General features: G+C 44.6%; 1 protein-coding gene across 1 annotated transcript; it reads left to right on the top strand.

Annotated features, from left to right (window-relative positions):
• The first annotated feature begins 28101 nt into the window (after positions 1–28101).
• Positions 28102–113284, top strand: TSPAN7 (tetraspanin 7). Its single transcript, XM_069028737.1, has 8 exons — positions 28102–28210; positions 95031–95219; positions 97378–97452; positions 98943–99038; positions 100818–100973; positions 105139–105222; positions 111755–111827; positions 112148–113284. Exons 1-7 carry the CDS (start codon positions 28130–28132, stop codon positions 111821–111823), a joined length of 750 nt encoding a protein of 249 aa, XP_068884838.1. The 5' UTR covers positions 28102–28129; the 3' UTR covers positions 111824–111827; positions 112148–113284.
• Positions 113285–144179: the final 30895 nt, after the last annotated feature.

Raw genomic sequence — 144179 nt, 5'->3', positions numbered from 1 at the left:
CCTGAGATGATTAATAGCAGCATGGTGAGAGTTGCCATTTATATTTAGTTATTCTTCTGCTCTGTATTATGAATCATCTGTCGCACCAGAAATTGAGAACAGATTGTGCAGAGTTTGAAGGGCTCATGACTGGGTGCTACTCAGGTAGCACAGGCCATGCTGGCCCGGTGGTGAGCCCTGTAGGCCTGCTCTCCTTTCAGAGAGAAATACAGGGAATGTGTGTCACTGCTCCTCTCTGGAGAGCTCATGCAGGCTTTTGGAATGTGGAGACAGGAGGCTGACAAATATCCAAGTCGTGATTTAGCCCCAGGTCTGGAAGTGGGAAGAGGGCACACACACAGATCCAGAAGCTGGGAAATACCCCTGGATCCCACAGAAAAGGTACAAATCTGGAACCTGAACAAGCAGATGGATTGGTGAACCAGTAATCCAGACAGTTTTTGAAAAGCCAGGGTTCTTCAGGAGCCTACTTTTCTACCAGTACTTTCATCAGAAACCTATAGCACAGAGCAGCTTGGGATGCCCTACAGAGCCTGCTGGAGAAGCATGCATTTGGGGCAAAAGAGTGGCCTTCATCCCATCTAGCAAAAGGGACATGGAATCCCATTACTCTCTCTTTTTACATTCCTATTGCTGAGATATTTTCACATGAGCATAAAAACAGAAGCATCACATAGAGACCAGGAATTGTATCAGAGGTAATGATCAGGTGGAACAACTGGCAAGAAGATAAAACTGAGAACCTAATTCTATTTTATCTCCTCTTTTTTCTGTCCTTGATGTCTAAAGTATTCCATGTGGGGATACTGGGCAGTGTCAGTGTCATTCTCTGTCACTAGAGCCAGCAGGAGGTATTTAGACACAAAGACCCAAAGAATGGGATCACAGCTCTGCATACAACGCTCAGGATTGTTGCACACAGCCATGCTCGGATAACCAGCCCTGAAAATGATACTGAACATGAAGAAGAAGATTAAACCAAGTATGTGCCAGCTCCCAGTGATGCGAGGCCACTCAGGGCAGGATCTGCACTGCAAGGCCCTGGCTTTTCAGGACAATGGGCTCAGGGTGGGCTACCCTTACCCTGGAGCCCAGAGTCATGTTCTGTAACATGAAATTTGCTTTTTTTTTACTTGCAGCACTCTTGCTAGAGGGACTCGCACTTAATACTGCAAATTCGAAACACCAGGAATGTGTCTGTTAACAAGTATTGGAGGAAGGCATCTCTGAGCCCCCAGGGGCAAACTGCTTCTGATGATGCCATTTTAGAAGATCCAGGGATATGTGCAATATGCAGAATATTATTCCAGGAATGTCAACAGCATCAGGGCCAAGAGGTCTCCTGAAACCATGTAGAAGAAACCAAAGGCAATCACTCATCTTCTCTCAGTGCTCATACCTAGGTTATGTAACATGTCCTGGTCACTATTATTTTTGTCTTCCCATCCTATCCCTGTGGCAGATGGTTCACCTTGTGTTAATTTGATTCATAAGATTTCTGGGATAGAGAATGTATCTCGCTGTGCTTGCGGTGTGTACATCTGGCATTTCCTGGCTTTCAAGTGCTGGACTGTGCAGCCTAAATAAATACAGGTTTTGTACAGAGACATTTGTAATACATTTGTATTGCTATATTTATATTAATAATGTATCATTAAACATTGGAGGAAAGTAATTTGAAATGCAAAATGAAGAGAGAAGTGAATACAAAAACTTATAATGTTGTAAAATGTGGAAAATTGCAATATATTCAAAAGGTAACTGAATTAGGTTTTGCAGAATTACTTCTACATACAGAACTTTTAATTTTCAAGTGTCTGACTTTGCAACTTGTTTCTTAACATAAATTTTTTTGCATGTTTCAGGGTGTTTTTAATGTAATTCCCCATTTTTTCCCCTGGAGTGGAAAATGATGAAGAACAAATTATATGTAACTGTAGCAATCTGCTGCCCATTGTGGGAAGGACCTGAACCCCAGGCACAGACACAGAGGATGGGACTTGGCTCCAGACCCAGACCCCAAAATCTGGGTGGTGCTGAAATAGCTGTCTACATGTGAAACACTTACCTATACTGTCACCATAGTCATTGCGGTCTACAGGCCTTCCCTAAAATGGGATGTCTGGTGAATTCACAGCTCTCCAGGTCCTACTAAATGGCTCTCCAGTGACAGTAACAGGAGCTGAGACATTCACTCCACCTGTAGTGGGGATAGGTATGTTTAAGGGTCTGAAAGTGGGGATAAAGAGGAGCATCTGAATCTATTCCCTAATCGTGGACTTCTGGTGCTGTATTACACACTCTAGGGAACCCCACTTACTCTCCAGCCACCTCTCCAGAAGATTGTGGGTCTCCTGCTTTTCCTTCAGCCCCAGAGAAATCTGCAGGAGAGAAGAAGATGTCTGAAACAGCACAAGCTGTCTTTGGACAATGGAACTGAGTCCCAAGTGTCCCCTCCAGGCTGGAGGATGGATACACCTGGAACCACCGTGGTCAGCTCGCTCCTTGCTTACCCTCCGGAGACAGGAGGGCCCTGCAGTGTGGGGAGTGAGCAGCTGGAGGGGGAGGAGGGGGAATGCTGGTGTTTAACATGGTGCCCCAGAAAAGAAGGTGTTCTGCTGCTGTATACAGGGCTCAGAATAATGTTTGGTTGTACAGGAAGAGGGAAGGCCCCTGGCCTGTTTCTCTTCTCATCACTGATTGCTTCAGCAGAGGCATCTCAAGAGGAGTGAGTGGTTCTGCTACAGCCACAGCCCACCCTCAGAAAACTGATGGCTGGCAAGGAAGCAAGTCTTTCCCAAAGATTAAAATTAAGGGTGATATTTTGGGGACAATATACTTCTTCACAAAAACTTAACAAGAATTTCACTCTTTTAGCCAAAAGGCTTTGCTGCTACTGATAATCCAGCTCCCCCCACCTCCTGACAAAACATATGAAAGCTTCTGGTGAAACACCATCATGATCTTTTGTAATGGAAAGCATTAAGCAATGTAAAATGACAGGGCCCTTATCCGCTCCTCTTGAATTAATCAGAAAGTGGTATAGGCTTTTAAGAGAGGATAATGAGGGTAGAGTTGCTTATCACAGACACGATGCCATTTACATGGGTGCCTGACAGGCAAATCATCTTGGAAGTGGTGAGTATTGCTGTGCCAAGCCCCTGTGCTGGTTTGTGTGATGCTCACTGAGACTAGAATGCAAAATCAGCCACTCTGATGGAAACCGCAGCTCTGTGAACTATTTTCAGAAGACACTAATGAGATTTTGCTTTGAGTTTATCAGTACAAAATGGAAAGCCCAAAGAGGATAGACAGGACAGTTGCTGCCTTGCAAAAATATAGCTACATCCACATAAACCAGAAGTTCAGGGTTACCAAGAACTAAAAACTTTGTTAAAAATTAATTTAAATGGGGCATCACATGATTTGAAACAAGTCTGACCCTGTGGTGAATCAGAATGTGCTAAGTTTGTGTATGGACATCCCTTCTTAGTCATGCTTCAGGCATGTCTACAGCACCACAGCTTGATGTTCTGTCACGTGTCCTCTTGGCTGACGAAGACCTGCTGCCACATTCCCAAAATGTGCACAGCTGACAGGTGGTCACTTCCATGACTGTGCCATCCAGGAACATATCCTGACACTGAGTCTTGCTTTTATCCTGTTTAACTGCAGATGACACGTTCACCTAGTTATGTTCAGCCTGGAGACGAGACTTCAGTGAGATGTCACACCCTCTCTATTAATGGCATCCTCGGCCACATATCACCACAGCAGCTGAAAGCCTGACTTGTTCTGAAAGGGGATATTAGAACACGGGTTTTGCTTTCTCCCGGGGTGCTAGGACTTTATCCCAGCTTCCTGCAATCAGAGGTTTTGTGTTTCCCTATGTTGCTTCCAAACTTCTGTGTTTAAGTGCTGCTAATGATAGCTTTTGGTACCCTTGTTGCTGGGCATTTGCATCAGCAGCTGTGCGGGAGCTGGAACAGGCTTGTGGCTCTGCCATGGCAGTGGCAGAGCAGCCCGAGTCAGAGGGTTTGTCTTCCAAGCTTCCTCAGCATGCCAGATATGAATGGCTGTATTTTTCTTCATGTGTGACCTCTACATGCTCAGGGCTAGAAAGCAGTTCAGAGGTGTCTGGGAAGTGGGCTGGACAGTGTGCTCCAGCTGGAATGACCCATGAATCCATCTCTGTGTGATGCTGAACTCAGCTGGGACTGAGGGCAAACAGTGAATGAGTCCACTGAGGCAGCAGTATGAAGCTGAAGAAATAACCACTGCACATTTCTGCCTGTGTTATAAATAATTGACATCTGACCCCTCAAAAAGTCTCTGGGAAAGTCCCTAGTGTTGTCTACCTTTCTACTTCTCAGCTGCCATATTCCAGACTTTGGAAGATGGGGCCATATTATAATGGACCAACTTGTTATACTGCCTATTTTTGAAAGGCCACTGTGACCTCCGCAGAAAACTATTGAAGTGTTACAGGAAATTCAATAATCTTAGCCATAAAGTATGAATGGGTTAAAAATTCAAAGTTCTTTGTTTAAATACTGTGTTCTCAGCAGAGCACAGAGCTGCCCAGAGTGTGCTATTAAAATATAGTCCATCAACTAGGGTTCAATCCACTACAGCAGAATATTATATACTGATGGAAAACCATAACAGCAACAGCAGAAGAGATGTGGTATGAAACCAAATCAAACCATGTATTTTGTAACAGCTCAAATGCACCCTGACTCTGACTGATTACTACATTACTGCTGTAGCTGCTGCATGGACATGCTGGGAATGTATAAAGATTCTCTCTGACTGTTACTCAAACCCTTTTCTCTGTGGAATGACAATTTCCCATTTTTCAGTCTCCAGCACTCCTTCCTTTCTGTTCAGATGTGCTTAATTATTCAGACCCATTTAACTATTTGTCCTTCTGCAGTATGATTCATACCTCAACACTCAACACAGGAACTGTCATACCAAGAAAAGAATACAATGCCATCCAAGACACCCTCTTCTCAACAGGTTATCCCTTCATTTTCTAGTGGAAAGCCCTTTTGCTTGGTTTTATCTTATCAGCAAGACAGATTGTTTTAAAGTATTGGGGTTTTTTTCTGTAGCTGCTGGGTACAGTATCCAGCTATTTCTGTCTCCTATTTTATTCTTGTCTTTTCCATGCATTTCTCCTTACAAGCATAGAGCCACGCTGGCTGCCATCAGTTCTGCATGTTTTTCCTCCTATATTGTTAAAGGCTTTTCCTCACCCCTGTCTTGCCATTCTCAGCCTGCTCAGAACCACCCCTCTAGTGGAGAGAAGAAAGCCCTTTCCAGGTATTTTGGCTTTTCTGGGACAAAAAATATTGTACTTTTTTTTTTTTTAACAGAAAAATAACTGACTTTTGACTTTGTGCATAAATCAGGACAAGGGTGGAGCAATGGTCATTTATCTGGGTCTGCCTCTCTGGCCTCTTCCTCAGGGACTAGTCCAGAGGAACTGGTTGATATCTCTGTTTTGCTTCCTAACTTTCTATATTTATATTTTCTACCTATAGCTCCACTGGAAAAAAAATACTGCCTGAGGCCATGAAGGCTCTATGGCATCCTGAATCGTGCTTCTCCTGAGGCAGGGGGATCTCAGGGGCAACAGCTGGGTTAGGAGAGAGTCTGAGGAGACTCCTGGTCCTCCCTCCACTCCAGTATAAACACAATGGTCTCCGTTTCCTCAGATTCATTTGCAGCAGCTGTGCTATTTGTCTGGCAGAGGGTGGTCACTGAGCCTTTCAGATGTTACCCAATACTCCCAGAATAGAGTTATTGCAACACACAAATATGAGAACTTGAGAAATTATGGGCATTTCTTGAGTTAGCCTCTGTAGACTCACCAAAGCTGTTGGTGGAAGAGAAATATCCAGTTGAGAAATTTATTACAATCTTTTGCTGTCTGAACATTGATCCTACCAGGTTTTAAAGATGAGCACTTGAGCATGCAGCTCTCATCCATTCCCCTAAATCCTTCCTATGGCTTTTGGAGTATAAGGGGTTTTTTTTCCTTTTAGCTGGCTACAAGTACTAGGACCCTCTTCTCCCTGTCTGCTGGAGACATGGGGAATGAGATCCTTCTGAATTCCTCACAGAGTAAGTGCTGTTCTTCTCTACACCATGGAAACAACCCAGCACACATCAGGCAGAGGAGGTGTGATAAAGACAATGGGGAATGCAGCAAATACGTGGGGAATCCAGCAATACAGTTCCCTCAGTGGTGGTCCCCATAGCCCTTGCAGCACAGGTGCTGCTTTTTCTCAATGTTCCTGAGGGAGCAGGACAAAACTGGGAGAAGTGCAGCTCTCTGCCTCTTTCCATGAGCACACACACACAGAATCCACGTCATCAGTCAGTGAAGACAGAGACCAAGTAACATCCATTCAGCCCAACCATGACTGACATATCTGACAATATACAAACCCTATTTGAGCCCTCCACATAGAGTTCAGCCAAATCCCCAAAGATTTTCAGTCATAAATCACTAAAAAAACAGAATTTTTCCTTTGCTTGAAAAGAAATTAAGAAATTGCCATGAGTTTAGAAGACAGAAATTGAATGAGTTTTGAAAGTTAGATTGGGGGCAGGTTAATCTTAAGACCAAGCTGTTTCCAGATAGATAGAACCTCCAAGTAAGTTTAATGTAGCAACTGGTGGGAAAACCACACCATTCAGTGCAAAGAAAGGAAGGGAGGAGATAGGAAGAAAGAAGGTGTACCAGTGGGTATAGAAGATGGTGCAAATATTACTCTGGTTTCTAGGCATGAAGAAAGTCTCATATTTCTGCAATATCCAGCTTCAAGTCATATATACCTTTTGACATTAACACAGACTTTTGCAGACTGAAAGAAATAGGTATGTTTTCTATACAGACTAAGAAACAAGAGTTAAAAATAGCCCATAGAGTCAAATAATTCTGAAATTCAATAATTAAATTGCACTTAGTTCTTGAACAATACATTAATTTCAGAGCAGTGCCTGAAGAGTAATTAATAGCCATCATAACAGCTGAAAGAGTGTATAAATATTATCCCTGGTTTGAAAATTTGAGAAAAAGGGGAGGGACAATAAGTGAAATGCCTGGGACTAGTGAGGAATTATAGGAGAAGCAAATGAGAAAGAAATATCTTAGAACATCATCTCCACTGGTCAGCAAAATGGGCTGTCCTTCATTCCACTGGAAGATGAGGACAGACTACCACCAGTGGGGAATGGGGGAACATTCCACTACTGCAGGCTGCTTTAAACAGCTGTAGGAGTGGTGGGCAATGACACAGTGGATTCTTTGCCTCCCAGTCCCAGGGTCAGATAATAACATCTCCATGCATCACCCCTCTGCAAGGAACTATGGTTCACTTACCAGCAACTCAGGGCAGAGCTAGAATCAATTAGCTCTACATTAAAAACCACTTTTCTTAGAAAAAAATCTATGTTAAACATTAATACTGGGAAATAAGTTAACTATTACACAAGAGCAGAGCACAGTACAAAAGGACTTTATACACACAGGCAAGTTTGTGAACATAAAGTAAAATCCAGGCCCCACTGAAGTCAGTAGGATCAAGATTTTATCTACTTGGCTTTAATGAATTTAGCAATTTGTCCACAGATTCTTAGCCTGTAGAGAACACCATATGGTACACCACTCTCACTATTAAAGCACAGGGACAAGGAAAATGATGGAGGACTTCCATTTCCTCGGATAGGTTAGTAATAATACAATATTTCCATCACCTTGCAAGGAGGTGACATAAGTGCTTCACTAGCCATCCCTGCTAAACCACATATTTCTCCTTCAGCACTGTTCTCAGAACTGTTACGGCATTATTTATATTCTGTCAGAACCACTTCTCTGTGAGTAAAAAAATGGTTGTACAAGCAGACAGCACAGCAGCTACATGTAACTGTGTGCTCCTCTGCATGTGGACTTCAAATATTTTGTTTTCAAGGGCTGGCTGTGGGGCATCTCTGGCAGGTTTCTGCCCTCACATGAACAGGCTGGTGGCTCCAACCACTAAAGCAGAAGCTGTGCAGACAGAGCCTGGCTGTAATTGGGCTTTCTAATTTTAAAGCCAGACTACATTACCACTGATCAAATTCTTCAAGGCGCTGAAATTGATCTCTGCAGTAAAGCTGCACCCACGAATGCTGCCCATGTGATCCTGTTTAAATTGGAGCACCATAGAAAAGACAAACCGTTGTGATTGCTTCTATTCCACTCTCCACAACAGATATTTACCAGCCTGGTGAGTTGATAGGAGAGAAAAGCAGAATAATCCTTGACTGTCTTAACTGTGTCAGCAGAAGCCTCTGGTGCAGATCCAGCTATACTGGTGAGAGTTTGTGTTTTCTGGGATAGTTTAGCTTGCTCATAAAATAAAACTTTGCTTTCTCTAGGAGCACAAAGAGCAGAAATGGTGATATAGCTAACACACCCAAGAACAAACTGTGTTGTTCAAATCACTGTACCTGTACTACTGTGCAAGAAAAGTCCTTCTAGGGCCAGTTCTGACTGCCACACATGAGCTTTGAGAATCTTGAGCAACTGCTTTAATGTGTGACCAGATCCAGCTGTCACTCACTTCTAGTTGCAAAGGTTATCGCCCCTGTAGAAATACAAGGTGAAGGAAATGTCACCTCTTCTTTGGTGGCTCCAAGTTTTGATCCATGACATTAGCTGAAAGCCTCAAAGTGTAGGATTGGGAATGAGAGCAGATGTAGGTGGGTGCACGGCTCCTTCTGCTGACTCTTAAAAGGTTGTGACTGAACAGAGGGACAGAGCAGGCAGCTGGAGGCTATAACACCTTAAAATGCTACAGCAAGGGTTACTATCTGACAAAACCCTTTGTAATGGAATTGCATACATTGACTTGAGAAATACAGATGTTAATATCATCTGCTAAAGCACCACGAAATAGCGTATATGTGCTAAATTTCCTCTGTGTGCCAGCATTCCACAGGACTTCTGTGGCTGAAACCAGGACTCAAACCTGGTGCTTTCTCTTTTGTACTTTCCCTTTTGAGTCAGTCTCTAGCAGGGGAGGGGTGATGTTTTTTAAGCTTTCCAGTGCTTGCTGTTAAGGAGATCTGCAGACTGGGGCTTTTCTGGTGCTCACCTGTGCGAGAAGGAACAGTGCAATCCTGGGACCTGTTCTGATAGACACCTGAACATGCAGAGAATCTCTCTGGTTACCCTGACCCATCTCTGGTTGGAAGGTGAGAGTGATGGAGCCAGAAACAGAAGGGGCAAGAGCAAAATTGCTCCAGTGAAGGGCAGTCAGTGCCTTCTCTCAAAACACCCTGGGCCCTGCTCAGTGACTACTTTCGTTATTATTGACATATTGCAGGGAACAGAGCCTCCTGCTGCTTCCCAGATGAGACTCAGACTCCCTCTTGCTAGCTTTCCTGCTGAGCCCCAGGAGGTGTGGGAGCTACCCCCTTTAAGGATTGCAGAGGGATCCCCTGCCAACAGGAGGGACAGAGGATTCCTCACGCTCCCTTCCTGGCTCCCCTCCACCCTGAGGCTGGCATGCTCTCATATCAGACAAAACCAGATCTCCTCTGAGGAAAGCACAGAGGCAAAGCTGTTTTCATTCAAGGCACATTTTCCACCCCCTAGTCTTATTATATGGTGAGATGGAAGATGAAGAAAAAGATGAGCTAATGCCACTGCCTTTTCTTTAAAAAGCTGCTGATCCTCCTCAGAAAAGCAGTACCTCTGGTGGAATGAGTCATCCAGCATTTCCTACTCATTTCTTAAATTATCAATGGACAGAAAGAAAGATGCTTAATCAAAGATGCTGATTTAATATCTGGAAGCTTCTAGGGATGCCTTCTGCCCTCTCTAAATGGCAGAGAAAATTTGCTTTAGGAAGGCTGGAATAAAAGTTTCTATACCATGGACTAGAGATCCAAAAAGCAGGCTGGTGCTGACCTAAATTAGATCATGGAATCATAGAATATTCTGAGCTGGAAGGGACCCACAAGGATCATCAAAATCCAACTCCTGGCTCCACACAGCACAGCTCCAATAATCCCACCATGTGCCTGACAATGCTGTCCAAACACTCCTTGAGCTCTGTCAGGCTTGGAGCTGTGACCATTGCCCTGGGGAGCCTGTTCCAGTGCCCAACCATGCTCCGGATGAAGAACCTAATATCTGGATGCTTCTTTATGCTTGGACAATGCCCACTCTGGAAGACACAGTGTAGGAGTATATCTGTGGTGCTCCAGCCACTGATTGGACCTCAGCTCATAGGACAAGTCCAAGGTCAGACTCAAGTAAAACCCCTGCATGTCCTGTAGTAAGGGTGAGGGATTCTGGCTGTCAGACCACCCCCCTGTTTCCAGGGTCTGCCTCTGCTACTCCTCCTCTTGGGCTTGTGTGAACAAAGCCTAAATGAGGTGGCATTTACCAGGCAGTTTGCTCCCTTCCCTTGTGGTTCATCCTGCTCCTTTTCTCCCTTCTCTCTTACCACTGTTTTCCTTCTTGCTCTTCCTCCCACTCAGCAAGCTGCTTGCTTTCCAAGGATAGCAGGTCAGAGCTGCTGCTAGCAGCTGTTTTATTTCTTATTAGTGTTTGAGGAGTTCCCTCCCTGCCTCCTAGGTCTGCCTGCAATCACTGCAATGACATATCTATAAAATATCTGCACCTCCAGTCTAATAACACAAACTAGATTTCAAGGCTATTGAACTAACATGGTATCTTAGCAACAAATATTTATTTTAATAACAGTACTCCCAGTCATGTTAAACAAGCACCTACTTCAATAGTCAGAATGCCCTAGAACATTTTATTTTGTACCACAACCCACCTTCTGTTGGCTCATCTTCACTTTAAAGAGTTACTAAAGTCAATGCCATTGTCCCAGAGAGGTTTTCTGCAGTGTCTTCCCAACATTCTAGAACAACACCCAAAAGAAGCAGGTCACTGCGCTCCCACTAACCACCCTAACACAGATTTGATGTGGGGGCTTCCCTCTCACTGTCTGCTAGAAATTTCTGATGTTGCTTATGGTGATCTGCTCAGAGGAGTTGTTGAACTGATTTCTTGCATTGTCTGTTTACTGCATATCCAAAGACTGCAACATTCCAACTACTCCCCCAGCAAGGACCACCAGGCTGATGCCTGCTCTCATCACAGTCAATTCCTGACTGACATCCTCTCCTAGAAGCTGTCATGAAGCAAGAAGTGGCATCCCAGTAAACCTCCCTGCTACCACTCCTTCATGCTGCTCACCCAACTTGACATGAGGCTTTACCATCCATTTCCTCTGGCCCTTATTAGGATTCCAGGAGGGATTTTTCTTTAAAAGAAATTTCCAATTTCCTCTTGAAAATTAGCTGTAGTGGAAACATTCACACATCAGAAATAATGGCTAACATAACCACCTAGCTTTACTGTTTTATTGTCATTGTACATTTTGCAATTACCTTTTCCTCTCCCCTGCTAGCTAAGCCAAGAGACTGACTGTGACATCAAACCATAATTTGTATGGTCACTGTTATATATTTATGAAAGCAAGTAATAGTTTGTCTTACGGAATAAAATAACACAGCATGAAATTAGAGTAGCTTATCTTCATATTCCTTGGACAGCACATTGTTGCTCCCTGATGGGTTGAAAGATCTTTCTTTTGATAAACTCACTAGTATCTGCCTTTGTACTCTCCTAGTGAGATATTTTAGTGACAGAAACATCCAGAAATGTTTCTCTCAGCATCTCTCTGTAGAGGACAAACCCAGCCCTTCTTGTCCCCAACACTCACTGGGGTTCAGTTTTGTTTCAGGAAGGGAATACACTGGTCATCAGAAAGCTCAGCCTCTCTGAATGCACATTTACCTGGGGATTGTTCAGGAATACGTTCTCCAGGTCTCTCCATTTTTCCCCATATTGCCTCCTGTTAATTTGTGTGTCAGCAGCAGTGAATCCAGTGGCATCTGAGCACTTCTGCTCCAGGGATTCAGAAGGATCCTGCCTGGGCCAGTGGGCACTTTCCTGGCTCCTGGGGATGGTCCAGCACAGGCCAGAGTGCACTTGCCCAGCTCCCAGACACAGCTGCAGGCTCCTCACTGAATTGCTCCTCTTCCATCTTGACTTTAGTCCAAGTATTTTCTCTCCTTCTCCTGCCACCCTCCTCCCCTAGTTACAAATGAATGTTTGTGTACAGCTCAAGGAGAAACACCTTTCACAGCTTCATAAAAATAAATGATGTCAGCCTGCCACTGAGGTAGTCAGGAAGTTCTGCTGAGGACAAAAATTGTTCTAAAGCTGCCATCATGCAATATTTAGCAAACCCACCTGTGCTAGAGGGTGGATCTACTATCCCCCAAACTGTGTGCATGGACAAGGGAACTGGTAATGATACCCATCTCCCTGAAACAGCCACAGGGCTTTAAAAAATGTTATGGCAAGAATCACTGTTTACACACGGATAGCTGAGCACTACTTATGTTGAAAGAGGAATATTGCTCACCTCTCTCATTCTTGCTTGGTAAGGGTCTAAGTCCAAACTAAACAGGTGGTGCAACCTGCTCTGCTCCCCAGATGAGTGAAAGAAATGTTTCGGGTAGGATGCCAGACACTTTTGGTCTGAAAACAACTCTTCCTCTGATTCTCTTAGCATAACTTCATTAGTGACAAGGACTGAGAGTGAAACTGACAGCCTCATCATTTGATTTGATTGCTTATTGTGTTAATTTGGTGCAGAAGCACTTTGAAGCTATTAATCTATTGATTCATTTTTACTTGAGAACATAATTTGATTACTGTATTTTTTGCATTTTTATTAGCTTTGTAAATAAACTAAGTAGCATGCTTGCTTTCAATTTATGTTTGGTTTATTATTCAGTTTCATAAATTCTATAAAAAAGGCCACTGAGCTGGCTACATTAGACCATTCCAAAGGCAAGCCTGCCTACCATGGCAAAGTCCATGCATGTGGCTCTTCTTCCACATTACCCATATACAGCATACACAGCTGTACTCTGTCCAGCAGCACTACCCACTCCCCTATTCATAAAGCACAGCTGGCTACTCCAAATGCATCACAGTCCTATTTTCTGGTGTGTGAGCCACATTTTTTGCAGCTGCATTAACCAACCTTTGCCAATGTCCCTCTAAGCCAGTACCAGCCCAAAAACACACTCCAGTTTTTCTAGGTGGAGCTCTTCTCCCCATTCACCCAGAGTAGCTGCTCATATGTATGCACATACAGGCCTATAAATTAGGGCAACCTGAACTCATAAAAGCAGGCAAGCTGTCGGTGTTTTGGGCTGTTTTTAGCACTGCTACACAGCTGAAGCAGGAAAAATGGATGCAGGCTAGGCATTTAACTTGCTGCTCTCCAAACACAAAGCACTTTTCACCATTGCCAAGATGTTCATTTCCAATCTCAGATTCTAAGAGACTCTGATGCCTGTTGTAAGGCAGCACCTCTTGGGATAATTTTGCTTTTTATGGGTCTCAAAAGAGGAGATGCCATGAAAACTGTAGTGTTGAGTGCTGCTTCATAAACTGGCCTAAATTTAGGTTTTGTAATTTACAGTTAGAGCAGCAATGCATTTCAAAGCACTGGTTGGGTAGTAGCTAGGAAATTGAAGATGAGAGATCTGACCTTTAAAAATGTGACCTCTTTGTCTAATGAAAGTATAGCCATCTCTTCTTCCCCCTCCTATGAAGGCCGACCTTCACCCTCCAGGCTTTGCAACATCACCCTCAGTGTGGCCTAGGAGAATGAAATATACTTCCCTCTAGAGACTATCAGTGTTTTTTGATCATAGACACTGACAGTGAGTCACCAATTAAATAATCAGTTAAGTATAAAGCTGGAAATTAGCTGGGAAAATGATGGAGAAAGATCCCATCAAATATTTGTGCCTAAGCACACAGAGATCCTGCTCAGCCAGGCTTAAATCCCTTTGTGTTTCAGCAAACATTTGAGCTGCCATTGTTTGTTCACAGGGAAATGTGGACAGGGACTGTTCATCAGTGCTTGTACACAGACAAATCCACACTGCAGGAATTGGTACCAATGTGGTTTAACCCTCACTGTGGGGGCAAGGGGTGTTTGGGAGAGTGTGAGGAAGCACAGGGAGATCAGGGAACAAAGCAGCCAACACTTTTAGTCCAGACTCACATGACAGATGCCTGGCAGTGGTGAGGAAGAGGAGGAATTCTTGAGAAGTGGTGAAGTCCTTGACCAGAGACAAGCTGTTTGTGGTCCTGAGCAGGAGCCCAGAAAGAGGTACCTGAGCAGGAGCTGGGCAGAAGGATGCAGCTAAGTACAAACTCTTTATGTGCACTGCCCCACGCTAGCTTTGACCCTAACCATCACTGAGATGGACTTGTTTGGTTGGGAGAGGGAGACACTGATAACTATTTACATGGTTCTAAATCTGACTCCTCTCTGGATGAAAAGGACAGCTACCAGCCTGCTGTCCAGAGATAAGTGTGGAAAGAGAATTGGGTATCTTAGCAAGATTTCTGCTGGAGCTGAATTCAAACTGCAAACTAATACATCAATTGCAACTCTTCAATCCTTTTTACCCTCTTTGCTATCTTGAATCAAAGTTCTCTGTCTTCCAGAGTTCAGTTCTTATTTTAACTGAGACATTTTTCCTGAAGAGCAACTCTCCAATTTAGGGGCAGGCAATAAATTAATGAAAAGATAGGTATAAATCATCACTCGTGACTTGGAATAGCTCTGCAATTATTCGGGTCTGTAAGGCTCAGCTAATGTTTCTAATGTAATATTCTGCCATGAGATTTAATTTGCCTCATACGAGTCATTTAGCAACATAAGCATAGATGTAGAACTGACAAATATCTATTAAACCAGTATGTCCAGATACAATGGGGTGGATTTGTCCATCACTAGGTATTATGGCAACACTGAGCAGATGATTTTGGATAGATAGCCTCAGCTGTAAACTCTATTTAATTACATGTTTGTTATTCTCTTATTGTATCTGTCTTCCATTGAGCCATGTACATCAGGAGCTCTCTCACATGAGATTTCTGGGTACAAACAACTAATTTACATTAAATGGTTTTCTTAGTTACCTGCCTGTTGTTTCCATCTGGATATAATTCCATGCCATGGACTGGGCCTTTTTCTATGGATTTGAAGTGGCTTGTCATGACTCCAGGAGTTTATGACTGAGGCATAAGATACCACTGAAGTCACAAAAACCACAGAAGGTTATAGCAAAAATTACCACACCTCCAGTTATTTTAATTGAATTTTCCATGACATTCCCAACACACCTCCATGCGCTGTTGTTTGTGTGTGCTAGAAATGATATTGCACTTTTCATAAGGTAATAGCAATTAGCAGAACTATGGTTGGTGTTTACTTTAGGCAGCATTGCCTCTTATGTTAACCCTCAGTTTTCTTCTCAGCAGTTGTCATGGTGCACCTGAATGTGATATTCTTCTTGGTCACAAGGTCCTTGACTATAAAACTGGTTAAAACTTGCTTCAGTCCACAGTAACTTGTCATAAAACAAGCTCTTTTAACCAAAATCAGTGGGAAAGCACCTACTGGTTAAAGAGAAAAATGTAAATGGAATCCAAAAGCTAAGAGGGGAGCGTATTCAGTCAAGACCTGACACTCTCTGTGCCCAATCTGTGCTTTTCTTTGCCACCTTTCTCTACATAGGAAAAAGTGATGCACTTCTTGCTGTACCACCTGCATGTTACCCAGGGAGATAAAATTCCTCAATAAAAAAAAATTGAAATGCAAGGCTGTATGCTTTCAGAATTAAGCCTCATTTTTTAAATTCAAACTCCTCACATCTTCAGGCAAAATAGCACGCAGCATTTAGTCTACAGACTTCTTATCCCCCTTCTTATCCCCGTGTTTTGAATTAATATTAACCATGAACAATTCTACTGGAAGAAAAGACTGAACACCAGTGTTGCAGAACACACTCCTGGATGTGTACCGGTTTCTGAAGAGACTATCAGCATTTCCTTTTTTTTGTTTTACTGTGCCTAACCAGAGGAAACTCCCAAAAACTCAGATAAGCCTGGCACCATATGGCCCTAAACTTCCCTTGTCATCTACCTTCCAGACTTAATTTCTCTCTGCCCTCTTTCTACTGCACTTTGGAATAAAACAGGGCTTTAATAAGTGTTGATTACAAAATGCCCTGATCCCATCCTGCTTAGATTGCATGAATGGCCTATTGCTAGACTGTTCCAAACTTGACCCTCATTCTGCATCCAAATTCAATGATACAGCCCATTCATCAGCTTGATTTTGGCAGTGTTATACATGCCCTCTGAAACATTATTTTTGGCAGGCTCTCAAAGCACGAGTGACTTTCAGCATACAAATCTCATTTGCTGCATCGTCTCCTTCATGATCCTTGATCAGCAGGAGCTCAGGACCTCGGCTGACTAGCACAAAACCAAAAATAGTGTGTTTGTCAGTGCAAGTCTGAATAACCATTAATATGTAACCTCAGGGACAACAGGTGGTATGTGCATCTGTGCTGCTGGTTGTTGGTATGTGCTCTGTGACTGCTTTCCTCCACCTGTGTTCATGTGAGCTGGTCAGCAGGAGGAAGGTGCCCTAAAAGCACTTGTATCTGGTCCCTCAATCAAGCAAATGTTGCAGTAAGTTGCTTTGTTCCACCAAGGACTGTCTGGAGATGGTAACTGCAAAGGGCAGGCCCCTGAATCAGGGCCTTTTTTTGGCTAGAGAAGCAGTAGTAATGACTCTGTGTATTTTTTTAAGCTTTGGAAAATTTTAGAAGCATTTCTATTCTTTTTGACGGCCTGGAGTTGAGTGTTAGTTACTCCTGTGCTACCAATGGAAAAATGGCAGCAGAAAACAGGCCTGGAGCTCTCCCTGCCACTCAGATTTTCTCCCTGGAGGACCAGTTCTCAGGCTTTTTCTAAGATTGCTGGATCTCACCTCTTCAAGTTCTCAAAGCCTCCAGCAATAAGTACAAGGTGCGCTGAGATCCTCGTGTGCAAGGTGTGAGTGTCCCTGCAGCAGTTCTTTGGCAAAGCAGTAGGAAGTATTTGATTGCTGCAGTGCCTTATATAACTCAGCAATACCCGCATGCAAAGGCACCTGACCCCCCTGTAATTGAAGAAATGTTGTGGGGATCTGCTCAAGTCCACTGAGGCACAAGTGACACCACTGCACCCCAAACAACCCTCTTCAGACACTCCTGCAGGGAAAAAACTGGAGGAGCTGCCTGGACATTGGCAGTGTCCTTTACTCCCTCAGAGGGAAACCTCAGGACAAGAAGTGATTCAGCAAAAGATGATGCAGTGCAGGAGTGATTTTCTTGGCAGAGACCCCATTGCAGGTCTAAAGTTGCTGCTCTACAGCACCTCTTTCACTGAAAATGAGTAAAACCAAAACCTTTGCCTCTCACAGAAGGCAGATACTAAACATGAAGCCACCTGGCATTGTTTGCTCTTAGGTAATACCCTAACTTAGCAAGTAGGAGCCAGCATTCATAGCAATAGCCCACAGCTTTGTTCTTTCAGCCAGGCTAACTGGAGTCCTTGTGGTCCTCAGTACTTCGAGAGCTGAACCCAGCCCTTGCCAGAGCAGGTCTTTGTGCCCTCTTAATGAAAGAAAAAACAAGCACTCAGACTGCAAGGGTGATTCTTCACTGAGTTGTGCATATTTCATGCCAGTAAATAACTGTAGTAAAATCTGTGTTTGAAGCCAGTAAAATCTATTCTGTGATGATGAGGGATTGGGCTCAGTAAAACGTATCCAGAAATTAAACAAGTAAAACAGAGCAAACAGCTCCGTCCTATCAAGGTAATTTATATCCTGTTAACCACAAGAAAAAAAAACAACCCAACATGCACAAGAGACATCTGGAAGTGAAAATTAACTAAAACTAGACTAACGACATAAACGAAATACAGCCTCCAGATCTGTGTAGCTGAGCCTGATGTATATCACAAACTAAATTGCTTGGGGTTTTTGTTTTTAAAAGAACACAACAAATCAGGGAGGAAATTTTCCATTTAAAGCCACAACTTCTCAATTCAGACATTTGTGAGGGCATAAAAGACACAAGCACAGAGAAAAAAAATCAGCTGCCAAGAGCTCTACATGCATGTTGGTCCCAGAACTGATTGAATAACAATAACCATTACTTGAGAATCATTTTGGCTGTCAAAATTCACAAATAATATTATTTACAATCTGGTGTATGACCGCCTGCAGATTTAACAGAATTTAAAAAATAAATACTGACATATACACACATAAATTTGGAAAAAATAGTTTTAATTCTAATTTTAATCTTAAAAATGCCAGTTAAGCAAGCACATTCTGCCCCTGTTGCAATATTGTCTTACACTGATGGCATTTGATCCTGGTTGTAAAAGAATTTCTGGGTTTGGTGCATTTCCTCTAAATTTGTGAGGAAGGCTGTACATGCTCCTAGTTGAAGAAAATCTGGGCACAGTTTTTACCTAATCACTGACCTTGACTATTCTCTTGTCTATCTAGCTATGAAATCTTCATCCAAACTGCAGTGGGATCTGCCATCTGTTTGATTCCCCTGCAGATCTGGGCAGAGCAGTTTTATGATCTGCTTCCATGCCTATAGTAGAGTTTTTATAAAGGTAGCAAATGCTACTGCTGAAAAAACTGGGGGGATGTTGGCTTATTTTTTATTTTCAGTATTGGGGAAAAATATCATTATGGAGCTTTTATTTGCTCATATAACCCCCAAAACCCCACCAAAACAAACATTTGCTAAAATAATGGTAAGCTAAGCAAAGCAGAAAGGCTCAGGTTTTGAATTATATACCATCAGATCTTAAACAATATTGCTTGCCAAATCCAGAGTCCACAACGTTTTCAAGCATACAAGTAATTTTCAAGTACCTGGCTAGTTTTGCAGTGCTGACAGACTAAAATGATCTCCTGCTTTACTTAGAAGTTGACCCAGTTTGACAGAAAAATCTTCAGAAGGAAGCAAATGTAGAACTTTGTATTTTATTTGATATTACTTTACTGAGTACAGCAAAGCGCTGAAGGTCAGTAATGTTATCCAGGCACTAAATACCAAATACTGCATCAAAACACATCCCAGAAAGGTGTGCCTTGTTCTTTTATTCCTGCATGGAAATGGTGAAGTCTTTCCCTATGGTACCGCTTCCATGGTGCACCCACCCTGTGTCTTCATTGTCCTGCTCCTGCACAGAAATAATACCATGTCAGGAAGGCATAAGTATTACAGAGGCCCTTGCTGTGCTTCTGAAGTCACCAGAAACCCGTGAAAGGCAGCCTATAATTTAGTTTGGTTTTGTGTGACATGTGCAGTCCTTGTAGCTCCCTTACTTATGTACATCATGGAACTGCCACATGACAACCTCCCTAAACCTGTTCTTCGGGGCAAAAGATCCTGTGCAGGTCTGCAGGCTGGGATGGGCTTTGGAGAGGACTGTAAAATGCAAGGTGGAAGGAAAACACTGAAATGGAAAAAAAGGAGAGTCAGACAAACTTCATTTTCTAAGGCCTGTAGGTTCTCAGGCACCAAAGTGATGATTAAGAGATTTGCTGAGTTCTTCTTCCCCACAGGGGATGTTCCACACAAGTGTCCCTGGGACACCTGCAGCGACTCCCAGGGGCTGAAGGCACGCTTTGTATCCCTCATCCATGAGGCCAGCATGACAGCAAGAAGACATGGGATGTTCTGGTTCTGACCTGTGATTCTTGGGTCAGAAGCTCCAGGAAGAGCTGGACAACGCAGGGGGTTCTTCAGAGATTGTTTCCACAGCGTGTTGTAGTGGTGATGTTTATGCAGCCCCATTTTTGTTTTCTTTCCCTATATGAAACTGAGTATTGAATACAAGTGACATGGTTAAAAATATTTCAAATGAGTCAATAAACTATTTTTCTCAGTTCCTAATGCAGGTATATTTCTGGAGGTTGTCCAGGAAAAGAAGAAATGTTAACAAATACATACAATTTAGGACCAACATGGAAATCACACATTTCAAAGCCAATAAACCAATACAAAATTTTATCAACCCCCACTGTGCATCCTTAAAAAGGAAAGCTCTAGTTGATTCCCTGTTAATTAAAGCTCTGTGTCTTTCCAGTCTGAACCTGGATGCAGCAGCCCCAGGGGGACAGGCCAGCAGTGCCTTAGGTGTCAGTGACAGTGGCACCAGGGCTTGCCTGCCGTGCTCTGCTGGGACCATGGCACATGGACAGGACCTCATCTCCTTGTCCAGGTTAGTGATCCTGCCATTGGTTTCACCTGCAGCTAAGACAGCAAAGGCAAAGAGGCAGGGGGGTGATGGTGTCCAAAAGCAGTAAAAAGGGGAAGATGCCCATAGAGCAGCCACCTACTGCCTCTAGAGGCAGGATGTCAGAAAATGAAGTGGGGAACGCACTGCGGGGAGGGGAGGGGAGGGGAGGGGAGGGGAGGGGAGGGGAGGGGAGGGGAGGGGAGGGGAGGGGAGGGGAGGGGAGGGGAGGGGAGGGGAGGGGAGGGGAGGGGAGGGGAGGGGAGGGGAGGGGAGGGGAGGGGAGGGGAGGGGAGGGGAGGGGAGGGGAGGGGAGGGGAGGGGAGGGGAGGGGAGGGGAGGGGAGGGGAGGGGAGGGGAGGGGAGGGGAGGGGAGAGGAGAGGAGAGGAGAGGAGAGGAGAGGAGAGGAGAGGAGAGGAGAGGAGAGGAGAGGAGAGGAGAGGAGAGGAGAGGAGAGGAGAGGAGAGGAGAGGAGAGGAGAGGAGAGGAGAGGAGAGGAGAGGAGAGGAGAGGAGAGGAGAGGAGAGGAGAGGAGAGGAGAGGAGAGGAGAGGAGAGGAGAGGAGAGGAGAGGAGAGGAGAGGAGAGGAGAGGAGAGGAGAGGAGAGGAGAGGAGAGGAGAGGAGAGGAGAGGAGAGGAGAGGAGAGGAGAGGAGAGGAGAGGAGAGGAGAGGAGAGGAGAGGAGAGGAGAGGAGAGGAGAGGAGAGGAGAGGAGAGGAGAGGAGAGGAGAGGAGAGGAGAGGAGAGGAGAGGAGAGGAGAGGAGAGGAGAGGAGAGGAGAGGAGAGGAGGCACCTCTGAATCACCCCCCAATGCCCATAAGGAGGAGTGGGGGAGCATGAAGCAAGGTGTCCTGGCGCTTTCCCTCTGCACCTCCGTCGCCCTTCTGCTCTCGGCTCCCTTTGCCTTGGGCTCGTCCTTTTGCTCCGGCTGCTCGAGCATATGGTGCTTTGTTTCCAGTGCCAGGCAGGCTTTGTGAACAAGCTGCGTGTGCTTCTTTCATTCCTTGACCCGGGCCCATCTCGGGTGTGTGGCCAGTCTGGAGCACAGGCACGGCCACAGGTTCGGCTGCGGAGTGGCTGCAGGGCATGAGGGGAGTGCCAGCCTAAGGGCACCTCCGGAGAGAAGGGCAGCCTTTCCATCCTCACCAAGGCTTCTCCCAGTGTCTTCCCAAATGTTTGATTCAAGGTGTGACACCTGCACCCCCCAGCCAAGCCGGCTCCGCGCCCAAGCAGTGAAGACCCCAGGAAGGGTAGGAGGGTGTGCTGGGGGTCAGACAGGCAGTGCTTGGCAGACTGGCACCAACTGAGACACAGCTGTTTGCTGCTCCTCCTCTTAGAGGAACAGAGCTCCTCGCCCAGTGGCTCAGGAAATCGCTGTGTGGTTGTGGAGGAAACGAGGCTGCTCACTGAGGGAGCCTGAGAAGGACAAGCAGTGAGTGTCTCCAGGGAACAGATTGCTCCTCCAGAAGGAAGGGATGTGGGCACAAAGCAAGAAAATCCTCCGCAAGGGAAGAAGAGCTGCTCTTGTCCACCTCTCAGCTCATCCAAGAAACAAGCAGGGTCTGAGCAGTTCATGTCTGCCCCATTCCCCAGCATCACAGGGAAGGAGTCTGCTCCACAATGAGCAGCTGGGCCTGAAAGCTGGAGCCAGAGCTTTTGTGTGCTCGTGTAACAGATACCTGTATGCAACATGCAACAGGCTGTCCTTGAAAGTCAAGAACTCTGCCTATACTGGCACAAGATGTGCTCTAACTCTCAGTCTTGTTTCTTTGGTTGTATTAAGATTTGTTGTCATACACTTTACCTGTAATGAATTGGTTTTTTAAATATTATTGATTTATACAGCATAATTCTATTTGCTAAAACATGTTGCCTATAAATTTGTTGTAATTTTCTCTCTTTTCATCACTAGCATGTTGCTGTAAAATACACGTCAGCTTTAAAAATCAATCATCTTTTCTTTTGAGGACATGAAGAGAAGCCATTGTTTAGAGGAGCAGAAGGAAACCCAGACACCATATCAAGACAGAACACATTGGCTCAAAATTCATACAGTGTACCTCAAATTCCTTTCATTGTGTGCATTGTCTCACTTTACCTTGAGCGTGGCTATTTATTAAAGAGCTCTTGGTGTTCCCATGGCCTCTGTGGTGCTTTTCACATTGTCCCTTGGAATACCACATTTCATACCATGACCTCCCTCAGTAGCATCCATGTTGTCCATGGTCCAATCAGCTGTCTCACACCTGAGCTTTCCCCATCCCGCTGTCCATAACCTGAGGACATCCAGAATTCCCTTTCTGCTTAAATAGCTGCACAAGACTTAGGTTATGGTTTCCTTTTCTCTGGAACTAGACCTGAGATGCATACAAGGAAAAGCAAGCCTCAGGGAAAATGAAGCTTTCTCAAACCTGTTTACAAACTGTAACTGTTTGTGTAACTGTTTGGAGTGGTCTCTGCTGAAAGGCTGTGAACACTTTTGCTGCAGGGCTCTTAGGGCTGGCACAAATAATCCAGAGTCTGCAGCTGGGGCAACAAGAGTAGGAGCACCCCAGGCAAGAGGATAGAGTCCTCCCCCATGTACCTACCTGTGATTGCTGTCAGAGACGAGGTCCAGGGCCTTGCAGGTCCTTGCAGGTGGCCAGGCTTACCCTGCCCAGAAAATACCACACTATAGGCAGACACTTCCATGTCAGCCAGGACCCTGCATCTGTCGAGGGGATTGCTGCAGAACAGAAAAGCTGGAATTTGCTCTCCTGCCCCTACTTCTGCAAACACTCACAGACCAGCGATGACAATGGATAACTTCTGCCAGCGCTGGAGAAGAGGCTGAGATCCTCAGTTCTGCCTGCATTTGCTTCAGGGCAGTCAAAGGAGAAGTCTAGTGGAAACGAATGGCACAGTCAAGAAAGGAAAAGGAGGAAAATGCAAACAGTACTGAATGCTTTGGTGTTCACAGTTTAAGGTGCAGCCCAACCACACTTCCTGACAGAAGCTAAATAACAGAAAACCATGGAGAAGGGGGACCTCATAGATGTTTCTTAGCCCCTCACATTGATCTTTCCAGAAGAAGAAATTACTTAATTCCTCCCAAGGCTATTATAAATTATCTACTGACCTTAAGAAAATGTCCAGGTAACGCAGGGACACCAGGACAGAATCTGGTGTTGTTATTCATAACTACAAAGAAAAGAAAAAACCAGAGAAAATATAGTTTGACAAATAAATTTGAGTCACTTGACAAATGTGCAGGGTTAATTGTCACTTTATTGCTAGAGATGAAGGTAATAAAATGGTATGGCTCCATTTTTCTTTCTATGTGTCAAAACTCCCATCATTTGGAGATGTAATAATGCTTCTCCCGAAATAATATAGACATGCTCTTTGTGTATTTATATGCTCTTTGTGTATCTGTTTTCTGACCTCTTATCTTTTCCAAGTCCTCCACCCTCCCTTTGTAAATGTTGGTGATCTTAATTTATCCTGTTGTGGTAGTTATGCTTAGTCACAAATGTATTTCTGTTTCATTCCCTTCAAGAAGACACTTCACAAAGCTTTGGAGTAATCAGGAAAGTCATCACAGGCCATGAGAAGTACCTACCTACAAAACAGCTATAAACTTCCCTTTCAAATCAAGGCATTTTCTGAGAAATAGGAAAAGTTATGAAAAGCTTATTTGTATCAAAGTTACTGATAAAAGCCAGATATTACACTGAAGGGAAATGAGATAAAGGACATCTCTTTTTGGCCTAACACAAGAGCATAAACTGAGCATAATTCATAACACATGATGTGCTGCCTAGAAAGCATCCTAAAGACCTTCTTAAAAGTTTTAAGAAAGTTTCCTAGCATTACTGTTTCTTCCTGTGCCCATCAGGTTGAGGTGGCACTATGATCTCAATACTGCAGAGCCATCCCATGAGCCCTTTATGCTGAATTGGTGCTAAATATGCATTACATGCTAACTCACACCTGTTACCAAACTACTGAAGCTGATGTCTGTATTTGCTCCTTTATGCCTGTGCTGCAGGAGACTGGGCCTTTATTTCCATGTGGTGGTAAATGGAAATACCTTGGCTGATTTTGTCAACACTACATTCATCTCCTGACAGAATCTTTTCTGGGAAATCATTCTCTGGCACTGGCTTTGTAACCCCACATCTCCTCCTTGGGGACCTATAAAGCCTGAGGCATCTTTAGAAGACACATTTTGGGTCCTGGGCCTGGCAGCTTGGTCCCACTGATGTGTCTGCCAAAAGCATGCAGCCACCAGCCACGGGACAATCTGGCTGCTGTGCGAGAGCTCTGCTTTCTTAGAGCTGAATTATGGTGTAGAGGTGTCAGTGGGACCTGTACCGAGTTACCTGAACTCACCTGAGACACGTGAGTGCAACAAAATTATCAGACACTCATTTTCCCTCCTGCTTCCTGCATTTTGCCCCAAAGCTTGTCGTTGCTCTGCAATGGACTGATGCAGGCTGTGGGCTCCACCAGCTGAGGACAGACACTGGCAGGCCACATGGAGACAGGGGCAATGAGAAAAGGACAAAAAACCCCTCAAACCTCTGCTCTCCAGGGAGGATGAAGTGAGTGTGGATTATAAGCCTGAATGCCCAATAAAGGACAGCAGAGGTTGCAGCCTTTAAGTTCAACAGCACCACAGCAAATCAGGAAAGGCCAGAATGGACATCAAGAGAACAAAGCACCACATTTCTCACCTGCTTTAATTGCAGAAGGGTGTGAGACCTTTATGTTTTTCCACCACTTTCCCCAGAAGGTTTCTATTTAACCATCAAATAGCCAAGGTCAGTTTCAGGTAAGGATGGAAGTCCTCATTTTCACTATCTATGGTACAATGCTCTGCCATGGGATGAAGGAGCTCCTTCTAGACTGATGCTTTGCAAACAGACTTATTAAGAAAGAAGATATTCCCTGTGCATTATGAAGAAATAGGAGCCTACAGATTGAAGAAGAATCCCCTAAAAATTGCTAGTGTTTTAAAGAAATATTTTTCAAATGACACAGGCAAAAATGTCCTGTTTTGAATAACTACAAGAATGTTCTCTCTGTGAGGAGAGCAATTTTGTTCCCAACTTTGCAAACACGGATTACAGAACTGAAAATGTATTTTGCTTTAGAAAGATGTGCTTTGATTTCGTTCAAGTAATACTTGAGAATCTGCCCTCCCAAATCTGCAAAACTATGATAAAAATAGTTTTAAGAGGTAGATGTGCTTCCAAGCCACACATAAAGGCTAGCAATTGTTTGGTAATTCCATTTAAGCCTAAAATGTTTGATGGCTCAGAACTCTTGTCATATTTTAATGGTATTTGCTGTAATCAGGCAGATTTTTGTTCAGCTCTGTTCAGACATTCTCATTTTTTAATCCAGAATTTGCATCTACATCCAATAAAATATATGCTGCTTGTCTGTCTGCCAAAAGCAACTCAGAGTTCCTCCAAAGACAGCCTCGTGAGAAGACTGTAGGTTCAGGTGAAGATATCACGGAGCCTCTGTTTCTCAGTTCTCAGGACATTGTCCCTTGCAGGGCCTGACATTTGTGAAGAAAGGAGCTGTATTTCCTGATGTGGTCTTTTCTTCTTGCACATCTGTTTTGGCTCTGGTTCCCTGGTGCAAAATTCTCTAAGTTTTAACAGCACTGTCAGGGGAGGCTTTGTAAGCACTCATGCAGTTTAGATCCCCAACACATCCTTCTGAGAGGACTCAGGGGATGTATCTCAAATTAGGCACTACAGGAGAGAGTGACCTAAAATCACATGCTATTGGCAGAAAATATGAGCCTTTGTCAAAATCAGTATCTACCAAAATATCCATTGTGATTGATATTATAGTTTGTTTCATGCTTTCTTAAAAACACCTGAAGGGGAGGGGAAGTATAACCATAGCTACTGAAATAAATGGCTGCTGTCCCCTGTACTGTGACAGCAGCATTTATCTTTTCTACAGCCCATGTGTGAGGGGAAGGAAGAGAATTCTCCTGCTCGTAGCTATTTTCTGTCAAAAATCTTAGTGTAATTTTTGTACAGTGAATATTTATAACTGTTGTTAGTGTCAATACAATTTTTTGCAGTTAGTGCCCTTATTTACATTTTAATGGCTGAGCCAATAAAGATTTATTCACCTGTCATCTGAATTTTCCACAAAAGTGGTGATTGCTTAAAAAAAAACCAGTATCTCCTGCAGAATACTCCCTCTCCAAGCATCCTTTAGATGCCTTCATTGTTTTGGGAAACAGTAGCTCTAAAAGTCATAAGTTAAACCCAGCAAAATCTTGCAGCAGTCTTCATGGCAAAACTTGTGCATATTACAAAAGCACTTGCTCAGGAACCATTTTTTTCTCTCTCTGTTTTTCAAAACTGTCTCTTGTATGGCAAAGGCTGTTTTATCACTTTGATATGTCTCAGCTGCACAAGCTACATTACTCTTGCAGCTTGAGGAGATTCGCTGCTTAGTGTTGATTTGCTTTTAATGCAGTGAAAGGTATAATTCAGAGCTCTGTTTGTGGGGTGTGCAGGGACACCACTCAGGAGGGACATGCAGTGCTCCAGCATCCACTCCCCTGCACACATAACCTCCTCCAAAATGTGAACTACAGAAAAAACCCTGAAGGCATCCCCTCTGTGCCTGCCCACGGTCTTGGCGCAGCAGCTTGGGCTGCCAAGGCACATGTGTGCCCTCATTCTGGCCATGCTTTTCCTGGAGGCAGCCAGCTCACAAACCTTTTTTTTATTCCCACCCAGAGGAGGCTGGTGAGACCCACACCACTGCTTTGCTGCCAGGGCTCTGCAGGATCAGCTCATTTTCCATCCCCAGGCTAATAGGGTTATTTCCCTGCAGTCCATCCCCAGCTGGATTTCCCAGTGGGTGGGATGGTGGCTGCCGTGACAATGAGGAGAAGCAGGCTCTCTCTGGAGCTGTGTGCTCTCTCCAGCGTGTGTTGTCACTTCAGGCAGAGCTGAGCCAGGTCTGTTCCAGCTGAAGCCCAGGGTCTCAAAGACATAGAAAAATGAGGTTTCTGATCAGTTTAGGCTGGGGTTCAATGTCCAGAGCAGTTTTAGGATGGAGTTCAGATTCAAAGCTGACACGAAGCCAAGGTTAGAGGCCAGGCTCCAGCAGCACCCCAGCTTCACGCCCTGCTCATAGGTCACAGATCTTACAGTCTCCACGCAGTCACCTGCACTAGAGCTGCAAAAAAGGCACGTCACAGGCGCAGAGCTGGAGGAGACCCGGTCCCTCAAATGGCTTCGGTGCAGAGCTCTTGCTCTCAGGTACAGCCTGGCTCACGCAGACTGTGTGGCTGTAACCAGAGCACTGTCAAACCTGCGCTACTTGCCCTTGCCGTGGTCTCCAGACCTGTGCAGCTTGCGCAGGAAAACACATTTTAATCATGATACTGAAAAATACTTTCTCCCGTGCGGGCAATTTCCTCTGTAGCTCCGACCGTGCAGCGCCTCCATCCCCAAGCCCCTGAGCAGACCAAGCAACGCCTCCGAGCACCTTCCCGAGGAAAGGGGGCGGCCGGGGGGTGTCTTTCACCTCATCTTGCAAAACCTCAAGGCCCCCCTCCCCGAGAAATTCCAGTGAATGACACCCCTGCGGCCGACCCCGGCAGATGATGTTGGAGCCCCCTGTGCCCTGCCCTCGGCGGCCCGGGGCGGGGGTCTCCGGGCAGCGGCAGCAGCAGGAGGCGCGGTGAGCCCGGCCGCGGCAGCCGGGCGCTGAGCTCAACTCCCTCCGCCCCCCCGCTCCCTCCTCCCTCCCCCTTCCCTCCCTCCTCCTCCGCCTCCTCCCGCGCCCAGCCTGCAGCCGGGATCTCAGTATTATGGCATCGAGGAGAATGGAGACCAAACCCGTGATAACGTGTCTGAAAACCCTCCTCATCATCTACTCCTTCGTGTTCTGGGTGAGTGCGGCGCGGCGCGGAGCGGGCAAACACGGACCACCGGACACGGCCGGCACCCCCCGGCCCCCACCTGCCCGGGGCGGGGGGCACCGGGGGCTCCGCAGCGCGGCTCCGCCGGGGTGGCACCGCTGGGCATGCGGGGACGGGGCATATCCGCCGGAATATTGATCTGCATGCACACACACGTATATATGCGCTCATACATATACATACACACATATATATGTATAAAAAATGATGGGGTTTTGCCTCCTCTCGCGGCGAGCACATCCCCCCGAGCCCTCGCGGGGGAAAGTTGTAGGGGTCTTCCCGAGAGCCTCCATAGCTTGACCCCTCCCCGCCGCTCCCCTGGCCGGCCGGACCGTGTCCGCACAGCCAGACCGTGTCCCCACTGCCCGCCGCATCCGCGGGGCGCGGGGGATGCGCCCCGAGCCCCCGGCGCGTACCTGAGCGCAGCGGGGCTGCCCGAGCCCCGGCCGCGGTACCCGCCGCACTGCCTGCGTTTCGTAACCGGGCTCAGGCTCCCGCAAACCATTTTCCTGACCCAGATGCATTAATTGAGTTGCCGCGATTGCCTGACTGGCAGCCCGGCCGTGTTTTTCAGGCGACCCCGGGGGCTGGAGGTTTTCGCAGCGTCCCGGCCTGTTACTCAGCAGATCCCCGGCAGGAGCCGCGTATCGCGGCGGCGATCGGCAGGTTAAAGACCTTTTAATGGCACACGGTGACAACACACGATAATGGCCCTGCTGTGTGCAGTTAGAGACCGGCTCCTCACATCATCGGTAACAGCGCACTGAGGCGCATTTGTCACTTCCTAGCCAGAGGAGCTGGTTGTGCTCTGTCGGTTTAGTAGCTTTGTGCTGTGGAAAGCGCCTGTGAAACACAGTGACTCAAATCCTCATCTTTCTGCTTAAAAAAGGCATTCTAAACAAAAAATTGATTATTCATGGCAATAACGTTTGACATTTTTACAGTGAACATAGGACTTCAACTGTTTCAACTGTAACTTCATAGGCTTTTTTTTTTTTTAAAGCATAACCAAAACACATTTTGCTAATCCATACTTATGGCAGTACCTCGGTGTTACTGGCCCCCTCATGCCCCCCCCATGTTCAACATATCCCTCCCCAGCTTCTTTTTTAATAATTTTGGAGGCAGCAGATGTGTCTGAAATGGATAGGAAGCTGGAATCATCTGTTGGGGGTTTTTGTTGGCAAGTAGATCCTTCACATTAGTCTCGAGGTAGGTGGCTAAGTTTATATACTTACCACAGTTTCAAGATTCATCCTTTCCAGTCCTCAGTTCTCAGTGGATCTGTAATAAACCCTTCTTCATCCTGTGCTGAATGAGCAGCTGCAGGAGCTCAGGCGAATTCATGGCATCTTTTAAAATTGCAGATTTTTTTAAAAGTGATCTCTGTATCTGCTGTAGCCCGAGTAAACAGAGGACTTGGATCAGCATGCCCGTTGAGCTAGCACATTTCACCAACGCTAATCTCATTTAAAAAGAGAGAATTGTACATCGAGCCAAGCAGCTGGCTAAGGGCATTTGTGCCGTAGGCTGTCAGGATGCCAGGCCAGGTTGACAGCTGGGACCTGGTAGGGTAAATAACACAGCTGAGCTCTGCTTGGGCTCCTGCAACGCGGCTGTGCTGGTGGGATGCTCTGCTGCGAAGACTTTTCGTCTGAACTGTGGGTCAGGCTTCTGCGTGTCCTGATCTTCTCCAAAGGCATGGCCCACTCTTCCAGTTACCTAACATTTGACGGCTGCCAGAGTCTCTGTTTGTCCTCTTCCTTGAGCCTGGAAAAGGAGGAGGAAATCAGTGGTTGGAGACAGAATCCTATGGCCATGATCAAAGGAGAAGGAAGATTCATTCTTGCTGTTGCATCTGGTTTCTCAAGGCACCAGACTAGGGAAACCTAGGCAGATCTCAGTGGAAGAAGACAGAAAGGATTTGGTCCAGAGCATTTGACAGTAGATTCTAAGTCTTTATCAGTTCTTCTGTGCTAAGAGGAAGAACAAAAACTAGTTGACATTTTTGTTCCCTTTCTGAGCTCTGAATCCATTTAGAATAATTTGGAGCAGGATGCAGCTATTGCCATAAGGAGAGCAGAAATATGATGTGCTCTGGCTGCATGCTCATTTTCTTTTCTTCAGACAAGTTTGAGAGCTGAGGGATGCATGGACTTCCCTCAACACTGCCCCCCCCCCCTCCATTATTTTCTGGGGTGATTTTTGTACTGTCAGAAGCTGCTGGCTCCAGAGTCAGTGTAACTCAACTTCAGTCCCTGTGAATTCTCAGAGCTGAAAATATGGGAAGGATTCTATTGGAGGAACTATTTTTAAAATTTATTTCTTGGACTGATCTAAATGCCAGAAGGAAACCATGCCAGCACCACAAATGGCTGGTTTGTAAATTTTTATTCTGACGGCTTTCCCACATTTTTTGGAGAGGTTGTAAGCTGATTTCTGAAGGAGAAAGCTCTGCGTTGCTTAGCTGCTCTTTGTATGGTTTCCTTTCTAGCTGTAGGAATGGAGCTGCGATACAACACAGGGCAGAAATTCATCCTGTGACAGGGTGATGTGTAGTGGCAACCCTTTCTTTGCCTGTTGGGTCAGGTGGCTATGGATGGTGAGGTGAGGCAATGGGGAGAAGATGCTTCTTTGCAACCAGTGAGCTGTTCTGAACCATCATGAAGAACTTCTCTGTGTTTTACATTGTTTATAAAATAAGAAAATCTGTGTGCACAGCATGTTACCCCAACGAGTGATGTTTTGTCAGGGTTAAATATGAATTGCATTTGTATCTGTGGGACAGATGTATATTGGTGAAGACTTTTAGCATAAGCATTAAATGAGGCTGCACTGACTTCCATGGGAGCTGTAGGACCATAATGAGGAGACACGGTTCATTCAAATTTCACACTGCATAGCTTGTTCCCTTCCAAATAGGTTTTGTTTAATGGTATTTGTTATTTTGATAGCTTCCTCTCCTCCCCCTCACCATACTTCCCAACTTCTTTCTGTAAATGTATCAACATGGTAAAAAAATTCCATAAACAGAGATAACAAGATTTTTATGTGCTCATATGTATTGTTATTCATAGAACACATTAGATGCCTAAGGTTACCGCTTTTGGTCCTTAAGGGATGTAGTAATAAAAATTCAACAGCCATTTTTTTCTTAATCAGAATTCTGTACTGAATGCATCTGGTTTGGAACTAGTATATTAAAAAAAGGCGATAAAACCTCTGCTTGGCTGTTAGCTATTTTTATTTTTTCCTTTTGGGTATCATAAATTGCTTGCATAGAAATCCAAGATACAGCCTGTCTTGTTTTTAAGAGAAGATGAATTTTGGATTAGAATTCTAAGTGAATTTTTTATAGGAGAGAGAAACCTTGAAGCACCCCTCAGTATCTTGTATTTGTCTAGTACTTAAGTAACCTTTGGTCTTAAAACATGTGTACAATTAATATTTCATTGTAGCCTTCTAAATATATTTTGTTGCCAGATTAACTGCCTGCCTCAATGTGTTTTGGGGGGGGAGCTTTAAGGGTGCATACACTTGTCCTTAAAGTTACATGGCTGAGGAAAATGGGTTTTGTCTTCCATGCAAAGCTTGTTGTTGCCCCAAAGAGGCACCGTAGCAAAGTGATTACTTTCTGATCCTAGGCCCTGTGAGACACTCGGCACTCACATGAGTGCTTTGTGTGTGCTGTCCTGCTGGAATTGGGTTTTCTTGCTGTCAATTAATGTAATAAAAGTGTGTAAGTAGAGTTTCCATTCAGATATTGTTCCAAGGTGGGTCACTGATCTGAAGAATATCTTCCAAAGTTTTTTGGGGACTCCGTTAGGTTCTTAGAACTTGGTGTGTCTTTGGCTATGTGACAAAATTAGAACTAAGGTAGCTACTTGAAGTGGTGGTAGTTTGGTTTTCCAAGTTTTTATTGCTTTGAAAATAGACCTGTGCATCCTGGTGTGACCCCTTGGAAGTTAGCAGGTGGCAGGAGAGTGGTGGGGCAGGTAAGTGCTGCTTGGCTGTGAGGCCGTGATTTTAAACAAGGTTGAAATGATGTGTTTTCACATGGTTCCTCATCTTTTAGCCAATTACTCTGGGAATGTGGTGTCACTGGTGTGGAGGTCAGGGGGTCTGGAGATGGCCACAGGAAGGGTGATGGGCTCAGTGCCCCTCTGGGATGGGAGATGTGGGAAGCGTTGGTGCCTGCTTTGAAGTGCCTCCCCATTTCCATCTTCTCAGAATTCCCCCAAAAGGAGGTCACTGGTGGGTGCTGGGAGCACCTCTGGTGTTGGGACAGGCAGCTCCTGCTGTGGCAGGAGGGTGGAGGGGGCATTGCCCCTCCATTCCAGGGACTCACAAAGCTGTTTTCCAGGAAATGACTGAGACAAAGAGTGAGTGTGGCAGCCTGCTCTGGAGCAGAGATTTATGGCTCAACTGCTGACCCATCCTCAAATGCAGCCGTCTGAGCTGTGCATTATAATGTGGGATTCAATTTGCATGTCCCTTTGAGTTACTAGTGGCATTAGTCATCTCCCCTATAAGTGTCCATCTGGGTTGCTGAAATTACTGGTTTTCTCCCCAAAACTTCTTTCCAGTGCTTCTGCATTAGTTCCTGCGTGTTTCTGGTCTTTTAAATACCTCTTACCATGCCTGTATTTTTTTCTTTTAATTCTTTTAAAATATATGTTAGCAGATGGTTTTAAAGGAAATATTTGGGGAAATTTTTAGCTTTCCCATGTGGCTTAGATTGCTCAATCTTTTGGTGGTTCCATTTGATTGCAAAGTCAACATTGCTATACTTTTAGAAAGAAGTGTTATTACTCACATGTAGTTACCTGAAATCCCAGAAAAACCATGCTCTCAAAAGTGCACAGTATTCCCCCATCATGACAGATTTGAAATGCTCCACTGTTCAGGCACAAACCACTTGCAGTTGCCTCCCTAAGTCAGTTGTTTCCTGGTCTGTTCTCATAATGATATACATGAAAGATTAAAGATAATAGTGTTTTCTAGTGAGCATAGCCCAAGGTGAACTCTGTTGGCTAAATAAATAACTGGATTTAAAAAACAACCAAAAAATGGCTAGATGGTGTTTGAAACCATAACTCCAGAGTCAGCTTTCTAAGTTCCTTTGGGCAGTGTATCCAGCTTGGCTTAGTTTAGTGGGGTTTTGGGTGGGATTTTTCACCTTCTGAAAATTGTGTGTTTATGGTACAAATTAGCATTGTACAACTCATTTAATGGAATCATTGACTTTGCCTGTTGGCTAAATGATCCTTTTCTGTTTGTGGAGCTGTGCCTGCCTCTCGGCAAGTGCGACCCCTTGACCTGGGAGTTTGTATCAGGACGGTTCTGTAGTTTGAGGATGGTGACATTTTCACATTAAGGGGTCAGTTTGGACTGGTGAAGGGGGATAATGGGTGACTTGAAGTTGCCTCCATTCTATTTGGGAAGGCATAGGATGCATTCATAACCAAGCAGTGGCAGGAGCCCTTGTTTTTCACAGGGAAGGGGATGAGGCTGTGGAGGAGTACCACTGTATGTGTAGTAAACATTTGGCTGTTTAGCATTCCCTTGTGCTCTGAGCAACCTGTTGTGTGGCCTAAACAGGGTAAATATAAATTCTAGGGAAAGGTGCTAGGGAGGCCTTGTTAGCACTTTTCCTTGAAAACAGCGGTAGAGTCCTTGGATGCTGGTTCATTCCAGCCTTGCTTGTCAAGGAAATGGAGGCAATTATCGTAGGTAAACCAAGGGAATTTAAAATGGATCCAATAATCTGATTTTATCTCTGATTCTGTGACTATTTATCAATTCCCTGTGCTGTCAGGGAGGGAAATTAGGTTACCTGGTACCGTTAGTTGTCTCCATCTCTGGATTTTTATCATCATTTCTTCTGTTGTTGCAACTGTCCTACAAATTTACGTGCCAGTGAGTTAATAGATGAATATCTAGAAAGGCTCTTTGTGCATGTAAGCTTGCCGAAACATCTCCTTCAATCTTTCACATGCTACTTAAGCCCAGTGACGCTTGTTACAGAGGCTTTGCTGTAGTGCTGAGTCTGTTCTGCAGCCACCAAATTTGCACTTTCCAGCCCTGTTGGTCTCAGTGCCTTGCAAACCTCGGCGTCTGAATCTTTAAGAATAGAATGCAGGACTCCAGAAGTGACTGTGGGGAGCAGATGACAGATACTGTATGGACATTTTTATTTGCATAATGTTACTTCTTTAGGCTTATTTCTATTAATTAGTGTTTAATCATCTTGCAGAGAAGAGATCCTTCACATGGGCAGAGCAGGCTTCTTTCCATCTTAGCTCTCTCTCATGGTGGTGGGCAGATGGCTGATATTTTCTGTCTCTGTAACAGTTCTGGGTTAGGAGAGGGAAGCATTTGAATTTCCCTTGCACTGAAGGGACTCCGAAGCATGGCACACTTGTGTCTTACTGGATTATCTTTACTTCATAGCTGAGCTGGTTCTTTGAGCCCTGGGAGGAGGACACAAGATTTTTAGGAGCTGCAATAAAAGAGTGGAAATTAATGTTGTTAATACTAATTTTGCTGTAATTTCCACGTGGTGTTTCCCAAGATGTTTTCCAGATGTGCTTTTTTCATCTCTGTGTTTATGGGGACAGTGCTAGAATCTTTAAAGGAAGCAAGCAGCCCCCCTTCCCTCCCTGTTTCTTGCTTTTCCCATCTCCCTGAATATCTGTGCTGAGTTCAGTTGGTGGCTGACAGTATCACTGTGTGATACTGTCAGTGACCTTCTCCCAAAAGCCAGGCAGGATTCACCACATCCACCAGCAGCCTGGGCTGAGCAGAAGGTGAAATTGTGTCTTGCCATCATTTATTATTGGGAGATATTTGCTGAGAGCTTTGAGGAAAGGTTGGGTTTGGTTTGAGCTGAATGTGGATTTGGACTGATCAAATTGAAATGTTCTTTTTCTATTATTATATTCAAATTGGCCCCTTTTAAGAGTTTAATTGCTAGGAGAATGTGATGGGGTGAATAATGACGTGATGGACTTAATCTGCAGAAGTCTCTGGATCTTGGGAGCAGACCTAAGGAAAAGGTTGGCATGCTTATAAGGTACTGCAGAGAAGGAAGAGAGGGAAAAAGAAACTCTGTAAATATCGTACGAAGAGGAGCACTTATATTTCCCTAAAACTGGGAAGAGAAGGAAGCCCCTGCTATCTGACCCACATAACCACTCAGTGCCTTAATGCCTTTGAACAGGAATGATCAGCTCAGACCTGCTGCTGCCACAGGATTGAAGCTGTCAGTGAAGCTGACAAGCTCCTCAGGACCTTGTTCCTGACCAGATTACAGGCACTGCTTCAGAGGATGCACTGCACAGGAACAGCAAATGGCACCAAATGCCACCAGCAAACCACGTTTGCAACTCAGCACATGAGAAATTCTTACTGCAAGGCCATGAGTACATCTCCTGCAACTGAAGATTCAGCTAGGCCATGCTGATTTAGTCATTTGATAAGTTTTCAAAAGAGTTATCATTTGGACAGAGTTTCTCATGGGATGGCCTCCATCTGGAAGCAACTTTGAAGTGTTTGGAAAATTTCTTTCAGTATTTTTTGGCAAAAGTGCTCATTTTGTATGTTTCTGAAAGTAAATGGGAGCTATATCAAAACCTGACATTTTTGATGTAGGTAGTCTTCTCAGTGATAAAAACTTAGTGATTTGGGAAATTCTAAAAAAATGAAGTTTTCAAAGAAATGAGAATTTCCTGAGTATGCCAGGTAGCACTGAAATTCTTTTTTTGTTTCTGGACTTGAAGCTGAGGCCAGTTTATGGCACCACAGGCTGTGTCATGGCATGTGTTGCATCAGTGCAGCTGGGCAGTACCAAGGCTTCAAAGTTGTGTCTGAGGCTTGGAGCCCAAGCAGAGGTGAAATTCTGTGGAGGAGATGGGGAACTGTGGTCTGCAGGCCCATGCAGTCTGCAAGGATATACACCTGGACACGAATTTTTGTCCATGCTGGGAGACAATTCAAAGGTGAATGGCAGTGTGCAGCTTGCTGGCGCTGTCCAGATGCTCTGCCCTGACCTCAACCAAAGAAAAGGTGGAGGACATAACAGATTATGGAAACATGTCCAAGTCAATTCCAAAAGCTATTTGAGATGGACGATTGCCGCAAATTTCCTGCAATGGAGAACACATGATTTTTGCTGTGTTCCCTAATAGTCTCCTGCCCAAAGCATTTTCATTACAATTTGTTGTGGCCACCACTGCATCAAAAGACAGCCAACACATCAGAAATATGTCATGAAAGTTGTGCCTTTCATTCCTGGAAGAATAGGTTAAGATAAAAGAGAAGACACTTTCCAGGTATGCATTAACAGAATAGATAGAAGAATAGGTAGAAACTCAATCCTCCTGTTTCACTTCAGTAGTACTTAACATCTAACTGGCTCTAATTAGGCTTGGAATGGGAACATAATTAAGTGCATGTCACTTCTGTTTCCCTTTGAAAACAAAAAAAGGAAACAAATACAGATAGGTTACCCTCAGTACCTTGATGCTCTCCCTGATGGCTGCATCTTATGGCTGGGTTCATTTTCACTGGTGCAGCTGCCCTGTGCTGGATGTAGCATTTATTGCTCTGTGGTGTGCACTGATTGCAGACAGAGCATGATTCAATTTACCTGCAAAATAATGTCTTAGAGGAAACCAGAAGCTGATATTACTGCATGGTTTTGAGAATTTTTTTCCAAATTTCCTGTGTTTTCAGGTCATTGATGCCATGCTAGAGATGCTTTTTTGTATAGCTGAGTCTTTGAGTCAGTTGAAGCTGCAGTTTCTTGTAAATGTTGAGATCAGCTTGAGTGTTACCTGGAACTGAGTTCCTCTTTCCAGTACACTTCAGGAAAACTGCTGAGTTAAATCGTGTGGGTCAAATAATCTAGAGGCTTAAATTGATTTCTCTTATCCCAGAACAACTTACAGGCCATCTGTGCATCACCTGCACTCTTCAGGGTTTTGCTTTTACTGTGCAAGTGCGATCTAAAAACTCCTGAAGAAAGAACCAGGACCTCAAGATGTTGGGGATCTGACTGTCAGGAATGTTTCCCCATTATTTCCTGGAACATACAAGCCAAGCCTCGGTGTATCCTTGCTACCTGTTCTCACAAAACAGGAGCTGATGCAGAGGGATTGAATCAGGATTTTCCAACAGAAGGTTGCACCATTTAAAAAGAAAAAAATGTAGTTCATGGAGACGACCTTACAGGTTTATTTTTGTCATGGCAGGTAGGACTGGGGACATATAACAGCCTTTCCAGGAGGCAGCATGACCTTGCTGCATTTACTGAGTGTGTGCAGGATGCCTGCACAGCTTTCAGAGCACTCGTGCAAAACTCTCACCAGCAGGATGGGGCAACTGTTGTTTTTGCCCGTGGCCTTGTAGACAAATACTTCCTCATGAAAAAAAAGACTCCTTTTTCAACCTTTCCCCATTGGTCTCCAACTTCAAAGCAATGCTTTCACTAAGCCTCCTCCCAGCATGGAAAGGGCAGCTCACTGCTCTTTGTCCCCTGCTCAGCGCTGACTTCACCCACCCTCAGCTGTGTTTACTGGCATTCTCACCAGAGAGACGTGCAAGACAGGACCATTGCTCCTTGACCCATCCAAGGTGGTCCTTGCCACAGCCAGGGGACAGCCAGCAGCCTCCTGGCCAGAGGGAGAGCACCACCAGGCAGGTGTGGGGTGGGCTGTCCCTCTGTGCTCACCAGCCAGTGAAATTACAAACTGCAGGAGATGTGCTGGACCAGCCAGTGTGGTAATAAACAGTATTTCATCCAGCACTTGTGTAATTTTCAGCTGAAACCAGCAACAAAAATAAAACCTCCCACTCCCAGGACTTTTGTATTTTGCAAGCAACAGCTAGTTGTTTTGTGAAGAGATGGTTGTACTCAAAATAGGTATGTCCGTGGCAGAGAGAATTTTCAGCTCATGGAATTGATCAGAATGATATGGAAAAGTTGCCTCAGTTTCTGTGAGCTGGCATGACATGCATGTAATACTCTTTAACACAAAACAAACCTGGTCCCTGTTGTACAGAAACCTGAGCATTCTGCACCATAGCTATTTTTTAACAGAAGTATCAGATTTAATGTGTTCCTTCCCCCACTGCTCACTGACCTCAGATTGCTGGGGGACCAGACAGGATTAATCCGTGTGCCATGAAGAATATCCAGTATTAAAGCAAGAAGCTGGGCTGTTTCCTAGAGCAATGAAATCCCCTAGTGCAACCCCCAAATGCAATGCAATCCTCAAATGGTCAAGAATATAACTGAACCACAACCACTTCTTTTTTTTAGTTGATTTCTTCTCTTAATTTCATTAAGTGCTTGGCTTTCCATTGTCATGCCAGGTGTTAGACCAAAGTGAATCCCTATTTTTCCAGCACTATTGATGATGAAAAATATATAAGATTGCAAACCTTTCAATCTGAAGGATGAGAAGAATTTCATGCTAAGCTCTTAGGCAATCAATCAAGTTATTAATGATATAAGAGTAAGAGCCACCTCATCACTGAAGAACAGCCAATTACCCAGTTTTTCTTCTAGTACCATTAACCAGCTGATCAGTTGTGCCCCAAGCCCAAGTCTGTGTGGCAGTAAAATTTCCCTTTTGAAAACATATCTGCTCTACATCATATGTTAGTGCAATACTGGTAAGCAAAAGAATATCAAATAAAAGGACATTTCAAGAAGAATTGCATCAGCTCTGGTTGGTGGGCACATGTACGTGGACTTGGCTTGGTCCATATGAAAGTGTAAAATGTCTTGCAACATCATCTTGCTCTCCTTAAATGCAGTGGGAAACAAACATGACCAAACTGTCTTATGCAGTCAGGCAATGGTTTTTGGAACTCACCTGTGCTTAATATTCAGGTTTGGTGAAACAGAAAGTTATTCTGGCTTGGATTCCACAGAATTTCTGTAGACCTGGGGCTGGGAGGGTTTATCATTCTTGTGCTGGATATCTCAACAGGATAAAGTTTTTCCCTTTCCACTGTCAAGTCAAATTCTGCCTCTGGTCTCTAGACTTGCTTTGGTTACCCCATGGCTTTGCAGCACAAAATCATTTTATAAGAAGATGTGTGATCCTCTGGTGTGGTAGTTCCACTGAAGCTTAGATGGACCCTAAAAGAGGTAGAATTGTGTTTAAAATTTTGCAGCTTCTATGAAAACAAAGCCTAAACTGAAAGAATACAAGAGCAAAAGGCTTATCCAAGTGCTGATGAGATGGTGTAGTGCAAGACCACACATGAGCCAGCTGGTGGATGAATAAATGCTGGGTATTATGGCTGGCATCAGAGGGCATGGCAGAGTGCATGCTGTCTGGATTAAATTCAGAAGAAACTGGACCCCTGCTGCACCCTGTATGTTGAAAAGGTGGTATTTTTTTACAACAGTGATAGCTGTATGTTATATTTTTTCTGTTCTTAAGAAGCATGTGTAATTACTTAGGGCAAAACTAAATCTTTGGATTTATTTACCAGTGGTAGTCCTTAAAGAATAATAGCTGGAGTGTCCATTTGATGGACAGAGCCACTGATGCAAGTCAGGAAATATGTTTGAGATGTGGCACAGCTGTGAGGTAGTTATTTTAGGTCCCTAACTGTAATAGTTATTATGTTGTAGCACTCACTCTGACATCTGCATCATTTCAACTGCAGGAATAGCAAACTGAATTAAAAATTAGTGTTACCTGATGTTACTTGTAGAGTGTAGGAATGTTTCTGAGAAGTCAAATGAGTGCTGCTTGTGGAGACAGGCTATGGTGGAGCAGCTGGCTGTATCTGAGCTATGAAATTGATGCACCATGAAGCTTCTTTATTCTGAAGCTGTATTTTTGCTCTGGAAAAAGCATTTCAGGCTGCCCAATATCTTGGGGGAGGGAGGTGAGCTGCTGGTGCATGAGAGCAAGCCCCAGATGAGTAGGCTTCCACAGCTGGGAATGATCCATGCAACTTTCCTGACTTCCTAGATCAGGCAAGCCATTTTGTGGGGGGGGAAAAAAAATTCCTGTCATGCAGGGCATAGGGAGGATAGCTTTCCTTCAGGGAAAGAGGTGCACATTTCTGTAGATGGTTATCCACCTTTATTTTGGAAGATCTTTTGGCTGGGGCACAAGCATGTTGACACAATTCCTCATGGAGGAGACTCGGTGTGCCTGCTTAAGAATGTCCTCATCCTCTTTGTGCTAAGTGCCAGCGATCTGTTATCTCCATGGTATGTTCCAAGTGTGGCAAGCAGGATCAGGTTTAAGTGGTGACCTCCAGAACAAGGTGGTTTGCTTACTCTTACCCTGCTGTGGACATGAAGACATGGAGGGAGATTTTGCTGACATGGAGCTCTGGTTAAAGATCAGTATGCAGAATTTTGTCATTTTTGGATTCTGCCAGATTTGTGAGTGGGACTGTCAAGTGCTTCTAGGAACTGGATTGACTTCTTAGCTCAAGAAGAGTTTGTCTCTAGTTTACTCATGCAGTGGATATTACGACAGTTATTAGCAGTTTTGTTTGATAAATTGTTATCAGACAGCTACAAAGAACTTCCCATCTGTGTGGGGATGCAGCTTTCAGGACTCTGCTTTAGCACAGGAAAAGGGCACTAGCACCTACTGGGGCAGAGGTTGTGCTGGGAAACACAGTGTGGGCTTCAAACCTGCCATTTAAGGCTAGAAGAGGTAATAAGGGAAAGGATTTCAGGCAACTTACTGCTTGGAGGAAACATTTTATTCGGGGATTTATTCAAGTAGAAGGGAGTTTGTTCATGCTGAGAGCCTATTCTGTAGCCTGTGGTTTCTCCCACATCCCAGTGAGACTCTTCTGGAAGAAGTTAATGCTGACTGCTCTTGGTTTTGTGTCAGAGTTAAATTAAGGCTTTTCACTAGCCTGGATTAAGGTGTATTTTGGTGTTTGCTGGGTGTAGGCAGTGACAGCTCATGGAAAGATGTGATCATTCATCCTAGCGTGCATCTTGAATCTGAGTGGGTGAATGACAGGCTGGTTTTCTTCTGATGGCCCTGTGCAGTTCTGTCTAAAATCCCTTGTAATGGCTATTGCCCAGCTGGTCAGGCTGAGAGCAGAGCAGAATGGCTTAGGGCAGTCACTGTTTTGTTCTCATCCTCTCCTATGGCTTGGTGAACAAGAGGGCAAAGGGCTCAGCAGGGACCCAGCAGAAGGTAATTAATTTCTCTGTCATTCCTGGACCATGCTGCTTTTAGGCAGAGAGAATTTTCAGGTTAGCCACAGCATGATTTCGGTCTCCCACTTCTCCTTCCCCCTGAGTGGGTATCATGTAGGGACAGAGATTGCTCTGCAGCTTAGTTCATGCTTTGTTTTCTTTTATCACCTTATGTGGTGCAGTTTAAATTACACTTTTCAAATGGTAAATGGCTTAGGAAAGACTTCCTAATGCCATTTTTCCTGGCAGTTTATTTCATACTTTTCATGCAAGTTGTACCAATCAAGTGTCTAGTGGGGCTGCCTGCTAAGCAGTAACAGATGGCCCATGCAAGCGAGGACAGGAAGGATCACAGGGGTAGGAGTCAGTGTTATCTACATATGTGTTTTGGATTGCATCATGAATGCTTCCCAGGAGGAAACACAGCTGGCACTGGAATTGCAGAGATCTGATTTTTGGTATTCTCTATTCCAAGTCTTGGCATATGTAAAAATCAAGTTCATGTTGGGCTAGATCAATAATATTGAAATTATACCTCTTCTTGGATAAAATCACTGTGCTTGCTAGTTTTCTCTTTTTTTTTGGCTTATCCTGTAATCAAAAGTACTTGTGAGAAAACACACAGAAGACAGCAGCCAGGTCCATGATGTAATCTTGCTACCATGTGTGCTCTACCACAGGATGGCCTGAAAATGGAGTAACTAATGCAAAACTGAAGGAAGAAAACCAGAATTAATCATAGGTGATTTGACCAATATTTCCCCTGCTAGCTTTGTTCCTGCACTAAAATACTTGGGTACCATGATAAGCAAAAGGCCAAAGAGGGGAGGGGGATGTGTCAGAAAGTGGCTGCCTTGCAGAGATCATGTTCTGGGAAAGTTTCTTCCTAAAGCTGGGCTGGCAGCATCTCCTATGCTTCGACCTGGTTTTCATCTGTAGCAGTGGGCACATCTCCAAGTGAGCAGGGAAAAAAAAGCATGAATGAAGAAAGCTGTGATCTTAAACACAGTCTGTGGAGCCCAAACTTTGATTCTGCTAAGGTGACCAAGGCTTAGCCACAGCCACCTTTGCTTTGTGTACTGTATTATATTGGATGTTTGTCCAGGTGCCAGTGGGAAAAGGCCAAGAGATCCTAGACATGGCCACGTGATTAAGATTTGGCACATCAGGCCTTTCAGAGGACTCTTACAGTATATAATGGTACCTGTCTCCTCTTGACTCTAAGACACAACATGAATAAAAATGTGAGAAACTTCTTACTGAAAAATTCACTATCAGACAGTCATGGGAAATTCATCACTTTGTTGTTTTTTTTTTTTTTTTTGCTTTTTGTTGTTGTTGCTGTCCTAGAAGCTTTCAGTTTAGAAGATAACATTTCATTTGGTTCTGACATTTAAATCCCTTTCCTTCCCCTCCATGGACAGGGGCTAAGCAGTCCTTGCTTTTTATAGGGCAGCTAGAGCTTGTGTCAGTCCTGGAGTGATGCAATCATAGAATCACAGAATGGTTTGAGTTGGAAGGAACCTGAAAGATCCTCTAGTTCCAATCCCCTGCCAAGCACCTGCTAGACCAGGTTGCTCAAAACTCCATCCAGCTTGGCCTTGAACCCTTCCAGGGCTGGGGCAGCCACAGCTTCTCTGGGCAAACTCTTCCAGTGCCTGACCACCCTCTGACTTCTATTCTCACCAGCAAGATAATAACCTGTAGTAGATAAAACACACTGCAGGTGCCCAGAGAATGATGTGGAAGATCTTAGGAAGATGATCTAAGGAAATCTGTCAGGATATGCCCTTGTCCTTGGGCAGCTGAGCAAGGGGAAGACTCTTCTTCTCAGCCTGGCCTGGAAGGATTTGTCTCACAACTTGCCTTATGGATTTTGCACTTTTCTAGTGCTACATCACTGTGGTGACCGTAGTTCCTACTGTCTTGATGTGTGTCTTTTGAGCATAAGCAGAAAATGTTGGCAATGTGTTAGGAAAAGATCCATGAGGAATGCCTCTGAAATGCCCTGGGAAAGAAGAGGAAACCAAGTAAGGCAGTGAAAATTCCTCCTCTCCCCCTGGCTCATGTACACAAACTTGCTTGAATCTAGGGTAAAGCCAGATTCTGTATCCACGTAAAAGCATTTTTGCCAACAACCTTGTGTGTGGGGACAGGACTAGAAACACACTGCTGGTCTTTCAAGGGAAGGAAAGGTAAGTTTATCCCCACTTTCTCCAGGAGATATGGAATACATGGCTGTGCAGAACAGTCAAATGCACTCACCCTTGATGGAGGTGGCAGCTGGGTATTCTCTGGTTCTATTCTCCATGTGCCGTGGCATTCCTTCAGCAAAGGAGGGACACCTGCTTTTGTACCTAAGCTGTTGAAGGGATCAAAGTACTTAATGATAACTCTCCCTTGCACTTCCCTCCTTAAGCTCTGCTCTTGAGAAACAGCTCATTAATTTGTTAGTGGCTTGATGAGAAAGGAGGGGGTGGAAAGCCACTAACAAATGGATTTGGTCCAGGTCAGGTTTCTCTCTAGCAGGAGGAACCTGCTCTTTCCCCCCTTGCTCCAATGGGGAGAGCAGGAGCTGGATGGTGAGGAAGTTGCTTCCCCTGCTATTCCATAGACTAATTTGCCTGCTGCTGATACACTGGCTGCTGTATATAAAATCTCTTCTTGATGGACATGACAAGTTACCTAAGAAATGATGTAAGGGTGGTAGAGCTTACACAGATTCCAAAGTTAACTGCCACCTTCCTCCCAAAACTCCACACCAGAGTTTAAATGTGGTACCTTTCTGTCCTTTTCAAAGATCTGTGTGTATATCACAAGTCAACAGGCAAAAAGATCTTTATAATAGTACTTTGACCTCACAGATCAGTCTTGCAGACAGATAGAAATTGTCAGGTTCCTTTTGTATGGGTTTGGCAAGCACTGCTAGAGGAAAAGGCAGTTCATTACCTCCTTAGGAAGGAAAATATCCTTGTCGTAACACTACCCATTGCTGGCCTTGTCTCTGGCTCACTGTTACAATGAACCATGAATTTTCTACCTGACTTTGGCAAGAAAACCACAGGATGACTGTAAAATGTGTTTGTACTTGGTTCCTGTTGTAGGAAGATGCAGATTTTCACATTATTAGTGCATATTTCAAGTTGGTCAGAGAAGGTGAGGAGGCCTGTAGAGACAGAAGATTTTACTATGCTTTCTATTCCAGCAAACAATACATGGAAAGATGATTCATACAGAAAAATTGGAAGAATTTAGCTAACTTAATCTGATGATGTAGGTATTTGAAGGAAGAAAAACTCTTGTTTCAAAGCATTGTTTGTTTTGAAACTCTCTTTATGAAGGGACATAGTTGCTCACAAATATCACAGTAATGAAGTTTTAGATGTCTTTGCTCCTGACATACTTGCCAGTGTTTCTACAGCACACCTGGGTTGCACTTTAGAGGCTCCCAGCTTTAGAAGTAGAAGGCAAATGGTGAACAGTTTGTCTTGAAACACTTAATGATAAAATGGTACTTGTGTATATATCTAACCTAAATATTAACAACAGCAATGATATTGAACATCCTGGATACAATCCCAAAGTTCAGAGTTCACTCTGCTTCTGATGCTTCTAGCAGAAGCAGTTATCCCATTTTTAATACTTCTCTTTGGCTAACCAGCAGGTTCCCTCTGAATTTATGACCTGTTCTGCAGAGAATGCCTCATCCTAAACACTGCGCACTCTTGCAGTTCCCCTCTGCATTTTTTTTAAACTGATGAAATCCATCTCTCTCTCTTTTTGTTATTTCCCCCCCACCCAGTTTAAAGGCTTACCATATGTTTTTTGTGTTGGTTTAGAAAAACCTGCCTTCCCCTTTGAGAGCTCCCTCTATTTGAAACTCTGCCCAGCTTGTCAGAAGTCCAGATGCTGGGACTTTTAGGCTGTGGTACAGTCTGGGGATCCAAGCCCTCACTGGAGGCTGTTTTCCCTGTGCTTTTGTCCTTGTTCATCATGAGAGAGTTATGTTTTGGCAGGGATCTGCCTCTTGGGAACTGCTAAAACAAGAGGGGGGGCAATTGCACTGCAGAGGCAGGGGATCCAGCTGTGGGGCATGGAGGGTTTATACCAATGCTGAGTAGCACAACCATGCTAAATCCATCCTGTGCCAGCTGTATCTGGGATTTGTAATGCTCTGCCAATGAGGCTGCAGTTATTTCCTGTGCCTGCTCGGTGTGGCTGACTGCCCTGCCCTCATCAGCACCTGTGCCCCGGGCAGCACTGCACACCCTGCACACCCTCCTGCTCTGCCCTTCAGCTGTGCTGGTTTGACTTTTTCCTACATTCAGCAGTGTCCAGGGAAAAGAAAAAAAAAAGAAAAAAGAAAAACAGGCTGAATTGCATTAAAGAAAGGGAGGGGAAGGGGTGAGGAGAGGTGAAAAAAAAGGAAAGTGTAAGGTAAGGTGCAAAAGCATATGCCTTGGTGCATTGCATGCTGACACAGGAGGGAATGGCATCAGATGAGGCACCAGCACACACAGAGATGTCAGGAGTACAAACTGGGCTGCACTCCTGACTTCTCTCTACGTGCTGGTGCCTCTCCTGTCACCTCATTCACTACTAACCCCCCCAGGACAGCACAGTCTCCCTGCGAACAGATCCATTGTCACTTGCTGTGTGATTATTGGCAGCACCACCCAGGTATTCCCGAGGTGGTGGTGTGAGCAGACTGTCTGTGGTGTCGCTCACCCTGTGGTGTGAGGGATGTCCAAGTGTCTCCCCCCGTGCCCAGGCAAGACAAAGATCATTTTGAAAACAAGTAAGTCAAGCCCAGGGCTGCCTCCTGTGCTCCTGTGTTGTCCTCCAGCAGCAGGCAGTGAATGTTGCTGGTCTCAGGGTGCCAGGTGGCTCTGGTGGGGCAGCAGCCCTTTGCTTACCCCCAGTGCAGGGTGGGAGCAAGGCTACATCGGGGATCCCTGCCCCTCACCCCCTAATACCATTTTCAGAGTTTCAGAGTTAGCATGCAATGCCTTTGGGGTGGGAATTCCTCCTGTCTTTTTTGGGCTTTTCTTCCTTCAGGCAGCTTCACCTGCCAGGAGTGAGTGTGGGTGTTGGTGCTGTCGGCTGCCTGTTTCTAGCTGTGTGAAATGTGGACACCAACAAGTGACAAAATTTGGTTGTGCAGGCAAAGATGTCAAAGCAGAAAGGGTGGGCTAACAGAAAGAGAGAAGGGGCATGCATGCAGAAGGAAGGCAGAAGTTAATGGAAAAGAGAAGGGCAAACAGGTAACTGAGGTGACCAACCAGTCAATTTTTAGGCAGTAAAATAAGTGACTAGGTAGAATGAATCAGGAAGGTGAAAGGGGAGATAAGGCTGGCAGGGCATTCTGTTTTATAGCCCTGTGCACTTGCTTTCTGGGACATTTCACTTCTGAGGTATCACTTGGTTTGTTGCTTCACTGTGGGGCCTATTCATGCCCCTCTCTGCTCCCCCATCAGCTCTCTGTGCCTCAGGGTGAGGAGCTGCTGCCCCACTAACCCCACTCTTTGGTGGGGGGAGGCAAAGGGGGAAATGGAAGTTTGTGGGAGCAGGATAGTTTGTGAGATCAGTGTGTCTCAGAGGGGATTGTGCTGGGATAGAAGAACTCCTGGGAATGGGTAGGGGAGGACATCCCTGTGCTGCTTTTCAGCTTGCCATCATGGCATAAAACCCCTTTATCTGCAGGCTGGTCTCTGCAGCAGAACCAAAGGGACTGGTGGGAGGGGAGGTGGTACTGAGGGCAGGGAGGGAAATTTCTGCTTGTGTGGATGCAAAACTCCTATCAGTCCCTTTCCCAAACAGCTTTGTAATGTTGTGACTCTTGGTGGCATCAAGATTCACAGTGGTTTCACCAAAAAATCAATGGTGCCAATGGCATTGGCCATGAACATTGTCACTACAAGGGCACCTGTGCCTTGAGTCCAGCCCCACACCTTTGGATACACCTGGGTGACTGTGTTTTAAAGCTTTCTGGGCAGGGAAAGGGAGTGCATGTCAAGGATACTCAGGAAACATCTCTGGCTGGAAGAACTTGCGTCACCTTCTGGAGGACTTGTCACAAAGCCAGCGACAGCAACATCTTTGTCCATCAGTCACATTGCTGTTAAGAAGTGTGAACACTGAACCCCCAACGAGCCAAGCACTTCCTGGCTGCATCCCATGTGTCTGTTCACTGTGCTAAAGGTGTTTGTGCAGTGGGAGTGGGGCCTTCAGTGCAATCCTAAAGCCAAGGGACTCCACGTGTCCAGTCAGCTGTACAGGAGAGCAAGCTCCAATGGTCTTACTTTCCAGCCCATTCCTATTAAAATTCCATTTTCTCCCACTTCCTTTTCTTCTATTGAATTAAAAAGCCAGTATTACTAATAATTCTATTTTTAAATACACGTTTTGGAAATTAATGCGCTGCCTGGGTGGGACAGAGCATCTCTTTTGTTTACAAGTGCCAATCATTAGATTTTGCCAGACCATGCCTCTTGTGGAGTAGCTTAAAAAGACTTTTCTGGTGACATTAAGGGACAGAATATGTTGAGGCACCCAACAATAGTGAAGTTTGGCTTATGGTGGGCAAGTCTGTGCTGACAGAAGAAGACTGCTTCAGAACATTTGTATTAATGAACTTTCTTTGTGTTCTGCTTGTTTGCCTGCTTTGTTCTCTTAAATGATGGTGCATTTGTGGATAATTTCCTCCACTGGTGAGCTACCCCCATCAAGTTGAAAGTTGTCTATTTTTAAAATGCCAGCTGCCTCTCAGATAAAAAAGCCAGTGCTGATGTACCGTTGCTTGCAATGCATTATTCAAAGTCCTTTTTAGACTCTCTCAAATAAAGAGCTTCATTAATATTTCAGCGGTCGCTGTGATTCTCTCCAAGGGGGCTCCATTCCTTTTTCTCACTTGACACTCCTGTATTTCTCTGTGTAGTGGAGATGATTGGATTTCGAGTTACCTTTGGTAGAGCAAACTCATCGTTTTCTGCAGGCAGTGGATCTTAAAAGAAAATTTGACCCTGAGATTGGTGCTAAGCAGATACCTGGCATACCCAGAATCTTACCACAGCCCTCAGAAATGGGAGTGGTTTGGGAGTGGAGGGGCTATTTTGTGCACCAAACACCAACTGTTGTGCACCATCATTCTGATCATTCTAGCTGGCTTTGCTAGCTTACAGGGGAGGCAAGGAGGGGGATTGGAAAAGGAGAATCACAACAGGTTGGATTTCTAGACATAAAGATTTACTTAATGAGGTTTTCTTACTTAGATATTAATTGCATTTGTGCTGATTTCAAAACCACACTAAGAGTTACTTTCTTTTTTTCTCGTTGTTAGGTACAGAATCTGTGATAAAGCTGGGCTTTTGAGAAAGAACAGAGTGGTTTCCTCACTTGGGGTACTGGTGGAAAATCGGTAGCAGACAGGTCTGGAAAAAGTGTGTTTAGCTCTAAAGAAGAAAGGCTGAGAGGCTGAGACAAAAAGTACCAACCATTCTGAACTTGCTGCAATATGAGCAGTTTTCTTAATTTATAGGGTTCTTGCTTCTTTCCTTGTGATGCCACAATTAAAGATTCCTTTGGCTTGATTGTGCATGACGAGTTTTGATGCTGGGAGATGGAGACCTAGTGATACAGAGCTGCGTAGTAATTTTAAGATGTAGTTTCTCAATACATCAAGCAATTAAGTGTCTGAAGGGAAGACAAGCATTCAAAGCTGCTGCTCACCCGTGAAACAAGAGCGGGAGAGAGAGAATGGTTGCTAAAAACCAGTGCTGCAGCCCCTGAGTGCACCAGAGCTGCAGGCTGGGGTCTCCCCTGCGAGGGGAGGCAGTGGAGGAAAGGATGATGAAGAGGGTGATCTAAATACAGTGGGGACCATCAGTTATCAAAGAAATAAAGCCACCACCAGCATAGAGGGGATTCACACTGTGGATACCTGGACACTGTGTTGGCTGCCTACAGTGTGCCTGGTTTGCATGTCAGGCAGCTCTTGCACTGTCAGAGCTCTTGCACTGTCAGGCCTCTTGTCAGGACGCTGTGCAAGGGGAATCCTGTGGCTTTGCTTGCAAAATGCTAGAAATGCTGTGAGCTGCAGTTGTTGAGCATCCAGAAACTTAAATTCTGCTTTGCTGTTGAAGAAAATGACCATGACTGGGCTGGGTAAGAATAGCTTGATGTTTCTGCCCTGAGTCAGCAGTAGAGTAATATTCTGGACAAGAAAGAAGTCTTTGGTTTGGGGGGTTTTGTGTTTGGGTTTTTTCTGTTGATGATGCTGTGCTTTAAAATATGGTCTGTGTTTAGTTACCTTATTCAGCCTGAAATTAAATTTCCTTTTGTTTCATGAGGTGAACAACAGTATCTAAAAGTCGTAATTCTGCTTTCCCAAAATGTACAGAAGGGTTGCTTATTCCTTTAGGACACAAATAACAGCTGCTGTTCTCAGAAAATAAAGGGGTTTTTTCCCTGCCACACACACTTCACTGGAATCATTCATGACTTTTCCAGTGTAATTTGTTTAACATTTTAAAAAGGAGCTTGGCTTACAAGCTGTTCAGAAGGTACAGGAGAGCATATTGCACAGTTCTGGGGAGATGGAGGGGATGCCAAAGCAATACTGGCATATTTTGACAGAAATGTTGTGTCTTGCAGGGAAAGGGCCGGGTGGGTTGGTATTAGCATCAAAGTCCAGCACCCCGTGGAGGTCATGCAGACCCCGCAGGGCTCTGGGCGGAGATTCGGCATCGGGGTGTTGTTTATGGCATGTGGCTGTGGGGGTACGCCCTGGCAGCAGCACCGAGGGGCGGCCGGGAGCTGCTGCGGAGCGGAGCGGAGCGGGGCAGGATTTGCGCCGTGGCTCTGTCACAGCCCCTCGGCGCCCGCTGCAGATTATCCTGTCACGCGCTCGCAGGCTGACCTTAATCTTTCTAATACGGGATCGCCTTCCCTGAGAGGGACAATAAACAACCCAGATTTTCCTGCTGATGGCAATGCGGTAAGCAAGACCGTAGCTCCGGAGAGGAAGCGTTCGCGGGGCGCTGAGACGCGGAGGATGGAAAGAGTGCCCTGGGGAAAACGGAGGAGAGACGGGATTGCTTCCTGTTTTCCCTACAGTGCGTCCATCAGGGAATTAGCACTGGCTGGTGGGAAGTTACTCCTTCTAAGGTTGCTTTTCCTGGCCAAGACATCTTTTCCCCATTACAACAGGGCTCCCCGAGGTACTTCGACTGGCTGCTGTTTGCTCTTTTAAATCACTGGAGATTTCTGCTTCTTCCCTGTCCCAGGAGGGAGGGAAAGCATCTCTTTCCTTTGTGTCCTGGCCCTGCTACAGCTGCCTTTCCTTCAGCAAGCTGTTAATTGCTGTTCAATGCCTGTTACCAGTCCCTGTGTACGTAACAGGTGACTTGCTTTGCAAGGGTTGCAGAAGGGTCCCGGCCCAAGGGACCTGTCCGAATAGTGCCTGGAGCTGATGCTCCCGTCGGGTTGTTAAACATTTGACACTCATTATTTTACCCAAGTGGTGGCTGCTGGAGAAATTGGGGCCGTTGTGTTTGAGGACTGACCGATATAAGAGCAGATGCTCAAACACAAAGATGGGAGCTTGGGCCTGCTTGACCTTGCAAATGGCTTAGCTTGGGAAACGAGACAAATCTCTTCCAAAAGCCCTTAATATTTGCTAGTGGTAAATCTTTTTTCCAACATGGGAAGCAAGGGCTGTGTGCAGGAGCAGGGAAAAGACAGTGACCAAAAAGCAGGACAGGAGTTCAAATTGTCTGGGCAGATTTTTTTTGATCCAGTGTCTTAGTGGATCAGCTTAGCACATAAAAATGCCTTTTTGTAACTTTAGCCACTTCTTTTAGTTGTGTGTTTTCTGGAAGTGTGCTACAACAGTCAGGGTCAGCAGTGGTTACCTCCACACACCACCCAAATTTGGAAGGTTGAGAATTTCATAAAGGGACAAAGCTGCTAAGACTCTTAGGGTGACATTTTCTCTTTTTCCTGTCCATTTTTCTTTCCTTCTTCCAAGTCAGTTCTGAAGAAGGTCTCCAGGAATTTTTTGCTGAGTCCCCCTCCCAATAGGAAGAAGTCTTTCTGCAAGCCTCCTGACTCCTGTTTGCTCAGAGAGAGACCAGGAGATTTAGACAGAAAAGCTGGTGTGGTTGGAGGACAGCCAAGCAAACAGGCACTCACACAAATCGGTGCTGCTGATAGTGAGACACCGCTAGAAGTGACTCAGAGGAATTGGCTAACACGTCCTGCAGCTACAAAGAAGTGCTCAGAGCAGAATGTTGTTGTCAGCAGAACATCTGATGATGCAGTAGGTAAACTTGTTTTTAATGGAAACTGGGAAGTGAGGCTTGGAAAAATGTCAGGGGCAGCGTTGTACGTAGAAAATGAATGCTGTATTCTTGGATGTTTGCAAGATTGTAATGATTATTTAAGAGAGTAGAAAGTTAATTTGTTAATTAAATGTTCTGTCATCTTGCTCCTCAGTGCCAGCTTGTCTGAGTCACCACTTATCAGTCCAGCCTTCCTTCCTACAAGTGTCACAAGCTTAAATTTTTACCACAGCTTGATCTGCATGTACTGGAAACTGCACTCTGCTTGTTTAAACCTGTGCAAATGTAAATGTTGCCTATAGCATACCCTGTGTGGTTAAAATTACCTCTTTTGTGGGAGACATGTCAAAATTGGCTTGGATTTTCTTCTGGGAACAACCGCTGACGGCAGTGTAGAAACACTGTTGGGTTGTACCAGTGGACAAGCAGAAAAGGAGAATGTTGGCAGGGTTTGGTGGGTCTCTGGGAACACCAGAGAACTGAGCTGCTGCAGTGTGAAGCAGAGAAATGGCACATCACAAGTGCCTGTAGTGCAATGTCTACATTTCCTTCTGGTTTTTGCATCCTTGCCCTGGAGTTGGGGGTTTTGCCAGGCATCAGTGCAGTCCCACGCAGCTGCAGCCTCTTCACAGCCAAGTTTTCAGTGGAGATCCCAGCAGGGAAAGCTTATGGGAGGCTCAAAAATGTAACTCGGAGCAATGAGAAAATCCATGAAGCATCTGTCATGCTGCCTCTTGCCTGGACACATGTCTGGTTTTAAATCTCTTTGGGAGGATGTCTGTTTGGAGCTGAGCTCTCCCAGCTCTGAGGAACTTTCTGGAGGGATATCTGGCTCAAAGTTGCTCCTTGCTCATGCAGCAGACAGGAAAGGAGGCTTTTTGCTTCTGGAGCTGCACGAGCCAAGAGGTTTTTGCAGAAGGATGCTGAGGAGAGTCTGCACTTCCACTGGCCATCACAGTGGGAGCTGGGCACCTCTCTGCCCTCCAGAGATGCCAGCACCACTGTCAGAATGTCCTTGCTTTGCTGCTCTCAGCAGCTCATGGCCTCTTGCAAAAGCCAAGTCCCACTCGTTTGCCTCCCTGGTATTAGGGGAGGTGTTAGTCAAGTGTGTGCACTGCTGATTTACAGCCCCTGCAAGAGCATCAGCAAAAGAGGGCACATAATTTTGCTAAGTTTGTGCATAGCTGCCTCAGTCAAAGGCTCACAGGATGAAAGTTTCTTCAAGATGAGAGAGTGAGCCTCCTGTCCTGCAGGCTTTTCAGTAATGCCTCCAAGGGCACATTTCACTGGTACAAAATGGCTCTTTATGAAAAGTACAGTGACAGTGCCATTACTACACAGTAAGTTATGTCTTGGGTCTGAAATGAAGCTATTTGGGCTTTTTAACACTATTAATAGGAGAGATTCAAAGGCTCTTTCCCTCTTTTCTTTTTCTGCTATTTCCCCCCTTACTTTCCTGTCTTTGCTTTTACATCTGAAATGATTTAAAATTGCCACAGATGGACCTTCTGGGCAGAATTATCCAGATCCAGGCAGCATAAAGAATACCTCCTTGTACTTGTGCCCATCAGTCTAATGGGAGTGAGGAGTGGAAGTCTTTGCCAGACTTTGCAAATGTACCTCTATGCCTGTTTATTTTATGTCCTGTAGAGCCTTACCTTCCATGGGTGTCTTCTGCTTATGCAGGGACTGCTTTCTGGCCCAGCTGAGGTCTTGAGTGCTCAGACCTGGGCTGGGGAACCCACTCTGCCCTATAGAGTCACTAAACCAAGTGTGCAGCAAAGCACTCCTGAAGGAGCTGTGCTGCAATTTCTTCTCTGCCCACGATGCCCAGAGTGGGATACTGGGATACAGCTGGGATACTGTGCAGGGGAAGGCTGGATGAATCAGAGGCTGGGTTTTATGGTCATCACCATCCTCTGGATGTGTGACTGCTGCTGATTCCCAGTGTGCACAGGCCATTCTCTAGAGCTTTATTACCCCTCAGTTTATGGAAATGCTTGTTGAAATGTGGTTCTTGATGAGATTTGCTTAAGAACTAGTACCCAAAGCACTAAAAATTCAATTGGTCTTAAAATAATGTTTGAATCCTTAAAAAAAGCAGAAAATAACTTTTCTAGAAGAACTGTAGGTTAAACAGGTAGGAAATCCAATCTCCAGCTAAGGAGAAGGAAAAAATTAGTGATTTTGTTCTGGTTTTCAGTCTTTTGTAAGAAATTGCTTCATTTTGCAAAAGATAAATTGCTAACTAGCAGTTCCTGTTGACCTAGAGAGGTTCAGACAGTGATTATGCAGCTGCTGACGTCTCTGTGTTTTGCTGGTTCTCAGGAGAGCCCCTGAATGCAGCAGGTGATTGTCTCAAGGCGTTGGGCTCATCTGTGGAGAGGGCACAGCAGTGCCCCTGCCCGGGCTCCTGCCCACAGCATCTTGCATTAAATGTCTTTTTGGAAAACGTGGCTCCTTGATTGTGGTGAGAGGAGGACTGGCTGCCTTAGGAAGCTGCACAAATGTCTAGCTGGGAAGTACAATCTACTGTCAGTGCACTTCTCTGCCAAACTGTAGTCCCTGCCATAGCCTGTCCTCACAGGACCAGTGCCATTAGCTGTAATGGCTTGCATAATCAAGCTCTCACATTATCCTACCCCTCACTGGATTCTACTTTGCTTCTCATTCTCCTGCAAACCTATGAAGAATGGTGTGTGCTGTCTTGAGTGGGAGCAAACCTGTGCTGGATGACACAGATATAAGTGCACAGGCTCCACTTCTCTTGGCCATTTGGACACCTAGGAAGCAAGGATGGCAGGCTTATTAATTTACCTTAGAAAACCTCTGGAAGCATGCACAAGACATTACACTAGAAGTAATGTCAGGGTTCATATTTCTGTTCTCAGGCAATGTCAGCATCAGTAACAGACAAGGGTTGAGACCAGTAAAGGATCTGTGTGATGTGCACCCAGCACTGGGGAATAATGGGAGCGCTGGCCTTAGTCCAGGAGAAATGTGACCCAGTAAACTTCTTAAAAGACTGTTCAATCACTCTCTTTATTATGCTGGAGCATGCAGGCTGTGTACAGGATGAATGGCATTTTCATAACTGCTGCCAAAGGAAACATTTTCTATGCTGTGTATAGTAATTTTCTCCACTCTGGAGTCCTGGCTGGCAGCAGAAGAGGGCTGCTCCTCACCTCCTCACAGGGGTGGGCTGTAATGGTGCAGCTTGAACTGAACGCTTCACCAGTGATTTAATCCCATCAAGCCTAAGCATAACTTCATTGGTTTGTATCTTTGCAGAGGAATCCACTGCCTTTCTGTAGTCATTCAGATCAGGAGCGAAATAATATAGGAAAAAAGTTCTTTTTGAAGAAAAACAGCACAGACAATGGATATCTGGATGGGAACAGCAGCGCAGTTGCTTGGCTGGAGGAGCAGTGAGATGCCCAGGCACCTGAGGACTGTGGGCTGATCTTGTAGGAGGGCTGGAGTGTAGAGCTCCTGCAGGCTCCTTCCCAAAAAAATCCTCAATAACATCAGAAATAGCACAGAGTCTCCAGGTGGGTTTTTTTTAATGCCTCTAGCCTTTTCTCTAGCCTTTTCCCTTCCCTGTGGTTTATTGCTTTCCCAAAATAGGTTTCCTGGGAAAAAAATTTTCCACTAGATTCACTCTGAAGCCAGAGTGACAAGCTGTTTATTTATTTAATTTGTTTTATGTTCCAACCAATAAATTAATCTTCTCTGTGTTTGATTTTTAAGCAAGCAAAGCTAAGAGAACGGGGAATGCATTCCAGAGATGTGGGGTTCACTTTTTCATGTTTTATCAGCTTTTTCTTTAAATAAAAAGCTTAATTAAGCCTGTGTTTCTCATTACAGTCTGTGTAAATGTGGCACCTAGAGAACTGAACTGGGCTTCAGAACAGTTTGCTGTTCCTGTGCAGCCCATCATTTTCTTTATAAGAACAAATCCTGCCTATAATGATTTTGTTATCCCAGTGTATTTATCTTTTGCATCTTCATACACGACTCTCTGAGGTTTTCCTGGCATTCTGACAGCCTGAGCTTCCCCAGCACTCAGACTGTATTCTTCTCACAACCTTCTGAAACTGAAACATTAGATTTGATTTTTTTTTCTTATTTTTTGAACCTACATTTGTTTTTTATGCATCATAAACCACAGTGCTCGTAGTTGTGTGTACAACCCATCTGCACACAAAACAAGAATGAAATATGCAGGGTTCATTAGTCAGATGTGGTGAATGGCTTGAAATGTTTAATTAAAGAAAAAACACAAAAGGCCCAGTGAATCAGATATTCACAGAGTAACAGAGGTGGGGAAAAAAACTTTGTGAATAATCTGCTGTTTGAAATGGAGGCTCCCTTATTTGCCCACAGTTAGTTCCCACCCATGTTTTTTTGCAAGGATGATCAGTCAGTAAAAATATATGACATCCTCAACTTTTTTATTTCTTATGGAAATTCTGCTATGCTAATTATTTTGCCTTGATGGTAGATCTTTTGTCCTTAATCTATTTTAAAGGTAAGTGTTTCTGGATTCTACAATGTACCTTTGTTTAAGAATGTAATGCCCATATATTTCCTAGCAATGGATGGTCCTTTTGTCTTAGAACTGAAGCTTTGGAAAAGTCTCTTTCCACTTAGGATGAGTCTATTCCCACTTCATTCTTATGAACTAGCTTGCAAAACCAAACTGGTGACAACCTTGTTAATCAGCCCTTGTAAGATTAAAACAAAAAAACCTAACCAAAACACAAAGAAAAAGCAAGTGCTTTATCTCTCTTGTCATTGCTGTTAAATTTGGGTGTATTTTTAAACCTTTCTTGAAGATTCATGCTTCTTGTGAGCCTCTCATCAGTGGTGAAGTTGAACAGAATAGAGGTTATTTCAGCTAATTACAGGGTGACGTTATAGCTTGAAATGGAGGATGAGGAATGAAAAAGCACTTTGAGTGCTCTGCCCATACTCTGTTCTGTGCAGGCATGTTAATAGCCGTATCTGTTAGTATATTTTTAAGGCTGTGTTCAGTCTCAGTAGGGTGATGTTTGTCTGTGGGCCTCCCTCTCAGCCTGTTTGTGCCCAGTGTATTTGTGACAATGCCTGCACTGTCTCTGTGCCATGAGCCGAATGGATGGCTTGTAAAGGGGACTGAGATGTTAGACTGGGTTGTCAGTGATGCTCTTCATTTGTATTCTGCTCAGGGGGCCAAGCCACCGAGGAGGAGACGTGCCAGAGCTCTTTCATTACGAGAGCCCCTGCCCTCTTTAATTTTTCTTTGCACTTCTTTACCCCAGTGAACATTTCTCTTTACAGGTGTAACTATTTCTGCAGCCCAGAGCTTGCCTTTAGATGATGAAACAGATAGGATGTGCAGTACTTATAAACCAGTTGTTTGGGGCTGGTTTATTTTTGGCTGTGAAATGTTGCATTAGGAAACAGAGAGCTGCATTGAAAGCATCTGGTGCCTGCCCTCTTCCAGGCTGAGAGGGGGGTTTCATGTGGGCAGAGAAATGTGAAGTATATTGTGGGAGTATGGCCTGTGCAGAGGTGCCTCTGAAGCAATAGCCAGCTCAGCTTTTTAGGGAATGGCACGTGCTCTTGGAAACACGTGAATATCAAGCTCCCAAAGTGCTGTTGCTTTAAACCAAAAAGGCTGGTTTTGCAGTAAATCTAAAGGGCTGCTTATTTGAGACCTGGCATGCTAATGCTGTGTGTTTCTCCTAAAATGATGCAGTGATGCATCCTCAGTGCTGAGGGGATGTGCAGACAAGTGCAGTGTCCTCGCCTGCTCTGCTGGTGAGACAGCAGCAGCCTTTGGGGAGAAGGAAAGACATTTTAACATTATGAGGTAGTTTTGATACCGAATCCTTGAGTACCTTCCTGTTCAAGATATCCTGGGTTTGCTCTGTGGTTTTCTGGGAGGTGAAGAGTGCTGGTTTTACATCCTGTCATTTTACATCCTTCCTTGCTTTAACCACAGCAGTTTCCAAGTCTGTTGTGCCATGGTCCCATTTTCAGGGCCACTGATGCAGCACATCCCCATGGCAGGAGAGACCAGCGCCCTTGACTATTTCCTTGTGCTCCACACTGCCAGGGCCAGGCTACTCCAGCTCCTCTCCTGGCAGCCAGTGATTAATCTAAAGTTCAACAGCATCAACTTTCACCTTCTGCCATGTGAGTTGTCCCCACCAGCGAGAGAAAGGTCTGACTGTTCTGCTGTTGTCTGCAGTCTGTGCTCTGTCCACACGCTGGTGTGACTTTTCTCTCCTCCATCCTTCCTGCAGTTCCCTTTTGCCCTCTGCCCTTGGAGACTCCTGTGTAAAGGTAAGATCAAACAGTCACCCCGAAAGGAAAACGCAGAACAGAGAAAAGGCAATTTTGTGAGGATTGCAGGTCATATGTCAGGTCAAATCAGTCCCTGGTGGAGACAGCAAAGAAAATGTAACATTGCAAGAGCAAATGGGGTTTGCTGAGGAAAGGTTTTGATTGCTTCAGGGCCATCTGCATGGCTGCCTGCAAACCCTCTCTGCACATAAACTCATGTGGTGCCAAACTCTTTCAAGTGAGGAAAATGAAGATCAGGAGGAGGTTGCTGGACACTGTCCAGGGCGAGTGCCTGACCATTTGTGTGAGCCAAGTTAGGAACAGGACAAAGCAGTTCCTACCTTGGTATCCTAGGGAGTGCCATGGCATGAATGAAGATGCCCATTTCTTGTACTGTACTATTATTTTCCTCTGAGCCTCCCACTGTCTGCCCGCTTGTCCTGGAAGACAAAGATCTAATTCTAGATTTAGACAGTCACAGCTAAAGTCAGGGTCAGTTATAAACTTCTCAGTATGTTCCTAAAGAAAACTGTTTTCTCCATCCCAGTTCCCTGGTTCTTTTGGTATGTGCTGGAAGCAAAGTCTTGCTTTCTTCTTGAGTTTCACCAGCTTTTGGTATGGTGAGTGTTGCAGGATACTGCCTATGTTGCTGCCAATATTAGGAAAAGAGGAAATTCTTCTCCTTGAAGAACATTTTGGATGAAGGCCTGGTTCAAAACAAATTCAGCAAATACTGTGTCCTGAAGCCCTGCTAAACCAACACACGTGATGGCAGAGCAAGCCCTTATCTTCCTGGGTTATGAATGAATAGAAGTGACTCCTCATTTCAGAACAAAGGGGAAAATAACAGAAAACCAGTTATTTCTTGTATTCTAGGGGGAATGTGGATTCTGTGTGCAGAGCTAGAACAACCATGCTGTAAATCCTGTTACCTCTTTTCCTTCATCAGTGATGGATGCAGGGAAGCAAACTGAAAGGAAGCCACATCACAGCAAGCGAGGCAAGGCAGAAATAGCAGCTGGGTCTGGTTGGTGCCTGATGCATTTGGAACTCAGTATCAGGAAGAGAGGTCCCAGCATCCTCTGAACAGAGTAGGGTGATCTGCTGCAGTCCCAAGGCACTGTTGTTGCCATGCATTACACATTTGTTCTTGTCGCAACAATCACCATGTCAGTGGAATTTTCTTGCATAATTAGGAGGAATGTGATCACCTTCAACCCTGAGAGCAAATGAGCTTCTGCAGCAGCAATTCCCATTCATGTGTGCACTGCATACCAAGGGGAAGAGGAATACAATGGATTTAATGTGCCTAAGCAGAACACAGTCTGCAACCGGAAATGTCACTTCTTGTGAAGCAATTTTATGTGCTGGTGACTGGACATTTTTCATTTGAAATTAAATTCCTCTTGGCCCTGCTGCATATTGGGGTTTGGGTTGATGAGTAATTTCTCACAAATCTGTGCATCATCTCTGTTTTGCATCTTCCCTTTCTGCTTCTCCCAACACTGTGCAAACTGATGGCAAGAAGAGAGCATGACTCAAATTGCTATTTGTTAGGCCTTCTGGTTTTCTCTCATAAAAAGAATTTTTGCTATTTGAAAGTTAATCTTTCAGCCATAACCAGACCTGCCCACTGGAATCATCTGCCCAGGGAGGTGGTGGAGTCACCATCCCTGGACGTGTTTGAAAAAAGACTGGACGTGGCACTCAGTGCCATGGTTTAGTTGATGAGGAGGTGTTAGGTCATAGGTTGGACTAGATGATCTTAAAGGTCTTTTCCAACCAAGTTCATTCTGTGATTCTGTGATTCAGTGACCTGTGCAAATTGATAAACAGGTGAAGGAATCCCCCTGTCCCAGCAACAGGCCAACAAATATAGCCTGTGATACTGCCTGAGCAAAGCCTGTGAGTTAACTACATTTTAATCAAGTGAAGTGGGTAGCTTGGGTTTGCTCTGAGACAAGTGTTTGAGTAAAGGATCAGCTTACTCTTTCCCAGTATTTTCAGCAAGCTTAGGAGGATATTTTGGAATTGAACAGGCAACCTTCCCCAAAATGCTATCCTGACTGCAAGCTTCCTAGATCCTTAAGCATGATCTCACTGCCTCTTTCTCATACTTCAGCTTCTGACTGGACTGAGCCTCTGATGCAGATGTCAGCATGTTCCCAATTATTATGGCAATGTCCTTGAGTGGAGCCATCTCCAGTCAGAAAAAATCTGTAGAGTTGAATATAGCAAAGTGCTATTTCAACTCAAGTTTGGCTTTCTTCCAGCTGACATAGCATTTGTTCCCAAAGTCAATTCCAGGACAATTTTTTTTTCCCTTTTCTCTTTTTTCTCCTTTCTCTGTTCCATTCTCCCAAAGCCATTTCAGGGAAGAGAAGTCACAGAAGTTGTATTGACATCTGAAAAACACAGCTGAATATGAATTAATGGTTATTTTTCAGTTGATGTTCTGTGCCATTTTTATCAGCAATCTTTTTCACAGGCTCATCTATGAGAGGGGGGGGGGATATCTGAATGCAATTCATTTGGGATTTTCACATTTTAAAGTTTTCCCTTCTTCCTCCTTAGAGATAGCTGAGTTGTCTGACTGTCTGTAATGTATCTATTGGCATTACTGCACTGAAAAACACAAAAAATGTCTCTGTTCTTCCCTGATAATGCTCCTTTGCTATGAAGAAATTTTGCCAGAATCAACCCATCTTCTATTGCCGTGTGAAGTTTCCAGAATAATAATGGATGCTGACTTCCAAATATTTAGAGTTCTCTAATTAGAAGAAATTATCTCTGTGCTCCACAGTAGGGGAATTGTGTATGCCTTCCTCACCCTCCCAGCCCCAAGGGGGCTGGAATGAATGCTGGGGTGTTAAGAAAACAACTGTACCGTGCAAAAGGCCCATGAGCTGTGGGACAGCACTGCTCTGGCTTTGTAATGTTTTCCAGAGAGGCCACGCTCCACCAGGAGAAAGCCCAGTGCAAATGGACAGACCCCAAACCTGAAATGTGATCTGAAAGGTTATGTTTTTCTTACTTTCAAGAAGTCAAGCCTGATGTTCCAGTGAGGATACTACATGAGCTGTTCCTGTCTGGTAGCTTTACAAGGTGTGTCTTTAAAAAAAAGAAAAGGTCTCTGGATCCAGGGCTAATGGTACATCTTTCAAAGAAGAGTTTCTCTAAAAATATGCTGACATCCCATATGGAATAACATCAGTGAGAACCCTTGCTGAAGCATGTTGGGATGCTCTTCTCCCTTGTGAAGTAAAAGGTTATAGCCAAAATCTTTTAAGAGAAATGTGAAATCCATCTCAGATCTCATGTGCCAGTGCTGTGCAGCATCTTCTCTGGCTGCACTGCTCAGGAAGCCTCTGGAAGTGTCAGCATGAGTTTCTGAGCGAGGGGCTGGGTACCCAGGTGTGCACACATTCAAATCCTACTGTATTACCTGTTCAGGAAATCTCACCATTCCAGCCAAGCCCTGAGCTAGCCCTGAGGGTGCCTGCCCAGCCAGCACAGAGCACACTCCTGGCACAGCCTTTGTCCCAAGGTAGGTGTTGACCATGGGCATTTGTCTCTCTGGGCTCTGCTGGGGGCTGAGAGTGATATGTGGCTGAAATTTCTCTTCTGCTGCTAATTCTGTGTCAGCTGAATCATGTCCTTAGTAAAAGGCACTTCCCTGCCATCACATTGACCAGACAGCACAAACCATTTGTGACTTAATTGTTGGTATTAATGAGGTACTTCATGCATGTTAACTTCACTGAGGTTTGCAGTAGCTCTTATGGTTATAATATTGTTGTAGCTGTTAGTGCTTACAGTTGTAAAGATGAGATCATGGAAAACTAAGAAAAATGGGTTGGAGGGAGAATGCCAAGAAGTTACCAAGGTCTTGTCACTGCTCCTGGGTATGATCAGCAATGCTTCAGTGATGTTTCACTGCTGTTAATTTACCCTGTGTTTGAAGAACTCTGAATAAAATCTATTCTTGTGCTTTGTTATCATTATATGTAGTTTTTATAATGTTTGATCTGAGTCATTCTTGCTTCAGTTTCAGCCCATTACTCCTTATCTGCCGTGGTTATGCAGAACAGATCGTTCTATTGACTTTTGTAGCATGTTTCTATGTACATAGCAGTCCATTATCACCCTGCTCATGGCATTCTCCTCACTAGATAAAAACAATACAATTTTCTGTAACACCTTCTGACAAGTCCTATTTTCTGGATGTCTTTCCTGTTTTTTGAACTCTCTTCCTTTGGTCCCCTTGTATTTACCTAAAATACTCAGTGTGGGAGATAATACTTCATCTGAGAGTTACAAAGCTGAGCAGAGCAGAAGAATTACTTATATTGTAGGGGATGTGGGCTCCTGTATTTATTAATGCCAGCTTGTTCAGCTTTCATAACAGTATGACTTCACCAAGGCATGTTCCCCTTACAGTCTGCTACACCCCAAATCTTCCTCTGAAGAGCTGTTGCTGAGCAGTCTGAACAGTTTTCCCCAACCTCTCTTTGTACAGTTAGTTCCTCTTGTGTGCCTGTAGTAACTATACTTCTGGCCGTGTTGAATTTCAAAGCATGTCTTCAAATGATGAAATAATCTCATATAATCTTGTCCTCTGGTGTAATTGTGTTCCCTCCAGACTTGTGTGCTGCAAATTTTAATAAGCATGTCCTCTACTTCTTCCTCTCCTTCACTAATGTTAGTGGGGAACAGAACTAAGAGCAAGAAAAAAAAGGAGGAAACCTACTTGACATCTCTTTTTGCTTTTACATTGCCCCACTAATGACACCCATGGGGGTCCTCCATTTGTTGCTGGTTTCATCAAGACTGTGCTTCCTTGGTTGCTTGTGGGAACATCTGTGAATGCAACATCCAAAGAAGTGTGGCTATACATGAAGTAAAAACTATACAAATATTTTTGTACAGAGGTATCTGGGGCTTTCCTGCAGAAGTGAAAACTCATGGGCTGCTGATATACTCTCTTCAGTCTGATTATAGACAAGTTGCAACAGCAAGTGATTGTCCAAAACAGTGGTGGTGTAAGTGCAGGTTCCTTACATGAAAAAATAAAGAGAGTAAAAGCATGCAGAGAAGTGTAAATCTGTCATAAACATAAGGATTTTGGAAGCTGGGAAGTAGCAGACATTGGAATGGCCATACTACTGGCTTTAAATGTTCAAAAACATTCAACTAGGTGCTAATATTCAGGAAGATTGGCATTGAAAGTTCCCATGTTAAAAGGCCTCATTTTAGCTAAATTATTTCACAGACTGGAGGCAAATGTAGGTTCAAGTGCTATGTAGGTCCCCAAATCCCTTGCTAGTGTGTGGATTTTGCAGTAGGTTCTTTTCATAGTACTTTTGCACTTCTCCATGTGTGACAGCTGGGGAGAATGGAGATGGGGTGTGTGGCACCGACAAGTGCTCAAACCAAAATAATCCTGAGAAGAGAATCTTCATGCCACTTTCTCTTTGGGTTTCTGATGATCACAGCAGATGTGTGCAGGGATGGGAGATGCAGGCTCCTGCTGTGAAAGACTGTAATAATGAGAAGCATTTGATGAGCTGATTGTGTTTCATTCTTACTGATGAGTTGATACTTTAAGTATACAAATTATTACAGCAACTTTGATCAGATTTAGTTTAGGTGCAACTAGAATTGATTCCAAGAGAGGCAGCTTGTGTGGATAGAAAAGTAACTAAGATGTGCTGTCTTGCTGGGTTTATTTTTCATTCCTTCCTCATCCCTGTTTCCCCATCTACTTAGCACTGATTTTATGTTAAGTATCTCTCTAGAATTGTCTTGTTCTGCAGTCTTTAATGTTTAAGGTTGCGTGGCATCATTTTGGTTGCCTGGTTATCACAAGTACAGGGAAAGCAGTCCTCTTGTTAAATATGAGTCTTACAGAGATAATTTGGCAGAGTCAAACTGCAAATCCGTGAGTGCCTTGTTGCCTGGCTCTGTATGGGAAGGAACCTGAGACCTCTACAGGATGAGAAATGCAGAGGCTGGGGCTAATGCTGCCCTTCAGAGCAGTCATTGGGGCTGGTGGACTGGAACACTTCCAGGAAAAGGGTACTGATACCAAAGTATCTTCACACATGGCTGCTAATACTGGGAAGGAAAGTGCCTGAGGGAAGGACAAAACTCTGTAAACAACTCTGAGATGGAAATACGTGCAGCAGCCCTTTTGGTTGCTTTGACTGAGGGCAGGCCAGCAGGAAGTCCGTAGCACGCTGTTGCTTTCTCCAGGTCAAGGAAAACATTTGAGGAATAACCTCCCAGTTTTATTTTGCTTCTCATTCTTGTGAAACCGTGGGGATTGGAGAATAAATGTGCAGCAGTTATTGCTTTGTGGCCAGTGCCCCAGGGAAGTGGGTGCAGCCTGGTAGCTGAGCAGGAGACCTCCTGCCTTCCTGTGGAAACTGCTGCAGGCAGCAGGTGCCCTGCTGGCTCCAACAGCTCTGGCTCCACTTCCTCCAAAAGATTCCCCAGATCTGGAGTGAATAAGAATACATATCCCTTTCCCCATGCCACAAGGTCTCACCCTGAGCTTTCTTACATCAAGAGGGGCCAGGTGCTCCCTGTCAGTGCAGGGTGTAGGGCTGGAGAAGCTGCGATGGGCCAACACTCCAAGGGCTGGTGATGCCTCCTGTGCCGCTCCCAGCGCGGTCGGCAATTAAACGGTGGCTGCGAAATGGAGGCGGGCGGGAGGGGGTCATTTTTGGAGAGCTGCTGGTGAATGTGTCACGGAGCTGCTGCCTTCACACCGCCCCAGCAGCCAGCAGCAGCCGCCCCGCCATGAGCCAGGAGCTATAATTAGCTGGTGGCAATCAGCAGCCGCTCGCTGCTGTCACAGGGATTCGGGCTGACTCGAGCAGCAAGTGCGCAGAGCTACGGCGCCTGTGCTTTAATGACTGTGTTTTCCCGGTGCCAAAGCCAGCTGACTTTTTCAACCTGGATTTCAGACTGATTTGCAGCTTTATTTTTGTAATTCAGGAGTGGATTGGTCTTTGCTTTCCCCGAGTAAATTCTAGGAGATATGCTGAAGCATTAATTGGCCTTATTGACGTTTCTGTGCAGCCCCTTCAATTTACAGGAAGCTTTCGTCAATTAAAAGACCTCACTGATTGGAATATGTGCAGATCCATTTCTGGAGATGGTCTCTGCATTCCTTTAACCCATGTCCTTACCATGTTAGCCCACTCTGCTTGAACCACTTGGGAATACAGGAACTTGAAGTTCTGTTTTCTGAAGGTGTTTCATTATGTCAGAAGATCCTGGGTCTTTTTTAGCTGAGATTGCTCTCAGCACTGGTGGGTTGGCAAAATTATGTGTCCCCCTGACTTTCTGACTTGCATAATCTACCTGAGAAGGAGGATGGAGAAGAGATTATGACAGTGCACACTACCAAATGCTCCTGTAGGAGCCAAAGCTGGGAAAGGAGGATACCACATTCTGTTTACTCTATTTTTATTTACAACATGATAAGCCAGTACATTAGGATTTGTACTGGCTTTTAATAGATTTTGGGAGTGCAGTTAACTTAAAGGGTTCTCAGTTAAGCTACCTGCCTGTTCTGGCACATTTTCCATTTCCATTATTTTGCTCTTTGGTGGTAGGAAATGTGCTTCCCCTCTCTGAAAATGATCTCTGTACCTAATGTTTGAGGTTTTTTGCTGGTATGTCAATCTACAGCACAAGCACTTCTCTGGTGGTTCTTAAGAGCCTGGCTGTGGGAAGGGAGAATGAGGTCTCACATCTTGGTGAGCGGGGTAGGATCCAGAAGTCTACATTACGTCAGACTGAGCGAGACTGATTTTGACCTGATTCTATCAAACTCAAATGCTGACAGTAAGAGCTGGAAACATGAACTCCTTTTGGTGTCTGCAGTTGCAGGGCATGATCAGCCTGCTCTGCATTTGGCTAGAGAGCTGGACAAACAGTGTCTGGAAGTAAACTGGGCACTAACAAACTTGGGGGCTTTTTTTTTAAGAACGTTTTTTTTCCCCTCAATCTATCAAATAAGTTCAAGTTTGCTTATTGAAGGATTTAGGGCCTGCCCTGACAGCCCTCCTTTGCAGCTGTGATCAGCCCTTGGCACACAGCTCTCCAGGCTTTGCCTTTAATTCAAGTTACTGTTTTGCATGGAGTCCCATCTAACGCCTTCATGCAGCCTCCCGCTCTCCTACATGAGGTTAAAGCCATTTATGTGCAAAAGCCCACAGCAAACTCAGCAGGTCTGTGTCTGGATCTCTGTGGGGAGGCTCTGAACCACTAATCTCTCCTGTGGTTGCTGATGTGCATTTGGAAGAGTGAAATGACATCATAAGACTTTAAGATAACTGTGCAGTCTTACCTTTCAACGTCAAAAGCTTTTTCTTCAAATCCGTACATATGTTATAATCCTAGGCACCTTGTTTGTACCCATCTCTCTCCTTTGTCTGCCCTCTTTCATGAATTGCTCACTGATTTCTAAATAAATAAGGATATGAGTACACTTCGGGAGCTTTTTGAAATGTTGTTTCTAGAACAAATTTGTTTGGTACAAAAGATATCCCTAAAAAGCATTTGGCATCAAATAACAAGACTGTAATCCTAAGGACCTGATTCACACCCCAGGTGCCAAAACCTGAAGGAATTTTTAGGAGGCAGTACTGCTGAAGTACACTGAAGTGTGTGATACTTAAAGGGTCTGCTGCCTGATGTACTGTGGAACTAATGCACAGGCTTAGTACCTGTATTTATAGCATACAACAGCCAGACCCACCACAACAAGCAGAGCTGCTCTTCAGTGCCATGGGATTTCCTCAGTGTTCTGGCTTAACAGAAGGATGGGGACATCTCCTCACTGATACATGTGGAGCTCGAGCCCTCTGAAGCAATTTTCATTCGGCTGCACCATGTGCCGTGTGCGCCGAGTGTTTTGTGCCGAGGCTGGCACACGCCAATTTGTTGACGCTCTGTTTACCTTGTACTCCATACTGTGCCGTGTTCCAGAGAGGAAGGGGAAGCATTGGGTCTGCTGGGAGAGGAATTACGATGGGAAGCAGAGCACCCACTGGAGCTGGAGCTGTTGCTGTGTATCTGCTGCTCACATAACCGATAATCTCCTACGTTCAGCACGCAGCATCCGGAACAAAGTGCTACCCACGCCACTCCCCTGCTGACATCCATCGTTCCCCTCCCCATCTGCTTGCAGCTTTCCAGGGCATCAGCTGTGTTCCCAGCTGCTGCTGCTCTTCACATATCACCGAGGTCCTGGGACAAGATTCCTGAGGAGTTGCCCACTAATCCAAACCCTAAGGGCTGGCAGATTTCCCTTTCAAAACATGGCTCCTTAGATTTTTTGTACTTGGATGTTGATGGCTATGTATATTCATTGAATGCAATGTATAAAATCATACATGCAGAACTCCTACAAAAAATAATTAATTTGCCATATGCTATTGGCTGCTTTGCCAGGCTTCCCTCTCCTCACCTGATCAGCACTTTCAGCCCTGTTTCAGCCTTGAATGTCTTAAAGCCTTACATGTGTTTTGCAGTCACTTAATCTGCCACAGAAACAATTTTCTCCTCTAGACCTCCAAGTTTCTCTGCCTGAAGCGAGTCAAAGGTGCAATTTAAACAGCCATAGCTTTGATCATGTTCTTGGACTGCTCCTCAACAAGATTTGCACTGCAAGAGAAGTAGGAATTTTTCCCTTCCCTTGGGACTTGTAGCACTTCCACCTTACTTTGGAAAGGACCCAAGATACCAATTTTTAACATTCTTACTTTCTTTACAGGAAAGTGTAAGTGTTTTACATCATGTAACAGACTTCAGCATGCTCCAAGCCTTGTATCCATCATATTGAAGGGATACCGAAAAAATAGCTGTGGTAGGATTTGAAAAGCCATCTGATGTGTTTCCAGGAAGGTGACATATGGATGATACAGGGTAGCTCTTTTTTAACATTTCCATCTTGCCATCCAAGCCCAATTGTGGCTTTACCACCTGTGAACAATCCGTGGTTTCAAACTCATGCTGCAGTCACCTTGCATGCCCTTCTTCCCCATCACATATTCCAATTCCTGCTCTCAGACTCTTGAGTAACTTGAAGGGACTCTTCAATTTTGGCAGGAAGAGTGTGGCTGCTATAGAGCCTCTAATGCATCCTTCTGCATTTTATTCATCACTGAAAAAGGATTTGGAGAGGGTGGGGATTCTGAATAAAGTGTGTAAAATTTTGCTGCCAACAGCATGATAATTAAAAGGGAGAAAATAGCAGTACATGTAAAAATATTGTTACATGAGCACAAAGCAGGGCTGATCTTAGTGTTGGAAGCTGGATGTTTCTGAGCCGTGTGCCTTTAAGACCTACATAATGCTGTTACGTTACCTTAGGGTTTTTCTTTTGAATTTCCAGCTTCACAAAACCAAGCTTGATTTTCTTTTTTTCCTTCCATCCCCTGACGACTCTCTCAAAACCTGGGGGTGTTTATTTGAAAGAAGACTCCCTGCATGTAAGATATTACGGTGTGATAAGACACGCTGTAGTAAATAGGGGTAGAATCATGTGGACATCCCTGTCAGAGCTGCCGTGGCCGGGTGACTGTTACCTCCCCTTTATCACGCCAGTGATTTAGGGCAGCTACAACTAATTTTTCTCTATTGCTACCTGACATCTCGTGGCAGCACCAGGTAATGCAATTAATTGCTTAAAATTCCGCCAAGAGAGTAGCTCCGACATTAGATTTTGAAGCTTCAATAGCTTTGCTGGAAAAGAAACTAACTTAGCTGTTGGTATTGTGTTTTGGAGTGTTTTTTCCCGAGGAAGAACACTTCTCTGAGGAAGGACTTTGAACAGGCCAGATCTTCCAATAAATTTTAGGTGTTTTTATATGCATCTATATAGATATAGATATAGATATAGATACAGATATATAAAAAATTAGAAATTAAATTAAAAGCTTGCATTAACGTGGTGCATTCTGTTTTAAAATGTTGCCAGGGAAATTTCACTGATAACTGCTTTGGTGCTTGGAGAGGAAGAGGTTGATGATAGCAAATGCTGCAGAAGAGCTGAATGCCGTTGGCTGGCTCTTTGATATTTTCTTGCTCTAAAACTTAATTCTCCAAATGAGTTAGAGTTTGCTGGTTAGCTTTGACAAAATGGCCAAGTCTGGAAACAAAATTATGCTTCATTCTGAGCTAGATGATTTCTAGCTAATTGCTAGAAGTAACTGAGTCTTTTGTATTCCTTTCCTTTCTTCCCCTTCTTAAGTGCTGAGTAGAGACAAAAATGAGGGCAGAATGGGCAGTAAATGCACATGTTTGTGTGGCAGGTGCAACAACACTTAAGAGTAAGACTCGATGATCCTTCTGGGCCCCTTCCAACTCAGAATATTCTGTGATTTCAATATATGAGCTGCAATCCAGCTTAGGGGCTTGGGGTTTGTGTGTGGCTGCTGAGAAAGTATCAGTGAACCTCTCCCTGGTACTCAAGTTCTGTGTCACTTAGAAATGAGGTTTTTCTGTGAAGACCAGTAGGAGGAAAGGATGGATAAAGCATTGCAAATAGGGAAGGGTGGCTTGCTCTGTAATGGCTTGTTTTCTGTTCACAAGTTCCCCTTGTAACACCTGTTTTTGCCTCCTCTCTGGGTAGGAGCAGGGAGACCGTGGTGAGGATGTAAAGTGATAGTGATTAATTTTGTGCGGCACTCTGCAGATTGGACTCCTGTTCCAATTTTAGGTACAGTGCCTGAAAATCCATGTTTCTTTTCATCTTAATGTCCAGTCCCAAGGTAAGAAACCAGCCAGCTAATACTGGGAAGTGCAATCCCCACAGCTTCTTACCCGTACAGTGAGTAGTGCTGTATTCCAGAAGGGGCTTTTCCACCATTTCTCCTGGTTTTGCACTCTGTGCCATCTTGGCAGTTCTTTTATATGGATGGCATGGGATTATCAGCAGCTTATTCCATCTTTCTCTGGCAATTTAATGAGATAACATCTAAAAGTATCTTCTCTTTATTCTCTTCCTTGGTTTTTGGGGTTTATTCTTTGCTTATTCCAAAGTCTCTCCATCCTGGATTTTGTCTAAGAGGGTTCCCAGCTTTACCTCTCTGACACAGTTGCCATTTGTTTATCTGCATGACTTGTGAGTAGACGGCCACATGTCCCACCTTCAGTGTTTGAGGGGAGGGCAGAACAGGAACAGCAGCTGCTGGCTGCCCCCAAAGAAAACCTGAGGCAAGTGCCAAGGTTTATGTCCATCAGCATTGCAGGGCTGAACTCTGCACAGAAAAGACTTCAGAAAACACTGGCTTTGTTCAGCAGATGGGACGGCTCTGTGGAAGCCTGAATTTTACCAGAGACCTGATGTATATGAATGTCCCACTGAAATACCTGTGAAGTCTCAGCCTTCCAATGTCATGGAGGATGTTTTGGAGAGAGCAAAAATGCTCCAGCACAGTAGGAGATACTGTGCCTCTGATCCAAGCATCTTGTCTTGAAGGGCAACCCTCAGAGGGCTCTGGCTGATGGAGGCAGGCTGTGACCAAAAGGAGTGAGAGCTCCAGAGAAAGGTGTCAGGGCAAAAAAAGAGAGCAACATCAGGATACCTTAAGCTTATTATCTCCATCCTTTGCTCTGTAAAGTTTTAACAGAAATCATGCCATAGGAAGGTGCCCAAATTAGTGCTTCCTTCCCCCTTTGTCCTGTCATTGGTAAAACCATGAGTTTAATGCATTATTTTGGATATAGGGATAGTATCAGAACCTTGTTCTAGGTTACAGACTGTTACAGAGCCATTTCTTCCTTGTTCATGGGGTCACTGTGCCATCCCATGTTGTAGGAAACAAAGGCCCTGAAAATTAAAGCCTGCATTTTGCAAGGATGTTTGTAGTCTGAATTATACCCAAGTCCACTACAGCTTATCGGGTAAAATATTTACCATACGTGTTTTCCCACTGGGAATGACAGACTTGATTAGATGCTTAAATGCTCAGATGTTTTGGATGAGGAATCAAGGGGAAGCTCTTGGTTGGTGGCAGAGGCAGCATTAAGGGACAGTATGAGCCTGTGAACTGCCACAGCATCTCCCAAGCAATAAAACTGCACTCTGCAATCTTTTGTGTTCAAGATGACTGAATCTTAACCTACATAGCAATAATTTCCTGCTCATCAGTGAATGAGTGATCACATGCAAGTCTGCTCAATCCTTTTGTGGAGAAGGAGCAGGTGCAAAGATCTTGGGTTTGCAGTGAACCCAGGGACCCTGCTTCCTGCCTTGGAGAAAGGTGTACCCTTCACATCAACTGCTTCTCCTCTGTGTGGCAAAGAGTAGTTTCTCCTTCCTGACAGCCAGCTTTTGTGTGAAAGTGAAATAAACTCGGTGTGCTGAAGGTTTCATGCAGTGCAATGGCTCCAAATCCTGTAGTGCAGCCCACACCTCAGCAGAGGTATTGTTTTGTGGCACTTCAGTACTGTGTAGCACCCCTGGGGTAGTTACACCAGGCACTTCTGCACGAAAGTACTAATTTTGTGTATTTTAGCTGCATTTGCTGCAATTTAGCAGTTGGGTCTAAATAGCAGCAGGACAGCTCTGTGCTTGCTGTCACACACAAAGTATGGCTTGGGAGCCAGTAGCTCCACTTGTTTGTGAAAACATCCCAGCACTGCTGCCTTTTAGCATCACTCTGGGGTGAACGAGCTCAGGAACTTGCCACCATGGAGCCAGGAGGGGTTTGCTGCTTCCTTCTGTACAGAAAATGCCTCTGCATTGGAATAGATGATTCTGATTTAAGACCTTCATTTAACATTTGAGAGAGATTTTTTTTCCTGTCTGGTTATAATTGTTAAAGTAGGTCACAGTTGAGATCCAGATCATCATAAATCACTCTCCTTCAAAGGCAAATGTTTTGCTTTGTGGCCCGAGGGACTGAAATCAAGTCTGACAAGGCGCACAGACCTGCATTTTATTCCTGGCTTTTCTGCACTGCCTCTGTAATTTTTTTCTCCATCTGGAGAGCGGTGCTTACCTTGCTCTGCTGTTGTGGGGATTAATTAATCCCTCTATTAGCACAGTGCTTTGAACATGCCCAAACGAAACGCTGTTCTTTTAATTGCCTCATGGCTCTGTGCAGCCTCCTGTGACAGCAGAAGCTGAGGGATGAATGGATGGGCAGAGCGAAGCCCCTGGGCCACCCCACGTGCTGATTTCTGAGCTCTGCCTGCCACCTCCCAGCCAGCCCAGATGGAGGGGGACACCAGGTATGACAGACCTCTGGGTTGGGCACAGGTTTAGCAGGGCTTGTGCAGATTCCTGGACTGTTTTCTGTGCCTCGTGGCTGGACCAGCTGGTGAGGAGACTGCCATGGGAAAGTCTTCTTCAGCAAGACTGGCTTGCAGGTTACAGGTTGCTGTGCATCTATGACTGACTGCGAGAAATTTGGTCATAAATTTAAGAGCCAAACAGCTATATTAAGTTATCTGTTGGTGTTTGGAACTCAAGAGAGGTTAGAAGATGTCAAACCACCACAGGATGACAGTGTAAGCATCACGTGCAAGTGTCTAAGGACAAAACGGTCACTTAGCCATCATAAATGTGCATTATCAATTGTGTGTGTAATCTACTAGGCATTTAAGGCCAAAAACTAGATCACAGTTTTTAGAGGGCCACAGGCTTTGTGTATTTTTTTGGCAGAGGTCTGTTTGATACATTTGTGATCTCACCTCCTAGAATTTTCTTTGCTTTACAGGTTCACAGTAAAACAGGGGCAGGTTAAAGGTGTAAGAAGGATATTACCCAGTTGTAGTTACAGCAGGAAGCATTTGCAAAGCAGTGATGGATTTGTCCTAGCATCTCTTCCTACAAAAGAGATGCACTAGTAAAGCATGCAGGGCTTCACAGATGGGCTGTAAAAGAACAATAGGAACATTGTAGCCGTGTTTGCTGTGTCATTTCCTTCCATCTTTTCATTTGCTGTCTTACTCCATCACTCTTCCTATTTTTTTTTTCTGTCTTGTCAGTCTCTATTTACTTTGTTACTTGCTGGCAGAGTTATTTTGAGTGGAAGTGGATGGTTCACATCACATGGTGATGCTCGTGCAGTAGTGCCCTCACCAGCCCAGTCAGGCTGGCTGTTTGAGAGCTCCAGAAAATGAAGTCCACAAATGCACAAGGGATGGGAACCCAGAATTTACTTTGCTGTCATCATGACAGCAGATCCTTTTCCAGTGATGTATTCAGGACACTTCGATGCCAGTGGGAGGAAACTGAGAATAAAAGAAAACAGAGAGGGAAAGGCCTCCAGAAAAACATTTGAGTTATTAATGGTGTGCCAGGAAACAAATTTGGGATGACAATGCTGCATGGACAGGGTTGTCTGTGGTCAGCCTGTGGTGACTTGCTGGAGCAGTGGTGTGGGTTTTCCTAGCAAGGCAGAGGAGTATGAAAAGGACACTTTTCTTAAGGATGCTTTTCTTAAGTTTCCTAAACAGAAGAGAGGCTGCATAGGTGTAGCTTTCAGAAAATTCAGTTCAGGCATGAAAGAGGAGCCTGTGGAGAAAGTTTGAATTACTCCATTGCACTGAAGAAGAAAACAAAACTTGATCATAGTGGCAAAAGTCCATCCAGGGAAACCACATTGTGTTGCCATGTTTCTGTGACAAAATGCAAACACCATTCTGGCCATGAACTGTCGCAGTATTCCACAGTGGTAGGGAGGAGAGAAGATCCAGCAGGCAGGAATTGTGCAGCAAGATTGATTTATTTAATTATTTTACGAACTCTTTTATAGACTTTTTTTCTTCATAGTCTAATTGGTCAAAGGATCAGCCACCCCTTGGGGTGATTGGCTAAAACTCTAAAACATCCATTGTCAAAATATTTTTCTACTGTACCATAAACAAAGCTCTGCAAGGTCGCAGGCGTTCATCGTTTATAGAACTCTGCAAATATCCCATGAGAGAGAAAAGTATCTCACAGGACTGGAAAGAAGCAAGAAAAATTCTTGCTAGCAGCATATCTGTGTCCACAATGAACATGCTTACTGCATTGTCTGAAAAGATGCATTTTGATCCAGTAACAACTGGATTTCACCCACCGTTATTTTGTCAAGTTATGCTGCATTAAGCATTCCTGCTAACTGGAAGTTTTGGTGGTGACTCTTAGCCATGGGAACTATGGTGTGAGACCTGGATGTCTGCTGGGAAATCAGAGCTTGGAGCTAACAAGCTCAGTCCATCACTTTGGAGTGATACCAGTGTGTTGTGAGGTACGGATTGCTGTTGTTTCCATCTTTCTCCATGTGCTTTGCCACAATTTAAAGGACTTACAGATGGTATTTGTTATAAAGCAGCACCTGTAAGAGGGATAATTGATTATCAGCACAGCTGACTGCCCATGTATGCATCACTGCAACATGTACTGACCTGCCTTCTTCATTTAAAAGCCCTGTTCCCTCTGCTCTCTTCCTGCCATGGACTACATTCCACAGAATAACCCAAAGCCTTCTCAAGGGCACTCTCTTAGTCATCAGTTTCCTGTTGGCCACCCCTGGAGCTGTTTTATACCTTCTAGCTTCTCTGATGTGAGCTCCTCCTCCTTCAAAAAAAAATTAACCCAGTTGCCTTGGGTAATGTTCATTCTACTAACTCACATTGCTACGATAAGAGGAGTGACTGCTGCTTGAGATAGCTGGGAAAGGAAATGAGGAATTTATTCAGCAGTGTGCAAATCGAATTGCTTTCTCTTCCAGGGAGCCAGCAGGCACCAGTGGTTGGTGTGAGGTGCAGAATTGCTTGTTATTGGATATATGACTGTGGTCCTCACCACACGCATACTATGCCTTCATCATTCATTGCTTGCTTTTGTCTCCTTCTGTCCTCGAAAAGTGAAAGGATAGAGGCCATTGCCTTGTATTCCCTGGCTGATGGAAGAGCAGCCTCAACACTTCTCTTCCTATGCATTGTGTCCTTGCTGTTAAAACCTCATGTGAGGGCCTTTCTGCTGCCCTTCCTGCTCAGCCCAACAGGGGACCAGGGCTCCTTTCCATCATCCCTGCCCAGGCTGGCAACCACGTCCTCACTACACCACACCTTGTGCTCTGGGTGGTGGGAGGCTGAGCCTGCATTTGGGTTCTGCCACCTCCATCTGAGGGAAACCAGTATTCCTGTGCAGCTGGGGCCCCTGGGGTGGGGAGGCAAAGTTTACATCTTGGTTTTCGGCAGAAATGCCCAGGCACTTCCCACACAGCTTTGGCTGCTGGCACAGTTCTCACTGCCCTGAGTTTACTTTAGATTGGGTCTTTTTGATCTGGTTTGGTTTGGTTGGGAAGGAGGAGGTTGGGTGGAGTAATCCCTGTGGCCCCTGGGTTACCCTTCTTGTGCTTTACTCTTCAACATGATGCTTTTCCTTGGCACTCAGCCTCACCTGCCCATGCAGCTGGTGGTGTGGGAGCTGTGAGCAATGCTTGGCTGAGAGGAGGTGTCACTGAAGCCTTGCCATGTTCTGCAGTTCCATCTGGGACTCAAGCAAGGCTGCACCACCAGTTTCTTACCTTCAGTAACCTAGAGCCGCTCCTTACCTGCTGGGTCTATCATGTGCTCACTCAACCCACCAAAGCCTGATATTAGTCTCCACTTTCCAGGATGAGAGACCTTGGTCAGACCTGTTTGGCTTAGGGACCATGCATGACCTGAAGAAGGCAATTCCTTCCAGCAGGGGCATCCCAAACTGCAGCTCTGCAGGGTCTGGCTTAGTGGCCCTGGTTGTTCTGGCCCTCACCTGGGTCTCATCTGTCTGCTGCCTGGGCAGCCCTGGGCTGTGAAATGGGAAACACCCTCTTGTTCTTCAGGCTGGGGTCCAGAACCAAGGCAGGACCTTAAGCCTTCAGTATACTGATGTGGGGTTTTGTAGGAGAAAGCCATTTGACCAAAGTGCACCAGGTTTGCTTGCAAGTTTGTATGGGGTGAAGGGAGTGGCTTCATGTTTAGTTTTGATCAAAATATTTTAGAAGCAGGTGAATTACACAGAGCATTCCTAAGCTTTCATTTCCCTGCTATATCAGTCATTAGAAATGTTACATTTTTGTTGTCTTTCGCCTCTAAATTGAAATAAAAAAATAAATTTTATTAGAGTGCATTTACTGTGCTGTCTCAATACCTCTTAAATGCTTAAAGTTGGTTCAGAACCGAGTATTAATAATTGCATTGTATTAATTTATTTTTAACTTTACTCTAAGCCTGAAAGCAACCAAGCAGAAAAAGTATTTAATAACCAACAAACTTAGAGGAGCAGAACACATAGCCCAGTGCTGTTCACATCCTTCAGCAAAAAAGATTAAGTACTGCTGTCATCATTTAAGCTTTGGGGGGGATGGGAGGGAGCGGGGGAAGGGAGAGAGGAGATGTCTGATCCACTTAATGCAAAGTATAAATTGATGTCATTTTAATTTTCTTCTTATAAGATTTACCACTTTACATGTAAATACCAGGCAGCACTGTGGCTATGTTGGATTTCTGATTCATATGGAGAATGCGTTCATCTGCTGGAACTTAACTGATCACACCGAGTTAAGGGGAGGATAATAAAAAGCTATGGAGTGAATAATGGAAGGATTTAAAAATGAGGTATGGGGAGCAGAAGATAGGATGCAGAGTAGTTTTGGAGGTAAAACTACAGCTGAGATTAACAATATATTTCTGGACATCTGGCTGATCTAAAGTCTGCCTGATGATTGTCTGGTAATTGTTAAACCTGCCACCTTTCTGTGTGGGATTAGGCCTGTTTAAATATGCATGCAAAAGGCAGGATGGTTATTGATTCTGTGCAGCATAATTTGTGTGGACCTTAGTTTGGAGTCAAATGGAGTTTACTTCTACTTTAGTTCATACTCGGTTCTTGTTTAGCTTTTTTCTCAAATGCAACGTCACAATGAGCATCTGTGACAAACTAAGTGATTGGGAAAGAGATTGAAGTAAAAGATACCCTTTTTAGAGGAACTGATTTATAAAGGAAAAATGGGCATCTTATTAGTTACTAAAAGTGTATCCTCTGAACAATTGTATGAAAGTTAGCATCTAATAATCCTGCATCTGTATTTAATCCCTTTCACTGCTACAGATCTTTAATTAAGGACTCTTCTATCTTTATGCCAATTAGTCTGAGATCCTAACCTTGGTGCTTAACAAAAATAGTTGCAGGAGCTCTGCTGATGTCCTCAGTACTGTTTGTAAAGAAAGAAAACTCCAGGAAAAACACATCAATATCAGCCCCCATGGAAACACTCGAGCATTTCATTAGCAGTTGTAAGCTGGAGAGACAATAAGCTAGAGGGAAGGCTTTATTAGGCCAGAGGTGGTAAATGGAAAATTGGCAGCAGAAAATCAAAGTTTGATCATGAACAGCCCCTCACAACTGCAAACAGCATCTTGTTGTTCGTGCGTTTGCATTTCCATCATGCCCTGATCACAACTGTGTAAGGCCCTGTAATAAATAAATAACCCAACCTTCACGAGCAAGGAAAAAACAATATGATGGCTCAGAGCCAGCAAAAGCTGCTCTGCAGCCATCTGCTCAGCATCAGCCCAGCACCAGCCTGCACGCTGTGAGCAGGGAGTACAGATCCTTCCCCAAGGCCTGATGGTCAAAATGTCACTGATTTTATGTTCTTTGCAGAGTATATTTAATGTGATCTTTTCCTTACAGCAACCATCTCCACTGGTGTTCTACTTACACATCTATATTAGAAAGCCACTGTAAATACGTTGTGTCTGTATTAACAGGCTGAGGGTAGGGAGCTGAAATACTGAATACTTTGATTAGCTGTTCTAAGATGGTTTAAATGGAAAAAATGAACACAAGGGATGTAAGAGAACGGACAGAGTAATGCTGGCATGAGAGTGGTCAGAAAAGGTGATGTTTATGTAGAGTCAGATTTCCATTTAGGCACCTAAAAGCTCAGATGGGTCCTGGGGTTTTCAGATGGATCTATTGGATGCCTGTTTTCTACTGTATTCTCTCTTCTGAGTATCTTGGTGCTTTTGAAAGTTCCATATTTACATGCTGGGCTTTTTACATCTCTGGGAATCTGGTTTATAGTAAGTATGGAAGCTGCTGCCTCTGTATTTTATGCTCTGCCCTGTGATGCCCATTCTTGGGTGCAGTCTTCATGCTTTAGTAGTGTTGACAGCCAAAGTCAACACTGGGTTTTTGGACAGGAGATGGAAGAAGAAAATAGAGGACATGGGAGCTTACAACTCTGGTTTAGGATTTAGATACCTAAAATCGTAGACCTGTAGTCTACGAAGTGTCTCCAGGAATGGAGATTTCTAAGCCTTCATTTCAGTGTTTCTGCTGTCAGTTCAGGCAATATTTTGTGGATTTGGGTGCTCTTGGTCCCTGGGGGAGCTAAACACTCTTAGGTGTTAAAAAAGTAAAAGTGACACCTGAGAACTCTGTTCAAGTAATTCTGGGTGGATTTAGAGAGAGCCATGTCCTTGATGCTTCAGAGATGAGGGTTGAAAGTTTAGCAAAAATTGTCAAGTTGGAATATAAAAGCTGTAAATGAGACTGAGATCTACCTTTATTCTTTTCTTCTCAGCCAGCTCTGATTTAAACTGGCTGTGTGGCCAATTTTAGGTGTGATCCACAGAGTCACGTAAGCCATGCGTGCTTGCAAAAAGAAAAGAGTTAAGAGCATGACTGAAAAATGCCAATAAAACTGCCCTTAGACCTTGCACTTGCACTGTTGTGAGTGTGACTGGTGCTGCTGCTAGAGAAAGACAAGGAACCCCCTGAGCAGCCTGGAAAACTGTGGTTTCTGCAGCAGCTATGGTGTCTTCCATACTCATTTTGTCATATCTGAACGTGGACAGCTCAAACCATACTCTGCTCCAGAGGAGATCTCATCTGTGCTTTGTTCTATATCCATATTTCCATGTGCTACTGGAGGTACATCATTTGCACAAGCATTTTTCATACCTGCTTTGCACTGGTAGCTAATACTCACCTTCTGAGCAGCTGGTGCAGGTCTTTCATGTGTAATTCCTGACCACTGAGACCAAGGTATGCCAGAGACCTGTTCACATATGCTCAGGACATTACACAGTTAATCAAGTTCCCTCTGGTTTGGTGTGAAATGCCTCCATTTCTTCCAGTGTCCTCTGTGTGACAGTGCTGGCCATTTTAGTCCTCAATAAACTTTCCTTAGGATATCCCCAATTTTTTGTGACACTCATAAAAGCAAGTCAGCTCCAATTCTTGCAGAATTTCTCTGCAAGAACTCCTACTGGCACAGGTGATTGCAGCTTCCCCTGTGTTGCCAGCTCCTTTGCCATCAGGCTGTTTCAGTACAGCTTTTTTTGTGTTTTCCGTGTGATGCTCTGTCAGCAGGTTTCCTGAAGGGAACTCAGATGGTTCCAGCAGTATTTCTGTTGTATAAAAAGTGAGTCAGCTTTTCAGAAGGAGTTATTTGGGTTAAATTGTGATAACTGAGCTTCAGCGAGCCTTGCTTTCTGCATGGTTTTATCCCTCTTCCTGCTTACCTCTGTGCCTTCAATTAATAAAGCAAGTAAAACCAGCTAGAAAAAAATATTTTTATGTTAATATTTTTGGGGTCAAAACAGGACCTCTGTTTAAATTCATAAAACTTTGTTTTTGCTTCATTTAGCTGCAGTAATGCAGGCAATGCTGCTAAAGATGTACACTGGTGATCTAGATTTGAAAATTAATGTTGGTTTTAAGTTTTGAAAGGAACATTTTCATAATATTGTTGCATTTTGATGGGACATTGAGAGTTTAAGAAATAACAGTGAAGATAATACCTTGCTGATGGCTTGCTTCCAGGTGCCAGCCATTCCAAGAGGTGGAGGTAATGGCTCATACCCAGTGGTATGACCATGCCTGATAATAGATATGGCAAGAATATTATTTTCTTTTCAATAGGTGAGTCCTGGTTTCCCATTTATGTTGGCCCTTTATCAGCTCATACAATGAAAATTATACCTGCATTTTCTTAACTTTTTTTCTAATATTTTTAATATAATTTTTACTTTCTTCTTGTATTTGCATTCTTAACCAGTGCAATTGCTGTATTTACTTGTGCTGACATTAAAACACCAATTTGAATGAGAAAATATTTTCCTCAACAGAAGTGTAAATGTGTTTTAGAAGCCCTTACATTTCTGTCTTTATCATCAAATTTGACTAAAGTAAGTCCAGCTTACTTTGTCATGTTGGCACAAAGTATTTGGCTGTGTTTGAGCAATTCTGTTCAGGAAGAGGACAAAGCATGTAAAAATAATATTTTTTTCTTTATACTTTAAGCAATGCTTTGCTTTGAGGCATCTCTTGGGGTGCACTTGCCTAAGCTTTGTTTTGTAAGGCAGCTTGATCTCACAGTGGCATCATTTATCCCATGTGAAGTATTCCTGGGATGTGTTCTTATCTGAACACCCATTTATCCATTTGTGCCTTAGCATCCAGCCACGGTTTTTTGCCTCTATGAATTAAACACACCTAAGTGTTTAAGTAAGTCCCAGTTGCTCTGCTAACCAAAGTGTGCCCCACTCCCCGGGCCAGAGAGACCATCCAGACCTCCCAATCACCGCTCTCCTGTCACTGGCAATACCACACTGCTCTTGGAAGAGATGCACCAAGTCCCTTTCCAGTGTCTAGGACACGGATGTGGTTGGTTGGTTGTTACTCCTGTAATTTCTCTAGTAAGATTCAAAGTGGGAGCCAGGAAGCTGGATTGTAGGAACCTGGTGGCCTGAGAGACAAAGGTTGTTGCCTGATGTATTGAAATGGTGTAATGGTAGAAGGGGTTAGTTCTAAGCAATTTGAATTTTGCAAAGGACTCTGTAAGTCAGATTGTTTGTCTTTCTTGCTATATTACAGAGTGGTACTTTTTCTTTAATTGACAAGGCATTCATCTGGTGTTTCATTCATGTTACCCATGGTGTTTGGTAACTTCCAGGTCAGTGAGTTTCAGCCCTTCTGTGCTTAATTCACAGTGTATCTGGAATATCTTTTTGAAAATCTTCCCCTCTTGGCACAAACAAAAGAAGATTAGTTTATATTAATTCTAGATATTCAGATTTCTTGATGTGGCATGTTTTGGGATGCTTTTTACTGATCTTGATTATGGATTTCTACAGCTGCAGTGCAGCAAAATGCACTGCACAGTGCATCAAGACTTCACAGTGTAGAAACTTGCAACTGAGATATCAAGGTCAATGTAAGTGAAGCGTGAATGGAAAAGCCCACGTGGGAAACTGCCATAAGAAACTGCAGAGCAAGGGTTAAAGGAACAGCATGTTTTGGTATAGAGGATCCTTTGTATGAGGTTCAATCAAGGAATGAAATGGCAAGAAAAGGAAGAATTATATTAGACTCCCTCAGAGAAGTTTCTGTTACTTATTGGGTTGTGTTGTCTTCTCCAGAGGCTGATTTTGGAGCGTTCCCTGTTGGTAACACTTAGATGGGAATAGCACGTTTTGTTTTTGAAGAAGCAGAACTCACTGGGACTGTTTGACAGGGCTGTCACAGCTGGAAGCAGCTTTTGTTTTCTCCCTGTGAATCCTAGGAAGGTCCACGATTCCCAAGCTTTGACCTCAGCAAGATTCAGGCAGCAGAGCTCCCCAACAGCCTGGCACACTTGGAAGCCATGAGGTCTCCCTGTTAATATAATCCATATTAAAATGCAGGTCTTTATAATTTTATATGTTAATAAAGTAGGAGGATGTGGTCCTTTTGAATATGCCTGGAGTTAGGAAGAGAACACTCATACTGTGTGTTAACAGGGTGCTAGGCAGTGTGAGGTGGAAAAGGTGTGTCTGCTCTTTTCCCATACTGTTTGGTGCGAAGCTTTTAAATTTTTTCTTTAATTATTGTTTTTATATATGGAAGAGAGTAGCTACTTTATTTCTGTTGCCTTCCTTGCTGATACTGCTGTCTTTCACTCCTCCCAAGCTCTGATACCCAGAGTTTAGAGAAGCCTGTTTGGTAAACCACTGTGGTGCTGGTGTGTCATCCTGGATTAACAGTGTACATCAGCTACAGCCAGCTAGGATGACAAATTTAGGAGCTACATCCCTGCCTGGAGCCACTCACAGTTAAGTCCTAGTGACAACTGCTGGCAGTGTGTAGTAAGAGCTGGTGAAGTAATAGAGGAAAGCTTGGTAAATGCATGCAGGAGAGTAATCAACTAGGAATTTTTATGGCTCATGCTCAGCTGTTTAAAGTTTTCTATTTTCTGTTGTTAGTAGGTGGTTCCCCAAATTGGAACCTATAAAGAGCATAGATGAGGCTTGAGTAAGATCAACTGGCAACAGTGCAAACATGAATTTTACAACAACCAGTCAAATGAAATAAAACAGAATGATGTGTATAATGATGGTAACATTAGCTTGCCTTACTGCTAATATGAATGCTAGTAAGATAAATATTGAATATCTGTAAATAAACTAGCATTATACCAGCATGAAGCCCCCCTTCAAACTGTAATTCTTCTTGAGAAAGATGCAGTGGTTTTCTCTAATCTTTTCAACACGGGCCCTACAGTGAATCATTTCCTTTAATTGCTGTTCTGAAACACATAACAGGTTTTTTAATGCCTACTTTTTATATTTGTCTTTTTTCTTTCCGTTAATTGCAGTACTTCCATTCAAGCTTGAAAATGAAATTGCTTCCTCAACATATTTCTTCTCTGCCTTATGTAAACATAGAGGGATTTATTAGCCCAATTTCCAGGGAAGATGGAGTTGTGTGCTAGTGCCGTGCACACGGAGAGGCTTTTGCCAGTTGTCGTAGTTACAGGCACTTTGAAGGAAACTCAGAAGAGTTGCCAGGCAGAACAAATCTCATCTCCTTCTCTCATTCTGTGGAATTTATCTCATGCCTGGGGGACTGAAGAGCAGCACCAAAATCCAATGGGATGGCTGCTCACCTCTGCCTTTCCAGTGCCTGCTCCAAGAGGCTCAGAAAGGCTTTGCAAGTTGCACTCTGGAACTGTGTGCACCAGAGCCAGGGATCATATAAAGCCATCCTCTTCCTTTCCTTTAAACAACCCACTCACTTAATTTATTTGCATTGATTGCAGATTTGGTTAGCAAGTTTGTTAACTGTATATCAAAGCATGATTCAAGCTGATGAGATGAACAGGAATAAAGAAGTCTGAAAGTATTTAAAAATGAATTATCTTTCATAGCAATACGATATGCAAAATACTGTACATTTGGTCCATCTGTCATTCAGGACATCATTGTAGCTGTTTCAAGAAAAGAAAACTTGAAGGAGAAAGCAGTAAGTGAGCCCCAAGTACTATATGTAGAAGTCTAAGAGTTTGATTTAAATCCCAAGAATAACTCATCCCTTCTGCAAATCTTACACTGCATCTCAAAGAGCAGGAGCATTCCTGCTCAGTTTTGGGGTATTTTGACAAAGGGCATTTTGCAGGCTAGGATGAAGTTCACAGTGGGGATGAGGGATCTGCAGATGGAAGCAGCAGCCATCACCTCCCGAGGCTCCTCTGAAGGGACTCACAGCAGTTCAGCCACAAATCACATGGATATTTGTGCCTGTGCAAAGCTCCAGAGTGGGGTGAGGGAATGCTGCATGATGGAATCCCACAGCTTCTGGACCCATGCCAAAGAATGAGTTTAAGTAGTGGGGGACCAATGGTTAAAAGGCTTTCCTGGTGGCATCACTGTCCTGATGCAGGTTTCTTGTGTCTCAAAAGGGCATTAAAGTACCAGTGCTGTAGTTACATGTGTGGTACCAGCAGTATGGTAGTGTCACTTTGGCATTGTAATTGTCTGGTATTTTTTACTGGTTTTGATGTTGTGGTGGTGGGGTTTGGGGGTTTGTTGTTGTAGTTTTTGTTGTTGGGGTTCTTTTGCATTGCTTTGGTTTGGTTTGATTTTTTTGGTTTAGTTTGCTTTTGCTTGAGTTTTTGGGGTTTTTTTTTCTTGTATTGTTGTTCCAGTTTTTTTAACAACCAAACATCTGGGTTGAAATTTTTTATGTTTTGTTTCTGCTCTGGCTGATGTTTTTTTGTTTTGTTTCAGCTGGAATTTAGCATTTTGAGTGCAGGCTACATAGAAACCTCTTCCTTCCCGTACATACACATACAGTCATACACACTCAAAGGTGTCAGTATTTTAATTAAGCAACTCTGACATGCAACAAAACCCAGCTTATATATGAGGAATATGCCTTTGTTTTCAGATGCATACTCAAGTGAATACCCACAAACAGGAATGGTATCTCAACCATTTAGGCACCAGGATATGTGTATGTATAGGAATATAAAACACAATTCAGTTGTTTCTTTTAATTTCATCCAGAGAGTTTTGGTGAATGGTTACAGGTCATAAACTCTTTTGAAATAATATTTATAAGCTATGGTGTGAAATTTTGATTTTGCAGTCCTGTTGGGATTTGGGGCAGATATTTCCTTCCTCTCTAAAAAAGCACTGAAGTATTAAAAGCAACTTCTGGCTTTGACTTTGGCTCCTGCAGCAGGAGCAACACATGAAAACCAGAGCTGTACACAAATGAACAGAGCAGTGTAAAAACTGTCATGTAGTTGCAGAGCAAGAGTGCTGGACCTTGGCTGGGCAAAACTGGGTTATTTTAGAGTAGAACAAACCTTACTTTTTCCATCCTTAGCCTTGTTTAGTTACCTTTCTCACTTCCTTGACTGTGCTGCTGCTTGTGTTTGGGAGGGGGAGCAGTAGCCAAGGTGTGGGTGAGAGCAAATGCAGATGGTTGTGGAGAACATGGCTGATTTTAAAGGATTGACTCAGGTACGCTGAAATGAGAACACTTAATTTCTCATGTGAGCTGTACAGCAGCATCGTGGGGATCCGCCCTATGTGCACTGCTTCCGAAAGGAGATCACCAGAAAACACTGGAGCATGGTGCTTGGAGAACTGGAGAGGAATGTCTCGTGTGAAAGGAGAAAGGGAAAGAACCAGATCTGAATATCTAGAATTAATATAAACTAATCTTCTTTTGTTTGTGCCAAGAGGGGAAGATTTTCAAAAAGATATTCCAGATACACTGTGAATTAAGCACAGAAGGTTCCCTTTCTGGGGGAAAAACAAAGCAGCACCACAGAAGAAATGGCAGTTCTCAGCTTATTCTGAGTATGATCAGGAGAATGTAAATAACCAGTGATTTTCCAGAAAATGGGATCAGGACATTAGGGGTGTGGTTGCAATAATGAAGTCCTTTTTAAACTTTAAACAAAACCTTATCATTACATGTGCCCCCAAGCTGATTTTTGGATGGACTGGACTGAAATTAATGCTGCAGCTGACAACCTTCTTGCCAGAGGCAGCCTGGCACTGCATGGAGGGAGCCTGACATCTCCCTGCCCCCCTTCCTCTTCACAGGCTCCAGACTTCTAGGCATTTAGTGGGACCCCCCAGCTCTCCATATGTGCAGCCTCCATCCCACGGTGAAGGGATGAAAGCTGGCCAGCTGTCACCCTTTGCAAGCTGTGGTTGTGTTGCCAGCTTCACCTCCTTCCGTCTTCCCGAGGAGGAGGAGGCTGCTCCCACCCTCATTACCCTCATTTGCACCCTCAGTGCATTCATGGCCAGCGTGTGCCAGCTTTGTTCCCAGCTGGGCTGTCCGGTGGCTTAACCAGCTCCCTCTTGTCCTTGGAGTGTAATCCCCTTACAGGCAGGTTTACATCCCCTCACCCCTCCTTACCCCGCTCCATGCCAGCTTTGGAAGCCACGTGTCTCAACTCCTGCTCCCGGGGGTCCTTCCATGGACCTGTTGCAGCATCGCCTCAGCTTTCTTGAAACAGCCTCCTCTGGAAATTCCTTGCCTTTGGAAATGCACCGCTGGGTTGCACGTGCCTTTTTCTGTATGTGTGCACCATGAGTGGTTCCTCATAAACGCCGTGGTCAGCTGGCATTCAGAAACCCTTTTCCTCCCATTTTATTGCAATTTTAGGAGCTTGAAGCTGCTGGAATTGGTCCCAGCACCATGAACTTGCATTTAATACTACTGAATTTATCATCTCACACTTCAATGCCGTATTCTGCTTTTTCTGAAGGTTATTAGGACAGTAGTTGCTCAAATAAAAAATGGCTCTGAAAGAACTTCACACCACTGCTGTTGTGTGCAGTGACTAATGAGCTTGTACATCTCCTTTTAATTCTTTTCAAGTTTTCTTACTGCTAAATCCAAACTCTGCAAGGCTCTTACGTGTGCCAGGAGGAATTTATGTGCTGACTGATCCACTGAAATTACCAAAACTCTTTCACTGGGGTCTCTCTCAAAGTCTTCTTTTCTCTGGTGAGTCCTGAGGTACAAGAGAGTCTTTTCACTGAAGCTTTTCACTCATTCTTGTGTCAGCATGTGCTTTGAACACAGTTCTAGTCTCATGGACAAAGATAGAACTAGAGGGTATCCTCAGGGTGTTTAAATTTGTTTCCTTACGTTTTTCACATAGGGGTTATAGAAGTTTAGATTTTGCCTTGATTTATTTGGAGGCAAGCAAACAACAAGAGCATTTAAGAAAAAATAAAGTACTTAAGTAGGGGATATTCCTGTTTCAAAACATTTTATTGTCTTGCATTTTTCATCATTTGAAGTGTTATATCTGAGTAAAATTGGCGAACTGTTTTAAAGTTTGAGGTCAAGCTACATCGTGCTGTTGTCATGGTTTAGCATAGTTAAAGAAGGCTCCATCAGCCACGGAAGGTTAGTAAACAACATTTCTGTCACCTCTGTGGATTGCTACTGAGGGGATTTGAAAGTGTGAGTATGAGGGACAGCTGCTGCATTTAAGCTTCCAAAAACTTTCAGGCCCTACAGGTAAATATTCTTAGGCTGTATCACTTTGCTGATGATCAATTAGTTCCTTCTATTCTACATCCTACCAGGCCTTCAAAACAACGACAATTCCTCTGGCTAGGAGTGTGCCTTAGCCTTGCAGAGTGGGATGCTGCTTTTGAAGTCTCCACTCTCGAAGTTCTTTTCCCTGAGATGTTCAGTCATACATATTTAAAGCTACATTTCAAGAAATTAGGTCTGAAAAGTCCCAGCAGAAATGTATTTTTGCATTTTATTTTTATCCAGCGATGACCACATTTTTGTCTGCAAGCTGGCTTAAAAGATACATTAATTAATAGAGCCACTGGTGACTAAACTGTAAAACAGAATATCTTCTCTCATTTAATGAAGAATCTTACATAAAAATAAGTATAATTCTCATGATAAAGGACTTAATTTTACTGAGATTTTAAACTTTTTTTCTGAAAGTGCAAGGTGTAATAAAGCTGCATCTTCAGCATAAGAATATGGGTGTTTATTATAACTATTCATCACAGGCATGATATTAGTATAGAGATCAGGTCCCAAATGTCCTTACTCTTCCTGAATCTTCCTACAAGTGGCATGTAATCAATTGTTTCCTAATAGAAAAATTCTCTAAGAATAGGTATTTGCACTGTTTGGCAAGAAATTTTTAGTTTTGAGCAATGCTGCAAGGTTGTTTTCAAGCTCTCGTCTCCCCACTGCAGTCCTTGGTAGTGCTCTCAGGACTTCTTGGGCCATGTCCAATTTTTTATCCTGCAGCAAACAAAATTACTGTGATGTTTTCTTCCCTGCTGTTCATTAAATGATCATTGGCCTCTTCTGGTTGCAAGGAGAAGGTTGCACTCTCCTCTGCATGATTTTTAATCTGTTTTCCATACAGAGTAATGATACAATCCTGGTTGTCATTTCTGCCCCAGCCTGCAAGGAAAGCACTATTAGACCTTGGTGTGTGGTTGGTGTATGGATGGGTGGGGGTGCTGGGAAACACCTGGGTTGTTCATAAAATGTTTGCTTCCTTTCAGAGGTCATTTAACTCTGCAGTTGATAGAGGCACCAATAAAGTTAGGGATTAGTGCACACTCTGTTGTCTGCAGAGTTGGTGGTGAGTAGCCAGATCAGCTCCAAGATCATTTGGTATTCAATTTGTCATCTGTGTGAGAGTCAATATTTTAATTTCTTTTCATTTTATTTCTTTGGGGTTCTTTTATCAGCACTACAGTTTCACCTTTGAGGACCTTAATCTGATGGCAGCTCATCTGGGACAACTATTCATATACTTGTAATAGGGTCCCAGCTTGGACAAACACTGAACATTAAAAATGTTTTTGAAAAGGAAATAGGATAGTAGTCCACTTACAGAAAGGAGCTGTGCAAGAACAGGATGTTAAGATTGATATCAGAGTGCCTAATCAAAAATCTCCTCCACTGTACTTCAGGGCAGATCTAGCGGTCGTCCCCTGACTTGGGTGCTCTGACCTGGTGGTGACACGAGAGCAGAGGCAGCATCTCCATTGCTGTGGTTTGCATGTGCTGGGATCCCTACAGGGAGGACGTGGACCAGTAGTTTTAACACACAGGACTCCCAGTTTTGGACAGAAACAGCAAGGGCTGTGGTGGATAATCAATTTTGTGACAGCAGCTAGTTCTAGATGGATGCTGCACTGCAGGGATCATAGCTCAAACAGATTCCTGAGGTGAAGGGATGAAGCAAGATTCATTGTGCTGGACATCCCACACATGCAACAGGAAGAGAAAACCCTGAGCCCAAAGCATGACCAGGTGAGAGAGGTGGGGGATCGCTGAGGGGAATGTGGATTAATCTTAGGACATTCTTCCCTTAAATCCTTTTGGCCATGTCTTTTTAGGAAGTAATTATTTACATGTAAAACTGTAGGGAACGAAAAAGAAGAGGGATGGGCCTGAGTTACAAGAGCAGAGGGACAGAATAATCATGTTAGGTACTGGGGGAATGTGCTAAGAAATGGTGAAGTCAGGAACTAGAGGACACTAGAACAGCCACATACAAGAATGGGCACTGCAGGTGTTTTTTCCTAACACAGTGAACTTTACAGGCTGTCTCTCAGTTTGCCAAGGGGCCAGAAATGGTTATTTCTTGTCCTGCAACTTGTTGCCTTCTTCCAAAGATACAGATCATGGCATCTTCATTTCCTGTTCACTCCAGCAGAGATCAGTTCTGTGCAAAGGTGACCCAAGCTGGGATTGCAGGTGTAGTCAAGATCAGCAGATGTGAGGATAGAGAATTCAGGTGTGTTGCTGGCTTACATGCATTTCCATGTTCTGTTTTATCTTTGCTTAATGTTTTGCCCCTGCCTGTGAAGAGCTGACACTGAAGCTCAAAGGAAGATTTATATTAGTTTTAGTCACCTGCCTGCCTGATGAGAGCCCAGGGGCTGAGGCAGGAGAAGACTCAAAGCCAGCCACTCCCAGTGCTTGACAAGCTGTAAGGCAAGAACATTTTGAATGTGATCCCATTGCCTATTTTGGGAAAGTTATAAAATTTTCAGAGGTAGGCCAGTTATTTTTAAGTCTCTCTGGACATGCTTTTAACGCAGGATTTGTTCTGGATGTTGTCAAGGTCGGACGTTTTCTTTGTGAAAAAGTTTCCCTCCTTTGGGGAGATGTCTGGAAGAGCTAATTAGCTGTGTGCCTTGGTCCTCTCTCATTTCCTCACAGCCTGCTTAAACCTATTGCTAGACCTTTCAGCCTCAGCCAAGATGGATTGAGATAGTTCTTGTCTGCCTGCCCCTGGCTTCATCCATTTTATGCCCAGCCTTTCTCTAGCCTTTTTGAGGAGAAGGTTTCAGGAGAGCTGTGCAGAGACAGCATACCTCTACCAAAATGCAGGGAGGATGATGTTTGGAAAAGGAAGTATGTGGAACTGAGAAGCTGAAAATACCAACAACACAGTTATTTTCCTTGTATCTGGCTCTTTGCTGCTGCTTTGAATTTCTTTTTAAGTTGCAGACATTTTGCATTCATTTAGCAATGTTGAAAATATGAAATGAAACAGAAGAATTGAATTATACCTACAATGAGATCCTCATTAATGAAGTTGCCCTCCTGCATCTCACCTCTGTAGACAAAGAACTGGTCCAGAGAAATTCTGAGCTCTTCCTGCTGCTTTTGGGAGCAGTAGGGATTGCTGTGTGCTCTGTAGCAATCAGATTGGCTTCCAAGTTTTATTTTGACAGAGCTTAGGAATCAAAATAGCTGACATCAGTAATGAACAGGAGGACATGAATTATGTGGACAAATAAACTAGCAATTCCTGCTGCACATTTATCTTCACTCTGTAATTGACAAAAGTGTTCCATATGGCAGTCCTGAGTATAAATAAGGGTTTGAATTAGGGTCTTGAACCTATGGGGATGTGAGGTGTAGAACCTTTAATACCTCCTGTATCAGCAGCAGCAACCTTTATATCGTGCCACCAGTGCTCTCTGGGTTTTGGGTTATGAAGATGACAGACCCTTCTAGGAGTGGTGTGCATCCAGTTGAAAGGAGTACATAGTGTTTTCCTGCCTAATTCTGACAGAATTAAAGACTGTGCACTTTCAGAAGTTTTTTTTCTCAATATTCCTCTCTGGATACTTTGCTGCTGTTACCTAGAAGAAGGGGGTTGTAGTGTGTCTAGTATTAGTGCTGATTTTAGCAATGTCCAGCGTTATCAGGACATCACTCTCCCTGTCCTGTAAAGTTGTGGCACACACCCTCATGTCAATGCTGTTGGCCATGTCTTTGTGTGTCTCTAAAAAGCAGTTGGTTTATTGTACAAGTGAAGTTAGAGCTGGCAGTCAGTTCTGTTGTATTTCTGCCTGCCTGTTGCATGTTAACTTTTTCACCACATCCAGTGAGCTCCAGAACTGGGGGTGATACTGCTGGTAATATTGGAAACATCTGTATTAATGCTGAAGGAAGGTAAAAGGGCTAGAAAGCCTGCCTTTGACTGAAATCAGGGATTGGTGGGATGTGCCTGTGATACTATGCTTGAGGGGAGTCAAAAGGTAGAGTTGGGGGTTTTTTTTCACAGATTTTTTTTTTGTTAAGCCAGAACAATCCAATTCATCTAGATTAAAACATTCTGTGGGAACATCTTGGTTTCAGAGGAGTTTTTCTTAGAAAATGTCCAGGTGGCCCACCTGCTTCATTTCCTGCCATCTCATCAGTCAAGGGCTTCTGGGGTGTGTTTGCTGAGCCTGAGCTCAGAGGCACTGAAATGTGAGACCTGCTAGTGCTAAACAATGTGATTTCTACTTGTGTGGAGCCTTTACAATCCTTACCCTACTTGGATATCTCCTGTGTTGTTTTTTTTTTCTTTTAACCTTTAAAATTTTGACCTAAATGAAGGGCAGGGCTAATAATGTTTTATGGAATGCTGCATCTCGGGTTTCCTGGCTGAGGAAACACAAGTCCAGGTGCTTCCACTGCAGTGAACTTTTGTAAGGAAGATATCATCTACCTTTGATGAAATCCAGGATGAAATAGCTTTCTAATAATGTTGCAGACCAGAGAAAGAGCACAGAAAAGAAACAGAAGTTGCAGGAAAAATCCATCAAAACAGCGTGGCGTGTGGGACAGTTCACAAGCATGAAAAAGAGCTGACCAAAACCAGCACAAATCACTTGCAAGCCCATTTGTGGACACAAAAAAAAACCCTGTCTGAGTTTCTGGGGCTTGTTGTGATCATAGGAACTGGTCCTAAGCATGGATAAATCAGGCCAGCCCTGGCTGCTGTCAGGAATCTCTCTAATGATGTTGTCTGGTTGGGTGTGGATGTGAGCTTTGCCTGTTTTATCCAGGGTGGGCTATTACTCCTTAAACCAAGGCTTGTATAAAGTCCAAGGAAGATTCCAGAGTTTTTTTCTGAATCAAAGCATTGGGTAAGTTTGTGACAGGCCTTGAAACCTGGTATTTTGGGTAGTTTTTTGCTTTCCCCTAAGGACACCGAAGGACAGGATCCCACATCTCCTTACATTTGGGTAGGATGTCTCTATCAGTTGCTTTTTAGAAGGAAACTTCTTCCTTTTTTTGTTGTTTGTTTGTTTGGTTTTTTTTCCTTTGCAAATGCTTGTTTTTCTGTACCACTCCAGATGTATCATTTGGGGCATCATGGGCTATGCAGCTGCCAGTTCATTTCTTCTGTGTCTGCTGAGGATTTGGAGTGGGGTTGTGACACTCACCTCACAGGCTGTAGCTGTCACAGCATTTCCAGGAAAAATCTTAAAATTCTTGCAGGGCCATATGAAGACCACATTTAGCTGTAGAGGTCCTCTGGTGGAATGTGACTGCTGCTCTCGTGCTCCATGTGTGCTGGCTCTTGCAGGTGTTTGTAAATAAAGTTGCTCTGGATGCCGAAGGCTCAGAGGGGCTCTAAAAGTCAAAGGGCTGGTTGTCACTCTGCTCTGACTGCCAGGATATCTGAAATACTTTGTACATCTCCTGTATGATCATTGTTTGAATTGGAACTTTGCAGGGAGTAGGGATGACTGGGGTGGGATGGTGCATTGGAGGAGGTGCTCTGAGTTTCCTTTTAGACCGCTCAGGTGTAAGTGGACCCCCATCTCCTTGCTTTTGCAACTATTGAGCCTGACCCACAGGTCACAGAATTAGGCCAGTGGAGAGATTTCAGGTCAAAGGAAGGAGAGAGAGGTAAAGGGAAGATGATTGTACTGATGGTGTCAGGAGCAGTGTCTATTCCTGCTGCCTTGTTCTCAGGCCAGCACTGTCCTGGTCTTCTGTGTGGCCATGTCCCTCCTGCTTTTAAAGAAAAATCTAAAAACCAAACCAGAGACCAGTACATTCATTGTTCCCTAGACTGTGTGATGGCACAGAGAGATAATGATAAAATGTGTGTCTTGGAAATAAGGAAATGAGGCTTGCCTTGGGGTGCAGGTAGGCATTAGTCTTAACACTGCTTGTGCTCTGCTAAATAAAGGTCATGGAAAGGTTTGTAGGGAAGTCTTATGGTTTTTCCTCCTCACAAGCAAAATTCCAGCCAGCACTGCTGCAACCCGAGGTGCATCTTCAGTGTGTCTTTGGGGAAACGTCCCATCCCCTCCGCACTGTGCCAAGCTTGCCAGGGGCTTAGACCTCCCAGCAAACTCAGGGATTTCCTTAAACCCCTGTAAATCAGAGCTCTATTAAGAAGCAGAAGGGGTATAAACCACCAAGAGGCTTTCCTCCTTTTTTCCAAAGTCTGTGTGTGCCATAAATTAAATAGCCCCCCCCCCCCCCCCCCCGAGACGTGGGGAAACCAAACTCTTAAAGTGCATAGTAAAGGGTTAGTAATTGTTTCAAACAGCCAACTAAAAATGCTTTTTATTGCACGGCTTGAGCTCTCTTTCATATGTGAAGCTGCTTGTTCATTTTGGCAGTGAAGGCTGCTTTTATGCCTCCCTGGGGACAGTGGTAAAACTTTCAGCAGCTCAGGCACAGAAACCAGCCCTTTGTGGAACTGGAGGCGAGAAACCAAAAGTTGTTCTGCAGATTTCCCAGTCTCCTGCAGCTTGCTTTCAGATTTTGCTGATTAATCCACTTTTGTTCGGGAGAAGGAGAGGTGAAGATGGTGCTGTGCAGCGAGGGGACCAGACCTGGCGAGGGCATTTGATGTCTATGAGTTGGGAGGCTCCTTAGTGATTTTTTCTGACATTCAGCTGTTGGGTGCAAGAGCAAGGAATCAGCACTTATCACACAGTTGCACTGAAAGATGGACAAGAGCTGGATTTATTCTTATTGCCACTGTGAGCAGGAGAGCAAAAGTCTCTGCTAATTCTGTCCCAAAGTGGCAGCAGAAATGCCAACAGCAGCCGAGGCTGATCAAGGGGAGCAGGGGAATCTCAGACAGAGGGACATATGGAGCTGGCCGTGTGTCTCAGCGGGCTGCAGGAGCAGAGAGCTGTTCCTGCAGGTGATACACTGCATCCTCCCTTGGCAGTGATTAGTCTTAGATGTTTGTCCTTCAGTGGCAGCCTTAATGTACCACCCCCAGGTGCTGGAATTTAATTTCGTCTGTCCATCCCGCTGGAGTTGGTAGAAGTCCTAAGGCTTCCTTCTGCCAACAGCACAGCACCAACGAATCCCTTCAGGATCCCTGTGTGCTGGCTTTGAATGCTGTTGGGGTTTTAAGAGTTCTCCTAGGTTTTTTTTTCTGTTAAAGGAAATTTTCCCCCTATACATGTTGCTAGGGGAACAAATGGCCGAGTACTTAAGAAAAACAAAGGACCTGGCTGCTTTTTTTGTTTCACCTGAGTGTGTGGGCAGTCGGTCTCTTCGTTAGAGAGAGTCTGCTTCTTCAGCTGCTTTTTCTCACTACTGGAGAAGCCCCGGGCTCTCAAGCCCGCCTTCCCTGCCCCGCTGGAGGCCGGGCTGTGTCCGCCCTGTCCCCGCTGCTGCTTTGAGCCTTCGCTGTGTTGTAGCCCTGCTCGCCCTGCTCGCCCTGCTGCCCAGACGTCTGGGTGGCGGGGAGGGGTTCCCCGTTTGGGTACATCTCGTCTACCATCCGGGATTTGTGCTCATCCCTGCCACTCCAGCCTGCTGTTCCCGAGGGTCCGGCCGGACACCGGGATCAGCTGCCCAGGGCTTTGTGAAGCTTTTTTTGTCCCATCCCTTCCCGGGATCCCAGGGCACCGGTGCCGCTGCTCCCCGAGCTCGCTCCGGAGCGCCCCCTGCAGCCGCGGGGGAACCATCGCACCTGCCCTGCTCACCGGGAGCCGCCAGCGCCCCTGCCGGCTGCGAGCGGAACTGCACCCGAGGGGAAAGGGCCCGACAGCCGAGAAGGCTGGGACTGGGTTTGTGATTGTTTGCTGTTACTGCCATAGTTATTGTTGTTTGTTTGACTGGTTATACACATATAGATATATAACAGTAAAGAACTGTTATTCCTATTTCCCACATCTTTGCCTAAAAGCCCCCTTGATTTCGAAATTATAATAACTCGGAGGGAAGTGGGGTTGCATCTGCCATTCCAAGGGAGGCTTCTGCCTTCCTTAGCAGACGCCTGTCTTTCAAACCAAGACAGGTGCCTTCCCCGGTGGCTCCTGACACGTCTCTCCCCTTGCTTTGCAGATCACCGGCGTCATCCTTCTCGCAGTCGGCGTCTGGGGCAAGCTCACCCTCGGCACCTACATCTCCCTCATTGCTGAGAACTCCACCAATGCCCCCTACGTGCTCATCGGGACGGGCACCACCATCATCGTCTTCGGCCTCTTCGGCTGCTTTGCCACTTGTCGTGGCAGCCCATGGATGCTGAAGCTGGTGAGCAAACCCAAATGCCTTAGAAGGTTTTGTCAGTGAACTGGGATTCCCCCCCACCACCACCTGAGAGATGCTGATGTAGGTTTTAGGCACACAAGCTAGATTTTATTAATCTGTATGTTCAACATGTGGGCCTTTTGGACAAAGGGGGGAAAAAAACCCTTTGACAAATCCAGTTTTTGATTGACTATGACTGAATTTTGCTACCACATGGCACACAGGCCCAAGTGTTTGGAGCAGGGTGGAATGCTGCTGAATTGCTCTGTGAGTCGCCCTACAATCATTCTGCTTTTCTGTGGGCCAGCTCATAAGTATATTTACAATCTTAAAGATGCCCAAAGCATCATAAATGTGGAACTCTCACAAACTGTATTTTAAGAGGTCAGTTCAATACCCTGATGTGAAATTACGGAAAGAATAGTTGGTACCTCATAAAAGCACACCAGCCTTTCTTTTTCTCCTAACATTCACTAGGATAGAACAATTCAACCCAAGAAGCAGAGCAATGGGTAATATGTTTGGTCTTATCTCAAAAGCATCAGGGGCTCAAGGTGCACTGAGCAGAGGTAAAGCTGTCGTCCCCCAGTCCACTTTAACCTCTCTCTATATGAGTTTCTCTGTGCTGAGTTTTCCAGCCTACCTTAAAATTCAAAATAACCACAGGTTTTAAAAACTTACATGATAAACTGTGTTTCCAGGCATATTTAGGAGCAAAATCCTGCATGTGCAATAATTTGAAGGGTGGAAATAGCACTTGTGAAGCACTGAAGTAGTGAGAAAGGGCTTGACAGTACAACGCATCTCCTGCTACAGTATTTTGGGACTGATTTTCTAAGGAGATGGGATGATTTTTCTCCAGTTTAAACTGCATTTTAAAAAAGAAAAGACATCTTAAAGAGAGTTAATTTCCTCAAATGGTGGCAGGGAGGAGAAGGGCAGAGACAGCAGCTGCAGTTCCATCAGCTGGTGGCCAGCTGGCAAGTACCTCACTGCTGTCCCTTGCTGGTGATGTGCTGCCGGGGCATGTGTAGAGGCTTGCTGGAGTCACTGCAGTCCAGATGGGAAAGGGATAAAGGTGAACAGTGATACAAATCCATAGGAAATCAGGCTCTGCTGGTTGCTCCATAAGTCATGTAACTTTCTTAAAGCTATGTCACTAACATAGCTTGTGCTGTTCCAAGCACGTGGGTTTATTTTCATTGTACATGTAAGAAATATTTCTAAACTTCTTTTCTCTCCTGAACAGACAGTGATATGACAGCTGCATTAATTGGACATTTCTTTTTCTAGTTCTGCCTTCACTGTTGTCCTCCTTTCCCCAATAACCTTTCATTGAAGCTACATTTCCCTTTCTCCACTAAATCCTGCTAGGTGTGAATTTAATTTAAAAGGTTTCCTTTCTTGATTAACTGTTACTTAGCAGGTGGAGTAAAAAGGTAATTTTTCCTCCAGAAGATTAAGCTCCAACTTCAAATTTTACCATCCCACTTTGCATTTTTTCTTTACCTTCTTTATTTCTGCTTAAATATATTTTTAATAGTTGGTGTGTGCCTACACTGAAAGCACTGTTTTCAAGGTTTATTTAGCTCCTAATCCAAATGCTGCACCTAAAGCCAAATATGGGCCTTGGCTCAGCAAAGTATTTGGAGCATATGTCTAGTGTTACTGTGAGAATATTTCCAGTGAAGGCAATGTTTCAGTTCATTCATTGGAGAAACTTCAGGAATCAGGCAGCAAATCCCAACCTGGCAGTGAGATAGATAAACACAAACCAAAACACCCAGGGAAGCCTATTCACCTTAGCAGAGCACCATACAAACAGGAAGGGTCTGTTTGTATTCCTTTTTGCAAGATCAAAACCTGAGTGACTTGGATTCATCTCTGGCATGTGAGTGTGTTTTAATTTATATAAGAATGGTAAGAAACCTGGGAACAGAAATGTCAGAAAAGCCTGTAATTAAGCAATATGTATCAGTTGTGAGTTGTATAAACACGTGTTACATTCAGGTCATAACCTGGGTATCTCCTCCAAAAGACCTTTGGTTTCTTAACATCTTTGACGGGTGCCTAGAGGGGAAAGTTACATTTTATGTGATAATATCTGTGCTGAGACAAAAGCCTATCATGCTCTGACTTCTCTTGCCTCCTGCCTTTTCAGTATGCCATGTTCTTGTCCCTGGTGTTCCTGGCTGAGCTAGTGGCTGGCATTTCAGGGTTTGTCTTTCGCCACGAGGTAGGTGGAAATGTGCTGAGTTTGCATTTGGCAGTGCCTCCCTGGGCAGGAGCCGCTGAGAAGTTCCCTGGAGCGTGGAGAATGTGCGGGGCGCTGAGCTCGGCAGCTCCAGCACATCTCCAGGGATGTGGCTGATGTGCAACAATAACTTGTACAGCTCTTAAAAACTGATGCCATTCCAAATGAAGGGATGTAGCCAAAGCTCTTGCCTTCAGCTGCCTGATGATTTACTCTGGAGCTATCAGGTTTTGTGTGTCCACCATGTAAGATCTTCTTTATTCTTTTACATATGCTGAGGGCTGCAAAATAGATTAAATGTTTTTCTTAAACACATCTTTTTCAGCCAGGCAAGTGCTGGTTTATATAAGGCAGAGACCACTTCTGCAACAGACCAGACTTGCTGTTTTGTAAATCTTTTTCTTTTTTGGGGGGGACAGGGGAGAAGAGGGGGCTGGGGAGGGAGTGGGATGGGATTTCATTTCTATCTTGAGAATAAGGAGAGATTAGAAGTAGAGTGAGGTAGGAAACTGGGACAGGAAGAAGCTTTAGAAAAGCATGATGGTCTAGATTTGTAGTAGCACTTCTGCTTTATCCACTGTAATCAGGTCTATCTCTGGCCTTAAGTCCATGGACCTACATGCCACTGGTGCTGAACCAGAACAAACCCAGAGACCCTGCTTGTCTCATCTCTTTGTATTAATTGGTTTTCAAGTCTCCCCTTTTGACATGACGTTTCCACTGCTGTGGAGTTTTCTGGTGTTCACCCTTGCAAGTGGTGTATTGTTTTCAATGTGGTCCTGAGGTGCCTGTCCACCTGCTGAGGATTCCCATTTCATCCCACCTAACCTGCAGCCCCAGTGTCAGACTGCTCCCTGTCAGGAGAAGCATTCTCTTGTGAAGGCCTCAGCCACATGGGTTGCCCACATCATCTGCTTCCCAGCCCCTTTCCCACCCAGTCCAAGTGCCATTCCCGATGATGTGCCTGACCTTTTCCAGCTGAAGGACCTCTTGTTCCTTACCCAAATCCCTTTGGTGCTGGGGATGCCTGGTCAGGGGATTCATGTCTTCCTGTAGTGCCACTGGCTTGTGTCCCCAGGGTGTTTGCACAAGCTTTGGCTTGAACCTGGCATCCATGAGCAGGGAGAAGCACACAGACTCCTTCAGACTTAGTGCTGGAACAAAGTGTTTGGGGGGAAAAGCATAAAATGATATCTTTCTGATAGGTTAAGTAATTTTATGGGATTTTTTTGAATTGGCTGGGGTTATCTCTGTTATCTGGTAGACCCCACTGGAGAAATGGCACGAATGACTCCTGACAGTTAAAAGGGAGCTCTGCCAGCTCGGACAACACCCTTAAAAACAACTCGGAAGGGCTAGTTTGCGTGTCTTGTTAGGAAATTTGGAAATGCATTTGCTTCCTGCAAAAAGTGCTTCAGATGCTGTGCTTCTTGTTGCTTACCTGGGCTGGTTTTTTTTCCTCACCCTCACAGATCAAGGACACTTTCCTTAGGACATACACTGAAGCAATCCAGAATTACAACAAAAACGATGAGCGGAGCCATGCAGTGGATAACGTACAGGAAAGTGTAAGTCTCAAACTGGATACCAAAAATTAGTCAACAGAGAAAGTACACATTCAGATTTGATCCCAGAACAAAAAGTTTGGATGGCTCAATCTGAAAGCTGTATTTTGCAAGCAAAATTAGAAGCTGGCAAAACTGGTCTAAAGGAAAAGTATTTCAGCTGAATTGCTTGCCCAAGATGCTTAAGTTGATAAAAGCTAAAAGCTGTCTGATAAAGGCAGGGCCTGTCCCACTGGCTCATTGTTGGTCCCAGATCTTGAATAAGGTTTAGGGGGAAGTTCTATTCCTAAAGAACACGCCTTGTTCCTAAGCGAATTTGCCAATAAGATTTTGAAATGTCTTAAATTTGAGTTGGATGAGACAGGGTTTCATAATCTTTTATCCTGTATCACTGATAAAAACTGCAGCAGTTCTCTTCACCAGTACAGTAGGAGGCTGGCAAGGGAGACCTAGTGAGTTAAGAGTAAAACTGGATGTATTATCCCCAGAGGAAAATGGAGTGGAAAAAAGTGCTGCTGAGGTTGGCAGTGAAAGCTGTTCTGGAGGGATGGAGTAGGAGCTTGGTGGAAGAGCCTTTCTGCCCCTCAGGGGGTGGTAACAGGGCAGTGGGGGGTTGCTTTGCCTTCCAGCAGGGCACAGGGCAGCAGCAAATGCCACAGCACGGCCAAACCACCTGAGGATGCCATCCACGAGAGACCAAGTCCACCAACTACTGCACAGAGCAATAAAATTCATATTTAAATTCCCACTGGAAGCTGTACCATAGCATGAAGCTATTCCTTCAGCTTGCAATACATTCTGTGAGCCAGTTTGCTTTCCATATGATTGTAACTCGATGAATGGCTGAAATGTCAGTGTAATTGTATTGATGACTTCTAGACCTTTAGAAATTACAGCTGTTATGTTGGACCCTACAGGATGGTTGAAACTGTACTTTTAACCAGGTTTCTCCTGGCCAGCAGATTACTGCAGCACTCTACACTGAGTACATTCTGCTGTCAGATTGTCTGTTTGCATAATGTTAACCTGTATTTTAAATTTCTGCTTTCTTGCAGTTGACCAATCTAAATAGATCTGAGTAGTTTTTCAGTGTTTCTGTTGTAGCAAAATGTTCATTTCATTCATAGCTCTGTTTTTACAGGAACTGCATTTATAAGCCCTTTCCATGCAGAAAATTCAGCACATACTCCATATTTTTGAGTCTCTGTCTTCTAGCTTAGAATCTAAATCAGAACATCCTTCCCAATTTAGGGTTTTCTAGCTGAATTCCTCGATACACCCTGTGAACATATGGTCTCTTTCTATTCACAGCTCAGTGAATTGTCCTAGAAATTATTTTGGCGAGTTAGAGAGGCTTCACCTTATTGATTTGTACTAGTTTGAATCTGTATGTGTTACATGTAATTCTGTGTAATGCTTTGAGGTCTTGAATTTACAGAGTCATCTTTAATCAAATAAATAAGTAAAGAAAACAAAAAATCCAACAGACCCTCAACTAAAAAAGATGGGTTTGTGGCTGAACCTTTATCAAATGTTACAAATAATAGTTCTGATCATAAAATACCCTCTTTTTAGCAGGTCATCTGCTCCCATATTCTGTAAATTACGTTCCTGGTACTTTCATAATTAATGGGGCAGAGGTGATATCTGCTTTTCCAAACTTGAGATGCCCTGTCTTTATTTTGATTATAAGCTTATAAAGTGGGCCACGATGATTCTGTACTAGTTTTAATTCTGTTTTGTTTGTTTGTGTGTTTTAAACCTGCTTCTTATCCCTCCTAGCTGAGCTGCTGTGGCATTCAGAGCTACACCAACTGGAGCACCAGCCCTTACTTCTTCAAGCACGGCATCCCTACAAGCTGTTGCATGAACTCCAGTGACTGTAACACTCAGGATCTGCGCAACATGACCGTGGCTGCCACTAAAGTAAACCAGAAGGTACCAGTAATGTTGTGCCAGAGGCAGTTGTGACACCATCCAGCACCCCAGCCAGTGGGGTGTATGGCTGCTTGCAGTTGCATTTCATTTCAAGTGGTTGGTTGATAATGTGCAAATAAGGCTGGAGTGGTGGTAAGGATGGGCTTGGTCCTGCACTTGCTTCATACTCTTTAAGTTGGCCTTTCTCAAACCCGGTCCCAGGTGCAGCAGTTCTGAGAAAACACAGGTGATTGACAGCAAATGTTGTGGTTGTTTGGGTACATTTATTGTGAGTTAAAATCTTTGAACATGTGGGGCTGCAAGCACAGCACGGCCAAAGTGACCCTTTCCCTGGGGTCACCTGAAGGAGCAGGTTGGGAAGACAGAGATAGGGTTGAGAAGGCAAGTTGGGAGAAAAGGAAGAAAATTAACAATTGGAGAATAGAAAACACTAAGAACGGGAAGAATAAAGAGAAAACAATGCAGCATCTGTGCATTAGACACTGTGCTGAATAAGTGCAACTCAGGTTATTGTTTCAAGTGCTAGCACATCATCAATTCTTTCTTTCTCACTTGAGATTTGCAAGAGAGGGAACAGTTTATTGGTACAAGGAATGATACTGTGGCCAAATCACCATTCTAAGTTACAGCATAGCTTAGTCAGATTTAAGGACTATTTTCTTTTCTGTTTTTATTTTCAGAGATCTATTTAAAAATAAATAGAAGTCCTGAGTAAGCAGGAGAAAGATGGAAATGCCTCTGTCTCTTCTGTTTCTGTCTTTTTCACCTCAGTCACCTGTGGCTCAGAAGGTTGGACTGGCAGCTGAGCACAGCCTGAAACATCTTTGAAAACCAGTCAAGTAGACAACATTTTCTGGCATGTATTGTAAAAGGGATACTAGAGGATTATTTTCCACTAAGCCTTTCTTTTTTTTGCCATGTTTTAATGAGAGCCACTTGTTGCAGACATGTGGAATGTTGGTGGTGTCCACTGGTTGAGTAACTCACACTCACCACCAGCAGAGTAACCTTGCACGAGTACAGAGGGTGAGCCACTCTGTTCATCTGCTCATTGTGAATTTGTACTAACTTGATGTTTTTGTAGAAGTGGAAGGAAGGGGAGAGGCAGGGCAGGGTGGATCTAGGGCATGTGCAGTACAGACAGCACCCAGTGCAGCATGGTGCCTCCTGGGCAGCCCACCCTGAGCCCCTGCTTCTGCCCCTCTTCCCAGCAGGAAAGATTGCTGGTGTGACTGCTGTTCCACCAGCAGGTCCCACCTTTGCAGTTCGGGACAGTCACGCACTCTGAACCTTTCCTGGCTGCATAACCATTTAGGTACTATTTGCATTCCCAGCAGCAATCTGGTGTTTCCCTCAAGTGCCAGGCTTGCTCTGTGTGCACAGAGAAATCCCTGTCCACTTTTGAGCTCCTCACAACACAGGATGCCTGCTGAATGGTAGGAAGCGACTGAGGGATGGGTGTGTGCTAGTCCAAGGCTAGTAACACACTTCCAGCCCTTCTTGCTCCTTGCTTTCCTGTCAAATGCACAAATCACCTGACAGAAAAGGACTGCTGATTCCTCAGGAAACAGTTGAAGTAATTACTTGATTTAATTACCTAGAGGAAATTTGGATGTTTGGAAGTTCATATGGTTTTGTCTCATTTTCTGACAGCCATTGGTAACCAAAAGTTGCAGATTTCTGTTCAGCAGTTGTGAGATCTTGGAGTTGTCCCAGACATTTGAGCAAAGTGAGATGCTTCTGCAAGGCACATGGGAATAAAAAGCAAGCAGGAGGAAATGTTGTTTGGCCCTATCCGTTCACTTCAGACAGGTAGCAAACATCCTTGCCTCTGACCCAAGCCCCTTGCTCATCTTGGAAACAGGCCCTTTGCTCTCTGTGTGTCGGAGAAAAACGAAAATATATATTGCCTGTGTTGTGGAAGACCCTCCTCTCCATGCCTGTGGACAAGTATATTTGGATTACATCTTTTGGTGGATCTTTCAAAACTATCAGTAAGACAAGTTCTCTATGAGCTAATCAAATTACTAGCAGTTTCTGAGGACTAATAATGAATTAACCAAAGAGGATTTAACTAATTGTATAATTACAGGACTAAAAGACAGCATTCCTGGATTTTCTTTGCCAATTCTGACCCTAACTTGCTTAGTGACCTTGGGTTAATTATTTAGGCTCTCTGTTTCTTCATCTCAGATGGCACTAATACCTAACTTTAAGAGCTGTCATTAGGATTAGCTAATTAATGTTCATCTAGTGCTTTTAATCACAGTTCTTTACCAAGAAACCTCAAGAACTATTTCTCTCTAAAATCTTAAGAAAGGAACAGATGCATGGAGTCAAGAAAGATCAGATCCTTGGAAACTGTCCCTTCTGTGCTCTGGATCTCTGGATCAGCACCCAGAGGTGCTCACACAGTGCTTCACACACTTCTGTCCTGTAATGCAGCTCGTGGGTGCTGCTTGTACTCTCAGTCCATGCACAGTTAGGATTGAGCAATTAAGCCATATGTAAACAATGTACTTCAGTAAACAGATTATTGTGGCTTGGGAAAACAGTCTTCAAGTGAGGAGAGTGATCAAAACTCTCCCACTGCATGTTTTGTTGACAAGATCTTGATCTCCCTCAAATTACCACCGTGCTTCAGTGTTGCATCTCTTGAAGGCTCTTCAGCAGAATAGATTTCAGAAGAGCAGGGAGAGCATTAAACCATGTCAGACAGAACGAAAATACTGCTTGAGAAATCCAATCTCATTGCATAACATGTAAGACACGCAAACTATAGTTGCTTGATGGGTTAAACAAGCAAGCTTGAAGCAGACTTACTGTACACTGTGGTAAAACATAGTTAAGGTCAATACATACCCTTAAACATTTCTGAAATGAATCACAGCTGTGCTGGTCCTCAGCTACTATTAAGTTCAGCACTTCATTACCCTCAGGATTAAATGTCTTCTGATGTTATAAAAGAAGTAAAAGAAATGGTACAATTTATTTCATGAATTGCCTGTCTCTAATAAAGGACACTGTTTGTCCTTCTAGCTGCTATTTTTTACAAGCAGCTGATGATCTGAGGTCATAAAGAGTTCCTACAGTGCTTGCAGAATGAGGGGTGTGTGGATGTAGGTGAAATGTGGAGACCCTTCTCTCTTATGGGACAGGAGACCAAACTGGGAAAGGCAACTCACTGTTATTTTTGAGTTCCAGCTTCTGATAAAGTGGATAAAGTTATAATGTATAAAATTCCTCAGGACTGGACTTAAGCCAGAGTGTTGGTCATTTGAGGAAGGTGGCAAAAGGGGCTGAGCAGTGACTTTGGATTGTGGGGACAGATGGGTTAATAATGAAAGAAAAAATAGATGCCATCTTTCTTTCTTTCTTCACATATCAAGACACTTGTTTAGATTAATTTAGGCACCACAAACTAGGAAAGATAATTTCAAATGTGTTTTTGAGGGGTCAAATAGATGAGAGGAGAAACTTGGCAAACATTATTGTACTGAGGGGGAAGCTCTCAAAAAGTCTATCCAAGAGAAGGGCAGATATTGTAGATGAAGCCTCTGGCCCGAGTCTGGGCTGTGAATTGAGGCCTGAGGAAGCAAGTCAGCAGAGAGAAAACTCGGTTTGGGAAGCAGGACAGGGAATTTTATGTCCAAGGGCAAATGAACCAAGAAAATTCATACAAAACCCTTGATAACTTTGTTACATGGTTTAAAGTTACATGCTGCCTGGTGTCCTTTGATGGGTAAAGGCAAGCAGAATGCCTCAAGGGACACTTTATTAAATATCTGGAGTATTAGGAAATCAGCATCATTTATTCATTTTTGACATCTGTATTGTATTATAACATTGGTGTATTGTTACTGGTTTGGTTTCAGGTCAAAACTATATTGTTTTTTAACTGACTTTCTTTAAAAAGACACATAAAAATGAGTGCAACATCACATTTAGCTTTTAAAAGTAATAAAATGCATTTGTTTCTAAGAGGAACTGGTTTTGCCACCACTCCACATCATTCACACAGAATTGCTATTTAAAAAAAAAAAGTGACATTGTTGGAAATTACAGCAGAAATATTGTCTAGCCAGAGTTCATTCTAAATGAGAAATTTCTATGTATGCATTCATAGCAGGGAAGGTCAGTACAAGGAATGATGTTTGTTTTCTAGGGCTGCTATGACTTGGTGACCAGTTTTATGGAGACAAATATGGGAATCATAGCTGGAGTGGCTTTTGGGATTGCATTCTCACAGGTAAGTGCATAAACACACCCCTTCCCCCCTTTTCTTTTCCCCTCTTTTTCTTTACCTGAACTTCAAGGAAGGAAGAATTATGGAAAGGGACTGAACTCAGCATGCTCATTAGTCCTGAGGTCATGTGTTCATTGATTTTTTTTTTCAACTTAAATGAAGTTTCTCCTTGGGAATATCAGTTACGGTTGAGCTAATGACTAGCTCAAGGAAAACAACTTGTCCCTCCACTGGGTCAAATAGAGGTTAACCCAATAAAACATTGGCTTAAATGGAGCATAAACAGCTAAGAAGACAAATAGCTTATCCATTGTTTGGGTAGGCTTCTATCTTCTAAGTACTCTTATTTGTTCTTAGACGACTAAAGAATTGAAACGAGTGCACCTTCAGGCCTCCCCATCCTGGACCTGGAGCCTGGAAGGGACACTTTGTGACCAATTTTATTTATTTTCCCTTTAATTCTGAATACTGAGAAACATTAAGTCTACCAAAATCAGGTTATTAAACCAACTCCTTGTCTGCACCAAAAGGAGTGTGGCACAAGAGCAACAAGAGGAGAGCTAAGAAGGAGTTTTCTGCCCCATGATATTCAAACTGCCTTTATGTAGACAGGAACAGGGAAAAGCGTAGGCCTGGTCAGATTGTTCTGATCAAGAAGGGGCAGGAAAACACCTCCATCTTTCAGCAAGATGCTCCTTTATACCAGTCACTTCCCGTGTGACAGCAAGGACTCTACTGGAAACATGCAGAAATGAGAGGGAAATATGGACAACTCAAAACTGTCCCCATGTGGAAAATGGCCCCCACATCCTCTCTATCAACATATGCACAACCTGGGGGAGCCCTAAAATTGTCTGGGCTCAGACTGGCTGACTGCCCTGCCTTGGGCATATCTGGAAGCCTGATGCCTTGTAGCCAAGGTGGTGGATGTGAGGAGCCTGTGGTTTGGGCTGCCAACCAGTTTCATATGGGTGGAAATGTTGGTTCATCACAACACCAGCTGCCCAGAGCACGTGCCTGCATGTTGGGTTTTTGGGATCCCGAAAAGGTAAACAGTTGGGAATTGTTCTTGCATGAACGAGGGGAGGTCAGGTTTTTTTGTTAATAGGCTGTTCTAGCTCGTGTTGAACGATTACAGCATTGATACTCTTCTCCAACCTTGATAATGGCTTGATTACTGCTATAGGACTCCAAGCTGGGTTTCAGTTTGGGTTCTAGATATCCAGAAGGCTGTAAAGCATCTTTTTAAATGCCTTGTGTAAAGCTCTACAAAAGAAAAATGAGATTAATAGAACTGTAAAATATGCTGCTGGGGGAAAAAGTCAGGACCAACACTGCCTGAAAGCCTTTAATGGGTGTTTCATGGCAGGCTGCAGGTAGCACAGGCTGCAAGGCACTTTGTCCCTGTAACTGAGGGAAAAACGAGATGTGTTTTGATGTGGTGTTGGCATCTCACCCAGCTGGTGGCACCACGAGCCCTGCTGCCAGGTGGGAATGTCACTTCCCAGCGCAGGCACTGGGGTCTGGCACTGTGAGGACATACCCAGCTGCTTGGGGTTTTAGCAAACACATCAAAAGGAGAGGAGAGAGGCTGCAGAGGAGAAAAATGCAGCTCTCCCAGGCTGTGAAGAATAGGTGGCCAGTTGTAATTTACTGCTTAATCTGTTTTTCTGGGCCCAATTAGGGACAGTGTTTACAAATTGATTTCAGGTTAGCGTGGCTGGCAGTAATGCCAGGCAGGGCTCCAGCTGTAGGCGAGTTTTTGCTGTTCCTATTGAGAGGTTTAATCTAAATAAAAGACAAATTAAATCATGTTGCTCTTCTACAGTAAAGCATGCTCAAGGGCCTTTCCTTCACATGATTTGTTAGGTGTTGAGTAGCATGGGGAATGTGCTGATGCCCAGAAATAGGGAAGGTTGATGTAATGGCACTGCAAATCTTACAGGCCTGGCACAGACCCCCCCATCAAAGTCAAGAGTTTTTATAAAAAACACTGTTTTGCTGACCTTGTCTGCTCTCCTTCTCAGGTTTGAAATAATATCAATAAAATAAATTTTGATTGGTTTTGGACTTGGATGCCAATGCTGACTTCCAGCTGGAATAATTTCAGTTTAGCAGGTGCTCTTCAGAGCAGAGAAATGGTTGCTGTGTTGTGTCCAACAGAGAATAAAATTATGCAACTGCATAGATGATGGAGAGCTGTGCCTAGAAGAAAATACAGTGCAGGCATTGGCTTAAGGAATGCAAGAGACACTGGAGGGGTTTATAGATTGTGAGTAGGGGACACTCAGTGCAGTGTTAAGGCCACATTATTCCCTTTGTGCTCAAGGACTGGAAATCAGGTGCTCTCCACGTGCTCCCAACAAGTTGTTGGGCATATACAGTTCCCATTATTCCAAGATACATTCCCAGACAGCCATGGACCCTCTCTACTGTGCAACATCCACCTGCCCTCTTTACTGTCAACATTAATGTGAGTAGCTCTGCCTGAACATGGACGCAGTTCTGGAGCAGACATCACCCACCTTGTCTGCTACAACTCCTTCCTGAGCACAGGGAGGCAGGCTGGGACTTGCTCAGGGGTTAGGGAGCAGGATCCACATCAAGATCCAGTATGTGACTTGAAATCTGGTCTAAGCTGGGTTGTTTCTAAAGACTGAGCAGCGTGGATTCAGTGTGGAGGTAGGACCTGTGACAGAGGCACACCATGGCACAGGAGGCTGACTCAAATAAGTGACATGTGGCATAGAAAATTCTCTCTTCTAAAATAGAGCCAGAGAACCTACATGCTTGGAGATTTGCATTTTGAGAATATGGGAAGGTATTGAGCTAAAAAATTATTCCTGATGAATGGAAACCCCCCCAGCTTTAGCTTACCTGATGTGCTGATGAATTCCAAGTTACTTCAACACATTTCTATTTCTAGAAATTCTCCCAAAGAATGAATAATGGTGACGACACCAAGACCCAAAATAAAATAGAAATTCAAATTGCAATTCATTTTCTTTCTCTTCAGTATAATAAGGTGTGACAAATATGTCATGTAGAACAGCTTCCAGTCAGTGGTAACTCCTACAGAATAACTGTATTAAAAAGCCAGCTATTACGTGTACAGTAGGGATAAGACTGCTAGGAAATTGCTGTGGGTGGTTTTCAGTGGTCAGAACTAAGATGTGCCTGAGATTGCTCCTAGAAACCATGGAGAGATGAAGAAATTTACTGTATTCTGCTTGCTGGAATGAGCTGTAGCCAACAGGATGGTAGTATAGGAGACACACCTGAGGGGCATGGGTTTCCCAGTTGTCTAAACCAAAGAATTTGTCAGCATTTTCGAGCTTCCTGTTGCAAGATCAGGGTGTGGAAAACTCTATTCTTTCCACATAATAGCTCAGAAGACCAAGATAATCTTAGGAAAAAAGGGAAGAAAAGGAAAAAAGTGAGAGAGAACACAAATGCAGAACCAAGTCTGGCATCTTAGCACTCAAAAATCAAGACAGTAAAATAAAATAAATGAATAAGTGGATAAAAGTTGAGATGGGGCATTTGAGAGGCAATGGGGGCACAGGGAAATGAATGCAGCTCCCAGCAGCAGTTTCTTTGTGGGAATCCTTTAATGCCAATTCTTCTGGTTTTTCAAAGGAGCTGCGGGAACCTGGTGCACAATAGGATAAGGGGCTTCCTCCTGCCTGAAGAGCAGAGGAGGCAAGTGATGGAACAAATGCAGAGAGCAAGGCAGGGTGGAGAGTGCTCATTTGTGCTGCACAATCTGGCAGCCTCCAGCCTGACTTAAATGCAGAGGGCTGTAGTTATGCCTGTAATGAAAGAGCACCATGAAGAAAATTCAGCAGCTCAGTACAATATTGCCTCTTCTTGGCTCCAGGAGGGACAGTGCTCTCGTGGTTAAATGTGGAAGTCCACACATCGAAAAAACCACGTTTTTATATGTGTTCAAGGTATTTCTAGAATAGTTATTACAGCTCTGCTATGTCCTGGTAATACTTAGAAATGGTGAATAAAATGTGTATGTAAGGGCTTGATATGCATGCCATTGTTTTTGAAATACAAAGTTAAATATTATGTCACTGTAACCACTTAAATGCCTAAACCAGCCTAAGATCAGAGCCAAGAATCAATAAGTGGGCCAAAGATCATAAGGATACACTCATAAGTAATCTGCCATTTGTCTTAGGAGCGAGCTGAGTAAAACAAAACATTGTTACATGCCTGCAGATGCCACAAAATTCAGACACACTGATTATTAGAGTTGCAGGCTGCCCAGGACAAAAGAATCCCTAATTGAAGGTAGCAAGGGAGGTCTGCTCCAGCTGAATGGGGAAAGAAAAGCCTGTGGCTTCCTATTTGTACAGGCTACAGCATCTTTCCCCTTGTGAACCTGATACAAGCAGCAGATTGTGGTTGAGAAGAACAGTGGCCATAATCTGGGTGCTTGTGATGGGGAAAAACAAACAAACAACTTCAATGTACTTATATTCTTGGCCATTTTAGCATGAGAGAGGAATTTATTAGGGTCTGGGCTGGAATTTGGTCAGGGAAAAGAATTTGGATGAAATACACTGTGAAGTTCATCTTAGTGAAAAATGCAGTAAGGCAGAGAAGTAACTTCTGAGCCCAGCCAAGGAAGGTGAGGAAAGACTGGGAGTCACCACAAGCACAGCAAAGCGACAGTGAAGGAGCTGGGACAGGGCCACCCAGAGGCACCCACTCTGTTTGGCCTGTCAAGAGCATGGAGAAGTACATACCACTGTCCAAAACAGAAGTCTCATTCTCCAAAATTGAACTGAGCTAAAGAAACAGTGCATCAGTCAGCTGCAGGAGTGTCATGTAACCTGTAGGATGTGGTTGGTTTTCAGCAACATCTTCAGCAACTGATTAAATCATCATTAAATCAGTGACAGGAGTACTTAAGCATGGAATCCAAAGCCCAGCTAGGCAATGCTGGCATCCTCATTGTTGCAGGTCCATTTCCTGCCTTAACACCTGCCTAGAGAAGTTGAGCAGAAAAGGCAACAATATGGCTAAAATGTCTTCTTGGTATCGAGTGAAATTTTCAGAGCAGGGTGTTCAGCATCCACATCTCTTTTGGCAACTGAAAACAGCCCCTGGACCCTGGTAGCTTTGGTTTTTATTGGGGGTTGCTCAGGAGGTGGTACCTGTGCCCCATGTCTAGTTATAATCAAGGCAGTGTCATCCTTGATGCCAAAATCAGGGGTGCATGTCAGGAACAGGAGGGTTCAGTCTGCTTTTAAATGTGACTCTGTGCCCTTTGGAAATTCCCCAAACATCTCTGGTGGACACTGAAACAGGAAAAGGAGCAAATTTCTGGTGAAAGAAATGTGGCCTGACAAGGACTGTGACATCTTAGAGGCAGGAAACAATTTATCCAAATTTGAGTTACCCTGGCTTGGCCTTGCTCTGGGCTTGCCCAAATCAAGCAGTTGCCTGGTACACAGGATGTGTATTTTGATGATGATTGTGGTAACAGGGAGCACTGCCTGGTCTAGGGGAAGGGCCACACAATCCCAAGGAATGAAATAGGAGGAGCCAGTTTGGATGAGCAGCCAGCCAGTCATACCTGGGCACACTCTGCAGGCTCTGAGGAAACTCTGCTGCTGCCAAAAGGTTGTGATCCCCCTCGCCACGTGCTCTGCCCACAGCAGCAGGAGACAGGCAGAGATGGTGTGTGTGGGCTCAGCCAGAGGCACAGTGACAGCCCGTGCTGGGAGCCAGGTCCAGGGAAGCCTTGTCCATCACCAGACACAACCTTATGGCCTCATCTCCTTAGCCAGGGATGAGCTGTAACAGTCTGGATATGCTCAGGAGTTAATTAATTGACCAACCCCAATGAGAAAAGCAAGTTTGAATTATTTACAGCATATTAACACTGTTGGCACACACAGGAAGCACTAAGAAACTGCAGTAGACAAAACATTGAAAAGACTGAGTGCTTATTGACAAGCAGAAGCCTGGGATCTGTTTTCAATAATCTGAGTGACAGCCAAGGGAATAGTGAATGACTTTTTTAAAATTTATTTCCAGATTTATCGCGCTCATTTCTACAGTGCTGCATCACTTGCAGAGGAAGCATAACCACTCTGGGACATCAGGAAGCATTTCCCTGGCACAGTGATAAAGAAGTTAAAGGCACCAGCTCTCAGGGCTGATGGGTGTTGGTGAGGGACTCAGGTGGAGCTTGCAAATGAAACATAGCCTGTAACATGCTGATACCCCCAGCAGTTTATTCATCCACATCTGGCTTGGCCAGGCATTGACAATGGGATTGAAAAATACCAAAAAGTCATGCTGCCTGTCAAATAAATGATAAAAATCAAGAGGAAGATCTGACAAAGAAAGATGAGAGATTTTAATGCTGTTTTTCTGATTAGAGCGGTCCTTAAAATAGGGCATAAATACAGCGTGCATAGTAACTCCAGAACAAGAATTACTTGTTTACGAATGCTTTGCACTGATGTAATTTAACTGAAATTCTATTCTGTCTCTCTCTTGTCTGGAACAGTTGATCGGGATGCTGCTGGCATGCTGTCTGTCCCGGTTTATTACTGCTAACCAGTACGAGATGGTGTAACAAGGTGAGCTTTTCCCCTTCTCCAGGTGGTAAATCTACAAAAGCCTTGGTATGTTGTGGCTGCGCTGCTTCTGCTGAAGACAGCGAGCAAGTTTTACATTCTGAGCATGTTCATTGAGAATTAAGCCTTTCTGTGGGCTTCTTTGCTTTGGGACTTTCATCCCAATATTGGGGGGGGGGGAGGCAAATGCAGTGCTGATTTTTGTCCTTTCAGTTTTCACGAAAAGCAAGAACAGAACACGTGTTGTGAATACTGTTAGCAATCAAAGCAACCCACTTGTTGGCTTTTTTTTTTTTTTTTTCCCCATCCTCCCCTCTCTCCAGTCTTTCAAGAAGTGTGAAGTCCAGAGCCTGTGTGAAGACCAGGAGCTGCAGAATTGGAGAAAGACTGACATGAATGTTCTAGCACACACTGTCTCTCGCACGCACGCACGCACGCACACCCCCACGAGCAAGCCCGTGCGCGCGCACACTCGCACCCCACCTCCCGACCTGTCCCATGCGTAGTGTCCCATTCTGTGAAGTTCCACGGTGCCACCGAGAGCGGCCGGGTCCCCTCGGCCTCCAGAGCCAGAGCCCACCCCCGCGGCTCGGCGTAGGAAGGCACCGTCTGTATGTTCTTGGTCACACAGTAGTTGCATCGTAAGTTAACAAAGGTAACTCATTAACAGCATTGATCGGGCTGTGCATGTAGTGACTGGAGGGCATAATTAGCCTTTCACCATGGTTAATAAGTGTTGCACACATTCATATAAACCGGTATATGAAATATATATTCTTTTGGTTTTATCTTAATTTCTCATTTTGTTTATTGCTTTACTAAGGTTTCCATCCTTTCCCCCTTCCCTGCGCCTGTCCCCCTTTCCCCGAAAACAAAGGAATCAGTAACATAACATACAGATACTTGAAAATGATGTTAAAATGTTGTGCTTGAAGGGAACTGTTATTCCTGATGTTCTTCTACATCTTTGATTCTTACTCAGTGTTGTATGCCTAGTGCGTATCCCGGTAGGCTTTGTCTAGTGCATTTTGCCTCGGAACCTGATCCTGTGTAATACTGTTATTAAGCTGTGTTGTTGCTTACTGTGAAGGCAGAAATTTTTGCTCCCTTTATTTTTATTACGTAGCTATGAACTAATTGAACTGTGCTGTACTGCGGCCTTCATACTTTTTTCCTGTTCTTTCTTCTTTTCCTTTCTTTTTGCATTGAGGTTGCAGCCACCAAATACATTGTTGAATCAAATCGAAATAAAGACACAGACACAAAAAAAAAAAAATAAAAATCACAAAAAAAACCACAGGCATATGAAATATTTTTGGGGGAAAGCAAAAGTTTAAAACCTTTTTAAAAAAAAAAATAGGACTTTTTTAATAATGCCTCTGTCTAGCATGCCAACGAGAATGCATTGATATTGTGAGTATTTGTGATATACGTATTAATAAATGGAACCATTACAGATTTCTAGCTGCTTCCTTCTCATTCTTTAGTTATAAGAAAACTCTTCTTTTGGGAGGGGGGAAAGTGAAAGTGAAACACCTGCGCACAGCCTGGCATGACATGTCTTTATGCATTTTTTAACTAATGTGGTTGTGACAGAAAAATGTTACTACACTGGGAAAAGAAGAAAACAAAAAAAAAAAAAGAGAAAGAGCTGGAATTGTTTCAAAACTTCAAGAAAAACCTTCCACAGCTGGTTTCACCACGTGACAAATACATACCCTCTGCTTTGCAATTTTTCTTCTTGTTACTGTTAAAAATTGGCAGTGTTTAATTATCCCATCCTTAGTGCTGTGAGTGATTTTGGCATTAAGCATTTCTCTCTTGATTTTGGTGAGAAAGGGGAGAAGAGAGCTTTGGGGTTGAGGGTTGGCTCGTGCAAAGGCAGGCAGTTATTTCTTTCTCACTTGAATAAGTGAAATGTCACAGATCTGACAGAAAAACTGGTTTAAACCTGCGAATTTTGGGCCAAGCCCTTAGCTTGGCAGTCTTGACCGAGAGGAGAGAAGTCCTGGACCCTTCTGTTGAGGACGAGCTGTGCAGCACCTGTGTCCCCACAGCCCATGCAGCTGCTGGAGTCCCAGTCCTTCCTCTGTCTGTCTGTCCATCCATCAGTGCCACCTACCCAGTTACTGCAACCCCCTGCCCAGGAGGGGCTGCCCTGCCTGGTGCCTCCAGCATCAGGTCCTGGTGAACCTCTGACTGGTGCTGGTGTGGTCAGTGCACTCCCACGCACCGCTCTAAAAGGGTTCACAGCCACACGGGCAAAAACGTGCCAGCATGTCTTAAAAATCCCAGTAGCATCCTCTTCGGCTTTATTCAGAGAGCACTTCCAGAGCAGGAAAGAGAACAAGAGCTTTGCAAATAGAAGAGGAATCTGGTCCCCAAATTTAAACCTGCCCTCAGTAAAACATCTGCCATGAGGGAGTGACATCTTTAAATGGATGGTGGAGATGCCAAGACAGGTCCTGCATCTATGCTGGGCAGCCAAGCAGGACTGTGCTGAGGACAAAGCCACTGGGCAGGTCACAGAACTCACATTTGCAGTCTCTTCTGAGGGCTTAAGAACAGTCACAGCCTCTTGCTCGGTTGCTGGGGCTACGCGATGCTGGAGCGATGCCTTTCTCCTGTAGGCACAGGATGTTCACAGAGCGATGTTTTTCCATACCAGAAAGAACTGGCCCACCAGCTGCCCCAGTTTCCCTCCTCTGTTCACTCCCGGGCAGGTCTCCCCTTGCCCAACGGAGGGAAGGGAGGTGGGTGAGGCTTCTGCCTCCTCCTTCAGGAGCCACCAGTGACCCTCCGGAGTGGAAAAGCCCCAGCCTCTCCTCGGTTTTCTTCCTTTTTTTTTTTTTCCTTTTCATTTTCCTGAAAGAAAGAGCTGTTTGTGCCAAGATCTGTTCCTTTTGAAGATGCTGATGTTGGGTGACAGGTCAGCAGGCCCCCAAACGTGCCTGTCCCCATTCAGTAAGGCATGTGCTCAGCTTTAAGGCGTAAGCGCTGAATTAAGTCCATTCAGCAAAGCCCTTTAGTGCGTGGTCGATTGTTTCCCTCAGCGCAGCACCACTCTTGCTTTTATGGGGTAGGTGTGTTAATTGGGCTCTTGGCAGCTTCCCTGAAGAGGATCCGGCTGGTGAAGGAACTGCCAGGGGCTTCCCTGCCGAAATCCCCCTGGCTTGGGCTGGGACCACACAGGCTGCGCTGGCTGGCACCGCGGCATCCCCTGCCCTGGGTGGAGCATCCCCGCGCTCCCCTCCGTTCCTCCCTCTGGAGGGAGAAGTGGGGGAGTTGATGTAGGAAACGAAGCCGGAGCTGCCGAGAACGGGTCAGTGTCAGCCGGGCACAGATGCGCAGGATTTTCCTTCCAGAGGTGAAGCTGCCACAGGTCTTTGCCTCAGGGGCTGAGGTCCCTCTGCTCCCTCTGGTATGAACTGAATGAGCAGCAGAGGAATCGGGCTCCTGCTGTGCCGGGCTGGCTCTGGCTGCCTGATCCCTCCATGAACAAGTTGTGTTCTGTGCAATTACTGAACCAACTGGGCCAAAGAAAGGTGGGCAGGTTTAGGAGTCAAAGCAGATTATGGGGCAACCAGGTGAGTCCCAGCAGGGGTGGGAGGAATGGGGCATGGCTGGGGGTCAAGGAGAGTGGGGCATCATAGAATCATTTAGGATGGTAAAGACCTCTAAGATCAGTCCAACTGTTACCCCAGCACTGCCAAATCCACCAGCAGATGAAGCAGGACTCCGGGAGGAAGAAAAAGGGGCACCACCTTGCTTTGGTCCCAGTGAGCTGCCAGCTTGGTTTGGCTGTAAGGTGGTCCAGCAGCCTTAGCTGATGTGTGTCCTGTCCTGAGCTGCATCCCAGGACTTGTTTCTGCTGAGGAAGACAGCCCTGAGCCCTGCCAAGAGGACAGTCTGTTGCTGTGAAGGTGATGCTCCACGGTGTCAGCGAGCTATGGCAGCTCTGTGGAGGCCTTGCTGGCTGCTGCCATCCTCAGGTGAGCAACTCTGCAGAGGAGACTGGCTTTGCTTACACGAGTTCAGGCTGGTGGAGGACCCAGTGCAGCCCCTAAGATGATTTTGTCTTCTGTGACTCTTCCCTTGACTTTAGTGGCTCATTACTGTTGAATATAATTTGAAAGCTAGGAAATTAATTTGCTGCCAGCCGAGACCCTTGCATAAAATACCTGGCATCCTGCTGGAGGGGAAGGATTGATCAGGATGTCAGACTTCTACCAGGGCTGAGTGAGGGCTGCTTCAGTATGAACCTGTATCATAAAAATAAAAATCCTCATGATTTGACACAAGAAATGACACTTCTCTGTTTTTTAAGTAAAAGTGTTTTGCCCTCCAAACATGTAAAGTATGGTCAGCTTTCTGCAAGCTGTTCTTGCCAGCTTGGCCTGATTTTGATGAAGAAAGCTGTTGCTTTTGCCTTTTTCTTGTCATTGCACCTGTTCCTGTTGCAACCAGGAAACATTTTATTCAAAAGTCATTTCAGTTTTGTCCAGCATGACTGGAGATATTGGGTATGTGCAAGCTCATTAAAAGCAACCTGTGCTGAGGCAGCAAGTCCTCAAGCTCTGGAGTCTGTTCTGCCCCCTGGTAGCTGCAGTGTGGTTATTTTTGGTGTCTGGAGGTGTCTGTAGGTGACACCGAGGACCTATTTTAGATTGTGGTCCTCCTGTGTAATCAATAACTGGGGAGTGTACATTACAGACACAAAACATCCAGGCCAGCTTGGCTGGGGCACTCTGCAGCCTCATCCAAGGGGAAGGTGTCCCTGCCCATGGTAGGGGGGGTTGGAACAAGATGATCTTTAAGGTCTCTTCCAAGCCAAATAATTCTGTAATTCTGTGATTCTATCCCTGGTGCACTATGCAACAGTGCAACTCCAAACCTTCCCAAAGCGACTACTAAATCACCTGAATGCTATTTTTTATTCACCATACTTGGCCAAGACTTGCAGAAGCAGTAGATTCCAGGCAACCCCTGGAGGTATTCCCAGAATGCTTTCAGAAAGTGCCAAACGACCAATTTTTTGTTAATCCAGCCCTCTCAAAGCCTCTCAGGGCAGTGAGAAAAGTAATTTCTGAAAGCCCTGTCTGTTCTTAAAATGGAGATCATTCAACCGAGTTAAAAAACATTAATATTTTTAAACTGTGATTTCCAGGGGGAAAGACAGCTTTCTGGCTTGCAGAGATGGCATGGTTTGTGTGCTTTATCTTCTTGAGTAGAGAATCAGAAAACATGATGTGAAGAAGACTGATGCCCCATAGAACTGCTGGGGTGGGATAGGAGAAGAAAAAAGAGAAAAAAAACCCAAAAAGCATTTTTCTCCAGTCAGAGGGGTTGGAAATGGGAAGTAGTTCAACCTGATGGTGTGCCTGACAGTAGCTCCAAGGTAAGTAGGCTCAGCAGCCCAGGTCTGCAGCCACAGGGTCTGAGGTCTGGTCTGGAGGGGACTGTTGCCTACCAGGACACCTCTTACATCCCCTGGGTATTTTGTGGGAGTCTGTAGGTGTCAGACTGCTGGAAACTACTGCAGTGCACATCCAGTGAAATTCCTGGCCAGCATCAACCCATGGCACCTCCTGAGGCTTTGCAGGAGCATTTGGACCCTGGCAGTTTCCCGCTCTGCCTCTCACAGGCTGACTGTACTTCTGTGGAAGTGTTTGTAAGTTACTGCTTGCTCAAAAGAACTGAAAGGACTTGGTCAGTGCTTATGTTGATTTTTTGGTACCTTCAGCCCTGTAGTTATTTATATTAAATAAAAGCAAACAAATGATTATCCAGAATTTTCTTCATCCTGGAGTGCAGTGTTACCCAAAGATCAGGGGAATGGGTCTTCCTCCCAGGCATAGGAACTGGTACACTGACCTCATGGGTTATTGCTACTCCTTTTGCCTTCATGCAGTCCTGGTACTTGCAGGGCCAGGGATTGCCTTGTTCCTGCAGGCAAGGTGGAATTCAGCTCTGTAGGGAACCTGCCTGAGCCTTGTGCATTCCCTCTGCACTGCCAGCACCGAGGCCTGCCAGAATCAATGCTGTGCCTCGGGGGGAGTATGGAAAACAGGTCTCCACTTGCTTCATGGAAGCATGAGGCAGCAGGAAGGTATGAGACCCAGAAAATCCTGGCCAGCACCAGAGCAGGCTCAAGCACTGAGCTGAGCATAGACTGGCACGGTCCACTGGTCTTTGTAATGGTGGGGTTTCCTCCCCATGCTTATCTGGATAACCTAGCTGTTCCCAGCTTCTTTGGACTATGCATTTCAAGCATTACAATATGAGAGGGAAATCAAAACCCAATCAAAATTATCTCTATGAGACCCATTCAATAAATAGTTATTGGCAATTAACACACATTTTTTTATAAAGAAGTAATTAGCCCTCCTGCCCTGAGCATTAATGAATGCTTTTCATTACACCCTAAGGGGTAGTCAACCCAATAATAATCCACTTCAACATCAATGTTGTTATAAAACAAGGTTGTTTGACAACAGAGGCAGCAGGACAGTCACAAACAGGAGGCAAGCCTGCTCTGGTGAGCACTGGAGCTGGTTGCTTAAAAATGAAAGATCATTGATAATTTGCTTGGATTGGTGCTATAGACTTGTATTCTTGCTCATAAAGGAGATGAAGCAATGGATACAAAAAACAGGGTCTCATTTTTCCCTGGGTGCAAAGCTGAGAAAGCCAATGGAGATGCAGCAGTGCTGGCCACAACCTTGTATTGGTGGTGCCTGTAGGGCCTGGCAGGGTGGAACAGGACTCCTCTGTGTGGTCGTCTGGAGGCGGTGATTTTATGGTCTGGAGGTGTTTGGCAGCCAAACGGCAGAGGGTTGTGTGTCTCTGCAGTCTCCACTGCTTAACCCTTTGGCACTACAGGGAATGAGCACCAGGCTACAGCACCCCTTCCCCCACGCTCCTGTTTGATTGTTGGCATTTTCTAGGGAGGAGTGTGTCAGTGCAGATGCAAAAATCACATTGAATTCTCAATTCAGTGGCTCTCCTGCTCTGACAGCCCATCACAGCCACCTGGTTCTGCTCAGGGTGGTGAGCACAGCACGGGCAGGGCTCTCTCTCAGAGGAAAGCCCTCACAGACTAAACAGATGAACCAACAATTTCCCTTCCCCTGCCCTGGGAACATCCTTGCTGCTCCCCTCTGACCCCCCTGCAGCCCTTGCTCAGCCCGGGTCTGGTGGGAACCCCAGTTGCCACTGCTTCCTGCAGCCAGCCTACAAAGGCATCCCTGTTACATTTACAAACCTGAGGATTCAGGTGAACAGCTGGATCCTCCCCTCCAAGCTGGGCTGTCAAATCAGGAAGAAGTGGTCCAGGATGATGCTGGGGAGCTTGGCCCCTAGGGGTTTTCCCTGTGGAAAGACAGTCGGTAAGGGGAGGTCTAATTAAAGAGGCCAACAGCACATTTGCAGGCTGCTGGAAAAATCTTACTTGCCCACTCTTCCCCCTGCTATTTCACACGTTTTCTGGGAAGCCCATTCTCACTCCAGGGCAAAAAGATGCCTCCAGCCTCTCCTCCTTTGCAGTTATCCCTGTGCTCTCCTGGGAAGCGGGGACAGTCCACCCCACAGTGGGGATGAGGACTGCTAGGAGATGGTGCCGCAGCCCCTGGGACAACGTGTGACACTGGAGTCAGGGGTGGCAGCCGGCTCTGGAGCCAGCCCAGGCTTTAATAGGCAGCTTTGCCAAATGCCTCCGTGGTGGCCACGTCTCGGCTGCCGCTCCAGGCTGCGTGCAGAGAGAGGAACCCCTCGGGTGCGCAGGAATCGTGATGATTGCTCAGCCTGCAGCGGGGGGCTGCCCGCAGCCCATGGGCGGGATCAGAGCACGGTCTCCCTGGATTTGTCAAGGGAATTCAGTCCTGCCAAGGAGCTAAGGCTGCAGGTGTAAGGGTAGGAACAAACAAGGGCAGAAGACTCGACGATCCTTGTGGGTCCCTTCCAGCTTGGAATATTCCATGAAAAAAAAAAGAAGGTTATTAGGCAGCGTGGAGGCTGTTGGGATCAGTGCAATGAGCACAGAGCTGCATTAGCCTTGCTTTAGGCAATCTCGATTTTGGCATTTCATAGATTATGGGTGCCTAATTTCACAGCTGTGAACTTCTTTGAGCACACATTTGTTCTGATGTAATTACTTCACTTCAAAAATAAAGTACATGCGGGAAAATATTTTTTTCATGTGGAATCATAACCATCCTCTGAGGACCCCTTAGCAGGGCTGCAATCCCAACATCAGCCCTCAGTGCCTGTCTCACCAGCTCTTCATGGCATGGGAAGTGGGAATGTTCAGCTCCTGGCCCAAAGGAAAAGCTGCCTAGGCTGCAGAGTCGCGGGGATTAAGGGAATACTCCCACAGAGCATGGGGCTCCCTGGGGAGGCTGATTTCCATGCTGTGTCATGATTTTACTATAAAGGGGAAAAAAAAGTCCCTCAGTTTAATATTCACTAGAGCTTTATTCTCTTTTATTGCTGGAAGGCTTGGCAGACCTCTAGGGAAAGTTTTACAAGGGGGAAAAACAAATTTTTTCCAATGCAGAAGTTTCCAGAATTTCAATAAGCTGTAATTAGCTTTGAAACATAAACTAGGAATCACTTAATTGCTACATTTAAAATATCTGAGATCAAGGATTACCTTTTTTGGTAATATAACGACATTTTAAATTAATGTGTCTGTATGTGCAGTTTTCGCTTTTTATAGAGTTGCCCCTTTTTTGGTTGTTTTTTTCCATTTTTCAACAAACAAAATAGATGAAGATGTGGATTGATCTTACTAGAGAACTAAGGAAGGCAAGGGCTAGGTCTCCTATGGATTCATACAGCACTGGACTCCATATTTTCCCTCACTCGCTTTCCTGCAAGACCAGGAAGGGAAATTTTTGCAGGAATAGTTGAAGCTTGAAAAAGGGAATTATCATTTAATGCCGTGACAGAAACAGTGCCAAGAAACACCAACTGCTTGTATCTGCAGCCAGGACAGGTCAGACTCTGAGACATAAAGGCAGCTACAAGCTCAAAACCAGGGGGAGTTACAGGATGAGTGTGTTTTGTGTCAGTGGGAGCTGTGACCTGGTACACAGGTGCACTTACTGTAGGAGATGCTCATAAACCCTCCCTATAAATGACCTGCCCCACAAAACTCCCATTAATACAGCACTTAAGGAGCCTATCCCACAGCAAATGTAAAGCTTGGATGGCTGTTACCTGCAGGCTGCACTGGGCCAGGGTTCTCAACCCCTGGCAGCCTGCAAGGGAATCACTGTCCTGCAAAGGATGCTGCCATGGTCCTGGGGTCACACATCCAGCACCTCCTTTTTCCCCTGGTTCTCTGTCTGGATGGCTTTGCTGGGCTTTGGAAGGACAGCTGGGAACAGCAGCAGGTCAAGAGCAAAGGCTGACAGAAGGACATGGACAGACTTGCTCTTTTATTTGCATTTTATCCTGCATTGAAGGCTGCACACGGCTGCCTCTCTGTCCTGGCTTCAGCTGAAGTAGAGTTAATTTTCTTAACAGTATCTGGCACAAGTCTGTGTTCCAGATTTAGGATGAAAATAATATGGATAACACACTGGTGTTTTTAGTTTTTCCTAAGTAGTGCTTACACTAAGTCAAGGACTTTGTATTGTGTACGCCTTGTTTTTCTTGGGATTTCTCTCTCTGCCTTTTCTTTCATTTACAATTATTACTAATAGTAGTATCATTTTTGTTGTTGTTGTTATATTTTACTTTGTTTTGATTATTAATCCATCTTGACCCACAGTTAAATTTTACTTTTCTTTTCCTTGATTCTCCTCTCCATCCCCCTGGGGTGGGTGGGGAGTGAGTGAGTGGTTGTTTGGTACTTAATTGCCAGCTGGGTAAGACCATTACACTATCCCAGGAGGGTTTCAAATGCTGGGCACTCTGCACAGTTACAACAGTCAGGAGGTAAATTTTACCGGGGGGACAAATGAGCTGTTGTGTTTGTCACTCACTTACTTCCAAACTGGAAAATCTATGGCTGTGACAGTTCCTCAGGCTCCCTCATTCTCTCTTACCTATCAGTGTCTGGTATTTAAGAATAATTGGACTCTCTTTTTTTATAAGTAGGATACATTTTTCAAGGCCATGCTAGTCCTCTGCTGGTGGTCAAACAAGCCATGCTGAGTGCACAGGTGCCCAAAAACTCACAGCAAACTCTGTCATCTCACTGGGAAAAAAAGAAAAGGCTGCTTTTAAGACATGGATTGCAACAAGGCATTACATGGAGTGGGGCTCTGAGCAACCTCACCTAGTTGAAGATGTTCCTGCTCATTGCAAGGGGATTGAACTAGATGTCCCTTCCAACCCAAACCATTCTGTGACTGTGGTTCTATAATTCCATGATTCCTGCTGCCTGAAGAAGGGTATGTTTAGGAGGTGAAACAGGAGGCCTTTCCATCCCTAGAGCCTCATTTATCTTGTGATGGGGCTGTATCCCTCCAAAGGGCAGCAGGTGCAGGTGCAATACCCACACTTTGCTCCAGCCTGCGATGCTCACTGTGGCATCAGCACGCCAGGGAGCAGCTGATAAATGGCCAGGGAGAGCTCATATCCCCTTGTCACAGGAGTTTTGATCCCTTCCTTGACTGGTGGTGAGCACACTTTCACCTGGTGGTGTTATGGAGTCCCAGCACAAAAGAGACACTGAAAATTTGTCCCTTCTGTGGCACGTCCACCAAAATGTCATGGGTGCAAATAGGGACTGGCCTGGCTTTTCTGCCATGCTGCAGTCAGTCCAGTCCACCTGTCTAAACCTGAGTCAGGCTGTGGAGGACACATCCCAGAGGCCCAGCTGCCAGGGTCCCAGTTCTAGAAGTCCCTCCCAGTCCCATGTTGGTACTGACATTGCAGTTTTCGAGACTGCATTCCAAGACCAAGCTTTTTGTAATTTCTTCGCCAATGAATGTTTTCAGCATTTTGATTCCTTGAGAAAGGTGTGTGTCTGTGCCACCTGGGGAAGGTACTAGTGAGGGTGCACATCTCTGCAGCTAAGGCATGGTCTCAAGACAGCTCAACTACCCATGGCTGATTGATTTAAATAACAAACTGAATGTATTAGTGGCAGACTAATGAACTGGCCTGTACCATCTTGAAAGGGGAAGATGGGCATGATACACCAGCCCTTCATGTCAGCCATATCTTCTTTGTTTTATGCAGGTTATTGAGCAGAAGATCCCATGGAAAACCCTGGACACACGTTACAATTTATCAATGTTCATTAATTTTACCAATTACCCTTCAGAGTAAAAATACGATCAGATAAACCATGCTTAGGTGATACTTCATATACTGAGTATTTTCTATAATGTAAGCATGTGGTGGCACTCACATCTGTGTATGTGTGCAAAAGACAGCTATTATGCCATTTATCATCATCATCATTATCATCATTGTAAAATATACCTGTATAACTTATACTCTGATTGAAATTGAATACATTTTTTGCCTTATGGGAAGGAAGAGAATGTGGCAAGGGGAGGACAAGTTAAAAGTGTCTGGGTGCTTTTAAAGCTTATCTCTGAGACACAGCTTTCTAAGGCAGCAGAGATTTGGTGGGTCACCACAGTGGTCCCAAGCACGGCCGTACCAGACACTTTGTTTGAAGTATTCCCAGTCAAAACAGTTCTCTGCTTATTCTGGACCATAAACAAGGTCAGTGCTGAGTTTCACAAGCTCAGGGTTGTTGCATCCTTGGATGTCACGGTGGAGCCACGAGGCAGAGCCCTCAGTGCAATATAACATTGCACCTCCTGCACACCCACGCAGGAGATCGAGAGGTCGCATTTCAGCTCTGCAAGCTCTGACAGTGTCCCTTTCAGCACTATTGCAACGACACCTGTTACACCACCTCTCCTCATTCCCACTTAATGTATTGTGGCATTTGCAGTGGTGTTGCAACGACAGCTGACAGATTCCCTGCCTCTGCAGACCCACTCCTGTCGGGTTGCAGGTGCTTGCTAATCAGATAATGCCATTGTTTTGGTGGCACTCGTGTTTGTCTCTGCTAAATGACAAGCAGGAGCCTGTATTCTGCTTTCTGGCTCTTCCCTTTCAAGCTTCACAGTCGTACTTGCCATTTCACCTTCTGTGTGAATCAAAGCTGTTCTCGCAGCTCTGTGAGACGGTGGCAGCTCAATCCAGGGGACGGATGCGCGGTGGCATCCCCGGCAGCACCTGGAACCTGGCAGCCCTCACTGACCTTTCACAGAGGCAGCTCGGAAATCGATGGCAAACAAAGGGCAGTCGCCTGAAACTGGTCCCAGTTTGGTTTCTGCTGATTGATCTGGCAGCTCCACTGGGGGAAATCAATTATTTGGATATCAATTATTTGTGGGTCCACTCGCTTCATCTCAGGAGTGCTTTTAGTCAGAGTCCAGGGAGAGGAATGAAGGAAGAGAGGACCCCTGTCTCTCCAGCAGTGGCTGTTCTGTAAACCAGCTCTTACTAATGAGTCCAGGTGTAAATGAGGTACTGCTGAAATGCACAATTAGACATGCTGATCATCAGGGGAACTTGATACTAAGATTTCTGCACCAAACCCACAAGGTTAAAAAAGAAGATTTATGATTATCAGGTACAAAGTTGAGGATTTAGGTATTCTTCTGTTAAACAAGTTTGTTCACCAGCGCCTGAAGCCCAGAACAGCTCCAGCCTCCCCCAGGAAGGAGACCATGTAGCCAGGGCTTGCTCAGGGCTCTTGTAGCAGGGCCTGAACTTTCATTCAGCTCAGGTGCCTGGGAGAAGACTTTCTAATCAAGAAAAGGTGCAATTAATAGATTGCCCTCGTGCATGAGATCAGAGCAACGAATATTAAAACTTAATAATACAATTGCCCACCTTGGTACAGATAAAGGACATCTCATTTAGTGCAAGTTGGAAGAGCCCCTGTAGGGCAAGGCTCAGTCTCTGCCCAGAGCTGAAGATCCCTAGGTTATCTCCACAGAAGTGTTAAGCCCAGCAGCAATTCTGAGCCCCTGTATTTCCCAGAGGGTCACTGTGTGGCACCGAGTTTCCAGCTGACTTTGGCAGTGCTTTGGACATGGAGCTGGGAAGCAGCTCCAAAATACACCCAGACTAGAGCACAGTGGGGTTGGAGGGCTGTGTGCTGTATGAGTTTACTTTGTTTACTTTAGAAATCTTACTACAGATCAGCCACCAAGCTTAAAAGATTAAATATAGGGAACATGGAAGCATGCCATGAAAAATAAATCAGATAAAGGCCTGCCTCTTGGTAGGAAAACGGGAAAGAGCACAGTCAGTGTCACTTTTTGTTGGTTTTAGTGGTGGGAGTTGAGAGCTGAGAGTGAGGGTAAGAAGGGAAGAACATTCCTTCAGAAATTATACATTTTACATAAACGATCTACCAAAGATCAATGTTCTGCATAAGAAGTCAGAGATAAAAAAAAAAATCCTACATATTTAAAACAGACTTAAAAGAAATAATTAGCCTTGTTAGCCTGGCATATTAAAGAAAGACCATAACTTCAAACTGATCAGCTCTTGACACATCTTCATTTAGCATCCTACAGGCGTGCAGAATGTCTCCTGTTGGGCTATAGAAAATAAAGATACATGGCAGTCTCTGCGTGGGTGCAGAGATCACACTGGGCAAAGCAGAAATGAATAAACACATCTGTAACGTGGTGCCTAGAAAGCCTCAAAAAGCATGTGGCTGGAAATGCCAGAGGAAAGCAGACAGAGAAAAAGTGCACAAAAAATCCAGGGGAAAGGGGGAATCCTTTCCTGCAAGGAGTGATAACAAGACAGATTGGATGAATACTTTGAAGAGCTTCCAACCAGAAAGAATCACAAAAAGTTCAAAGCGGGAAAAACTGGGAGGTGAAGGTTAAATGTGAAGGGTCTTAACAGGAAAGATAAGAGCAACTTCAAGTGCAGTGAGAAGACAATCTGCCAAATTTTAAGGCTCTCACTTGTGAAAACATCTAGCAACAGTCATAGCTAACCATGGCTAGGCAAGCAAGCACGGGACCACAAAATTCAGGAAATTTAGTAAGAAGATTAAAACTTGCAATGCCAAACTTTCCAGTGAGTGACATCTGTAGATTTGGTACCTGTCATTTAATCCACTAAAGTCAATGAACTTGACAAAGAAAAGTTGTAGGTCTTTAGATTGCATGTACCTGAGCTGTTAGGCCCGAGACCAACAGGGTGCACATCACCCAAAGCTACGACAATAGAAAGCAAAAATCCTTCCCAGAAGCAAGGGGCCAGCTCCATCCATAAGGAATTCACAGGGCTGTTCACCAGAAACACAAGGTTATGTCATGGAAAAGATGAGCCCTGTTCTTGTCACCACCTGCAATGTTTCACAAACCTGAAATTAAGGGATCAAAAGAAGCATTGCAGACAAAGAGTGTAGATAGCACAGCTTGTAACATACAAAATTAGAGAAAGCTCTGTAATAGTGTGCTGCTTTGGGCTGGGGTAGAGTTAAATTTCTTCACAGTGGCTGGTATGGGGCTCTGTTTTGGATTTGCTGAAAACAGTGTTGATAATACAGAGGTGTTTTTGTCATTGCTGAGCAGCACTTGCACAGCATCAAGGCCTTTTCTGCTTCTCCTACTGACATGCTGGCAAGGGGGCTGCAGGTGCAAGTGACACTGGGAGGAGACACAGCAGGGACAGCTGACCTCAAGTGACCAGAGGGATATCCTATACCATATGGCATCACGATCAGCATACAGAGCTGGGGAAAGAAGGAAGGGGGAATGTTTGGAGGGAAGTTGTTTGTCTCCCCAAGTCACCATTTTACTCACGATGGAGCCCCACTGTCCTGGGGACGGCTGGACACCTGCCCAACCATGGGAAGTGGTGCATGAATACCTTGGTTTGCTCTGCTGGCACACAAGGCTTTTGCTATTAAACTCTCTGTATCTCAATCCATGCATTTTCTAACTTTTACTCATCTGATTCTCTCCCCCATCCCACTGGTGGGGGGGTGAGTGAGCTGCCTGGGGCTCAGCTGTCAGTTTGGATTAAACCAGAAGGAACAGCAGAGGAGACAATGAGTGGTGTTGTATTTCCCAGTGATTCATTTATTAAATGCCTTTCACATTGTTCCCCCCACCATGTTCCCCTGCCCCCAGCCCTGGTCACTCCCTCAGGCTCTCCCTATTGGTTCCTGTACCCCAACTCTGCCCATGTACCGCCCCTGGGCCCCTGACAAAACCCCCCTGCGCCTGGATCACGAGGTCTCTCTGCCTGTGGGGGATCGCTGGCACAAGATGTGATTAAAGATCCTCTTAAACCCTTATGGAGAGACCCTTCTCGCCTCCTTTGCCATCACTGTGTTGTAAAGCTGGTAGCTACTGGAGCAAAACTGCGGAGCCGTCCAAAGGACTACGGGAGGGCAAAAATGGTCCCACTGCCCTAAGCAGCTCCGCTGAGCTCTCAGGGAAAGCTGCAGCTTGCTAAACTAAACCTAGCACTACAACAAGAAGGGGCACAGGAGAAGTACCAGGTCTTGTTTTGACCCTTTGGCAAGATCACAAACAGCAGGAAGAAACTCAATTCTTCCATCAATCAGTTTTTTGTCAGGATTTTATCAGCCACTGATGGACCAAGGGACACTGTAAATGAGACCTCTGGCTGGGTGTGAAGGTGAAGACACCAGCCCTGGAGAGCTCACAGCCCTCCTGCAAAGGGACAGGGACCCTTAGAAATTCCTATAGCTCGATGAAGTCCTGCTGGAGGCTCCAGCATGCACAACAGGCACAACAGCTGAGGCTGTCTTGAAATAACCTTCCGGAGTGCTCTGAGAGCCAGAAACACTTCACTGCATTATTGTCGGCACAAGGGAGTCTTCAGGAATGAAAGCGCCCATTGATGATGTGCCATGCCTGGGCAGGCAGTGATCAGAATCCCAAATCAAGGAAGACATTGAGGCAGCCAAGAAGATGCAACCCAAACCTCAGCAGAGCCAGATGTCAATCGCAGACAATTTAATTATGTCTGGAGGAGCCAACCACAAAGGCAGTAAAGCCGGCTGATTATAAGCAACAGTGAACAAGCTGACAATGAAAGGGGTAAACAGGGAAATTTAAAAATTGCAAAGGAGGTTGAAGTAGGTCAGTGTGTTCACACCCAGCCATGCAACTCAAACCACTCGCTAAAGAAAGTGCATTGCTCAGATACAGAGTAATTATCACAGCTAGAGCAGTGGACATGGTCCCTTCCAAACTTACCCATTGTGTGATTCTGAGAGCAAGGACCTGAAGCATTTACAAGCATCATCAGTATTCCTCCTCCTTCACCCTCCTACCACTACAGTCAGGCTCATGCTACAGGGCAAAATGCGGATGTAAATAAATAATAGGACTTTGCCAAGCTGTTTCAATGACTACAAAATGTTCCATGGTCTGTAGTTCCCACCTTCACAAGTGTCTATTTCATTAGGATGGCCATATTTTCACTCTTAAACTATAATCCATCAAACAATGTGACATCTGTTGATGTGCAGCACAGACTTAACATGCTTGGTGAAGCTGAGAGGATGATCAAGTGTCTCTGCCTTTGGAAAGCTGCTAATCTGAAAAAAATGGAAAGAGAACAAGATGTCCACAGGGAGAACTAAAGAGAGGAGAGGTGGTGTGTTACCCGAGAAATAGAGGCTTGAGTATCTGTAGCCTGTAGTGGACTTTACAGCAAGGCTGGGAACCAGTTTGGACAGATGTGCCAGGCCATGTAGGTCAGTGTACATTCTTTTGATGGCCATCCCCTCACTCTGTGACATCCTAGTATGAATTGCACCTAAACCACTACATTACAGAAAAAGGAAAAGACAGGGAGTAGCACCTTGGCAGGTACCCGTGAGTGCCTTTGTTAGCATGTTGGAAGTCTGGATGAAAAATCATGTCCATTCAAAAGAGCAGCCAGCATTCCACCTGGTAATTGTCAGCATGTTCATCTGGATGAGATACAAATGATTTGGAGAAAGCAGAAGCTTCCCATGTGAGCACGAGAAGGCCTAATGTGCTGTATGCCCAGCAAAAAGGGGAGAGAGGGGAAAGAAATGCAGCCACAGAGGAAATACTGTAACAGCAACAAACCCTCAAAGTACAGGACGGTGTAACTGATCCCCCCTCACAAACATTCAGTCATTTAGGGAATATGCATGAAAAGTGTGGGCACAGTATTTCCCACGATGCTGAAAAGGAAGGAGTGGAAGAGGGAGTGTGGGAAAGCACTTAGCAGTGACTCTGCTCGCTGACACTGAAACGGAGAGAAAATAGCCTGGAAGTTCCGGGGTGGACAGGGAGAAGGACCTCTGTGTCTGCCCTGAAAGGAAGTCAAGTGGGGGCTCTTCACCTTGAGGCAGCTGACTGAGGGGCTCAGATCAGGGCTGTGAAATCCCTCCTGATGCGGCTCCTCGTGGCATCCCGAGTGTTCCAGCACAGCTCATGCCCAAATACCCCAGCAATGCTCCTAAGAAATAATTCGTATTGGAGGCATAGGAGATCTGTGGAGTTACACAAACAGTTTACAGACTTTTAATGTCAGGCTGCGACCACACGTTACCCACAGCTTTTTTAAGTCCAATCTGCTGGGATTTTGTCACAGCCGGAGTATCACTGTCCTTTCCAACTACCAAAATCTGACTTCTGAAAAGGCCTCCATCTGTCTCCCATCTTACTTTAATTTACTAAGTTGTGCCATATCCCCATCTGGCTATTGGCTGGAATTTTGTTTTGTTTTGTCCCCTTGAGTTATTTAAGGAGACACAGATCTGGCTGAGTACATTAGATCATTATATGTCTCTTAAACTAGTTGTTGGATTTATTTGAATAGGGTTTAGCAAGATTAAGAATGTTTTCTTTAAATTACTATAGTAGCCTACAATTTTCAAATGGTCATTTTGTCCATTATATTGATTTCTATTTAAAGGACTTGGATGGTTTTTACTGCAGTACAAAGAAGGCAGTTAAGCAATGCTCCTGTGGAAATCGACAGTTTTTGAATTTTGTTCAAGACTGAAATAACAGATGCACAAATCCCATTAAAATTCGATGGAAACTGACCTCACACGTCTGTAAGTTGCTTGAAAAGATCATTTATAGAACTTCCAGAAGTAGCTTTACACACAGTTGGTGTTTCCTACCAAACATGCTTCATACAACTTCACATATTGTCATTTTGGGGGGAAAATAATGAAAGCGCATTCCTGACACAGCGTTACTGACATAGAAAAGTGGCTCAGCCCTTCTGAAAGGTGCTTCAGTCCTTTCCTTATCTGTCTTTGTCTCTCTGAAGTGTTGCACCTCCGTTTAGCTACCTGTGCTGATTGCATCAACAAGATACAGAAGGAAGCCTCAGTGTAGTTTTATCCTTCTATCATCTCAATTCCACCTCCAGCCACATCCATTATTTCATTCAAAAAAACCCCAAACTGAGCTTCTGTAGCTCTAAGGAGCTTTTAAGGAGCCATCCAAGATTCCTCTATCAGAGGGAAGCATTTGGATGGAGGGCTGGTTACTCAGGATCCCATCCCACTGATCCATCAGCTCCATGCCCAGACCATCACATCTGGTGCAACGTCAGCAGCTGCTGCAGGCTGTACTTGAGGTCACTCCAGCATCTCCCGGCTGTCCTTGTGTCTCACTCAGGCAGATGGACATGGCTTATGCCACTAACTTGCTTTCATATGAACCCAAGGAAAGCTAAAGGTGTGGCACTCCTTTCTCCCTCTAAAGGTCAAGGTGTTGACCCTTCTACAAGCCCACTACCCTTTGCTGTTTATGCCCATCTGCCGGGCTTTGGCCATGCCTGGCATCGACCCTCTGGCACAGTTTGGGTCAGTGACCAAGCATTGGCTGCGTGCAGCCCCCTTCTACCCTCTCTGGCACACAGGGAAGGCCTAAGATGAGCTGTCAGAAAATAATGCTTAATTATTTGCTGCCTGTCTCCTCCACCAAGTTCTGCACAAAAACCATGGGATTTTATTCTCCTTTCTGGAGAGAAAAAGATGGGGGGGAATGAAGTACTTAGAAACACTTTCTTTCCCAATCAAGCTTTGCCTGTTCAAATTATTTAGTCATTCACTGTGCACACTCACTGGGATAAAAGTAACAACAATAATTACAATAATAATAACACCTTAATGAAATACTGGAAAGAGAAAATAATTAATAAGTGTTATAGTACCCTTTCTGCATGTTTTCTAAATGGCAGAATCATTGTCTTTGTGCTGATGGCAGGTGAGTTCAGCCTCCCCTCAACATGTAACTACCATCAATTTTAGAATCTGTAAAGTATAAAGTATTCAGTAATTTTTCCTCTCTATCTCTTTGTATGCATATCCTAATACATGCAGAGACTCCACAGCTCACATTTTTGTAACAATACAAGCAAATATCCTGCCCCAAAAGTTAAACTGAACCACAGCTCAGCAGCAATCCTTTCAAAGGCTTTTCAATGGCCTGTTCTCTGCCTTTGAACACATCTTTGGCATTCAAGTCCTCAGAAGAGAGGCATTTACTAGTTTGGATCTGAGGCATTATCTGGTGTGTGCTCTGGATGTTTTAGGATCTGTGCAATCGCACATCACTGCACATCTCATAAAATCAACATCGCTGTGCTTCTGTACTCACAGCACAACTCTGATCCAAACTCAGCTCCTTGTATTGACAGGAGATTGGCTTTGGGGTGTCTCACCTACAATGATGCTCACAGTTTGCCCAGTCTAGCCAAAAAAACAGGGAATAAGACACCTACTGTTTAAGTCCTGTCTTCCTTGCTTTAATATGAAAGAAACCCTGACATTTTATGACCGAGCAGGAATCTTTCTGAATGTCTTTGTCTAAAATTTCCTCTCCCTCCACTGACGTGCAGTGTGTTGCAATCCATGTGATTGTCTTCATCCTATCCAAGAAGGGACTGGGCTATAGCAACACTGCAAAAAATGTAATGAATTTTGAGAGAATTACTCTGACAGTGGAGAAAAGAAGTTGAAAAGCACTTCGAGATGTAAGCTATTACGTAAAAGCTCAGTTGTTATTTTTATTACTTTATTAGTCATTATTGCTGATAATGATGGAAATGCCTGCCAGGGTTAGAGAAGGTCATCCTTTTCTAAGTCATCCTTTCTGCTGCAATACAATCTCTTTTTGAAGGCTGAAGTCTTTATCCCTTTGACTCTGCGTTGAATAACTTGAGTTTGCTAAGGAAAAAAGACTAATTCAAGCTATTAGTTGATTTTGAGTCCAGGTAACCTCAACAGTTTTTAAACTTACCACCCAGTTTAACCAAATGTGACAGAGGGCCAAAGATGTCCAAGACAAACATTTCCTGTGGGTTGCATGAAAGCAGGAAGGTGGATGGAAAAGACCTTATTAATATTTCCAGCTGAGGGAAAGGGCACAGTGTGGGCATAGCTGCTATTACACAGTACAAGTTCTTCTTAGGTGTTCAGCCTTAAGCCATGAATCTGTAGAAAACCAGGTCTCGCTGGATCTTGTCTTCAAGCACTTCTTTGTTATTCTCTCTTGATAGCAAACCTGAAAACCTCATAAGTAAAGATTTGAATTGTAGATGACAATATAGCCTGTGCTAGCATGTGAAATGAAACGCTGGTATTATTCATAGCTCACCAAGCCTACAGGGTGTGGCACAGCTTTACCCAAAAGCTGCCAGGTATTCTTTGTGGTGGCACATCTGTTGCCCTGTTTTCCTGCGCAGTGGGAGAGGCACTTGGAAAACAGCTCATTAGTTTATTATTGTTATCTTCACTCTTTCTGACTGGCTCAGTCTCCAGCTTAACTCAGTCTCCTTTTGCTTTGCCTCATCATCATCTACTTTTTAAGCTGCTTGGCTCACATCTTATGCGCTTTTCCTTTACCCAAGCAATGCCAACTCCTCCCTATGACAAGTTCTTGGGCCTGTAAAGATGCCTGTGTGAATCCAACTGCTGAAGGAAGTTTTACATAACAAAACCAGAAATTATTTCTAAGGCTCCTCTAGAAACTGGTTGCCAGCAAAAAGATTGGTTTTTTCTTCTTTAAGGAAATGGTATTCAAAGTCCAAACCTGTCCCTGTTAACTTCAGTTCATGAAGCATGAGACCTCTTAGTTCTACATGCTGGGAACTGATTGTGAGGCAGCCAGACTCACTTACCTATGCCCTCTCTATTTCAGAGGTGACTAGAATTTGTTGGAATTAAACCTAAAACGAAAAGGTTCAGCAAATATTAATTTGTACTTTATGAGAAATTAGGTTGGATTTGCATCTCAGGCATTTTTTCATATCTAGTTATAGTCTTAAAAATGTCAAAGCCTGGAAGTTTGTGGACACAGCACTCTCTAAATGAACAGGGGGGAATTATTTCAGAGAGTAGATCAGAAATTCATACACATGAGTAAGCCCCATGTGTCTGGACCAAAAGGCTTAGTACAGTGTTCCCATGATTTCAGTCAACCAGCTATAATTCCTGTGACTCCAGGGCTCCCCAATAAACTGCCTGCACATCCTTTAGGGATGGCCTATGTTCACTGAAGTTTTTGACCCAATAATTTAGAAGAGTAAGTTAATCTGAGAAAATTGTGACCTACTCATGGAAAATTTTCAGGGGAGAGGGAGGGTCCACAAAACTGATGGGATCCATTGTCAATGTCACTGAAAGGGATTCACCCAACTCTGCTCCCAAGCCTTCTCTTGTAAATCATGTCCCTCACAACTCAAAGAAACCTCATTTGCCAAACAAGTTGAGTGGCAGCAACAGTGCTGTGGTGCCTTTGGTTCCTTTGGTTCCTTCACAGTTTCAACCCTAAACCAGGAATGACACCAAATATCCACTCTTAGGTGGCTGCAAATCAATGAGGGAAGGGTTTCCCAGCGAGCCCCAGGCAGCTCGTGTGGCCACCAGTGATTTATTCCCTTCCCACTGCTATCGACCGCACGACACACCCACTGCTTCTTCGAGATGCGGTTGTGCGGCCATTGCGGCACATAAAGTATTGATGGGAATTAATGTTAAAAAAACCCCAAAAACAACCCAAACTGAAGTTCCTGTAATTCCAGCTGGGCGATGAAGCTGAGTTTCCGTGCGCTGCTGGCCACGGGCTCTTGCAATCCGGACGCGCGGCACTAGATGGCAAAGCAGCGCCAGGTTTGGCAGCGCAGCCCGGGCTGCGCCTCCCGCCTCCCCCAGCCCCGGCCCCGGCAGCGGGGGCCGCGGGTCCGGTCCCCATGGGCACCTCGCGGAGGAGGGGCTGCGCATCCCTGCCCTGCCCTTCCGCATGCCCTGCTCCCTCCTTCAAACCACGGCGAACCGCAGAGATCGCGCCCTAAAGATGGGATGCGGCTCATAAACACCGTAGGTGAGGGGACTGTAAGGATGCAGACGTGGCTGGTTTTCTTATTGCTTTTGCTGGCATTAGTGGCTTGCGCTGCAGTCGCCCTCAGGAGCTCGGGATCCCGTGCAAGACAAGCAGTCCTCGCTCCAACAGAGATTACACAGCAGCTGAGTGGCAAAACTTGTCTCGTCTCCTTATTGAACAAAAGGACATTTACATTTAATAGTCCCAAGTGGAACCACCTCTCCTTTCAACCTCATGTCAGTCTATGCTTTGGGTGTTTTACTGTGTGAGGGAAGCTACCACCTATGCACTTAAGGTGTGAAGTATTTTTACTAGGGGTCTGTTCTCCCTTTTCCCTTGTGTGCAGATATTACCTGTTTATGCTGAAAGGAGTTACGGAGGGAAAGGTGGAATCTTCAGGATCCAGTTTTGCATCAAATAAGCAAAATCTTTTAGGTCTAAGTGAAAAAAAAACCTCTGGGCAGGCCAGTAAGTCACTCACTATTTTTTGTAACGAGTGTCATGGTTTAACCACTCTTTTAACAGGGAGTTAAGGTTATGGTCATGTCAATAAACTCATCCTCACAACTGCATCACTACAAATTATACCATTTTAAGGGTAACCTCTGTTGTCCCACCATAACTAACCGCTGGACTCCAAGGATCAGCTTAAGTTGGAGATTGCAACCTTTACAGAGTCACCAGAAAGGGATATCCAAACTTCTCTGCCCTTTCAATGCCTGTGAACACAGGATTGATGGCAGGAGTGCTCCTCCTGTCCCCTACAGCTGCAGGAGAGTGTATAAGGCTCTGGATGCTAAGGGTCATGATGTCACCCTGTTGAAGGTGTCTTATGCATGGTCCCCTTCTCAGGAGCAGCTGAGCCCATGTTGCTGAAACATGACGTTCAAAACAGATCTTTCCTTCAGAAAGTTTTGCAGAAGCTTTGAGCTGTGTCCCCCCCTTTAATTTTTCTTTCCATCCTTGCAACATTCAGTCCTTCCTCCTCTCCCTTGTCTTCTATGAGCTGCTGGTGACAGTCCCAAAATGAGCTAGGAATCTTAGAAAACCCAAGTGCCAAACTTTGCACTTGGGGATAAAAGGGCAGCAGTGAGCCTAAGTGGGCAGTGCACACACACTGACAGAAGGGCATTTGCTCCTCAGGGTGGAAAGAGGTCATGATACTTGCCAAATCTAGATTATTTCTACCTTCAGGACAGGACAAGACTAACATGAAAAAAATCCTTCTTTCTGCTGGTGTGGGCTTTTAGCAGGAAGTATCATGCTCATCGTTGGCTATTCAAATAACACTGTTTCGCTCTGTATAAACCAACTTAAAATATGAATGAAAAAAATGCTATGGATCGTGAAGCGAGTGGGAATGGATAATCAATTTTTACCACTAATATAGTGGGTATGACCAATAATTCTGAATGAGTTATGGAAGCCTTTGCTCTGAGCAGATGTGTCTCCTTTCAAAGCAGTCTATTTTTAGCACAGCCTTAATAACAAAAAGTGTTGATTTAAACATATTAAGACTAAACAAACGTGTTTTCATTGTCCATCATATTTCTTCTTAAAATGTAGGAATATGAAATTCTCAGAGGTGGGCTGGCTGTGGGAGGCACAACAACAATGGATTACAAAAGCTTTCAGCTTTACAAACATGGGTTCAAATCAAGCTTAAGTAAGTGACAGGCAAAATGGGGCTATTGATTTCCTTCTAGTCCCATTTGGCTACAGCAAAAACTGGGCACAATAATGTCTTAACACTTAAAGGGGTGGCATCAGCCAAAAGATAAAGCTTCTGCAGGAGAACATTTGTGGTGTTGTTTATAGCAATTGAGATTACTGGACCACTTGAGATTACTAGAGCTGAAAGGCATCAGAGACTAAATTCAAATCCCCCCATTTTGGAAGCTGTGCTTGCTTTCTAAGTTTGGCTGTGCTTTCTGCCAGACCTGTGCCCCAAATCTCCCTTCCAGTTACATGGTAGAGCAGACATGATCCACGTGTGCAGGTCAGGCTGGGAAACATGTTTTCCTTGCAACACACCTGTCCAAGAGAGAGATTCACACCAAGTCAAAAATCCTCTCCTAGCCAGGAACCAACCTGCCAGGCAAGTGATAAGGTCTGCTGATTTTTCTTTCTGCCCATGCACTCCTCCTACAAGAAAGCCCCAACAGGTCCTTGAAGCACATTTGGTGGCCAAGGCTGTGTCTCCTTGCAGGTGACAACACATAAAGAGCCAGGCCTTGCCTTGACTGAGAGGTGCCACGAGTAGATGTGTAACTGGGGTGGACTAACAGCTCCATCAGGAGCTTGCAAGGTCAGACCTTAGGGATACTACTTCAAAAGCTCCCAGCAGACACCATCAGGACTTGGTTTTTAAACACCTTGATGCTCTTGGGTGTGTAAGTCGGGTCCAAGGGGCTCAGGAATGAGCACAGGAAGCTCTGTGTAAAGCCTGGCCTGCACTCTGACTCATTAACACCCGAATGTGTGGCCCAAGGTGACTGGCTCAGGACCACTGAAGGAGCCAGGGCTAAAATGCAAGAGTTCCTTGCTCCTATATGGCTCTTCTACCTTTCTGAATTTGGTGCACCTCTCCTGCTGCTGTTTAAAGATGCAGCAGGGCTCAGTGGAAGGTTGTGTGGCTGCCCTCTCCATTTCCTTATATCAGGGGATTTGTGTCAGAAGTTCAGCATTGCCAAATGTAATTTTGAATGATTTTGTAGTTCTAGGTCAATAAACTGCTTACCATCATAGGGGAACTGAACCATGAATTACTCCAGTTGCTGCAGTGCATCTTTTTTTTAGCCATGTACATAGAATGTGCAGTTCAGGATGATTCTCAATAGCCCTACATTTTCTGATTCACATTTTTAATTAAACATAATTTTCTTTCTTTTGTTTCTAAATGGGCATGCTGTGCCATTATATCTCAAGGACCGCCAAGACTAGAATATCTCAAGACCTCATAGCTGCAAAGCTCCACTCTTGCTGCAGAGAAGAAAATAGAAGAGAATAGTGAAATAGTAGGGCAAAGAGCAAGAAGGTTCACTGTGTGGGTTTTGGTTTTTTTTTAATTAAATTACAGGGATAAACATTATATTAATTCAAAGTCTCTTTGTAGTGACCTCTCTTCAACATTATCTGAAGATTATGTTCATTCCTTATTTAGTGAGGCTCCACTTCAGAGGAGGAATGGAGTGAAACTCCCCCATCCCGGGGAGAACCAGGATGAGAATAAAATATTTGCTGGTGGTATTGTCTCCAGTGTAGTAGGGAGTATGTGGTATGTACCTTCTCACACATGTAAGAAGGGTGGTTTCATAATCTTTTGAAAATTACCTTAAAACACATGCAATATTATGTTTTATACTCATATATCATTCCCTTGATGCTGTAGAAGACAAATACCTAGTAATGGCAAAGATCCCTTTTGGTGCCTTAGACTGCTGAACACTGTGTGTTTCTCCTCTCAATCCACCATTTACTCCAGTCTGAGGCAAGGAACACAGTTTGTAATTTTTTACCGACTTTCCCAGGTGCGACCCAGGCACAATGACTATGATTTACTTTCCAGTGGTGTCCTTTCCCTTGGAAGCTGAGGAGCAGCCAGCTTTTGTTGTGAATCCCACTCAGCCCTTCACCCCACAGTAGGGACGGCAAGTGTGGCAGCTCGGCTGCCCACTCCCGTTCCTTCCTGCAGGCACCACGTTATATATCCCTCACAAGCCTGGCCACAGCTTTCAGAAACATCCAATAAATCAACAGTTAAAAGGGAAGAGTAGACATGGGGAGCAGGTGCTTATTATGTGTGCATCTCTGGAGAAGAATAACCCACAGTGTATTTCCATGCCCATTTGAAATGGAATACGACCATGACCCTGCAAGTGGCTCTGCTTGAATTGTTCCTGGCATGATGTTTTACTCCTAATATTTTCATTGTCTGCCTCCATCAGTTTTACCTCCCACTGAAGCATTAATTTTGTATGTGAATATGGAGGCTGTGCTTTAAATAATACAGCATATGCTTTTTATTTGCCATGTAGAATAATATTTTTTTGGCTGATTTATGTTCCACCTGGACAAAATTATTTTTTATGATGGGTTTATTTCATTTGTTCCCACATCCCCAAATGGGAGGAAAAAAAAGAGAAATCTTGTAAACCACTGATAATGATGGACACAAAAATCTGCTTTGAAATACAAATTTACTGCAAAAACAGATTCTCTCCAGCCATGTAAATGAAAAAAATGCTGTTGTCATAATTTTAAGGCTGCAAATGCATGTTACTACTGGAGAGAGTAATCTTCAGGTTCTTGTGTCATCTCTTACACAATGCTGGGAGTACAGAGAAATTCACTGACAGCTATAAGCTATTCCAGTAGAACAAAATTACACATATGGCTACAGCATGGATTTAATTTAGCTCTTTTCAGAACTTCATCAAAGCCAGGACAAAACCCTGTGGTCTTTCGGTTTACGGATTTGCCCCAGAACTTCATAGGCTAAGCTGCCAAATCTACCTTATTTCCAGTTTTCACAAGGACTGTGGAAAAATATGTTACTTGCCTTTGAAACAAATTCATTTCAAACAGCTGATCTGAGTTTCAATTAAAAAATAATATATGATGTACCTTGTGTTTTACAACCCTGAAAAAGACTGCCAGTATTTTTATATTAATCTATCACCTACAGAAATATGCACTATGAATAGATATATTTAAAAAAAAGTTATATGCAGTACCTAGCACAACTTCATTCTGATTTTGACTTCCAGCTTTTGGTGCTTTTTGTAGAGCAACTAAATATTAATCATACAAATTCATAATAGTCATAAGTTTGGGAAGCTCTGGTACTATTTTTGGTTGTAATAGTCATCTTTAACCATACAGCATCCTTCAGCCAAAACCACACTATAATAGGAGCGCTTACAATAAGGACACGTAACGCCTCCATGTCAGCTCTGAACAACAGAGACACGAAAAGTAGGATATTCTTTCAGAGCAGCTTCTCTTTTAATACTGAATGTAAAATGAAGAGATAGGACTTTCACAGGAAAATTCAGCTGCTTCTAGTCCCACCCTGTAAGTCTCCATCAGATGGCAGAAATCCAAGCTGGTATCTTCCCCCTTGGCATCTTCTAGCAGCAAGTGGAAGATTTGCTCCCATGTAGAGCCCCTCCACCCCACACAGAGCTCTCCTCCAGCCCCTCGTCCTGCCATGGCCCCAATTCCTGCTTCATCAGCCAGCATGGAAAGCTTCAGTGACGGTGGCCACCTTTGTTCTGCTCCTTCTCTTTCAGAGCACAGGGAAGTGAAGAATTCACCCAGCAAGCCAGGCATTGAAAATCAGTGACTGGTTTACAACGATGAACTACAATTTATAGGACTGTATGAACGCGTACTGTATTTGTTTCACCACCTGGACAGCTCGGGCCTTTCAAACAAAACCAGAGCTCCCGTTTTTCCGCCAGCCCGGCGGGATAAAGGGGCAGCTCCTGCGGGAGCCGCCAGCCTGCGGACGGGAAAGGGCGGCAGTCCCAGAAAAGTGCAGTAGATGGAGCCGGAGAGGCGCGGCAGAGCCCGCGCGTCACCTGAGGATACCTGCGAGATCTCCCCCTCGGCTAAAGCGGGTTCGAAAATGTGCAATTTAGATTTATCAGTTCAGGAGGGAGATTCAGATAAAAACAGTTGAGCTGGTGAGATTATTAAATGCAGAACCCCATACTGAGACGATGCTCACCTTACTACACGTGCTGGTGAACGGGAAATAGGGCACTGACACCCCCTCAGCTGCACCCAGGCAGTCACATGGGAGCAAGCAGAGGGGGAAAGTCGAGGACAGAGACCTTCTTTCACCCAGGAACGTTTTCTGGGAGCTTGAGATGGCATCTTTGGGATCGGGACAGCAGAAGCAGCAGGAATGGTGCAGGTTTGGGTCCGAGTGGGAAGTACAGATCTGTACTTCCTGGTGCCAGCCCCTGCGTATCAGCCCGGTAATGTCACAGAAAGGTGGTCTCGTGTATTTAATTTTATCAGGCGGGAGAACTCTGATATATGCTGCGCTCAGTTCAGCGCTCCAGTGCAGATTTACTCGGCGCTTTAGCATGCGTGCTGCCTCGCTGACAGAGATTAAAGGCTCTCCTCAGAGCCCCAGGTATTACACTCAAATGTATAAATCAGGGCTTAATATATAATATTTGTCCATAAAAATACATCATGGTGGCATTCGTTTGACTATCTGCATATTAAATACCATTACAGAAAAGTCCTGAGCTTATTGAGGATTACTTTGCTACACCAGTAGTCTCCTGCCATCCTAAACAGGTTTCTTTCCTGCCAGAGCGTGGATGAGAGGCAAAGAGGAAGGGACTAACACTGCTCATGACCCCACGCACTCCCCAGCCATGCAGAGCTGTGCCAGGAACACGCTCCCAGGCTGGCCCTGCTCTCTGGCTCACCAGCACTGGCCGGGCAGGGCAGCGATCACGGTGGAGATGACACCGCAAGCCTCTAAAGGAGAAAATTGCATGATGTATCGCCACTCACGAGCACCCACCAGAGAGCTGTTTAGAGTGAGATTACAGTCTCAGAGGACACTCTCATGCCTCTTGGTCACAGGGTTACTAAGATGATGCAGTTGTAATTCGTATGCGGGAGGTAGGAGGGATTTAAGCGATGGCCAGAAAGAAAAGCTAGATCAAACCTCCACAAGCCCCGCTCAGATTAACCCAGATTCCTGAGTCCCTATCTTTGAGGGACTTGAAATCAGCCAAATTGCTTCCTTTGCCTTGAACAGAAGACAAAAAATGTGAGGGAGATGGTAAAGTTTATACTTCACCCACAAGTTTATGAGCAGCATTTTAGAATGAACAGTAACAAAGCTCCCCAAAACAGGAGTTTGTAGAATACAAAGGTCTCGATCCTGCTCATGCCAATTCCATAATAGCAGAGCTATACGGATTTCTCTGCGTTTGCTGCTGACTTACAGAGACACAAGGGAGAAAAAATCAGACCCAGTTGCAATCTTTTCCCCTTCATCCTCTTCATATTCAAGCTTTATTTTTTTTTACTTCTAAATTCCAATTATTAACACAGGAGAAAAAAAAAAAAAAAAGAATCCCTGGGATCCCTGGTGCATCCTTGGAGTGGCTGCAGCCTCATCATGGATGACTAGACAACCGCCACTGTGCCACATAATGAGGAGCACACATGCTGCACCGGGAGATACTAATGAGGGAGCTACAGCCCCCTTAGCCCTCTCCAGTAAATCCGTGTCTGCAAGCCATGTTTTATTTATCAGGCTTATTATGGCAGCACTAAGGAGCCATTTGAAAAGGGCCGCTGCTGTCCTGGGCACTGCACACTGCAGTGCCTGCTCAGACCAGCTTCCAGGGAAGATGGATGAGGCTGGCAAGAGATAGGGGAGAGAGATGCTACGCACACACCATGCAAACAATCTGTGGCAGCATTTATCCCACCGGCCCCTTTAAGGAGGAAGAGGATTCAGCCTGTTTCGACCTCACAGCACTAGCTAGCTGATCCCAGGCCCTGGAAATACACAGTAACTGGCAAACAGATTGAAACTGTGCATGTAATGATTTCCAGGAAAGCTGGGGAAGCAAGGGCTTGACAGGCCTGGAGAAACCCGGGTGCAAACTGCAGCCAGGCGACTCAGAGGGGCTTCACAGGAGCTCAGCTGCCTGAGACAGCCACCTACCTGCCCAGCACTGGTCCCTGATCCCACTGCCAGCAGAGCTCCTGCTGGATCCCACACTTTTCACTTTTCAGTGGCTGCTCTGTGTCGAGATGTGAGGACACGGCGCTCTTGTGCTGCTCCTGGCAGTGTGTGTTTTCGTGCAGATTTGTGCATGTGCCAGAGGGAAAGGGGATTTACCATCGTCACTGCCTTCTCCAAACATCCTCCTGACCCCTATGCACATCCTCACAGAGGTTTCTGTGCACTTTGGAGAATCACTCCACTTGCAGAGGATCAACAGAAAGAGGAGTAAAAGGCGGCTAAGTGAAAGATAGGAGAGAGATGAGTAAATCTTTGCAAAACGTACACTGCAGGTCTCAGCAGGGCTCAGACAAATTGGTCTGCATTCCTTTAATATATTAGATTTCTACTTACCCTGTTCATTAGCACGTTAAGCTACAAGGGCTGATTACATGAACCTCATGGAGAGGCATCAATTAAGATGATAAATTTACATACATTCCTTCTGGATAAGAAATGACGGGTTTCCTCGGTTCAGTGTTTGGTACAACTGGACTCGCTTTCAGAAAGAGAAAGTGTTAAATGCGTGCATCTGTACTGCCTCCCAAAATGATGGGAGCAGTTCACAAGTTTGAGCAAAAATGTATGTCAAATAGGAATAGAAGGAAACAACTCACAGTTTCCAAGGCTGAACTCTAATCTGCCATGTCACATTGACAACAGATTATGAGAGGAAGTGAAATTCCCAAGAGATGTTGCCCTTAGAAGGCTGGCCCAAATGGTGCTCCCAGCCTGCAGAATTGCAATACTAAATATTTGCACATATTTATCACTTCTTGCCCACACAAGATCTCATCTTATTTTGCAAACACTGCGCAGCAGAACAACTTCCTAGCCACCAAAGTGTAGCCATTTCTGGTCTGCAGCGTGCCAGTGGCACCTCTTTTGTGCCAGCACGTGTCTTGGGAAAACTGTGAACAAAGACGGTTTGTTATCCTGTTGCCACTGAACAGAGAAATTAGATAGGCTTTGCAAATGGTATGAAAACCCACGCAAGTTGACAGAATCATCAGTCTTTGCTTGCAAAACACTGCACAGCTGCTAATGTTGCCAGAGGAGACAGGCCCATAGCAGCTCTGTTCCTACAGCTAACCTTTGTAGCACTAACCTCAGTGTTCCTGGGGCTAAAGACTGGTTTACAGCTAAGTCAAACAGTTAATGCCATTAATAGCTCCGTAATAAGAACGGCTAAATAGTAACAGCTATAGTTCATTCCTGGTCTTCTTCAGGAAGAAGAAAGAAAGAAGGCTCTTGTCCAGAAAGGGCTGAACACCACCAGCCCTCATTCATTTCAGAGAAAAATAAAGGTTTTTAGCTAAAAGTTTTATGTGACTCCTGCTTTCGTGAATAGCGGAACCAAGTTTATTTGAGCAGAAAGGTGTTTTCACCCCCACACTGCTGGGCTTGTACACCAGGAGTGCTCCATCCAGGTGAGGTGCTGGATAAAGACAACTGCTGCATGTTTTCATGTTAGTCTCCTTATCCAGGACTGTGCTGGGCAAACCTACACGTTTCCACCTTCTTGGACTGCCAGATAGTGAACATGCAACCTTCCTCATTGCTCAGGGCACGATAAGGGGTTTCCAGCTGATTCCCCTTCTAGGCCCTGCACAGCCACGATAACCGGATCATTCTGAAGAGGACACATTTCAAACAAATGTCACTTGCATATAAAAGTTTATGCCTTAAATGGGATCACCTTTTCTTAAGAGTGGAAAAAGTGCCATTTCTTTTTCTCTCGTGTACACCCATGTCAATTACACACCACAGGAGTAAGGAATATGTGCTCCTTTATTTTGTTCTAACCAAAGGGCAATCAAACCTACCCAGGCTTGTGTTCATGATATACATTATGTGTACCAGGGACATTTATGCTGCATATCAAATTTGATCAGAACATAAGGAAGTAAAAAAAATAAATAAATAAAATTAAAAAGTCAATTGCCTTATGTTGCTAAGTTTGACTTGAGTATGATCTGTCTCAGCCTAACGGGTGAGGCACACGCCTCACTAAAATAAGCAAACATTCAAAGCCATTTAAACCCATTTAAAGCCAGGCTGGAAGCAGAATGTGTGGCTATACCTTTTGGGAAACAAAGAAGATAGGTGTGGGTGAAAATTACTAATGCCCAGGCCATAATTTATATAATATCATCACACTGAGTCTCAGGTACTTCCCCCCTTTGCTGCTCGAAGCTGGGTTGTTTTTGCCAACTC

The sequence above is a fragment of the Aphelocoma coerulescens genome, chromosome 1, assembly GCF_041296385.1.
Source record: "Aphelocoma coerulescens isolate FSJ_1873_10779 chromosome 1, UR_Acoe_1.0, whole genome shotgun sequence".
Taxonomy (NCBI): Eukaryota; Metazoa; Chordata; class Aves; order Passeriformes; family Corvidae; genus Aphelocoma; species Aphelocoma coerulescens.
The sequence above is the reverse complement of the archived record's forward strand: the minus strand, read 5'-3'. Positions and strand labels throughout refer to the sequence as shown.

Coding starts and splice junctions, on each gene's coding strand:
- TSPAN7 (XM_069028737.1), top strand. CDS start 28,130: ATGGCATCGAGGAGAATGGAGACCAAACCCGTGATAACGTGTCTGAAA. Junction 97,453..98,942: donor GGTTTGTCTTTCGCCACGAG/GTAGGTGGAAAT, acceptor TCACCCTCACAG/ATCAAGGACACTTTCCTTAG. Junction 99,039..100,817: donor TGGATAACGTACAGGAAAGT/GTAAGTCTCAAA, acceptor TATCCCTCCTAG/CTGAGCTGCTGTGGCATTCA.